Source organism: Argopecten irradians, chromosome 12 (genome assembly GCF_041381155.1).
Source record: "Argopecten irradians isolate NY chromosome 12, Ai_NY, whole genome shotgun sequence".
NCBI classification, from domain to species: Eukaryota; Metazoa; Mollusca; class Bivalvia; order Pectinida; family Pectinidae; genus Argopecten; species Argopecten irradians.
Window position 1 is genome coordinate 12,531,194 of NC_091145.1, and position 133,645 is coordinate 12,664,838.

General features: G+C 34.4%; 8 protein-coding genes across 14 annotated transcripts; 5 read left to right on the plus strand and 3 right to left on the minus strand.

Annotated features, from left to right (window-relative positions):
• Nucleotides 1-1,204: 1,204 nt before the first annotated feature.
• LOC138335961 (transient receptor potential cation channel subfamily V member 5-like) lies at nucleotides 1,205-60,570 on the minus strand. Of its 6 annotated transcripts, none has more exons than XM_069285176.1 (17): nucleotides 60,443-60,570; nucleotides 57,092-57,623; nucleotides 43,563-43,806; nucleotides 35,465-35,620; nucleotides 26,922-27,076; nucleotides 25,390-25,533; nucleotides 17,761-17,842; nucleotides 16,831-16,946; nucleotides 15,242-15,355; nucleotides 14,725-14,832; nucleotides 12,925-13,076; nucleotides 10,513-10,622; nucleotides 9,316-9,416; nucleotides 7,364-7,387; nucleotides 4,970-5,131; nucleotides 4,331-4,546; nucleotides 1,205-3,920 (listed from the first exon to the last, which is right to left on the minus strand). In XM_069285176.1, the coding sequence occupies exons 2-17, from the start codon at nucleotides 57,359-57,361 to the stop codon at nucleotides 2,979-2,981; spliced, it is 3,096 nt and encodes a 1,031-aa protein (XP_069141277.1). In that variant the 5' UTR covers nucleotides 57,362-57,623; nucleotides 60,443-60,570; the 3' UTR covers nucleotides 1,205-2,978. The 6 variants fall into 6 exon arrangements, with proteins under 6 accessions (XP_069141277.1, XP_069141281.1, XP_069141279.1 ...); XM_069285180.1 differs by lacking the exon at nucleotides 10,513-10,622 and adding an exon at nucleotides 12,184-12,293; XM_069285178.1 differs by having other exon boundaries at nucleotides 60,447-60,569.
• LOC138335962 (leukotriene A-4 hydrolase-like) lies at nucleotides 60,571-79,726 on the plus strand. Of its 2 annotated transcripts, XM_069285183.1 has the most exons (18): nucleotides 60,571-60,780; nucleotides 63,521-63,601; nucleotides 64,478-64,639; nucleotides 64,905-65,044; nucleotides 65,427-65,538; nucleotides 65,877-65,945; nucleotides 66,550-66,707; nucleotides 67,441-67,513; nucleotides 67,808-67,948; nucleotides 68,324-68,418; nucleotides 68,597-68,711; nucleotides 72,512-72,656; nucleotides 73,595-73,698; nucleotides 73,975-74,051; nucleotides 74,589-74,739; nucleotides 76,144-76,226; nucleotides 76,419-76,523; nucleotides 77,154-79,726. In XM_069285183.1, the coding sequence occupies exons 1-18, from the start codon at nucleotides 60,760-60,762 to the stop codon at nucleotides 77,275-77,277; spliced, it is 1,956 nt and encodes a 651-aa protein (XP_069141284.1). In that variant the 5' UTR covers nucleotides 60,571-60,759; the 3' UTR covers nucleotides 77,278-79,726. The 2 variants fall into 2 exon arrangements, with proteins under 2 accessions (XP_069141284.1, XP_069141285.1); XM_069285184.1 differs by lacking the exon at nucleotides 63,521-63,601 and having other exon boundaries at nucleotides 60,572-60,780.
• A 135-nt stretch (nucleotides 79,727-79,861) lies between these two features.
• Nucleotides 79,862-89,290, plus strand: LOC138335963 (DNA/RNA-binding protein KIN17-like). Its single transcript, XM_069285185.1, has 10 exons — nucleotides 79,862-80,884; nucleotides 81,886-81,980; nucleotides 82,380-82,546; nucleotides 83,418-83,651; nucleotides 84,184-84,232; nucleotides 84,423-84,564; nucleotides 85,814-85,936; nucleotides 86,571-86,670; nucleotides 87,245-87,345; nucleotides 88,224-89,290. The coding sequence occupies exons 1-10, from the start codon at nucleotides 80,765-80,767 to the stop codon at nucleotides 88,293-88,295; spliced, it is 1,203 nt and encodes a 400-aa protein (XP_069141286.1). The 5' UTR covers nucleotides 79,862-80,764; the 3' UTR covers nucleotides 88,296-89,290.
• A 699-nt stretch (nucleotides 89,291-89,989) lies between these two features.
• LOC138335964 (uncharacterized) lies at nucleotides 89,990-95,118 on the minus strand. Its single transcript, XM_069285186.1, has 3 exons — nucleotides 95,018-95,118; nucleotides 92,221-92,424; nucleotides 89,990-90,215 (listed from the first exon to the last, which is right to left on the minus strand). Exons 1-3 carry the CDS (start codon nucleotides 95,060-95,062, stop codon nucleotides 90,054-90,056), a joined length of 411 nt encoding a protein of 136 aa, XP_069141287.1. The 5' UTR covers nucleotides 95,063-95,118; the 3' UTR covers nucleotides 89,990-90,053.
• Nucleotides 95,119-98,945: 3,827 nt separating this feature from the next.
• LOC138336224 (uncharacterized) lies at nucleotides 98,946-105,935 on the plus strand. The gene is made up of 2 exons (XM_069285617.1): nucleotides 98,946-99,234; nucleotides 104,243-105,935. Exons 1-2 carry the CDS (start codon nucleotides 99,172-99,174, stop codon nucleotides 104,870-104,872), a joined length of 693 nt encoding a protein of 230 aa, XP_069141718.1. The 5' UTR covers nucleotides 98,946-99,171; the 3' UTR covers nucleotides 104,873-105,935.
• A 5,300-nt stretch (nucleotides 105,936-111,235) lies between these two features.
• Nucleotides 111,236-122,282, plus strand: LOC138336930 (proton-coupled folate transporter-like). Its single transcript, XM_069286560.1, has 4 exons — nucleotides 111,236-112,427; nucleotides 113,155-113,238; nucleotides 113,740-113,896; nucleotides 121,404-122,282. The coding sequence occupies exons 1-4, from the start codon at nucleotides 111,236-111,238 to the stop codon at nucleotides 121,582-121,584; spliced, it is 1,614 nt and encodes a 537-aa protein (XP_069142661.1). The 3' UTR covers nucleotides 121,585-122,282.
• Nucleotides 122,283-123,142: 860 nt separating this feature from the next.
• Nucleotides 123,143-126,637, minus strand: LOC138336931 (proton-coupled folate transporter-like). The gene is made up of 4 exons (XM_069286561.1): nucleotides 125,424-126,637; nucleotides 125,049-125,132; nucleotides 124,392-124,548; nucleotides 123,143-123,356 (listed from the first exon to the last, which is right to left on the minus strand). The coding sequence occupies exons 1-4, from the start codon at nucleotides 126,604-126,606 to the stop codon at nucleotides 123,170-123,172; spliced, it is 1,611 nt and encodes a 536-aa protein (XP_069142662.1). The 5' UTR covers nucleotides 126,607-126,637; the 3' UTR covers nucleotides 123,143-123,169.
• Nucleotides 126,638-127,489: 852 nt separating this feature from the next.
• On the plus strand, nucleotides 127,490-131,900 carry LOC138336514 (proton-coupled folate transporter-like). The gene is made up of 4 exons (XM_069286022.1): nucleotides 127,490-128,741; nucleotides 129,385-129,468; nucleotides 129,961-130,117; nucleotides 131,232-131,900. Exons 1-4 carry the CDS (start codon nucleotides 127,607-127,609, stop codon nucleotides 131,302-131,304), a joined length of 1,449 nt encoding a protein of 482 aa, XP_069142123.1. The 5' UTR covers nucleotides 127,490-127,606; the 3' UTR covers nucleotides 131,305-131,900.
• Nucleotides 131,901-133,645: the final 1,745 nt, after the last annotated feature.

Here is a 133,645-nt window from a genome sequence, read left to right on the forward strand (position 1 = left end):
CAATTAAAATACAAATTCATGATGTTAAAATTCACATATGGAAAAACAAACCCAAACGATGAGTACATATAATGTGGGAAGCCCAAGGACTATTGCAGAAGCAACATTACGATTGGCCTTCTACTGTGACCATGTAAGGACCTTCGATAGATTAGTGTGTTTGATGATCTTGGCAGTATTAAGCAAATAAAGAAACAGAGATAGTCCTACTAAAACAGTATGTTTTTTCTATTTTGTTTACAAAGTTACTACTAAAACAGTATGTTTTTTCTATTTTGTTTACAAAGTTATATAGGCTATCAATGATCAGTTTCAATACATAACAAAGATATTTCTTTATCTCAATTTAAATATATGCAAGAATTTAGCAAGATTTCGGTAGGTTTAGCAGACATTTTCAGAAAGTAAAGCCGGATTTCAAACTAGTTAGGTATTTTAATTTTAGATGTAAGGTAGACGGATAATCCCTTTTTCTGTCCATATAGATAAATATTCCACTCAGATAATGGTTCATGTGTTTTTTGTTTCTTGTCATTCAAATTAACAAATTATCTACTTCAAATTTAATGTCATCAAATATTTATATTTAACTGCACAAAAATAATTGCTGAATAAGCAAGGCTAGAAAAAATTATTATTATGTTTTTATTGGTTATTGAGTTGATTAATTGAATCACTAATTGTACGGTAAACAGGTGTTCCATGGAATGGAAATAAATTATATATATATAATGAAATATACTATGTCCTTTTTAGTTGGCTGACAAAAAGGTATTCTTGGACGGAAATAGGGAAAAATCTGAAAAATATCACATAAATGATAATAATATCTGAACATGTATGTATATAAAGCGAATATAAAATAATATGTAAATATGTTGTGGAAAAACCTAACAATAGCGCAAAACCGTCAGACTACAGTTTTTCGAGCTACTAGATTAAGGCCTTGCTTAAAGCGAATTTAGTATTTTTGGTCTCGATCAAAGCTTAAACTGAATATTATTCCAGTTTTCTTGACTCAAGTAACTTTTACTTTTTTGTTTTTCACCATAAGGAAAAAAGATCTAGATAAAATATGATATGAAAGGTGATATTTCATGGTACATATACATTATAAAAGCAGTTTTTGTAATCTGTTTATTAAATATTTTCATTAAATGCTTTTGTAGTATTAAAAACTTACAAAATATATAATTTTAGACAGTTTTTTATCCATCAGAATTGTTGATTTTAATTAGATGCAGTGAACGGATTCAAAGACATCGATACTAGTTTAGACCTCATAAAAGTTTCTCATCAATTATGAATGATCATATATAAGCTCTTTCCCTACAGATAGAAGAGTTAGAAATAAGGCATATATAGCTAAGGGATATCATAATATTTCAAAGAACTCTTTGGCACACATAATTCATTCAGAAAATATTTTTGTAATATAGCATACGTACAAATTATAAATAGTAATGTACACCTGGATATTTTCGCAGGGATGATATTTTCTTGATTTCGAGGCACATTGATATTACAGCAAAAATTTGACCCGCACAGTTTTGAGAAATGGATCAATAATATATATATCGCTTTACTCAAATCAGTTGAATTTCATGTTTTCCGTTCTATTCAAAATTACAAAAATAAAGACCCATGTAAATAACAAGCTATACAGTAATTATGGGTCATCGGTTATCTACATAGATAGATGTTAAACCTTTCACAACGGGACAAAGATTGAAAAATAACTTGTTCAACCCTTTCCACACTTTCGAACTCCTTTTAATTCCTATGTTAGATCAGTTCAAAATGGAATTGAAGGGGTGAGTTAGTTAGAGTGAAATAAACAGAAAACACAAAAAATAAAAGATATTACAGCAAAGAATAATTTCAAAACACTTATTACAAAAGTTCTAGAATGTACGCGTGTTTAATCAACAAGTGTTAAGATGACCCCACGATATGAGACAACGACACACAACATAGGTTCATAGCTATCTATGATTGTTTAAGATGGATTGCTTTACTTTAATAACATAAAATATTCGTAACAATTACCAATAATTATTATTAAATAGATATTAATGAAGATAAGATTATAATCATGGTTTGTTTTATGAGTGGATTGGATTAACAATGAAACTAATCAAGACAATACAAATGATGCAATTATCTACTTAAACCTTATAATCTTTAAAGAAAATTCAGTAACGGTTACTAAAGCTAGCTTTTCCATCACCTGATATAATTTGACCATCATGTAGCACTATATTATTGATGATAATGATGATGATGATGATGATGATGTTGATGCATGAGAAATACAAAGATACATATAAATGATATGAAACTTAATTTGACACAATAATTGTTTGAATATTTGACCGACATTTTGTAAGCTATATATGAAGCCCGCTATAATTAAAACAGTGTGCTTTAATTTACAGCTTACTAGAGACAGAGAAACCCTGATTTTGTTCTTTTTGCCAAGTTAAATGCAATTCAGTTTAACACCTTTCTCAATGTTCATACATACAAACATACATACAAATAGGTACAACAAAACAAAAGCAAACTTTTAAAACATAAAATCTTTGGCTTTCTGTAATTTAGCAACAATACATATTAATCTGGTTTATATCTCAAAATTATTTTAGGGATCTACTTAAAATATTATATATTTTGGATTTCTTTGAAAGAAGTTGAAATACCCTTTCTTCCTTCTTCTTTTCCCACTCGGAACTTCAGCAGTTTTACATAAATAACAAATATATTTCATTAAAACATTAAATACATTAACTACACTTTAATCTCCACTTTCCAACATTCAACATATAAAATTACTATACCTCTCAGAAGCTTACTACCGTTCAAAATTCACTAGAGCTTACTCAACTTTCCCAATGCTTTAGATTCCATTGACCTTACCATACAGCTTTCTCACTCATCACAATACATAAATACAGTGAACTAGGTTCTAAATCACATCATAGTTCACTTTCCTTACAGTCTGAGAGATTCAATAGAGATGTAGTAGATGATGACCGAGATATAGTTTTTTCTACAGATTTATCATTTTTAGATTTTTTATGCGAATGTGCTTCCATTTCCCGAATTCTATCCCGCGGTGTCCTTGATGACTCAGACTTGCTACGAGAGACCCTTGACCCAGGCGACTTATGCTCCTTCACTTTCACTCTAGTAGTCGAAGAAGCAGAGCCTGTACTCTTTGTCCCAACTGAACCGTCTTGGCTCGCACTTTCATCGTCAGTTTTGAGGCTTTTCTCAAATTTTGGCACATCCCATGATAGTTTGTGTGGTTTAGATGGTGGCTTGGAACCTCTAAAATGTACATCCTCACTTTTATCATGTACAGATATTTGTGTTATACTCATTTGACTAAACTGTTTTGACAACTCCTTAGAGTGGTCCCTCTTTTTAGGGACAGGTGCTTTTGACACATCCATATCACTTTCTGAATCATCCGTCGGTGGCGCCATCGCCTGGGCGATTAACGGAGAAACACGATTGTAGGCAAACTTCCTGTTGGATGATTTGGGACTTTGCTTTGGAGTTCCAGCAGGAGTTTTCACATATTTAGTATGATTCCGAGGACGGCCGTTTGCGATCGGCGTGTGATTTTGCGGGAAATGTATTTGATGTTCCGGCGAGGACGCCACTTTGTCTATAAGTTCGGGGTCGGGCATCAATGTCTGACCCTTCGTCAAATCTATATCCTGTTCCCAGGCCAGCTGCTGTAACATGTTAGAGAACATGTGACCTTTATCATCGTCATTGTCATCGCTCGAATCGTGTGATCCTCGCCGTGAGATGCGATGTTTACGATGAACCTCTGTGAGTTGAAGAGGTCCAGTGATACCTAGTTTCTTGTGTCGTTTCATCTGTTTCATCACTTCCTTCCCCGCTTTCTGTATCAAAATAACATAGAAATATTTTTTTAAATTCTGACATCATGTTATATGAAAAAGATATTTGTCTTTGAATTTAAACTTGTATGAAAATGACCAACTCTGTATAAAAAAGCACCTGCTTTCCTGGGGTCCCGTTTCCACACAATTTGACCTCTGTATATAAATTTACCTTAGCTATTTCTGTGTCTCTTGGATGGTCATTATAGAAAATGTTTGTTGGTCAAACATCCTTAAACCTCTCCCTCTATCCCGCTAATAGCATAAAAACTGAGTTTAACTTGAATCTTTCAATCTTATAATTTAGTTAAGCGAAATGTAGATATTTAACGAAATTGCATAATTGACCACTGTAAGCAACTTATTTTTTCATGCATATAATGATGAACTGTTAGATATAAACTTCGCACCTTCCAAGCTGTGACAGCAGCCTTCCTGCGTCTGGCGATGGTTTTATTGGAGCTCTTTATCACAACAAGAGCTCTTCTGTCCTCCTCGTCTTTTCCTGTGTAGGCCGCTAACTCTGCCACAGGTCGGCCAGTCAGACGAGCCGAGTACTCCTTTTGGAACTGAAGTAGTTGTTTCTTGGAGAAACTTCTTTCCAGGACAACAACAATTTTGGCCCACTGAAACAAAGGATCTAACTAGTTACTGCAACAGTTCAATGTACGGCCAATCAACATATCGAACAAGAATAATTTGCGTCTAAATTGCAAGTTCCGCGAAATAAAGTTGTCGCATAAATTAATGGGTTTATAGCAAAGTGCATTACAAGCCCAAAGAAAAAGAATTGATTGTGACCTTGCATTACAAACACTACAAAAGTTTCAATTATAATTTTTCAAATAAGTTAGGCTGTTCATTCGCATTCCCTATTTTGGGATATGCAAACGATGGATAAATGAATATAGATAAAATCTGTAATAATTTTTATGAAGAAATGAAAGAAGGAATTATTTTTAAGGAATGAAATGTTCGTAAAACAGGGTTCAATTTAATAACACTGGTACTTATTTCTCATCAGATATGAGAGCTACATTATACTCTACCTGTTTCCGCCATTCCTTCTCCGACTTTTGGATGACCATCTGGTACGTATTACCCATCATGGCGATCAACATGTTCAGCAGTAGGATCGGCACAAGGATCATAAATACTGCGAACACCATCTTTGTCAGCCAGGCGTACTTAGTATTGTTAAAGTCTTGGTACTGGAACAACAAGGATTACAGATTTAAGTACATAGGAACTTGACTCGACTTTGCAAGGCTTACGTAGTGAAGGTTTGGGATTGTGTTATTATGAATTGATGTACACAGGGACTTGACTCAGAAACTCAGTCAGTATGTTTTTAAAGTCTTGTTAATACTTGTAGATCACTTCGAGGGTTAGAGCTAGGTACACAGGCTTCTGACTCGGAAAGGTCTAAAGACGTTTGACTATGGAACTTAATAAAGTTTGCATGGATATAATAAGTAAGATGTGCAATACATGACCACTAATATAGAAATCTACTCTAATAGTGTTAGTTATATTGGGTAGCCTAATTATAACCTTACAGGGGAAATGTATTGGGGTATGAGATAAACGTGGACTCAAAGGACTGTAGTACAGATGTTAATTCAAAAGGATCAATGTAATAGGCAAAATAAGATGTTTTAGACCCAGTTTAACTGCAGGAATTTATTGATTAGAAATTCTGTCTTAATACTGATTCTTACATGGCTGTACAAATGATGATTTACATAACATGGTATGTACACGTTTGTATGGATGCATTGTCTCATATATTGATTCAATAGGCTACAACACAATGAATAATTTAAAATATGTAAATGTCTGCCGTTAAGACTCCATTATTCACAAAATTTGACTGAAAACGAAGTTTGACTTATGAAATTTCTCTGCTTTGAGAATACCTTATTGGTTTATTTTCATTTACAATGATAAAATTTTTTTAATGCATGTAAAGTAAAACAAAATAATAGGACAATTTGTCATTTCTGCATTATTAGAGAGAAACACAAATTCAATTAATATACAGATGTATTATGAATAATAAATATATATTTCTTTCTTCTAAACAATATCCAGAGATGATTTTAAAATAGCATATCAGTAACACCAAACATTGAGATAAGAGAGATCTGAACTAACATAAAAGTAAAGAGGTCGGAAGTTCAAAGGTCAAATGACATCTAAAAGTATACAGCCATTTACAGATGTCACTTGATAGAGTAAAGCAATGGAATTCCACATATTTTTTCTTAGAAATTGCAATATTGCAATCAAAAAAGCTTGAATGGGGCTGTAGGTTTGGGGACGGATTTGATATTGAATTTTGCATCGTATTGAACCCCAGATCATTGACACATATACATGTAGATCGAGATGAAATAGAAACACAACATCTGAAAATGAGTCACAATCAAAAGCATTCTTAAGTTGAGCAGTCAAAGGGTTTCTTTCTAGATAGAGAAATTACCCAACAACACCAAAACACTATGTACAACTTCTGAATGGATAGAAACAGTGCCTGTAGAAATGACATTGGTGCAAACTTTATAAAAATCAAAATTATCAAAATTTCATTAAAGTTTTGAATAATTATGTCTGTAATTTTTACAGATCACTTAATACTAAAGCTGTTGTGAAACTATTCCAAATATTTAGTAATGTTAACTGTGTACAGATAATAACTGCATAGTTATCTTTGTAGGATTTTTGTGTAGAAAGAACTCAATCAAATTGTGACCGTCACTTGTTGAATTGAACAACAATTCCAGATGGATGAAAATTAACATTAAATGGATAAGATTCAAATCTTCATATGGTATATAACTATTTCTATACCTAGCAATTGCATATGTATAGGCTTACAAATTATATTCTTAACGAAGTTTTAACAGCTGATATCGAACAATAGATAATCCAATGGTAAGTACCCTTCCCAATGCTGTGCTGAAATGCAAACTTGCTCTCAATTGAAAACATCCAAAACCAATTTTGACCAGACCCGGAAGTTTCATATGTGGAGAAATAAATATTTCCTATCTTGATTATATATTTTCACAAAAAAAAAATCGATCAAAATAAATAACATGATTTAAGAAATTGTAGCCATATGTCATTGCATGGAAAACAATTCCTAGAAATGAATAATTCATTAATCATAAGGAAGGAATGCTGAATTTTTTTGACAAATAAAAAAAGAATTTCCAATATGGTAGAAACACTAAGATTTCAAACAAGTGAGACTCATTTTCTAATATGGTAGAAACACTAAGATTTTTAACAAATAAGATACATTTTAATGGTAGAAAAACTAAGATTTCAAACAAATAAGAAAATTTTCTAAAATTTCTAGGTAGAAACATTGAAGAGTTCTAACACAGTTTTACACACGTCAGTCACAAAAAGTAAACAAAGGTGTTTGTGGGTACCTGGGATGCTGCTCGCCTGCTTAGCTATTTATAGCATGCATGTCAAAAGAAATGGTTCATTCAAAAACATGTACATATGACACGAGCACATAAACATTATCTCAGACAGCACAAAACAAATTCTGACATCACTGAAATAAAGGTTAATTAACATTTGGTTATAATTAGCGGTGAAGGAAATTGGTGAATTGTAATTGTAATGTGCGGGGTAAGCTAGGGAAATCTAAAATACATTTTGGTTAGTGGATGAAAACAAAGGTGTTTATTTTCATTTACTGGTACATAAAATATACATACATCAGAAAGTTAAATGTAGGTTAATATGTTACATAAAGTATATATATTTTTTCTATAATAAGGGTAGGGGTTACATGTAATATCTAAATATAGGGTACTAAATGGTTCTACAATTATATTAAGTACTTTAGATAACTCAGTTCTTATCAAATTAATGTATATAAAATGATGATTTTCTACACAATTAAATCATATCTGCTGTAATTTTCATACTCAAGAATCAAGATGAGCTTTTGATATTTTATTTACCACTAAAAATTACTAACCTTTGAAAAATTACAATACTTACAATGTGTAGGTTTTAATTTTACAAATACAAATAAAAGCTGAAAATGATTCTTGGCAATACTGCCGAAATCATTATATTTACATGTACAGTGCAATGCTATGAGTACATGTATTATGATACATTCCATTTCATTTCATTGTTTTGTAGTGTAAATGGTAATTTTAAAGTGATTTCTGCAAGTATGTATCCATCTAAACATATTAAGGCATAACAAAGCCCAATAATTTCACAGTGCATAATTAACTTCTGTGTTGTAACTAATGTTTATAAGGCATCAAACATGCTTGTCTGCATCCATTTAAATGGTTTTCACAGCTTAATTCATCAAATCTGTTGGTTTTTGATAGAGTACTGAACAACTAATAATGTGTCAAAATTTTCACCAAGTTATATAGCAGATATAACTTTAATTTTAATGTTTATGTAACCATCTTGAAATTTTTTTTGTATAAATATAATTTATTTTCACTTTTACCTTTAATATTCACTTATCTTTTTTCCCCCTTCATAAAATATAAACTTACACTCTTGATAATGAACAAAAGTGTATTTCCTAAATATGATATTTATATTGCTCAGGAAACAGTACACTTCAATTAATCCATCTTTCCATAAAACACAAATGACTATTCTGAGTATGATCTTGATGTAAGACGTTGTGTGACTCAGAACATGATAATAATGTACCTAGACATAAAATGTTTGTCAACTAGCCAACACAAATTAAAAAAAAAATATACCAGCATTAAATATGAGTTAATTATGTACATTTATACAGCCATTTAAATTTATATATATATATATATATATGGTGCCCTTTGAATGGTGTCACCATTCCCTATGGTGATATGTTATGAGCAATAATTTTTTTAATATTCCTGTAATTTGATCCAATACATTATAAATTATTACAAGAAATAAAATCCATAGTATTAATTCACTATAAAACAAACTTTATATAGCTCACATATGTATCTGATCATAAAAGCTTTCAAAATAATCTGATAAATGTATTTTGTTTACAGGATAACCTATATATGATGGGTATATGATATACAGATCTGAAATAGATTTCTCTTGCTATTAACTCACAAAATACAAAATCTGTGAATGGTAATCATATAAGTTCTTACCACTAAATATTTATAAGCTTGAACATTTACAGTAAAAGGAAATTCAATTTCAATAATTAAGCTTCAAAAAATTAAAATAATTGTGTGTTGACTTAATATCATGCTGATGAAAATGTAATATAATCGTGGTGGATAAGGACGTGATAAACCATGTATATGAGCTATTATATAAATTGAAGTAATTTTTATCTGATTTTGTGTATGATGTACTTTATAATTCGTAGTGTGTATACCTTAAACTCTCCCAAGGTCATCTGGAATAAGGTCATAATGGTGTCCCCAAGGTTATTGAAACCCTGACTGTCTGTGGCTCCTTGGAACAGGAAGTAGAAAGCTAAAATAGAAATCAAAAGGGTAAATATGACAAATATGAAATTAAAATTTAATGATGAAAATTAATTGTCAATTAACAGAAAAAGCGAAAGAAAAAGACATTGTGTTTATATATCTTATGGTAACATTCTTCTGTTTTCCAAAGTGAAAAAATGTTTTCAATGTATTTTCCATCTAATAACAAATGACTTTATATTTTTTTACCTTTATTGTGCATCATTTCCTCCCAATTTTAAACTGTACCCACTACCCTTTAAATCTTAAATGAGAACACTTTAAGCCACCCTAATCATGGTGTCAGACGTTTTTCTTGTCATCTATATAGCCAGAGGTTTTCACCTGAGTACCTAAATATTCTTCCAGTTGTCTAGATTTTCACCATAGGTTTTACTAATTATTTCAGTAACATGAGTACGATGTTCATGGTTTAGATTACGATCACGGAAGTCCTAATCCATCTATTCTTATGAAGAATGTTAAAATTGGTAATTTGTTCTTTATACAATGATATGTGCTTTATCCTCTATCTCTTTATCTCAAGATAAAAATGCACAAACAGAACCTTCACATAACCATAGACATGGAAATATCACTGGAGCAAGAAAGTCTTAAGTTAAGGTGTTATCAGGTTCTATAGGCTCTGATCTATTATGAAAACAGTGTAATGTTGTTTGAATTGACTTAAAAAATCTCAAATATTTTTTGAAAATGTTTACAGACATTAATGCCCCATCTCCCTATATAAATGTAAGATGGTACAGATGAAGGTAACATTATACATATACGCCCCCCCACCCCTCCACTTTCATGAAAGGGGGTGGGGGCCTAAAAATTCTGTCTTATGTTTTAAAGATACATTTGTGTGAAAAATAACTTAACTAATAAAAAGACTACCAAAGATTATTTTCAAAATTTTGAATTTTAATAACCTCTTTGATAGTCTTTACATTGTTATGAACACTTAGAAAAAAATATATATTATTCAATCTTACTCAATTCAGCCCTGAAATTTCATAATGGACTGGTCTAGTCTTTGATTTAGAAGAGCCTAAATGTATCTTCAGGGGTGAAAGAGTCAAAAGCTTCACCTGACTTACCTTGACAAAATGCTAACAGAAATATTGTATATATGGCCCCAAATCGTACGAGGTCGCCCACACACATTTTGTAGATCATGGTGACGAAGGGACCAGTTAGTTTGACACTCCTGTAGGGGATAAAGAGGAAAAGGGGGCAGGTGATGTTAGTGCAGAAAGGTTAACCAACACATGGGGTCAAAGGTAAAAGGTGAACATTCACATGTCATCATTAGTGGAAATAGTCCATGTCATTAATAATCAATGATTCATACTTACACATGAATTTGTGAAATTTATAACATAATATGCATTTTTTTATTTTTTTTTTTATTTTGGTGTCATGCAGACTAAATATTTATAATCATCATATGCAATTCAGATATTGAAATTCTAGCAAGTGGAATTATGGCATGTGTGGTGAATTTCAGCAATACTTGTACAAAGTTCAAACAGCAAAATAATCTGGTGGGAATATGCAATAACGAACAATCATTTGATGCCTGATTTTGTAATTCAAACTATGAAATATCTTTATGATGATATGCATCAAATTTAATTGACAAAATACATTCAAATCTATCATAATTATTATCTGTAGGTTAGCATTTAGCATTTCATCATTTCTTGAACTTCTCATTTTTATTTCAATTTCCAGGAGGAATTTACTTTGAGTACCTTTATATGATAATGTCAACACAGTATGAACCGTTGTTAAGGAAGTTAAATGGAACAAAGAATCTTACTGAGCCAATCACCAACATATGAATTGTGAGGGAAGTGTCATATACAGCAAATCCTGCTTTATTGACCAAAATGGTCATTCATAACACAATTTGACCAGTGAACTGTACAGTTGCTATTATTCGAGGAGTTTAGATTTTGCAGGTCCATTCAAAATCATGAAATTTAATACCAAGCAAAATTTATCAAATCATTGTTTCACATATAATAGCCTACCAAAAGAATGGGATTTGAAAGGCTAGAATGATAATTCGCAAAAATAAACCCCCGCGAATAAGTCCAAAACAGTTAATCGCAAAATTTTACTTCCAAGAAATTGAACAACTATACAGTGTATTGACCACTTGGCAATAGGGTAATTTTTTTGGGTGGTCTTTACAGACAGTTTTGACTGTATACCCCAATGAACAAATTAAGTATATGATTATATATTAAATTATTTGATTGGTTTTCAAACACAATAGTTGTAAGAACAAATTAATATGTATATATAACAAACAAATGCCAATTTATGAAGACATATACATGAACTGCCTTCATCATATTTTTCAATTTCAAAAATAAAAAGTAGAATGTTTCAATCTTCCAATAGTGATATATCTATATAGTATCTAAAATAATCAAATATTCTCAAAAATAATTCATACTCCTCTGAATTTTGTAATAGGATTAAATTTTTCATAAAAATTGATATTTGTGTATGTATAAAAATGCCTATATCTTTAAGTAATTTCATTAAATAATAAAGAAAAAAAGGTTAAAAGTAATCAAATCATGTCTGTTGAAACAGCGATGTAGGCAATAAAATAACTTTTTAAGACAAGTTTGATAATGAATGCATAGAGTTAATTGTAAGTCCCTCGTGTGTATTAATGGCAGAAAGGGTTAAATATTGACATTTTAGTTTTGTGTAAGGGGGAGTAACTCCTGAATAAACCAGCACTATACCTATTGAGAATTGGATAATGAATATCGTATAAATAGACCCAAATCGGACGAAATCTGACGCAATCATCTTATACGTCATCACGATCATTGGTCCTGTTATAAGATAGCCCCTGAAAGCACAACAAATAACAAGCTTGTTCTGATCGAGTCTTATAATTTTAATATACATATTTCAATAGAACAATGAAAATTTACATTTAATCTACATGTAACTTGAAGTTAACATATCCATGGATTTTTTTCACTCATGCAAATATTAATAAACAATTCAGTCATTTCCGGATTTTTACCCTATAGATAATGTGTTATTGTATAACTAAAATATAAAAGATTTTGAAACATATACAGTAAAACCGGCACCTTTGTTTTTGACCACCATACTGTAGTTTCCAGATACTGTCAATAGTCTTTCTTTCATGGCTACTAAATTGTATGATTTCAGTTTTAAATCAAGTTCACAATGATTAACTTTCATGGCTACTAAACTGTATGATTTCTGTTTTAAATCAAGTTCATGATGATTAATTTTTGTGGCTACTAAATTGTGCGATTTAACTTAACTTCAGCAGATAATTAACATTATTGAATTGTAATTGCTTTCAATATAACGAAGGAAATTCAAGGAGATAAACATTTGTGAATTTACCTGATCACAAATATAAATTACATGCGAAAGAAAGTTGGTTGACTGTATAAAATCTACTACCCAGACCTGATGTGACAGGGGAGATAATCACTTACCTGGCAAAGAAGAGTAGGAAGAACCAGGAACCAGGGACGGCTATGATGAGTAGAATGTCCTCCGCCATCTCCTGCTTCGTGAACCGCACAGGAATACATAGGAGGATTAGGATACATGATATCATAAACATGGTTTGGGCAGGAGCGTGTTGCTGAAAATAAAATCACACAAAATTTCATAAGCATTATTTGGGCAAGAGCGTGTTGTTGAAAATATAATCACAGAAGATTCAAAAACATTACAGTTAGGTCAAGAGTATGTTGCTGAAAATAAAATCACACAAAATTCATCAACATGGCTCGGGCAGGATCGTGTTGCTGAAAATAAAATCACACAAAACTCATCAACATGGTTTGGGCAGGAGCTTGTTTTTGAAAATATAATCACAGAAGATTCAAAAACATTAAAGTTAGGGCAAGAGCGTGTTGCTGAAAATAAATCACACAAAATTCATCAACATGGCTTGGGCAGGAGCGTGTTGCTGAAAATAAAATCACACAAAATTCATAAACATGGTTTGGGCAGGAGCATGTTGCTGAAAATAAAATCACACAAAATTCATAAACATGGTTTGGGCAGGAGCGTGTTGCTGAAAATAAAATCACACAAAATTCATAAACATGGTTTGGGCAGGAGCATGTTGCTGAAAATAAAATCACACAAAATTCATAAACATGGTTTGGGCAGGAGCATGTTGCTGAAAATAAAATCACACAAAATTCATAAACATGGTTTGGGCAGGAGCGTGTTGCTGAAAAGAAAATCACACAAAATTCATTAACATAATGAGATTTTATTACACAAAATTCATGAAATTACACAACACATAAACTTTGTAGGTGCAGGAGAACGGTTTTGGAATTAGAATTACACACACTGAATTATGTACTTTGAAATTACAATGTCATAAACTTTGTATGTGCAGGAGCATGTTGCTGGAAACAGAAACAATACAAATTTTTCTTCTGATGTCATTTCAAAATGACATATCTGACAGGTTGAAGATACCTGAAATTAAGTTATCTTAGTTCATAAAAACTCCCATGCACTTTAATTTACGACAGGGGCAAAAAATAGTTCAAATAGTTTCATATCAAATATTGGGGTTTCAACCTATTCAAGTACATTTCATATCTGCGTTAAACAAGTTAAAAAGCAACAAGTACATGTATGTCTATAACCATCACCATACTTCATATCTAATCTCATATAAATACTAGCAATTTAATAAGATCAAACAAAATCAACTAAAAAACTACCAAAACATACTCTAGCATTTAATCCAAAACCCATGAGATATTTACCACATTGGATTTCTACAACACATAAATTTAAACACACAAATTAAAATCAATAGTTTAAGGCATTCAAAGAATTTCAGTTTCAGGAATGACCTTGACATCTGACTAACGGTAAAGACTCCTTTTAAACTTTTAATAAAGACCTTGAAAGACCTGACCTAATTTTTTTTTTCAAAGTGTAATTGAAGTCATTCTGTAAAAAAATGTTTCTAGATACCAAAATAAAGTGGACAAGTAAGATTTACCTTTGATTTGTCCAACCATCCATTAATTGTGATGTTGTATTTTGATACCTTTCTGATATGTTTTTTCACTAGAAGGTGAGAGTTATTGAAGATAAATTGTACTTTACCCACTTTGTTAATGATTCTTGAAGCTGCCATTAATACTTAGCCATGGAGGCAGATTACATAAATAAGAATAGGGCTTTAAAATTTTATTTCAGATATATTTAGTTATAATAACACATCTTGATACATGATATTCAGATATACTTACACAGTTTTTTAAGAAGCCTAGGATTCCTTGTGAACCAATTTCCACAACTTCCATCGCCAGGATCATAACACAGCCGAGAATAACGAGGATTTCACACACAAAACGGGCCTATAACACACACAGAAACAGTTAATAACCTGGCCAAACAAAGGGAAGTAACTCTTAAGTGGGAATGTTGTAACTCTTATACATACACCCCATAGTCTGCTTACAAGGTATGCCATATCAATTATCAAATCACCTGTTTATTTTAATGAAATTGATTATACTGTATTTATCATAAGAGGTTATTGCTTGTGCACAAAATTGTCTTTTCTTTCTTTCAAAATCAATCTAACATAAAAAGACAAAAGTTAATTATACATTTTCATCTTTGATTGGTTTAGTTTGGATTTTTGATTAGCCAATAAAGAATTAGATAACTAATCGTTTGTAATTGTAGTTTGATTAGTTTAGACAGATTTCTTATATCTCCTATGATCTTGGCGCCTAAAAATTCATTGGTACAGGAACTTACAGCATCTTTTGGCTCATTGTAAGCGAGGAAGTCTTTGGAAGGTCGTGTATAAACTGCACCACTGATTAAAGCTAGATGGACAAAGGCTAGGACTAGTCGCTGGAAAAAACGTCTCTGTAAATAGAAAATGAAGAATTATTTATATATTTTAAAACTATATATACATCAGTATGATTCAAGGTTAATATGAAAAATAATAGGTTCATGAATATAATTCATGAATATTTTTCAATTATTGAATATTTTCATGAGATTCATGATCTAAAAATTTCATGAATAATTTTGAAAAAAAAATATTTCATGAACATTCATGAATACTATAGCATAGGTTTTCATCCATAAAATCAATCAAGTTCATGAATTAATAATGTTCATGAACATTCCTATTCATGAAAAATCATCAAAACCGTATGAATGTTTGAATAATATTCATGAACTTAAAAGCATTATGAATAATGATGAAAGAACTAAATATCCCATGAAAACTTATGCCCATTCATGAACATTTATGCCCATTCATGAACATTCGTGATTTATTCATGAACTACAACTGTTCCTTTACCATGGTATGGTGACACACTGTGTTGCAGCATGCACAGTTTATGAATGTTCATGAATGTTCATGAACTGTAGAAGATGAAGAACTAATCAAGATACAGCAGCAATTACTATGTAAAATCAATAAAGATTGACACCATATAGTCTTTTATTCAACAAAGCTTTTGATTTTTCAAAAAAATTAGATAATGAAAATGGCATTAAAAAAGTTCATACATGAAAGTAGGTAAATTATTCATGACCTTGTATATTATCATATAATAATCAATATTGTCTACATTGAAATTGTCTGCCAAGGTTATGTATTGTAAATACCAACTAGTACAGATTCTCTGGTATATTGTTAGTCTGCGCACATACTGTAATTAGTACATAGTAATAATCACGTGTCTGAGTGCATGTACAGAATTATACCAGTTAGAGCAATTTAAAAAACCTTATGTACCAGGAAAGTTTATAGTTTGCGAAAAAAAATAAAAAATCATTCATCATTAAGCCTTACTTTCAATTTACAATAGGGAACGGTATGGTCTAAAGAAACTTAAGGACAGTGTGGAAAATACACGTTTAATCTAAAAGTTAAAGACAGCTAAATATAACGATTAACACGGAAACATGTCCCTAATGTGTTGACGAGAGTCATTACCTGTTGAGTGCACATAACAAAATAAAAGATTTCTACGAAGGTAAAAATGTTTTTAGTCTCACTGAAGATATAACTACATCATAGAAATTGCTTTATCATCAAACGTAATACACAGGATATTAGAAATTGATAATCAATACATTATGTCTTCACACTTAATTTTCTTTCAAGTACACATATAAAATGAAAAACTCTATAAGCCATTAATACTATATAAATAGCAATTCAGTGTGAGACATGGTTCCTTAATCACTGAGTTTCAATATCAATGTAATTTTTTTCTGCACTATCGGTGTTCATTTTATCAATGAAATTCATTTGGGTGTATTTAAAGTAATACACCAGACAATCAGAGTTGTCTCCCCTCCCTGTAACAAAGACTTACCCTGGCAAATCGTTCCCACTTTTCATCTAAGAGTTGTCGCATCACGCCGCCTTCTAACATGTCTAGGTGTTCGTCTCGGTCGCCATTGATGATTATCATCAGAGCAGAATTCCAATCTAACAAATAAGAAAATTATAATTAAGCATTGAACTATATATAATCCTATAAAATCTTATGGTCTATTTAGATGCCAGTGAGAGCTTTGCAGACAATCTTCATCATGCATACCAGCAATATCATCAGCGCAGAATTCAAATCTAACAAATCAGAAAATAATGATAGAGATTTGTATATATCCTATATAAACTTATTGATTATCAGATATCAATATTGAAATTCATTATCCTGTGAAATAATCTGATCATGCACATGAGCTCAGTTGTTCAAGAAATTGATCATTACTTGATTAGTAAATTATATAATTTGTATTTGGAGCAAACCAGTGAATATTATTGCCAAAAACTGGCTGAAAATAACAAATCATGATTAAGCGGAAAGAGCACTTCTGAAAAACATGAGGTTTTGTTAATTATTTCATGAAATTTCATGAATTTTGGGTTACATGAAATTATTTCATCATTTAGGATTTGTTGGTTAATTGTGATTCACCTTTTTAAAAAAAGGGGCCCAACACAGTAAAACGCTTCATGATTTGACAGTATTAATGTAAACTGAATCCAAGTGACCTGAGTACACAAATAAATCGTCTCCTAATCTACAAGTCATATCGCATCATTAACTAATACCATTTCTATTGAACTTATATCCAGTTAAGTGACTGACCTCTTAAGTTTGACCACAGAGCGTATGAAATTAGAAATATTTCACTTAACTCATTCATCCCTGAAGACACATTTGGACTCTTCTACATCAAGAACAGGAGCAGTCCATTATGAAATACCAGGGGAGAATGGACTATCAAATACTTACTGGTTTCCCCACTCGGGCCTATCGAGTCTAGAGCTAGCAGCGGGTACGCTGAGCAGGTGATATTACTGTATCTCCAAAATTCCTATAGACAAAAACAAATGTATTAATGTCATCCTTTATATAGCAACATGGAAAGCTTTAAAATATATTGAAAAATATCTATTACCAGCAGAGCTCTGAAATCTTCAGAAAAATAACCAGCAGAGCTCTGAAATCTACTGAAAAATTACCAGCAGAGCTCTGAAATCTACTGAAAAATGTAAAATCTATTCAGGGGAAATTACAGTCAAACCTGCATTAGAAAGCACCTCTGTATAAAGACCACCTGCTGTATATGACCACTTTGTTATGGTTCCAAATGACCAATTTACACACTATTTGACATATATACTCATCATAGCTTCAATGGTTGTTAAGTAGAGAGCAAGCATAAAATTGATTTGGCTATATTACAAGTACATTTATATTATAATCATATCAGGGAAAGAGAATGGAATCGTGACAGTCATTGATGAAGGACTTTTGTCCCAAGGGAACAAACAACAGGATATATATCTGTAGAATTAGAAAGTAAGCTAAATTAGCTGACAGGTGTACTCAGCAAATTCATGTCTAAAATGTGTCACTATGTTCTTATTTAGTGTTCTGAACTCAATCTAAGATAATTTCAATAATTGAAAAAGGGGAAAGAAATAACGAAACCCCAATTATAGATCAAGCTTGTGGTCAAAGCAGGGGTTGTTGTGACCAAATGCATGGAGCCGCAGTGACCGAGTGCAGGGGGCTGCGCGAGTGGTGACGATGCAGGGGGCTGACTTTGCTGAATGCTGGGGCCGCGATGACTAAGTGCAGGGGCCGTGGTGACTGAGTGCAGGAATGAGCAGTTGATTTATACTATGATCTGACATATAGCCCTTCAACTCTGGGTTGTAAGTTTGAAACGCAAGACGAACACTTGGCAGACATAAACTGATCATAGGTCAATGGTTTTTCTCCAGTAGCCTGGCTTTCCTGCACCATTTAAACCTGACAACTGTCCTTAAATGACCTAGCTGGTTGTTAACAGGATGTGGAATGTAAAACAAAATCAACCCAAACCCATCAGACTCATGGTGTTATTACAGCCGAATAGCTGTCAGTTTTATATCACATTGCCAAGGCGGGTAAATAGTTGGCTAGAATAATCTGACATTAAATGTAAACACTTGGTCAGTACAGTGTTTGATCCTCAAGGATGGTTTTAAAATTATACCCTGAAGTAAATGTCTAGGTAGTTTTCACTGACAACACATGGTGTCATCATTCTAAATTACAAATAACATACTAGTACCATTATTTTGTTTGTTTTAACCCATATTGTCATTTTTCAATATGATGAGAAAATCACCAACCAAAAGTTGAAAAAAAAAAGAATAAAAAATTTGAATTTATTATATAATTACCTGAACTGGATTCAAATCAATATCTGTTTCTTCGTTAACATTTAAACTTGCACGTTAAGCATTGATTGAAATGGAGACGCCATACAGACGCATATAATTACTTCATCCCAGTATTTCACTCCAAATCAATACCACAACACTACAAATGTCAACAGTGATAGAGAAAAATCCCTTCCTTATAATTGAAAGATTCTTAGGTAACTATTACAGGACTAGAATAGCACTGTCATTGTGGGAAAATTATAATATAGGTCTAACAGGTGACTGACTGATTCAGTGGTTTACTGTACTTTTGATTCAAAGAAGTACTGAAAACTTGGCAACTTATTATATATGCTTGTTTCATTGGGTAACAACATTTTCTCACAGTGATTTAATTTATTGGATCATAGTGAAAATGTTCTAAAATTTGTATATGCATACATATATATATATATAGTTACATAATTTTATCAATCTTTCCCTTAGGGATTAACCCTATTCCTATATACCATAACGCTGTTGTTTTACTATAGTTTTTACAAAACTAATATCCTTCACTCAGGGATGTTGCACATGCACTTACTTAAACCAAGTCCTTGTATTCCTACATTTGAAGAAAGACCACCTGCTTATCACTTTCTTGGGGTCCCAAGTAGCCAGTTTAACCAGAATTTGGCCAATGTATAAAGACCACTAGGCTATAAATAGGTAACTTTTTTGTCCCCTGTGTCGTATTTATATATATACATGTATATATATAGACAGGCTTGACTGTGCTCAGATCAGGAGATATTTGTGGAAACACCAAGATGAGAGTAAGTTAAATCAACAAAACTTAAGACTTCTTTAATGTTCATCAATATTATAAGCAGTCTTGCACAATTGTTTTCATAAGGATAAGAATCCAGTGAGGTCAACTTGAAGTGACATTAAATTTACATACAGTAAAACTACTATAGTGTATTCCTTGTAGTGGACAGTTAAATCAATGTTTGGTTTTGAAGTCTAGTGGTGTAATTCTTGGAACCTGAACAAATTTATCAATATTCGCTAACAACCAGTGACAATTACAAGCACATATAAAACCAATCAAATGTGACTTTCCAAATTGTGCCGTCAATAAATATCTTTGGTACACATGTACTGTGAGTGAACAGTGACCTTTAGGGGTGGATTTGGGGCTGTACGGGTGGCCAAGGGGCTATGGTGTTCTGACATTCCTCTTATAGCCTTCCTCTTTTGAATTTTAATTCCACATGGGGTGGAGATTTCCCAAGTACAGATCGTAGCATGGTATTTTTTTCTCCAAGTACTCTGGCTTTTGGCCATCTCCAAAACCTGGCATGCCCTTAAATGACTTATTACTAAAAATCCTTCAAAAATCTGGTCTTCTTAAATCCTAAATAAAATGACCTGATCATGACAACCTACTAAATTTAGCTCCCAATGCGATGGTATCTAATGATACAAAAGTTGTTTTACAAATTATATGGTATCAGTTTTCCTCATATGAAAAGTCATGTGAAATGAGCACCCACTGAGTGAGATTCAATATGTTCCATTTGACCAAAATTTTGCTTTTAACTTGACTGAAGTTGGCCAATTGATTGACGCGGATCAACACAAGTTTGTGGTCGATATACTGGGGCTAATATCCTCTACAATAGGGAATTACACTAATAGCCAGTATTACTGACGAGTAATTACCACGGTAAAAAGGACATCCTGAACCACGGCCATATCAACTTTTACCTGAACGTGACAAGGTCAGTTTAATTGACCAACTTCCATCAGGTAATGTCATTTTAATATTCTACCTAGATTTCAGCCTCAGGTCTTGGACACTTTCATATGACCTTATATCACTTCAAAAGCCAATACACAACATTGACAATGTCAGTCATACTTTTAAAAAAGCAGGTCTCTTTTTTATGGTAATGTTGTCCCCAAGTTCCAAGATGTATGTCCCTTTAAAGAAGTTCCTGAATTGAGTAAGAGCCCCCTTATGTGTTGACATTGCTTATATATTTGAAGGTTGGCCCAAAGGTCCCAACAAAACCACTAAAGAAGTACAATGCAATGATTTTCTTTGGTAGATTTTAAGTCCAGGAGTTTCCTTGAGTTCAAGAATATTGCTCAAAACGTGAACATTTCGGTAAATTTTAGTGATTTTATTGCTTGCAATGGGTAAACCTTAATTGAGTTATCTATTACTATCATTATTGTTAAATTAAATTGAATACCGGTACATAAACTTCATGTGATGTTTTCAAAAGGAAAGATATATTGATATAGGAAACAATCCTTATAATACAATAGTCCTTAAAAAATATCTCAAAAACCAGGCGTAGGCACATGATTTTGAAACTAAAAGACTACTCAAAACTTTGCTCAAAACCAAACTTTCCAATTTCTTCAATTATTCAAGGTTTTGTTTTCTTTTCAACATTTCTTGGCATCAATATTATTAATTACTTCAATTCTGCCAAATTTTATAGTAAAACTTGACAATATTTGAAAAACAGCCCATTGGAGTCAAAGAAAATGCTAGCAGACATTTTTTACAAAATAAATATTGCCACACACCTTTGTATCACAAGATTTCATATGTGTATATATATCTGCCATAAAAGAAATAAATTAAATTACCATTGCTATATGAATCAACATCTGCAATGAAATGTACTAAAATGACCCTAAAGCTTTCATCACTGTCATCTGCAATATGTTCGACGACGGCCATACCCAACGTCTGTCCCGACAAACACCTTATCGAAGTCGGCCTAATGATAAATACTGCCAGGGTACAAAATCAATATCCCCCAATCCTTACTATCAGATTTATTTCACAATTTATCCACCATCGGCTAGATTAAAGTCACATTTCCTTTATGTAGAAGGTGCTTTAAATTTGCAATTAACGAAATATCTGCAGCATTCAATACTAAAATCAAACATGACATAGTTCAGTCTGTCAGCCGAGCTGATACAGGGTGGTGAAGTGTTGAGTCATTTGTTAGCTTTCTTGGCACTTTTCAAGGCTAGCAACAAAAGCATGCCATACATCGCTGTTATGATCAGCTGACGGGAGTTAGAGTACCTTTTGCAATCAATCTGCGTAGAATAATATCCAATGTTTACATCTGGTGTATTGTACTGAATATGCATGCCTTTTTCTAAAGTGATATAAATGGGCCTTTGTACAATTTCAGAAGAGGCCCAATAAGCCTGTGTACAATTTTAGAAGAGGCCCAATAGGCCTGATGAGTGCTGGATTGTGCCTTCTTTAAAGTGGTCATACCAGATATTTACAGCGAAACCTGCCTTAGCGGCCACCTCTGTATAAAGACCATCTGCCTACTTAGACACTTCTCTAGGGTCCCAAATGATCCATTTCAACACAATTCGACATATGTCATATGTAATGTAGTTTATCAATTTCTCAACAACACCTAATGGACATGATATCATGTCATTATCAACAGGTGGTCCATATATAAGCATGATTGCAGCATGTGCTCTTATGAAGCATGGTAATGGACACAAGCTGCATTCAAGCTTTAAGACCTACAGCGTCATGCCAGGATTGCCAGCACTACACAGCAGCTTGGTTTCAGCAAATGCTGCAAATTAATGCAGTATATGCTGCTAATTGGTAAGGGTGGATGTGGTATTTTTCAAGAAGTTTACAGGTCAAATGCATCTTTTTCTCAAAACTCTACATGTGTTTACAGTTTCTTAAGCTATGTATCCTCCAAAGGCTTTATAGCGATGATTATATATCATAAAATCTATGAAGTTTTATTAAAATTGATTCTATGCAGAAGCAGGCTAAAAACTTTTTATTAGTTGTCCATAACAAGTACACATCTACTGCAATGCAACACCTATAAATGCCAATTCCAAAACCTTAAAGCTAGTTTTTACATTAAAATAGCATTTTTGATATTTACAGTTTCTCTTTTGAAACAGACATGTCCTATTTGTAAGTTTTATTTTTGATACTCAAGGATATCTAATTTCCACTATGTATAGGGGAGGTTTTTGATCAGATAGATACCAAAATTGATGTATCTGTACATGATAAATAAATATTACATATATATATATGTGTAAAATATATATAATAAAGGAACTGTTCCTTAGTCCCATTTATTTTTGTATACAATACAAATCCAGATCAGGCTATATAACATCAGAATCCATTATCTATACATTGTATGTCTAGGATTGGATGGGTAAACATTTTATACAAAACAGATCAATATTTTAATATCAGACCTTAATGGTTGATTTAACTCAAAACAGGTACAATTGTACGTAGAATAAACCATTCAATAACAAAATCCTTGTGTTGCTTATATTTGCAAATAACTTCTTTGTATATTTTATTAAGGAATATAATTTGACAGGATGAAGAACTGTTATTGAAGATTATGCAATGCAAACATTTAAATAACAGTTAAATATAATACATCCCATCTATAAAATATTAAGTGTACCATCTTGATAAACATTTAATCAAATTTTCAATTAAGGTGATCAAGATACATTTAGATAAAACGTTTCTGATTAATTATTTAAACTCATTCACCCCTGAAATTTCATAATGAACTGTTCTAGTCCTTGATTTATGAAAGCTTAAATGTGTCTTCAGAGGTGAATGAGTAAACACATACAGAAACACATAATCCAAATTTCTTGGGTTTTAATTCCACCTAGAGAATCTAAAGCCAGTGGGAATAATTGTTGGAAGTCGGACAATCATGGGGATGGTTATAATAAGCTTAAATTTCCAGGCACTGTTTGGTTATGGAACTGAATGACAGATTTGCGAGCTTTTGCATTCTATATACCTGTTTATAAAGGACATCAAAGGGACATTTGTTAGAAGATATCCTTTATAGACAGGCGTCCTTTATACACAGGCGTTCTTTATAGACAGGTGTCCTTTATAGACAGGTTTACTTTATACAGAGGCGTTCTTTATAGACAGGTGTCCTTTATAGACAGGTGTACTTTATACAGAGGTCAATAGTAGAGTAATTTACAACAAATGGTGTTGATGAGTTGTTCTTTATAGACAGGTGTCCTTTATAGACAGATTTCCTTTATAAACAGGCGTTCTTTTTAGACAAGTGCCCTTTATAGACAGGTGTCCTTCATAGACAAGCGTCCTTTATAGACAGGCATCCTTTATAGACAGGTGTCCTTTATAGACAGGTGTACTTTATACAGAGGTCAACAGTAGAGTAATTTACAACAAATGGTGTTGATGAGTCTATCCTTTATAGACAGGTGTCCTTTATAGATAGGTGTCCTTTATAGATAGGTGTACTATATACAGAGGCCAATGATAGAGTAATTTACAAAAAATGCTGTTGATTAGTCTGTTCTTTATAGACAGGTGTCCTTTATAGACAGATTTCCTTTATAGACAGGTGTCCTTTATTGACAAGTGTCCTTTGTAGACAGGTGTACTTTATACAGAGGTCAATAGTAGAGTAATTTACAACAAATGGTTTTGATGAGTCTGTTCTTTATAGACAGGTGTCCTTTATAGACAGATGTCCTTTATAAACAGGCGTTCTTTGTAGACAAGTGCCCTTTATAGACAGGTGTCCTTCATAGACAAGCGTCCTTTATAGACAGGCATCCTTTATAGACAGGTGTCCTTTATAGACAGGTGTACTTTATACAGAGGTCAACAGTAGAGTAATTTACAACAAATGGTGTTGATGAGTCTGTCCTTTATAGACAGGTGTCCTTCATAGACAAGCGTCCTTTATAGATAGGTGTACTATATACAGAGGCCAATGATAGAGTAATTTACAAAAAATGGTGTTGATGAGTCTGTTCTTTATAGACAGGTGTCCTTTATAGACAGGTGTACTTTATAGACAGGTGTACTTTATACAGAAGTCAATGGTAGAGTAATTTACACCAAATGGTGTTGATGAGTCTGTTGTTTATAGACAGGTGTCCTTTATAGACAGGTGTCCTTTATAAACAAGTGTCCTTTATAGACAAGTGTCCTTTCTTTCGACAGGTGTCCTTAATATGCAGATGTACTTTATAGACATATGTCCTTTATATAGAGGTGTCCTTCATAGCAAGTTTGGTTTGACTATTTATCACAATTAAGCAAAGTTTTGAACTAAAGTATAGCCTAATGCCATTATGTTAACATGTTATAATGCCTTACCAAACTTCCTAGCTCCAACATCTCTTTGAAGATCTCCTGTCGCCCGAGTTTACTGGCCAGCGTCAAGGGAGTTAACTTGCAGTTGTTTTCGATGTAGGTCTTTGCAGGTTTCTTGTGATGTCTCACACAATATTTATACATGTTCTGTAAGATAAAATATAGTATACATTTTATATTTTTGTGAATTATAACTTTTGTAAGTTCAAGAGAAGCCAGAAAGGGTGACGACATCATCAATTTGTTTCACTGTTGTTTGCATTTTATGATGTCTTTTGCCATTTTATTCATTTGCTGAACCTTTACCCGAGGAAATGATGATATAAAAATATTTGCATCTAATTTGTTAAAAATAAACATACGGCCATCCAAGAGATGAGCCATTTTTTCTGACGTACAGCATTATATTTACACAGGACTTATATTTTCACACAAAAAAACCCCAAATTACTTAATATTTAATCCACAAAATGATAAGTGAAGTGCATAATTATACTCTTTTGGGAGATTGTTTTTTATCTGCAGACATAATTAAGCAGCTTAAATAAAGCACGATAATAAAGTCTACTCGGCATTCTAATTGATGTAACAGTACATGAAAGAGCAAATTAATTAAATTCTACCTCCAGTTTTGTATATTGCCTTCAGGAAAATCGTCTATGCAATTAAGTGTATTCCACTATTTTATCAATACACTTCAATTAAATCTAAAACTGTTTTTCTAACTAACAGACTTTCTTTTATTTCATTTTACGAGCGTCAATCATGAAATGCACAGATTTAATTATCACTTTTTTATCCTCATATGAAGAGTTGATTAAAGTCATCTGCACTTGTAAAAGTGTACAACATATCTATTCCCATTGCATGCATACAATGTTTACTCTACTGCAGGCAACATCCTGGAAAAAAAGACTCCAAAGAACTCTGTTTACAAACATAGGAGACGAAAAAAAAGGATGAAAAAATAACATTAAATCAAATCCAATGAAGTGTGTAAATTGTAAATCCAAAGATCTATGTTAACAAACATACCAGAAAGAGAGAAAAACACAATATGTTAAATAAAATCCAATGAAACATATAAATTGTGAATCCAAAGAGTTTTGTTTATAGGAAGAGAAAAAAAAAAGCATTTGATTTTATTACCAGGTTTGTTTGTGGAGGAAAGAGTACTCGGAGAAAAACCACTGACCAGTAGTCAGTATCTGGCAGCTGCTCCACATTGGATTCGAACTCACAACCGTGAGGTGGAGGGCTTGTGGTAATATGTCGGGACATCTTAACCACTCAGACACAATTACCAAAGTTAAAATTAACATTGAATAAAATCCACTGAAGAGTGTACCATAAACAGTGCAGTACCTCGACATTCATAGATTGTCAGCCCCTCAGAATGGACAGATTTTTTCCCCGTAAAATTTTTAAAGCGCCCCTAACAATTTATTTTGCGCACCTCCAACTTCATATTTTATTTTTGCACAGAAAAAATGCGCAAATTACACAAGTTTTTACGGTATATATTCTATACTTACTACTTGGTCGGCTATTACGACCATGTGTAGGACAGTATTCCCGAACGAGTCCTGTAGATCAGGATCAGCTCCGTGATCTATCAGAAAGTCGTAGATATCTTCATGGCCGAAACATGCAGCAAAAGCTAAAGGATATTCTCCGTAGTAAGCATACCCTACAAAAACAAAGAGAAATTGGTAAATACTTCTGAATGTTTCTGGGATATTAGGATATTTTTTTGTCAGATTTATCCGCTGTATAAATGTGGACAATTAAAAATAAGGTAATATTTAGACGGCAGAAGGTGTTGGCTTCCTAAAAACACAACATTTAGTTACATAAGGTAAAGAGTAATGAAGGTTATTTTGACCTATGGCATAGTTTCACAACAACACAGACGGGTCCATTTCTCAATTACTTCATCATGAGTACTGATGATAAAAACAGTAAGCATGCATATTATTAATTAAACCATACATGTATACATCAGATTTAATCTTAGGATACAAATACATTGCTGTGTTATAGTAATTGATTAATTACTTTATAATTAGCCTTATATAAAAACGGGTAGGATGTGTTTTGTTAAAAAACGTTATTCGCAGATTTAAGTGATGACATTGCTCATATATTTATAGCACCTGAAATGAGTTTCTTATTCTAATTAATTGTACACAATATATAAATATTGTGAAGTACTTTTATACACTTTGACATAGGAGATGATCTACGAGTCAGTAATTGTTTCCGACAGTATAATTGTATTTCAGATAAACTCGCATTAATAACTCACGGTCCGTTGGTGTCTATCATTAATAAGTCACGGTTCAGTGACTATTAGTGCCAATGGTACTATATCAAAATTATCAATACTGAATGAACGGGATATTCATCAGAAATAAAGTCAAGAATAAATGTCAGATGTTATAATACAAGTAAAAGACGTACTTGTCTTTTAATACAATTTATTGTGACAACTTCGTAGTATATTTACATTTCAACAGATAAATACTTTATAAAGTTATATTAGAAGTTATATTCAAAGTCATACAGAAAAGGAAGCCCTTTACTAATTTACCACTTGTGAGCTTGATTACATTTATTGTGGTATAAGAAGGAAGCTAAACTGAAGATGGCGACTACTCCAGGAAAGTTTGACTGAAGTCTGTGACATGTTGTCTGAGCTATCTGTTACATTATTTGAAGTTTGCATTAAAATCTCATCAGCTTCATTAAAAGTCCATCTCATCCATACGAAAACTATAACTGTGCACTCATGTGTATTCTGTATGAAGTTTAATTGTATGGGGGGTTTATTTTCGCAATATTTACGTTTTTACCAAAATTCATGAATTCCTAAAACACCAGCGAAATATTTAGAACTTTATCGACGTACCTAAGAACAATGTATCAAAGAGTTATTTAAATTAGTGAGGCGCACAATTTAACCTCTGTGAATATATTCCGTATAGGAAACCTAAAAATGTTGGTCCGGCGAAAATGTATACATTTAATATACTGCAGCAGGCAAATTACCATCCAACACAACATAATGAGCATGACACTAATGTATGTAGCAACTCAGAGCTGACACCAATCTGTACTGAAAACATCTCCTTTAAAAGATATTAAATCCCATTGTTCCATTATAGATTCAGATGCTTTATATTAGTGATTGACATTCTCAAATTATTGTTGTAATGGTGGACAGGGAACTTTAAAAAATGGCTGTCTTTTCCTTGCATATTACAGGGGTATATTGTCTCGAACATGGCTGTCTTTTCCTTCATACAACAGGGGAATATTGCCTCGAACATTAGGTCCTTAATTATTCTGATATTTTTTTTTCAATCTAAATTTCAGTTTTTAAAGATGCATTGACATCAGCTTCTGACACTTTCATAAGCAAAAATGACCAAGTATGCATTTACATGTAGCTATAGTACAATACACCTTTATCTGAACCGATGCCACTAGTGCTAAGTGCAGCAATCTTTTAATCTTCAACAAGTATATATACATGTCTATGAATCATTAATAATGGCGATAGACTGATAGCTTGTTTTGTAATCGATCCCAAGAGACACATGATCAATCATAAGCATATCCTACACCAAAATAAAACTTGTTTTTTTTGTATTATCTTCCGTCATCATGCATCCTTGATCTTAAATAGATGTCAGTCTGCTCCAATTGATTCTCTCATACTTTAACCAATATATCACCATACATCCAGCTAAATTTTAAATATTTTTTTAATGACCATGTAGCTTCAGCATCAAGTTAAAGTACTTCAAAAATACAGCAAAACTGGCCTTTCCTTATTAGCAACCACCTCTGTATAGAAACAACCTGCTTATTAAGACCACTTTCTTAGGGTCCCAAATGGCCATTTATAACACAATTTGACCTGTGTATAAAGACCACTTGTCTATAGAGACCACTTTTCCCTTGTCTTTTGGGTGGTCTTTTAGATAGACAGGATAGACTATATAGTGATGCGTTAAAAGGTTCTGTTATATGTTTTGCAAATAATAAATGTAAGCTATCTTCTGGGAGGGCAGCTTGTATCAATAATATTCCCTGCCCCAAACACTAGTACTCTATCCCCTCAACTTGCCACCATTTTGTAACAAAGGGGCATAACTCTAAAATAATTGAATGTAACTTGTTTCGATATATATTATGCATATCTATCCTGTATAAGGACTATTGACATCAAGTTTGATTGTAATTCTTTCAGTACTTAAGAAGCAGTAGTCTGGCGATCTACAGATGGACAGACAAATGGAAGGGTGGACAGATGGACAGACAGACAATGAATCCAGTATAAATGTGTATGATGTCTATAACAAACTAGAACTGTCGCCAGAGTGGACGACTAATACCCCCGCTGCATAAATCTAGTAATAACTCCTTTAATAGAGGAGTTGCAGAACCCTATATGGTTTACTCAACTCTTCTTTATGATAGGGTACTCTGTACCAAATTTTATCAAAATATGTAAATATTCTATGAGGAGTTCCGCAGACAGACAGACAGCCAGACAGACAGGCAGACAGAAAGATGGAATGACAAACAGACAACTTGAATTCAGTATCCTCCCCACACTTAACTTCCTTGCGGAAGGTATAACAAAAAGTCCCTGTCAACAGACAGACTCGGGTGTCAACAGACAGACTCGGGTTGAAATGTTTCGCTAACTACATTTGCTGATCGTTGGTACTAAGTTACAGTGGGAGAGAGTAATTACCTTCAGAGACAGACATTAACTACTGAAGATAATCAAACAAATAGTAAATATTGTAACTCAGTTATTATAAGGATAAAACCTATACCATTAAACCAACAACCTCCCACCCTGGTGTGGATATAGATTTCTAAAAAACTAAATGATAATGTTAATTACAACTTTCTTTTGTCTTGTTGACTCAAGTGTCATTAATCAATTTGAAGAGACATAGATTGTGAACGGGTGACGTCAACCCATCAAATTTAAAACAACACTGGGCCGATATATATAGAACTCGCCTGATATAGCAAGTGGTTGACGACAATAAACGGTGCAATTATTGTAGGTTTTTTGATGATTAGCTTTTAACATCACAAGATCAATAGACTTGGTAATACTGAATTGACATATCTAATGAATACAAATTCAAGCTGTATATATATATATATATATATATATATATATATATATCGAAATAATCTAAAGAATCTATAACAAGAACATTAGAAATTTTTTTAAGACCAATGCAAGGTTTTATATTTGAGAACAACAGTATATATAGCTATCGCAGACAATGTAAGGTCTATTGTCGGCGACCCTCGGTTAATTGCACTACATTACACTACCTTCATCACCTGTGGGTAAAGTCAGTCAAAAAATCTTGTACTGATGACATCACTTTATTAATAAAAACTAATCAACACTAAATCTTTCACAATAAGAACCCTTCGGGTATGGAGAGGGAATAATGATCAGTGAAATATGCCGATTATAGGAGACCTGTTGCTTTGGCAACAAACATGTCACTGACAACATATTCTATCTTTGCATATTACAGAGTAAGCTTCCTTGCGGGTAGGTATTGATTGTTACGTCATTATTTTTTTGCGCAATACACATTGTTTCCTCCGAAAAGTATGATGTTAAGCTCACAAACAGATGACATCACTATCAATACCTACCTACAAGGGCAGATAACTCTGTAATATGCAAATATGGAATAACAGCAGGTTTATTGGTGTTCAACAACACATGTGTTTCAGATGTTAGAAATGACCCGAACTGGAAAAGTATGCAATCTGTGCGTCTATATATCTAATCTAAAGAGTTTTCAGCAGTATTCGGTACCATCATGGTTTTAAGTGTACAATCTGCCATAAAGCATATGCAACCTTTAATATCATTGGCTAAAGTATTTACTGCAAAATGTGACAGAACCAATCAGATGGAATCTGTTCTTAACAAGATCCTTATTACCATTGGACAATTAGCTTTTCTTTGATGTTGTAGGTCAATGGAGAAGATGAATGTCACTGTGACCTACTTTTGGTAAATTACCTACTTTTGTCCCTCAGGACTGCCTTGAAGCATGCAGTGAATGGATACAATATATAACAGTTTCACTTTCTGCCAATGTTTTGAGAACCCTGTAAGTAGGAGATTATGATAAGTCTAGGTATTACTAAACATTGGATATTTTCGCATGTGCTTAATTCAGTGATTTTCAGTTATAAACATTTAGTGGGGTGCTATCTTTATGATAAATATACATTCAACTTTTAGAAACAAAGTTCTTACATCAACAAAATAGGGATCTACGTGTAAGAAAATTTCAGGGGACGTTGCTTAGTTACTGTAAGTTTACCCACATTATAATGGTTCAGGTTTCTAAATGGTGCACATATACCCATTTTTTTTATTTACCATTCATATCTAATTTACTGATAGCTTTTTGATACACTCTACCACAGAGATCTAGATGTAGAGAGGTATCAATTTTCAGTAAACCTACACCGATTAATTGATAAAGGTGTTTGGTAACAAAATCAATTTCAGTTCACTGGATATCAAATCCAATTTTTTGTACCATATTTAATTACATTTGGACAAGGCTCAATGAAAAACTTAATGGTCATTTACTAGGGCGCTCAATAAATCTCTGATATCCCACTGAGTTTGAATATCTATATATGAGAAAGAGGGTTGATTATGTTGGTCTAGTATTACCAGTTGAACACTTCATATTTTACAATATTTTCTAATAAATTATTTGATTTATATATTCAGGAATTACATCTATAATTTGGCCAGCCGATGATCACCAAGTTTAAATATGAAATGAATTCAGCTGTTCTGAATATGAACGGTATAAACGACTCACAACAAAATAGTCGACGGATTGACTTTACTGTTTACTTGTAATCGATAAAGTTTCCAATATTAAACCTGCGTTCGCACGGAGATGAAAGCAAGGAGAGTGCCGACATCCTGTCTTTTATTGGTGTCGGGATGCCGTCTGGCCACTACAGCCACAGACCTATGATCTTTTGTTTGTTAAACAAAATGAAAGGAGAAATCGTACAAATGATCTATAAAATTAATTGCTGCAATGATTTACATTTCCAGGAAATGAGAACTGCATGGTGTATGTGTACATCTATATACATGTACCTGTGTTTTCTCTAAGACTTTATATGCGTAGCTTTATATAATGTACAATGTTAACCATGAAAAGAGTATTCAATCCTCATCACATCCTATATACAGTCTGAACTTATTGTTTTTATCCATTTCCATCATTGCATTAAAGCCAGTCATATGTCACTTATCATTTACAATTGTCTCCCTTTATCGTGACCTCTCATAACATTCACAATTGTCTCCCTTTATTGTGACCCGTCAAAACCTTTATGATTGTCACAACATTTACGATTGTCTCCCTTTGTCTTGACCTGTCACAATATTTGCGATTGTCTCCCTTTATTTTGACCTGTCATAACATTTATAAATTGTCTCTCTTTATCTTGACCTGTCACAACATTTATAATTGTGTCCCTTTATCATGACCTGTCACATTTACAATCGTCTCCCTTTATTTTGACCTGTCACAACATTTAAGATTGTCTCATTTTATCTTAATCTATTACAACATTAAGGATTGTCTCCCTTTATCATGACCAGTCACAACATTTACGATTGCCATTTTCTAGATCTATTACAATATTTACTATTGTCTCCCTTTATTGTGACCTGTTACAACATTTTCGATTGTCTCCCTTTATCGTGACCCATCAAAACTTTATGATTGTCACAACATTTAGATTGTCTCCCTTTGTCTTGACCTGTCACAATATTTGCAATTGTCTCCCTTTATCTTGATCTGTCACAACTATTTACGATTATCGCCCTTTTTCTTGATCTGTCACAATATTTATCATTCATAAATTATTGTCTCCCTTTATTGTGACCTGTTACAACATTTTCGATTGTCTCCCTTTATCGTGACCCATCAAAACTTTATGATTGTCACAACATTTATGATTGTCTCCCTTTGTCATGACCTGTCACAATATTTGCAATTGTCTCCCTTTATCTTGATCTGTCACAACATTAATAATTGTCTCCCTTTTTCTTGACCTGTCACAACATTTAAAATTGTCTCCCTTTATATGACCTGATTACAATATTTACAATTGTCCCCTATCTCTTGATCTGTCACAATATTTAGATTATCGCCCTTTTTGTTGATCTGTCACATTATTATTCATAAATTATTGTCTCCCTTTATTGTGACCTGTTACAACATTTACGATTGTCTCCCTTTATCTTGACCTGTCACAATATTTGCAATTGTCTCCCTAAGTAGCTTTTGTTTGTCCATTTATCTGATAGCATAAAAACAAGACCTGAATGTACTGTAGATAAGTGTTATTTGTTTTGTAATTCCAACACACATTAACCATTTTGAATATTTACCTATTTCTAAAGTTAAACAAACATTCAACCAATGAAAACTGGTCCGTCATTCAGGTCATATGTGCTTACAAAATTTGTCAACACTACAGTTTAATTTTCAAAGTATATCATATACACCACCAGAAATGGACAAGATCAATACAATATACTATTGCTTCTTCGACTGCCCATAATGCAACATAATGACCCCTCGACCTTAAACTAATGGCAATCTGACCAAAGTACTACACTGTGAATATAAACCACAACATTAAAACAGCTACAAAATAACAATGCATTTGGAGAGTTCCTTCCAAAATAACAATTCATTTGGAGATTTCCTTCCAAAATAACTAACATTTGGAGATTTCCTTCCAAAATAACAATACATTTGGAAATTTCCTTTCAAAATAACAATTCCAAATACATTTGGAGATTTCCTTCCAAAAAAACAACTCATTTGGAGATTTCCTTCCAAAATAACACAATACATTTGGAGATTTCCTTCCAAAATAACAATACATTTGGAGATTTCCTTCCAAAATAACAATTCATTTGGAGATTTCCTTCCAAAATAACAATACATTTGGAGATTTCCTTCCAAAATAACAATACTTTGGAGATTTCCTTCCAAATTAACAATACATTGGAGATTTCCTTCCAAAATAACAATACATTTGGAGATTTCCTTCCAAAATAACAATCATTTGGAGATTTCCTCCAAAATAACAATACATTGAATTTCTTAACAATACATTGAACAATCGAATTTCCTTCCAAATACATTTGGAGATTTCCTTCCAAAATAACAATACATTTGGAGATTTCCTTCCAAAATAACAATACATTTGGAGATTTCCTTCCAAAATAACAATACATTTGGTGGAGATTTCCTTCCAAAATAACAATACATTTGGAGATTTCCTTCCAAAATATCAATACATTCGGAGATTAAAATCCTTCCAAAAACACGACATATAATAATGCATCTCAAAGGATAGATTAGGCATATTTTTGTTTACTCTAACAGATTTAGATGTAACAAGGGTACAGGTACAGAAAAAAATATGGTTTATTTTTTTTCACCGACAACTTACATTTTGAATCATTAATAAGTGCCCCCCCTTTGTTGCAATTTTTTAAGCGTCCTTGGCTCTAATTATGGCGAATACGGTATATAATCTGAAGGCTTTAGTAAATGTACTGTAATACATGACATCAACACCCATAGGAGCAACACAACATGGCAGGTAGTAAGCATTAATGCAAATCAACAAACATGGTAATTTCAAAACTTTTCAATCAATTACTGCCTGAAAAAAACATGCAAGACTAGATGTCAGTATGATATAATGCATGCAATTGTTATCCAAGTCAGAAACAACGGATAGCGGGTCTCAATAGAGCACATCTGCCAAATGTGAGCATCATGCCATGCATATTTTCTACTCCATTGTGTTGTTGTGGTCAGTTTGCTCAATATGGGACGATAATCAGGACAGTATGAAATTTAAACAGGGATACATCAACCCTCCCCGAATCAAATTTAATAAGAACTTCATGGGGGGATGCATGAATATATTCAGAAACACTTACCGTCATAGTTAGTTTCCTTTGTTTTACGTTGCTTTTGATCTTCTGGAAGAAAGAATCTGCCCATGGCTCGTTCGTGAACATTAGCACCATATCCAATAAGTAGTTTGACTTGTTCAAGATCTCCATATACAATAGCCAGGTGTAAGGCACTTTCACCTGTAACGACCAAAAACAATCAGGTACACATATAGAACAAATTGGAATGGCAAACATTATTTCAATGCAGGTGCTTTGAGATCCCAAAAAGACATGGGTAAAGTACAATTAAAAGTTGATTAGTCCCAACATCCAGTGATTATATAAACGCCACCATTTGACGTGAGTTTCATGATGTCATAATCACCGGAAGGTGGGACTTATCAATGATAAATTCACTACTTTACCCACGTTATTTTGGGATCTCGAAACTCTGACGTAGAAAGATCCAGAAGGTTTTGATTATTTCTATTTTAATAAAGGCGGAGCATTTATACATGAAACCAGGTACAGTGAAACACGTTAGAATATGAACACGATTTCGAGAATTATTTTATTTTAAGAGTTGACTGTGTCCTAAAAGACAAGCTAGGGTTTAGCAGATAAATCCAAGGGTGGTTATTTCCAGGAAAGTGAACAATTGCCAACTGTCCTAGGGGAGGGTCACTGGCAGTATGGGAGGGTCACTGGTGGTCTGGGAGGGCCACTGGTGGTATGGAAGGGCTACTGGTGGTATGGGAGGGCACTGGGGTATGGGAGGGCCACTGGTGGTATGGGAGGGTCACTGGCGGTATATTGGGGTTGGGGCACTGGTGGTATGGGAGGGCCACTGGCGGTATGGGAGGGCCACTGGCGGTATGGGAGGGCCACTGGCGGTATGGGAGGGCCACTGGCGGTATGGAAGGGCCACTGATGGTATGGGAGGGCCACTGGCGGTATGGGAGGGCCACTGGCGGAATCATTGAGTGGCGATATGTCGAGGAGTAACTGTACTATAAGCTTACAAATTTTCAAAATAATCTATTTACTTTTGATAAGCTTTTTTCTGTGAAATATCATTAAGCTTACTCAGGTAATAACATTTTCTGCACATAATTCATGTAATGATTGAGCGATATTTTATCATTGTGCTGAATTGTTCATGCAATCAATATTGCACTTAAACTTGGTGGCACCGTTGTATAAGCATGACTTAAATTGTGCTATACCTGTACTCTTAATTGATAGGCTTTTATAGGCTGTGTAAAGTATTTAATGACAATGTTGATATGATAGATTGGTAACAGAAATAATTACATAAACAAAAACAAAGCCGTGACCAGCGTCCTTACGCTCATCCTGACGTGTTTGTGGCTACACCTGGTAACCGCTAAACACACATCACATCGGGCTATGGGCTTTTTATTTGCATTAAATAGCAATCAATGTTGTCATACGTATTGCGGGCCGCAGGCCTCCGGATTCATGTCAACAAGCAGTTTCTCTCGGCCTATGCTTATAATGTAGATCCTCGAACTCTGTGTATATCAGGCCCCTTTCTATTACCCACCTCCATTCTCATGAGACAAAAATCAATGAGTGAAATCAATAATTATCAGATGTATATAACCAAAGCCACTTAACTGACCCAGTAATGCTGGGCTAATGCCTCATCATACCACCCAGGCCAATGCTGCCAGATCCTTAATTAAAAATTATGTCAAATTGAATACGTGCTTTACAAGTCTAACCGAGAAAATAGCCGCGTAATTGTATTAATGGAAAGAGGGTGTTGGCAGCGTGCAGTAACAAGAGGAAAGTGCTGCTGAAAGTCACGTCTCCAGTGTAATGTTTATAATTACACTATTACCTAATTTATTAGAATGTGGCAATGAAATAAAACGCTGATGAATTATTGAGCACGCTAAATCCATTGCATTTATGGCATTATGTTTATGTAACAATAGCAAAGAGTTCAGCCTTAAGAATTCTTATCTGTAGGTTAACATCTTGGAATCAAAGAATTCCATTTTAGAGTACCGATTCATTAAAAGTGGGCTATATTTCAGGGGATGCCCTACTACCTCAGAAAGTCAAGAAATAAAAATTTAGCAAAATCTACAAAATCCTTTCAATATTAGGTCAATCAATTTCACTTATTTAATATCACATTTATGTTTTCAAAAAGACATCTATTAATTTGTAAACATTGAACCCTTAATGATAAATCATACACCTTCCTTTCCTACACTGTCTGAATTACAAATTTTCTGGACTGCAAAAATCCTGTTCTTAGCCAATATGTAATGTTGCAGTAATCTGTTCCCTGACATTTATGTCGGACTGCGACTTTTCCAGACTATCAAAGTCCTAAATATTCGTGGTCCACTGTAAATTTCATTTCAAATCATTTTTAAATTGTAAATTTCATTTCAAATCATTTTTATAATCCTTTATGAATAAATAAACTATTTAAGGAATGATACAGTGCTCATGCTGCATTTAACTGATAATAACAGAATGACCTTGACCTGTCAAACTTGACCTTCAGGACTGTGTGCTCTTAATGATACAATCAAACCTGCATATAAAGACTATACAAAAGACAAAGTATTTTAATAATGGCCTTTATCCTGAAACTGTCCCACATACTGACCGATAACTACTGCGGGATAAACGTGTGCTTTATCCGTCAATACAAAATGCTTTATCCTTCAATACGATCATATAAATTTGTTCCAGATCTAACTGAACTTTTCTAACTTGACCCATATATAAGTTTAACCTTTCGGTGAATGAAACGCCATTCAATCCTGCTAAAAATGTCACATTCACCGGAATGACTTCATTTTTACAATACCGAAAATCTTGTATGGCGGTGTGTCTTTTCTTGCTCATGGCAGAGGTATGTATTATAAAGTAATTCTTTGATGTTTTTTGAGTATTTTTAATACTGTTTCAGTGATATTAGACACTGAATAGAATTGTACTGGTACTGTTATGTTTGTAAATGCGCTTATATATTTCCAGTGGAATTAAAAAAGGAGTACACTCTGATTGGGTTTAGTGAATGAAACTTTTCCTCCACATCAAAGAAGCGTCTCGCTTTGAGCAAACCAAGTTACCAAGTAATATAACTGACAATTTGCTTTCTTTTTGAACGTCATAATGGTTGCAGGAAAAACAGAATACATGGTTAGTATCTTACAATACAAGTTTCATTTTGGTGCTCGACACGGCTTTCCTAAGTTTCGCACCAAAATAAACCTTGTATTGTAATATACTAACCATGTATTTTCTTATGTAATGGTAAGGTGGTCTTTTACACACTTTGACATCCATTGTAAGTGACAGTTGAACACACATACCCAGGGTGATATAATGAAGCAGGTGGATGTGTATAGAGGTAAGTTGTTAAAGACAGCTTTTACTGTATAATCAGTCTCATGACCTTCACCTTGACCTAACTAACTATCTTTTATAACCCGTTTATGTGTGTAACAATATGGACCATATAATGTCATGAGCAATTTGGATTCAATTATAATGAAAATTTGACATACTGCTTCACATCTTTTAGTTGCAATAAAACTCCAGACGTTTTCATAGATGCTAACCAAACATATGATGATTTCTAAGACTATGGCCCAGTTCCCAATTTCCTTTATTGTCAATGCCATTCATGATCAAAACTTTGGGTTTATTACTAGTAAGTAAAATAATAGACAATATGTATCGTACATTGATAGAAATTACTCAAGGTCAAATGTATAATTGATATCAAATGTGTAATTCAAGGCGTATTTCGTCCTTTCACCTATGAAAGTTTAAAACAAAAGATACCTTAAAATAGGATTCATGACTCAACTAAATTGTTCAAAATGCATTTCAAAGAACAGTATACTCTTCAAAGCACCTTGGTCAATATAACTAGAAGAACAAATACACTTTAGTTGCTTTCAAGACATTGAAAATACAGACACTGTTGCCTTGCATCTTGTGTGTTTCCGCAGAAAAGAACAATTGGTTATAGATTAGAAGAGTGATGGCAAAAAAACACCAATAATGGCGACCTTGCATGACCTAGATCAAACTAGGTCAAGAAATTATAATGCATAATGCTATATTTTAAAAAAACTTTTCTGTTCCATATTTTGGTCTTTTTATGGTCTAAAGCACATTAAGATTTTTATGTAAAATGTGCAGATAAATAAATATACAGATGAAAAATAAATTGTCACGAAACTCTCTATATCCACACCAATATTAACCTTTTACTTACTTAATGTCTATGCCAGGTAATAGTTGTGTGAGATTTAGACGTTTATCAGATTCTGAAGAAAAAATGGATTGAGGAAATCAATATAAATGAAAACTAAAATTCATTTTTAGCCATATGATCCTCTTATGGTTTTGAAATTGAATTTATAAGTACAGCTAGTCAATATGACGACTACATAGTGGTGGTAATATGCATGAGGATTACATGTGTCGCGATAATCAATGGCTAACAGGGTACCCCTTTGCGAGGCAATTTCATACGTTGCTTTTATTTGTTTTGCACTTACTGCTTGTCTGCTATTCAGTTCTTACCAATCAATTGAAATTAAAAAGAAATCCAATGCTTGATAGAGTTTCTGACTGTCACAGCATATTTACAATATATACTGATATCTAGGTCAGTCCATAATGTCTGTTGTCAACATTTCAGAAAGGTGCGGAGGATTCTGAATGCAGTTTTCACTAGGCAAGATACCAATACTTTACAAGTGTTGGTTTACATAGCAGACCTTAATTATAAACAAGAGAAACAAATTTAAAATGAATAAAAATGAGTTAGAATTAAGAAAAAAAAATTGATTATTTTACACTTTTACATTCATTATGTATTTTTACATATTATTTTTACAAGTTAAATAAATCATAATTTATAAAACGTCAAAGGTACTTTATATATTTGAGGAGTCACAAAATTCTTACATGACCTGGAAATTTGTTGGCATAATTTAGAATCAAATATACATGTATTGTATGTTAAGTGGGCTAGTCTAAATATACTTAAACTTTTATAAATATGTTCTTTTCTACAACCAATATCTTATGAAAGAATTTAGGAAGCGTTACCCGAGTCAGAAATACACCTAGCTAGACCCTAATTAAAATTGATTTTTGTAGCGATTTACAATTGAAATGTCTCACTTATTATTGGTAGCTTATGTCTGTATAGCTAAATTAAGCTTGAAAAACACACCTATAAGCTTCATGGTTTTAGGAACTTAACCAATTCACCCTATTCTAACCCTAACGAATGATTTCAGAATCAAAAGAACTGAATGCATGCAGGTAAACATTGTACAGGTATATTTATAAGTGGATTCGGAGGCTGATCAATGCGTCCGGGTCTAGATAAACACACCTGATATAGAATTGATTGAATAGTGTTTAGTTGACGTACATATCTAATAAACCCATTGTATCAGAGGTTGTAAAATTGATATATTCGTTGAAAGTTTTTACATGCATTAAAAAATCAATATTAAAGGTTTATATATATATGTTTATATAAGATATATGAATACCTACATCACTTAAAACTTTACATAGAAGTGTATCGAATACTGTACATTGGACAAGGTATTCTCCTTTGTTAATTTCTAAGTAAATGAAACCTATTAGGTTAAAATCAAGCCACACATCGTGATTGCCATCCTGAGCTACGTCCAGTAAAGCACACTGACCACTGATTGGTTCCAGCATCACGATCACTTCATCTAAATCAATATACTTTGTGATAATTTAAATAAAAATGGGACGAACACATTTTTAAAATTTCAAAAAATTAAAAGTAGAATATAACGTCTTTGTATATTACAGAGTAACCTCCCTTGGAGATTATAAGGCAACCATTGTGACATCATCCTTTTTGTGAGCAAAACTCACATCATTATCTAAGAAAGATAAGATGTTATTGTGACCTCACAATGGATGCCTACTCGCAAACATGCAAATTGATAGGAATAGACCAGGCTTAATATTATGTACCTAAAACAAAATATATATGGTAGCACCAACTAAGTCTTGATTAGAATAAATCATGTAAAGAGTCTTCAAATGTGTTTATCAAGTCAAATGGTTCCAAAGAATTTACTGATGGAATTCATTGTTTTTATCTCCAAATGCAAAATATGAAAATGAAAGTTATTAAATAATATCTAAAGACGTTTTGTTAAACCATTAAAACATGCATGATCCACTTCCACACAATTCAACTTCAAATAAAAGACCACCAAGCTATGGAGACCATTATTATCTCAGTCCCTAATGGGTGGTCTTTATAGACAGGTTTGTATATATGAAGACGATTAATCATTTACAGCATCATTCGTTTTTTCTCCAATATTAAATACGTCAGCATCCCCACCCACTATGAGAAATAGCTTTGTTGACACGCATTGCGTGATGTAATTCTTTAGCGTTGGATAATTATGTGTATTGCGTTAAGAGCCGTTCATTACCTGGAGTGTCTCTACACCGTCGACACTAAATATCAGCGTGATCTTTGCAGGATCTATGCAGGACCGTAGTCAATTAACTATGAACTGATATAGCAGACATGGACACACAAAGTTAACTTTGATAGGGAGAAAACACACACCGTCATAAATGCATCGTTTCTATATATATAATGTCATTATATGGTAAAATGAACACAAATGCAATGTCCTATAATTTAAGTGACATTTGGACTTCTAAATCAGAGCTTTTTCTCACTGCTTTGGGAATGGGGCCTGTGGCTTTGACTTTGGGAAAATGTGAGACAAAACCAAGATTTGGGAAAAAATATAAAATAGGTAAAAAAGCATAACAAATAAGAATTTTCATTTCCAGTATAGTTTATATACTTTTCTGAGGCCAATTCACAAATAATCCAAGCCTTACCAACTAAATTCATGCAATATAATATTTTTGGATATATAATTTTTAAGAAACTTTGATTTTGGGAAATTTAGGACTTGAAATGGGAATAATTTAGAGGTTTTGTCATGGGGAATGGGGCCGATTCGGCCCCAAATCATGCTGAAAAAAAAGTAAATTATATATCTCAATGTTCTGGTATTATTCGTTTTTCAGCATATATGAACTTATATTCCAAACATCAAAATTTGATGACAGCAAATTTATGTCTAAGTAATTAGCGGTAGTGAAGACAACCTGAAGACACATTTAGACTCTACTAAATCAAAGACTAGAACGGTCCATTATGAAATTTCAGGGGTGAAGGATAAATGATTGTTCTAGTTCATAAAGTTAATTTAACCACAAGGCTCCATAATAAGCTATTAATTAACCAAGAGACAATCGGCTAATTGATAGCTACAATTTTGTTTAATGAGACTAAGCGCTTGTACCCTACAATACGAGCAGTCTCTTGGGGACTATAGGAATTATTGATGTTCTCAGCTGTTTAGAAGTTATTAATAAACAATTAGCCATTTTAGTTTTATATAGTGAGTGGTTACTCATGCATGAATCTATATATATATATATATGGCTCCAAAGGTATACTGGTTGTTTTCATCATGTAAAACTAACAGCAGAATTACGACTAAAAATTTTGATCAGCCATTAAATGTAGCTAGTCAACATTATTAGGTTGGGGTGCGGGCGCAATCCCCCGAAACGTAGGCATTCTTAATGTCTGATTGTTTTTGATGTATCGAAGTGTCATTAATTTGAATTGATATAGCCAACAACCAAATTATGTACTACCCCTATTTTGTTACAAAGGCAAATTAAGTGTGGCATTATAACTTATTTCAACAAGTTTGATAAATTCTACCTTACCTAAAGATGCTATCTACCACATAACTAGTATTTATGGAAATATAGAAAATTCATCTATAAAAGAAATGTGTGGATCAGGTTTGGATGTGATGTTGTGCGACGTCATGATACAGAGTATGATTAAGAGATCATTGTTACCTGTGACATCATAATAATGAATGTAACCATGAATTTGAGAACAATTCCGTAACTTTTATATCACATCAACAGTGGAATACAATATATATTATATACTTGTACAGTGCCTTTCTATTTTAACCTGTTTCGGTATTAAAATTGAGATTCATTCTTTACTTACCATAATATTCCTCTCCTTCATAAAAATCCAAGGACATTTTTGGGTAAAGTTTGAGTAGAACTTTGGCGACCTCTAAACTTTCCGGTTTGTTCATGAGGTAGAGGAGGTGGAAGGGTGTTTCCCCGACCCCTCCCCGTTTGTTTAGATCCCAACATGCCTCGTGATTGTTAATTATGATAAAATCGTCGTCCTTATATTCCTGGAGTAGCTCTTCATCCGTTTTTGTCTCCCAAACTGTGGAGTTCTGTTAACATGATAAAAGTTTTCGTAAGTGATATATTAATATCCATAAATATTATTTTAACATATAATTATTTAAGTCAACAGCCGTATCATTTTACAGCTGCAATTATGCATATCAAATAATGTACAATAGTGTGATTGCATGCAACTTGTAAACAAAAAAATAAAGGAAAAACTGTGACTCTAGTTGTTTTAGAAAACAAGACATAATAGCTACATCTTGAGATCAAAAACATTGGCTGACATGATAGACAGCAAAAAGATTAACAATGTAGTAGGTCAGATTTGAAATAAAAAAAAACTTAAATAAACACATATAATGCAGGAGATTTAAAATGAGCTAGAATACATCCAAGAATTGCCTGACGACCAAGCTCATTGTTACGAAAAAAACCATATTCTACCTTATACCATCTGGATCACATTAAAATTCTAATATTTATTATTCTCATCACAACAGCTGTTGACTCCATGGGTGTGTTTTCTAGGAGACTCATGTATGTGAAACAGTCATGTTGTGTCTCCTTGTGATAGTGGAATTTGTCCCTACAAGATCATGCTATCCCTCAGGTGTAAACCAAAACTATTCACATTATTCTGGCAAAAGATGAAACACTCATTACAAGTTCAGTACTTAATTGGTTCTGGTTTGTCTTGGCCACTGAGACTGAATTCATTGCCCATAGCAAATCCTCATGATGCCAATCGCATACCTATAATTACTGCTAAAAGGAGGTCACTTGGCGGATCATAGTCTTGATGGAAAATTAGATTAGATACTGAAATTTAGTTCACTTCATCAACCATACAAACTTTATATATACATATAGTGCATACCCTTAAATCTGCACCGAGTGAGACAGGATATAAATTAAATTAGCTCTTTAATATTGAAATTCAATAAACTGACTTTGACCTACATCTCCTATACATAGATCAAGGTTATTTTTGACATTACTGACATTCTTATAGATATTATGGACATATCTGTATATTAAAGATGCTCCACCGCCGACAGAGCACTTAGAACTGCCAAGGACCCCAATTATTGTGTTTCTAGGAATTTTGGATAATAAATACAAAGATGTTATGAATTTTTTATTCCTTATGATAAAATATTATGTATACTTATGTAAATATTGAAGAAGAAAATCCCTACAATTATCGACTGGAAAACACACATGTGTTATTATAGAAATGTAGAAATTAAAAATTAGAAATAAAACTTTTAACTACATAAATAGCTAACATTTGAAAGTAAAATTTTATCTATGTATACAATTCAAAAACAAATCATAAATCAAACAAATATAGATTTTGCTGGGACTATTTAAGCAGGATTTACAGTTTAAATATTGATTAATGACTAGCTGTTAATTGTCCTATCTTTCTGCAATTTAACAAAGAAACATTGAAAATAGATTACAATAGAAAACTTTTTTTTCCATTATTATGAGCACTTTTATTAAAAGAACCCAGTTCAATATCACACAAAGAAAACACCAACACATGAAGGTGAGGAATGTACTGACACATTTGTACTGAAACAGCTATTTTGTAGATATGGACACCAGACAGATTGACCCTATGATAACTGTGAGGAACACAATATGCTGGCTATAGCTTTTGTGTTTAAGTCATCATCAGGATATTGTTTTGGTACAGGATGAAAGTTTAGTCAGGTACATACAGGGCTTATTGTTGGTGATAGTTCAGGTACAGTGCTAATAAGTCACAAGGTTATTGGCAATGGTGATATAGTAGTGTACATACAGAGCTTATTGGCATGGTGATAGTCATAGTGTACAGAGATTATTGGCATGGTGTTAGTATGTAGTCAGGTACAGAGTTATTGGCATGGTGATAGTATGTAGTCAGGTACAGAGCTTATTGGCATGGTGATAGTACGTAGTCAGGTACAGAGCTTATTGGCATGGTGATAGTACATAGTCAGGTACAGAGCTTATTGGCATGGTGATAGTATGTAGTCAGGTACAGAGCTTATTTGGCATGGTGATAGTACAGTCAGTACAGAGCTTATTGGCATGGTGATAGTACATTCAGGTTACAGAGCTTATTTGGCATGGTGATAGTACATAGTCAGGTACAGAGCTTATTGGCATGGTGATAGTACATAGTCAGGTACAGAGAGCATATATGGCATGGTGAGTACATATAGTCAGGTATTAGCTTATTGGCATGGTGATAGTACATAGTCAGGTAACAGAGCTTATTGGCATGGTGATAGTACATAGTCAGGTACAGAGATTATTGGCATGGTGATAGTACATAGTCAGGTACAGAGATTATTGGCATGGTGATAGTACATAGTCAGGTACAGAGCTTATTGGCATGGTGATAGTACATAGTCAGGTACAGAGATTATTGGCATGGTGATAGTACATAGTCAGGTACAGAGTACAGATTATTGGCATGGTGATAGTACATAGTCAGGTACAGAGCTTATTGGCATGGTGATAGTACATAGTCAGGTACAGAGATTATTGGCATGGTGATAGTACATAGTCAGGTACAGAGCTTATTGGCATGGTGATAGTACATAGTCAGGTACAGAGATTATTGGCATGGTGATAGTATACATAGTCAGGTACAGAGCTTATTGGCATGGTGATAGTATGTAGTCAGGTACAGAGCTTATTGGCATGGTGATAGTACATAGTCAGGTACAGAGCTTATTGGCATGGTGATAGTACATAGTCAGGTACAGAGCTTATTGGCATGGTGATAGTACATAGTCAGGTACAGAGATTATTGGCATGGTGATAGTACATAGTCAGGTACAGAGATTATTGGCATGGTGATAGTACATAGTCAGGTACAGAGATTATTGGCATGGTGATAGTACATAGTCAGGTACAGAGATTAATGGCATGGAGATAGTACATGGTCAGGTACAGAGCTTATTGGCATGGTGATAGTACATAGTCAGGTACAGAGATTATTGGCATGGTGATAGTACATAGTCAGGTACAGAGATTATTGGCATGGTGATAGTACATAGTCAGGTACAGAGCTTATTGGCATGGTGATATTGGCATGGTGATAGTACATAGTCAGGTACAGAGATTATTGGCATGGTGATAGTACATAGTCAGGTACAGAGATTATTGGCATGGTGATAGTACATAGTCAGGTACAGAGATTATTGGCATGGTGATAGTACATAGTCAGGTACAGAGATTATTGGCATGGTGATAGTACATAGTCAGGTACAGAGATTATTGGCATGGTGATAGTACATAGTCAGGTACAGAGCTTATTGGCATGGTGATAGTACATAGTCAGGTACAGAGATTATTGGCATGGTGATAGTACATAGTCAGGTACAGAGATTATTGGCATGGTGATAGTACATAGTCAGGTACAGAGCTTATTGGCATGGTGATAGTACATAGTCAGGTACAGAGCTTATTTGGCATGGTGATAGTACATAGTCAGGTACAGAGATTATTGGCATGGTGATAGTACATAGTCAGGTACAGAGATTATTGGCATGGTGATAGTACATAGTCAGGTACAGAGATTATTGGCATGGTGATAGTACATAGTCAGGTACAGAGATTATTGGCATGGTGATAGTACATAGTCAGGTACAGAGATTATTGGCATGGTGATAGTACATAGTCAGGTACAGAGATTATTGGCATGGTGATAGTACATAGTCAGGTACAGAGATTATTGGCATGGTGATAGTACATAGTCAGGTACAGAGCTTATTGGCATGGTGATAGTACATAGTCAGGTACAGAGATTATTGGCATGGTGATAGTACATAGTCAGGTACAGAGATTATTGGCATGGTGATAGTACATAGTCAGGTACAGAGATTATTGGCATGGTGTGATAGTACATAGTCAGGTACAGAGATTATTGGCATGGTGATAGTACATAGTCAGGTACAGAGATTATTGGCATGGTGATAGTACATAGTCAGGTACAGAGATTATTGGCATGGTGATAGTACATAGTCAGGTACAGAGATTATTGGCATGGTGATAGTACATAGTCAGGTACAGAGATTATTGGCATGGTGATAGTACATAGTCAGGTACAGAGATTATTGGCATGGTGATAGTACATAGTCAGGTACAGAGATTATTGGCATGGTTATAGTACATAGTCAGGTACAGAGATTATTGGCATGGTGATAGTACATAGTCAGGTACAGAGATTATTGGCATGGTGATAGTACATAGTCAGGTACAGAGATTATTGGCATGGTGATAGTACATAGTCAGGTACAGAGATTATTGGCATGGTGATAGTACATAGTCAGGTACAGGACAGAGCTTATTGGCATGGTGATAGTACATAGTCAGGTACAGAGATTATTGGCATGGTGATAGTACATAGTCAGGTACAGAGATTATTGGCATGGTGATAGTACATAGTCAGGTACATGTACAGAGATTATTGGCATGGTGATAGTACATAGTCAGGTACAGCGATTATTGGCATGGTGATAGTACATAGTCAGGTACAGAGATTATTGGCATGGTGATAGTACATAGTCAGGTACAGAGATTATTGGCATGGTGATAGTACATAGTCAGGTACAGAGATTATTGGCATGGTGATAGTACATAGTCAGGTACAGAGATTATTGGCATGGTGATAGTACATAGTCAGGTACAGAGTTTATTGGCATGGTGATAGTACATAGTCAGGTACAGAGCTTATTGGCATGGTGATAGTACATAGTCAGGTACAGAGCTTATTGGCATGGTGATAGTACATAGTCAGGTACAGAGCTTATTGGCATGGTGATAGTACATAGTCAGGTACAGAGATTATTGGCATGGTGATAGTACATAGTCAGGTACAGAGATTATTGGCATGGTGATAGTACATAGTCAGGTACAGAGATTATTGGCATGGTGATAGTACATAGTCAGGTACAGAGATTATTGGCATGGTGATAGTACATAGTCAGGTACAGAGATTATTGGCATGGTGATAGTACATAGTCAGGTACAGAGATTATTGGCATGGTGATAGTACATAGTCAGGTACAGAGATTATTGGCATGGTGATAGTACATAGTCAGGTACAGAGATTATTGGCATGGTGATAGTACATAGTCAGGTACAGAGATTATTGGCATGGTGATAGTACATAGTCAGGTACAGAGATTATTGGCATGGTGATAGTACATAGTCAGGTACAGAGATTATTGGCATGGTGATAGTACATAGTCAGGTACAGAGATTATTGGCATGGTGATAGTACATAGTCAGGTACAGAGATTATTGGCATGGTGATAGTACATAGTACAGTACAGAGATTATTGGCATGGTGATAGTACATAGTCAGGTACAGAGATTATTGGCATGGTGATAGTACATAGTCAGGTACAGAGCTTATTGGCATGGTGATAGTACATAGTCAGGTACAGAGCTTATTGGCATGGTGATAGTACATAGTCAGGTACAGAGCTTATTGGCATGGTGATAGTACATAGTCAGGTACAGAGCTTATTGGCATGGTGATAGTACATAGTCAGGTACAGAGATTATTGGCATGGTGATAGTACATAGTCAGGTACAGAGATTATTGGCATGGTGATAGTACATAGTCAGGTACAGAGATTATTGGCATGGTGATAGTACATAGTCAGGTACAGAGCTTATTGGCATGGTGATAGTACATAGTCAGGTACAGAGATTATTGGCATGGTGATAGTACATAGTCAGGTACAGAGATTATTGGCATGGTGATAGTACATAGTCAGGTACAGAGATTATTGGCATGGTGATAGTACATAGTCAGGTACAGAGATTATTGGCATGGTGATAGTACATAGTCAGGTACAGAGCTTATTGGCATGGTGATAGTACATAGTCAGGTACAGAGCTTATTGGCATGGTGATAGTACATAGTCAGGTACAGAGATTATTGGCATGGTGATAGTACATAGTCAGGTACAGAGATTATTGGCATGGTGATAGTATATAGTCAGGTACAGAGATTATTGGCATGGTGATAGTACATAGTCAGGTACAGAGATTATTGGCATGGTGATAGTACATAGTCAGGTACAGAGATTATTGGCATGGTGATAGTACATAGTCAGGTACAGAGATTATTGGCATGGTGATAGTACATAGTCAGGTACAGAGATTATTGGCATGGTGATAGTACATAGTCAGGTACAGAGATTATTGGCATGGTGATAGTACATAGTCAGGTACAGAGCTTATTGGCATGGTGATAGTACATAGTGTCAGGTACAGAGATTATTGGCATGGTGATAGTACATAGTCAGGTACAGAGATTATTGGCATGGTGATAGTACATAGTCAGGTACAGAGATTATTGGCATGGTGATAGTACATAGTCAGGTACAGAGATTATTGGCATGGTGATAGTACATAGTCAGGTACAGAGATTATTGGCATGGTGATAGTACATAGTCAGGTACAGAGATTATTGGCATGGTGATAGTACATAGTCAGGTACAGAGCTTATTGGCATGGTGATAGTACATAGTCAGGTACAGAGATTATTGGCATGGTGATAGTACATAGTCAGGTACAGAGATTATTGGCATGGTGATAGTACATAGTCAGGTACAAGAGCTTATTGGCATGGTGATAGTACATAGTCAGGTACAGAGATTATTGGCATGGTGATAGTACATAGTCAGGTACAGAGCTTATTGGCATGGTGATAGTACATAGTCAGGTACAGAGATTATTGGCATGGTGATAGTACGTAGTCAGGTACAGAGCTTATTGGCATGGTGATAGTACATAGTCAGGTACAGAGCTTATTGGCATGGTGATAGTACATAGTCAGGTACAGAGATTATTGGCATGGTGATAGTACATAGTCAGGTACAGAGATTATTGGCATGGTGATAGTACATAGTCAGGTACAGAGATTATTGGCATGGTGATAGTACATAGTCAGGTACAGAGCTTATTGGCATGGTGATAGTACATAGTCAGGTACAGAGATTATTGGCATGGTGATAGTACATAGTCAGGTACAGAGATTATTGGCATGGTGATAGTACATAGTCAGGTACAGAGCTTATTGGCATGGTGATAGTACATAGTCAGGTACAGAGATTATTGGCATGGTGATAGTACATAGTCAGGTACAGAGATTATTGGCATGGTGATAGTACATAGTCAGGTACAGAGCTTATTGGCATGGTGATAGTACATAGTCAGGTACATGTACAGAGATTATTGGCATGGTGATAGTACATAGTCAGGTACAGAGATTATTGGCATGGTGATAGTACATAGTCAGGTACAGAGATTATTGGCATGGTGATAGTACATAGTCAGGTACAGAGATTATTGGCATGGTGATAGTACATAGTCAGGTACAGAGATTATTGGCATGGTGATAGTACATAGTCAGGTACAGAGATTATTGGCATGGTGATAGTACATAGTCAGGTACAGAGATTATTGGCATGGTGATAGTACATAGTCAGGTACAGAGATTATTGGCATGGTGATAGTACATAGTCAGGTACAGAGATTATTGGCATGGTGATAGTACATAGTCAGGTACAGAGATTATTGGCATGGTGATAGTACATAGTCAGGTACAGCGATTATTGGCATGGTGATAGTACATAGTCAGGTACAGCGATTATTGGCATGGTGATAGTACATAGTCAGGTACAGAGATTATTGGCATGGTTATAGTACATAGTCAGGTACAGAGATTATTGGCATGGTATAGTACATAGTCAGGTACAGAGATTATTGGCATGGTTTAGTAGTGACATGTACATAAACTGTCGGGGTTACATTTTGTAGTGATGGCCAAAGCTTAATTATTACCAGCCAATATTCAGGTACATGGCTTATTATTAGCTTGGCCAATATTTGGATACATGGCTTATTGTCAGGCCAATAGTTGGATACATGGCTTATTGTCAGACCAATAGTCTGATACATGGCTTATTGTCAGACCAATAGTCTGATACATGGCTTTTTGTCAGACCAATAGTCTGATACTTGGCTTATTGTCATGACAATAGTCATGTACATGGTTTATTGCTATGCCAATGGCTTATTCTCAGGGTTATAGGGGTCATGTCAAGCTTATTGTCAGAGTGATAGTTAAGTCAGGTACAAAGCTTATTGCCAATTTATAGTGAGATACACAATGCTTATTTTCAGGATGAAAGTGGCCATAATAAATAGAGTAGTTATGACCATGGTAATTTAGTATATACACATAGACAATCGCTGTTGTCAGGCTAATGATTGATGTTGTGAAGGGACATTAGTGTTAGCCAGGGAGATTGTAAATAACGACAAGGATAATTGTTGTTCTGTCGGTCAACTTTGATTGTGGTAGAGCTTTTGTCCGCTATGTTGACAGTATAATCTTTCTTGAACTGAAAACCAAACAAATAAAGGATAGCCCTGTTATAAATCACTGGAACATAGATACTATGTACATATCATATTAGGGTAATTCCAGGACATCGATAGATGTATTGGCCAGCCTTGTAACGTTATTAAAACAGCAGCTTGTCAGAATGTCAAGATAAACTCCAATACAAAAGAAGTCGTGAGTCAGCAACCATCTTCTGGTATAGGCATTAATATTGAAATCTGACTTATTCTAGATAAATTGGGAAAAGGCCTCTGAGTGAATTGGGGAAAAAATCATAAGATTCATTAAATCCATGGTCAGTAGGAGAAAATACTAAACTTATCATTTATCTTAAACAAGTAACATAAACTGCATGATGTTACAAAAAAAAAAGTTTTTAAATAGAAAAGTATTCTGTCCTAAATAAGAGGCCAAAGGGCTTTACGGTCATCTGACTTTCTTGGCAATAGTCAAATAGGAAATTAAATAGGTATGAATAGATAACCAATAAACATCATTAAAATAATAGACTATGGTGGGACTCAGCCAAGGAAAAGTTCCCTGAGCCTTCCTCATAGGAGCAAACAGTCGACTCAAAGCCAAAAGTGAGACTGCGTCAAGAAATACCCTAGGAATTAAAGAAGAAAGTCAGTTAGGAAGAACAGAAAATATAAGATACCAAATTTAGTCGTCTTACATACAATCATGCAATGGATACAGTAGGTATAATTTGATTACGCCAGGTACCTAAAGTAAATCGTAAAGAACACACAGGTAGTGTATAGGATGTTAGGAAGGTTGTTATTGAATGAAACACATTACTAATGTCATCGTCATCATGACACATGGAAATGACATCATCTTCCAAGGAAATTATGTATTTGTGTACACGTATCAAATGATACACAAATGCATAAATTTGTTATTATTCCAATGTCCTCTTTTGAATGATTTAGTTCCTAACCTTGTCAAATACAACAGGTATTCAATTCGTGTAGATATATATATTGAGCTGATGGGGGCAGTTTTTAAAATCTCTGAATATACATATTTTGCTCATGTTTTATGTACAATAGCTCTAACTGCCCAAAAATAACTCTGCTCTAAATAGCTTTTATAAACATGCAACATTGATTTTTTATGAATATTTAGCATATCCTATAAATATTTAATACTGAAAAAATAATACAAGATGAATAAATACAGTATTAATTATAACCTAGACTTCTAAATGTATACCTATATCTTTTGCCAGCCATACATTAAACAAGGGTAATTGTACATAACAATCATTTAATCACCAGCATGTTTTGTCTGACACCACTTCTCACAGCTATATCGATCTCCGCCACTATAATCAACACCCAACGACAGGTTAGGCATAGCGGGTAGGCACCTAGCATATAGGGATGTTGTCAGAACACTGTTATAATGCCGTCGTAATAATTCAATTAAAGATGTCTGTGTTAAAAGGACGTTCATCGATATGTGTGGATCTAGAGTATAATTATATTGTTATATTAGCTGCAGATATAATAATAGGGAGGGTGTATTATTGAAATTAACTGAATTCAAAAACTTTGAAATAAATCATCCAACTCATTAATATTTTTAATGAGATCTTTAATCTAGTTATAAAAGAAAGAAAGAAAGAAAGAAAGAAAGAAAGAAAGAAAGAAAGAAAGGAGGAAGAAAGAAAGAAAGAAAGAAAGAAAGAAAGAAAGAAAGAAAGAAAGAAAGAAAGAAAGAAAGAAAGAAAGAAAGAAAGAAAGAAAGAAAGAAAGAAAGAAAGAAAGAAAGAAAGAAAGAAAGAAAGAAAGCAAGAAAGAAGTATAAAAAAAATAAGCCATTAATAGTCTGGAATTAAGAACTTTTTCAGTAGAAAGAAAAGGAAAAAATACACTATAAAATAAAAACTAATTATGGTATAATCATCTTTAATTTACAACTTTAAACCCATTATAGGGTCAAAAGTTCACACGTTCACAATACTAGATCACCATGTTTAAGCTCGTGCTGTGTAATAATTAATTCCAAAAATACATGTGTTCCTGCATGTAACATTCTATATCATATATTACTCTCTATTGTTTGGAAATAATATAAGTTAAGTGGGATTACAAGGGATATGTAAGTGTAGATAAAATGGATTTTAATCTTATTGAAGATTGAACTACCAATATGCACTTTCTACTAAGTCTTGGATACCAGCATAATATTTAATTATAATAGTACACTTCGGATTAACATTATTTACATGTGGATTTACCGAGACCCTTTGAAAAAATTCAAAGTACAAATTTATACTCCTTGAAAAAAGAGATTAATTTACTAATTTGATTAAAGTTCTATACAGTTTCAAACAAGATATATTGTTATTGGTACTTATGAATAATCGACTGGCTACACGAAAAAGGCTTAAACATTCAGCCTGTATGTAGATATTAGTTTAACAGATTAATAGTCTTTTCTTTTCAAACACAAATAAAATACTAAGTATTATAACACTTCACAGCTGACTCTGATGTTTATAACAGTACAATATGATTAATTCTAATCCATCTTAGCACCATCCACAAATCAATCTTGGTATAACCTAAATCTAGGTTATACACAGAATCTGATAAGAAATGTAGGATCTGAAATGAGTACATGTATATTCTTCTCATATGAGATTTTGTGAAACAAGTCTTAGAAGTTTTTATTTTTGTGGAGCTTTGGCAATCAAAAATCAAAACCTCAAGATGAATTTCTAGAAATTGATTCCAAATAAAAAGAACACAAATTTAAGATAATCTTTGGTATAAAGCTACATTAACACTAGCTTTATTTAAAAGATCAATGTCAGCGCTATATTCTGCTGTACTTTAAATCCTGCTGAGACAGACATTTTGTCCAGCTGTCTATAGCTATGACATCATGACATCATGTTATTGTTTCTCTCATGACATCTTAATGAAGAGCCAATGATTATATTACACTCCATAACAATTATTACACTAGAGAAATAACTGGATATCAGGCGAATCTTATGATAAACACATACCGTATTCGCCATAATCAGCGCCCCTCCCCCTGCATTAAAGCACCCCTCCAGGCCTTTTCTGGAGAAGAGTTGAAGTTGCATGTATAAACGGCCCCTTTCCATGTATTTAACAATGTTTTACAACATACGATGCCTCTAACATCAGAATTGTATTCCATATATTACTGTGGTACATGAACTTTCGAGTCTTTTACATGTGAATCACGACATAATAATGCGTCTCACAGGACAAAAGACAAATGCAATGTTTACTATAACAGATTAATGTACCATGAGTACAGAAAGATTTAAAATATGCAGGGTTTTTTCTCACTGCTTTGGGAATAGGGCCTGTGGCTTTGAATTTTGGAAAATGGAGCGCAAAAACCAAGATTTGGGAAAAATTATAAAATATGAAATAAAGCATAACAATTCAGATTTTTTATTTCCACTGTAGTTTAAATACTTTTTTGAAGCCAATTCACAAATATTTAAAGCCTTAACCAACTAAGTTCATGCAATATTTTTGGATAGTTTTCAAGAAACTTTGATTTTTGGAAATTTTAGGGTTGAATTGGGAAAAATTTAGGAGCTTTGCCATTGGGAACGGGGCCGATTTTCGGCCCCAAATCATGCTGGAAAAAAAGCCCTGATATGGGTGATTTTTTCGTTCACAACTTACATTTTGGTTCATTAAGAAGTGCAGCCTTTGTTACAAGTATTAATATGCACCCTGGGTACTAAATACTGCACAGTTATTCAAAACCTGCCTTAAACCAGCCAGCACATCTGTATGATAGCAGAACAAACTTCTTACATTACAGAGGGTGTCTATAGAATTTTCTGATTCAGTTTGTATCTTATAACCAAAGGTTTTAATGTATTGAACAATATTGTACATGTAGTTTAAGTTTAATGACTATCAATCTCATGGTTCACGAATGTCATCAAGTTCTATAACTATAGCTATGACAGAATTATCAATACCAGAGACAAATGAATTTAACACATTTTATAATCAATGCAGAATGGGTTACAAATAAGATAATACATATATTTAGTCATGTCTATTGGTCTACCTTGAATTTTGCACACTGTTAAATTATATACTTATTAAAGGCTAATTGAACAAATGGTTGTTTTCAACAAAAATTTGACCTATTGATAAAAGATCGCTTTAAGACACTCAATTACTATGAAGACATTTCGTCCCTTAGGTGGCCTTTATAATGTATAGACAAGTCTGACAGCACATTTTATTAAGTTATGTGCATGAGTAAAATAGTGTGAAACAAGTACGATTAATTACTGCTGATTGCATTCTCAACAAACGTACAACATGTAGATTTCAGAAAATGTAATAAAACTTATACTAATTAATAAAGAATGATAAACTTTATTGCAGACTGGAGTGCATGCTTATAGTACTAGTGTTAACTACAAATTCAAATGAATCTTTGCTCTAAAAAGTATATTATGATCATAATATACTTTTGAGAGCAGAGATTCATTTGAATTTGTCGATCCACACTAGTACAATAAGCATGCACTCCAGTCTGCAAAACCAATCTAATGGTCTCATTCTCAATCAAAGGCAATTACTATTATTACATAATCCGCCTGATATCAAATGACTCAATCTTCTCCATGTGTATAAATCATTTTTGAATATCAGGTCCTAGTGAAATTAATATAACCAGGAGAATTTTTCATTGGCTAGAAATTCATCTAATTTCATCCTGTGTTCATTTTAAATGATATGACAATTATTAAGCTTGGCAAAAAGTTTTTAATTTTGCAATTGCCAAGGTTTAAAAAGATAGAATCTTTATTCTCAGACTCTGTAGTATAATCTCATGTGAACAACAATTTCTTATAATCCCCTACTTACCGTTTGTCTTGCCATAATTCTGTGCTGCCATTTTATATTATCTAATTTGCTAATAAAAGCACCGTCACCATCATTGAACAGGAAGGGTGGTAATTCTGTTTTGGCGAAGTTCTCTACGGCCGCAGTACCTCCAGTATTGTAAGCATCGAGGAGTTTTCCTCCGTTTACAAAGTTGACATATTTGTACATAGGATTGTGCTCCTGTTCTTCGTTTTGCCGTTTCCATGCCGAATCTGGATCCGATTCCTTTTTGCGACATATATTTCCCATTGCCACTTGTAGATGTATATTCCTTTACGATAATTTTACCAACACTTTCCACTGGAATTTATTTTTTCACAGATATATACGGGTAAACACATCTTCATTTCATCTAGCAAAGCTATCACACTCAGATCTGTTGAACACTATGGCAAACAGCCTTTGGTCGTCATTGTTCATACTAATGAATATTTGCTGTTCCCCCGCTATTTTGATGTTGCCGCAAAAACACAAACGCCATCCTGTGGAATATGTTGTATATGATGGATATCTGAAAAAGAAAAAAAAATAGATACTGACTTAATACAAATGTACTTGATTTTAGTATTCACTAAAGAAAGACATTACAATGCTTTAAGTATGAAAAGTCATTAGCGCACAGTCTATAGTCCAATGAAGGTCATTTGTAGAATAGATCGCTGAAGATGAAACAGCTACAAATGTAGGTCACCAAAATAGGCAGTCTAGACCTGTAGCAAGGTTGCTTAAACTTTGTTAATGATAAAAGGTCACCATAAGACATTCTAGACCAACATGGTTGTTTAATTATACTATTTGAAGGATGGAATGTTGGCCACCAGAATATTCCGTCTTTGTATGTTACAGAGTTAGCTCCCTTGCGGGTAGGTATATAGATTGTTACGTAATTATTTTGTCAGGGCAATTCCCACCGTTTTCTCTTAAAAGTATGACGCTACACTTGCAAACACATGACGTCACAATCAATACCTACCCAGAAGGGGAGATAACTCTGTAATATGCAAATAAAGATTACTGATCAGTAAAGGTATAGTTTCATTAATTGAATTCACCAGAATACACGAAGCTATAACTTTTTCTGGCCCCTAATGGCTGCATAAATGGTATTCTATGAATTATTTTTTGAAGTCACCAGAATACATTAACTCTTGGTTCCTAATGGCTGTACGAATGGTATTCTATGAATTATTTTAAATAAGGATTCAGCCCAAAAGAAATAATTTCCGAATAAATTCTTGATCTATACAAAAGTATTTATATAAATGTATTGTGACCTTGACAAACATCTATTACATATATAAAAGAATCGTCTTTTTATCACGCTTATCACTGCTAGTTTACCTGTCTGAGTCTATAGATGTACCAATGGTATGTGGCAACAGCCTTAGGAGTTCCTATTTAACCTTGATCAAGAATGACTGCTCTTATTGATAGAGACTGAACAATCTGATCAATAAATTTTCTAGAAAATACAATCTTTCTATATACAAGTTATAATTAAAGCATCACAAAGAATATTTTTAGCATAATCAAAGCCATGCAAACTGTTCAAAAAATGCTTTTTAAACATGAGCAGAATTATACACATGATCTTGCAAAACACCAAACATACAGTATCAATGACTTGAAAAAAATTCATTGCAATGAAAAATACATCACTAGAGAAACGAATTACATTGGATTTTTTTTTAAATTAAAAATTGATCAAGTCATGTTTCATGCACTGTGCACAAAAGATATAGGTATATCATTAATAGAAAGCATGGTTATTACATAAATAGAAATGATAACTGTTTAGATATTATTTGGAAAATAAGGCAACAGTTAAAATTTTACACACCTGCATATCAAAACTATATGAGAGTCATCCAAACTGCATGTCCATGTATGTTATTGTGGGGTAATTGCCAATAGATATTGACCTTATCTTTACTTGTAGCATTAGCTATATATATTACTAACATGTGGATCTATAGTAAGGGTTACATAATATGACACATAACTTTAGCTTGGTTTAGTCAGTAATTAATGCTATCAGGTAGGAAACATCAATTAATTAAATCTTATTTTCAGTAAAAAAAAAGTCTGAATATATATATGCCTTCGAATGGGCCAGTTGGAAAATAATATCAATAGTATAAAATTAGTAAAAGTTAGTTAGTTTCAACAGAACTACCTTAATATTTAATTGTTTGAAGTGTCATTATATAATGTACAGTACCTTAAATTTGAACAAATGAATTGTCCCTGATGTTCATTGTAATAGTGTTAGTAATGATTATTAAAGAAATCTAATACCATCCGTCATCCGTCAGTTTATATAAATCAAACAGATTCAGACATGACTTCAGCCTCTCCATATCACCTCAGAATATAAATATTGATTGCTTAATTTGTCTGAAAACAAGATCACTCCGCTAGTTGCTTTAATAAAAAGACAATCTCTTAATAGATATAGCTAATTCTAAATGTAAAAACTATTTGATTCTATATAATAAGTGATTGATTGTCATGATTATCATCAATCTGAATATTTTAATTTTAATGAGTGATTGACTCTAATAATAATCATCAATTTTGAAATAATCAATAGAAAAAAAATGACACCATTCATTCATTTTTAATATCATTGGTTTCGGCTAGAAAAATTAAACCATGCAATTATTAAATTAATTTAAAGTTGATCCATAAAAGATATTCAGACAATTTCAACATATACATGCATATATTGATATTTCTTTTGTTTTCTTTATATAGGCCTATATATATATATATATATTACTTAAAACTTATTACTAATATACTAATTAAATTATTAATATATACAATGTATGCAGCTTGATGCTTGTTAATTAATGCTTAATTGGCTCTGCATAAAGGCAGTCATTTACATACATGTATATAGATGTATAACTGTATTTTCCAGCATACTGTAGCCTGTCAGTGTGGCTGTCCAATCTATATGACGGTACTGGTAGTGTATACATACATATGTTGTACTTTTATACCTGGTCCACTACAATTTTAACAACCTTTCTCTTGGCCTAAATTTTAGAAATAAAACTTTTGCGCCATAAAACACTCACTTTCAAGTACGTTAAAGTACTTTAACACTTTTCGCCTGACATATGCATGAAGTAAATCAATTTCTATCGTCGCCAATACATATTTACAGAAACACCTGTAATTATACTGCTGAAATAGGAGTCATAGTTACCATGGTTTTTGTAAACAACCAACTGGACAGTAGTTTTAAAGAACTTTAACTTGTTTAAAATAAGACGTGTTACATATTGAAGTCAAGATCAATACATTTTACGAACTACTCACCTACTTTAAAATCACGTCATTCTGATTAATAAAAGAAATCCGGTAAAAATGTCCCAACACACTCCGAACGTCGCTCAATACTTTTACCTGTGGTGGCATATAAGATCACGTGACCTTTTTGCGTAACGGAAGTCAACCTTTCACATATGTGTACACTTCCGGTTTGATACACGCGTGAAGTGCTACATGTGAAGCCGGTTTGTGGTTTGATTACAAGGCAACTGAGGATTGTTAAACGTGTTTTATTGCATTGTCCAGTGGACGAGAAGGAACGTTTCAGAAATTGCTTGAAATATTCTCCAGTAAGCGCCCAAAAAATGGCAGCGGAGTCGGAGAAGGTACTGTCACTTTTATGTTCTACTTTCGCTTTCAATTTTTTCAAACAAAAATCATATTCATCAAGTAAATCAAAATGTCACGGGGTGATAAAGATCATCTGCATAGTGTATACGATAATAAATTAAACAATTAAAACGTATGTTTTTAAGGATCAATAAAGCTGTTTTCGTTACAACATACAAAGTGAAACTAAACAGGACACCTCATCATGACTAAATAATAATAATAATATGGACACCTGTTGGATGCATGTACATACATGTAATGGTATATGCATTTCATATTGTTACATTACAACGAAAGGCCCGTCAATCAACGATCAGTCAACCATATAGCAAATGTTCAAAAATAAATCTGCAAAAAATAACATTATTACATCAAGGTTTGTGCTGGCTTGTTCCATAAATGAGGTCCTCTAAAAATAAAATGGGATCGTCTCCTAATGTAATTGAAATGGAGATCCAAAAAAAGTGCATGGTGTCCTTTTGATTTTCTATGCTTATAAAGGATATGGGGACAGCATACAATGTATATCAGTTCCATATATATTGCCTAGCATTTTATTAACTCTAAGAAGTATTTAATATTTGTTAAAGACACTTTCTAAACTAAGTTAACTGACAGTTTGTTTTTATCCATCGCCACAAATCAAAGGATTTCTTTTCACTGGTCATTCTTTCGATGGGGGTTCTTTGGTGTGTAAAGCAAATCATGTGCCACCCTAAGTAACCATATATTTTGTTAGGCATGCAGGGGTCGTCAAAATACATTTTGATTCATATCTATTTTCATCTTATTTTTATATCTTGCTTTAACAGTTGTTGGTCATAAAAGTAGCACACATATACGATAGACCCTGGGATTGTGTTTTTGACTCTAAAAGATAATAGATTTGTACCATAGGTTTAATTACAGCACATGTCCATTGGTCATTGGTTTTGCATCTTCAGAGTTCTAAGAAATGGCGATTTGACTTCTAAATCTGCTAAAAGTCTAGTGTCAACTCACCACTCAACTGCTTTGATGAATTTTATGATAGAGACAGTATAAACTTGATCATCTTGTATATGACCACATATATGTACCTGTAATTATATTCATCTTTATTTATTTCCAATGCATATGATTCTTTTTAACATTTTCCTCAAAATTATTTCATTGTAAGATTATGTTAAACTGGCGATAAATATAACTACAACTTTCACATGTCATGTGAATCAAGACTTTTTTCAAACCGCCCTACAATTTTAATTTTTCTCCACATATAACTTTAAGTCACACTGGATTATAGGCCACACTCTAAATTTCCAGGGGAAAAAAGCAGTGGTGTATAATCGGGACGGGGTATAGTTAACCCGTACCCATTCCAACTCGTACCCACCCGTACCCAAAATTGACGAAGTCGTACCCAAAATATTTCGTACCCATGATGGCAACCCTACCCATCAAGTTTCGTTGTGTTTTTTTTTAATTTAGTGTAATTCAATCGTTTAATCAGAGATATTCCGATACGTTTGTTTTCGCGGAAAATTTGAATATTAAAACGTATCGGAATACCTCTGACTAAACCCATTGAATTACACTGTAGGGGAAGTCACTCTAATCTCTCTTCACTAGGACGTTGCTTTCGATGTCACAAGTCAGAAAGCGCCGGTAATTTTGGATTAAAATATTGCGTTCGACTCTATAGACATCGTTTATATGCTTTTGCATGGTATGTGTGTGATTATGGATTATCGGAGGACTGATGCGTGACTATGACTCTAGGAAAAAAGGTATACTATTGTGAAAAAATTAACTTTAATCGAGGTGGGGGTAAAAAATCCAATATGGCGACTGTCGTCCCTTTCTCTGTTTTATAGTAAATATCCCGATTTTTTAATAATTTTTCAAATCTCGTATTTTTTGAAAAAAATCACATGACTGTCATATATACTCATCAGTCCATCCACCAAATACAAAAAAGAATGACAACATCCATTTTCATTGAGTTGGCCCCCTGTGCTACTACCAAGTACTGACGGCCCGATGTCTGAAAAGCTAAATACTGTACGAAAAAGAAATTTTCCGTTGTTATTCATAGAATAATTGGAGAAAGTTATTCATTAAATGTTCTTAGAAGTTGAAATCATTTTCAATTTTATTCCTTATGCCATCTGCATCCAATTATTGCGATGTTGTGTGTCATTATTTGGTTTTGTATTGATATGTACAGTAGCAGAATACACTTTATACCATCTTGTAACATCGGAACGAATAGTTAAAAACACAATTTAGGCTATACTGAGCTATATATTACGATGTTTTTCATGCATTGACAAATTTTCTATTTCAATATTGTAATTTTCTCTAAATGTGCCATTCTCTCAAAAGGAATACAATTTGTTCAAAGAAAATTTCAGTTTATTTCTGGTGATGGTATCATCTTACTGTTACAATCTTCCTCAAGAAATGCCACCACACCTTTCTTAGGTTTGGTACCAACGCAATTCCTCTTTCGTGCACGTTCATATGAAATCGATTGTGTTCAATTTTTGTTTGACTGTAGACGCGTCCTCGAAATTCCCAAGAGCGGGTGTAGAATATTTCAATAATCTGTATTTTTCAGTATTTAATCGGAAATCATTCTAGAAATCACTTGTTTTGACTTTTTTTTTCGGAATTGAACAACAAACCATGAGAACGACATATTTAGATATTTTATATGAGCATACATTTTCTAACGTAACTTACTTGTAGATTATATACAGTAGAACGAATACCCGGCAGGACGACGACCATGCATCTGTCAGAAATCTTCCGTCCGTCGTTCAGAGCTACGTATGTTTTTTTTATTAAACATTTAAGTAAAATGTTATTAACAGAATTTGAGAACACATCTTACTGGGACATTATACCGTCATACGTCATTTACAATGGAATTCTTTACCGTCACGCAACCAATTTTGCACATTATATATGTGTGTCTATATTGCATTTATTTATTTTAAACGTGCCTATATACGAACTGTGATAGCTAAGAATTCCCTAGTATTTTAGAAAAACTAGATGCAGAGAAGGCTGGGGCAAAATGCGGGAAGGAAATCTTTGATATAGATCTATTGAGAGAATGGTCCAAATAATCTTCAAATATGTTTGTGAAATATTGCTCTTTTATTTATTTTTTATATGCATTGTAACAAAATTTGACATCAATTGGTTTTTACTTCGTAATCATTTTAAATATAATAAGCTACGGGAAAATACGCAAGAGGGGAAAAATGTAAAATTACTAATTAAAAATGAATAAATCTTGAATGAAATCTCTTGCGTACCGTTTTATGATCACTGACTAGAAACATCTGATCGAACACAATATATATAAAGTTTTATATAAATCACAGATAAATATGAATACATGAAGTTTAACTTTTATGATGGGTACGAGTTCGCCAAATTCCATGGGTACGGGTTCGTCAAACTTGGGTACGGGTTTGCCATGCTTGGGTACGAGTTCGCCAAATGTGGGTACGTGTTTGTTTGGGTACGAGTTTGAATGGGTACGAGATCGCCATAATTCATCGGGACATACAGAAATGTACAGTACCTTATAATTTTACCTAAAGGTCACATAATCAGATGCAATATTATATGTATATGACTTCTGTTGTTGTGTTGATACAGATATGTAACAGCATTTATTATCAATGATTTTAGCCACAAGGTCTGAGTCCCACTGACCCATGCTCCTACTCAAGGCCGGACGAATGTGTTGTGACACAAATAGACTTGGATCTGGATGTTGACTTTAAAACTTCAACCTTAAAGGGACAAGTTCATCTGACTCTGAAGAAGAAAAAAGAGGGCATAGACCATGTGGTGAGTGATTTTACATATCAAACGCACAAAGATAAGATAGGTAAGATGTTTTGACTTTTCAATTACGTGTGGATTAAGTTTGGCTGTCACTAGAATATTCAATAATGATGATTTCATAAAAAAAAAATTTAAAAATCAAGGGAGATAATCTAACTAGCACGCTAAAGTGGTTCTTGATTAATACAAACTTATATTCATCCTATCTTAATGAGACTTAATCATAATGAATAAACACTTTGAAATACAGCACCTTATCATATTTCAGTTGCTTGACACTCGAGAGGTTACCGTCAAGAAAGTGACTGACCAAGCAAATGGACAGGAATTATCCTTCACTCTGGGTGAACATGATTCAAATTTTGGTTCCAAATTGGACGTTAGATTACCTAGCACTGCTGAAAGGAGGTAAGTTGCAGAACTGGTGCACTTTTAAGACAGAAATATACAAGATATGGTTAATGAACTGTCTATAGATAAAGAATTCAAGTTTTTAGGTAGCAAGAGTTAATTTGATACTTCATTATAAAATAAAGCTTGGTGATATTAAATGTAATGTTCAAAGGATAGAGTTTTAGAACCAACAGAGCACAGTAATATTTTGTTGTAACAAGTAAGGATTAGTTACTTTTATGCTGCAGTAGCTACATGTAGGTGCCGTGGTGCGCCAGCTAAGTGGCTAAATTGTCCTGACATATGGCACACGAGTTTGAATCCCATGTGGGGTATGCAGACATGCCAGCTTTCCTTCACCAGTAAAAGATCACATGACTCTGTCTCCATTTTGTAGTTGTGTGGTGTCTGTGGAGTATGAAACCTCGCCACAGTGTTCAGCCCTACAGTGGCTTCGTAAGGAACAGACAGCAGGAAAACGTCAGCCATATCTCTTCAGTCAGTGCCAGGTATGTGGTGTAACTTCAGGCCAACTTATATCATTCAAACTTAATGTACCATTTGGCTTATGTTTTATAGCTTAGATGAATTTTGTAGAAAGGGATAATTTTTAATAAATTTTCAACAATTTAAAAGATAAAAAGTAAAAATAAATTAGTAGAATTAAATAAATCCCATTTTTGGAAAGGTGGTTACATTTAGAAATATGAATGGTTGAAGGACCAATTAATCCTAGATCACTTGGAATAGCTGTTTTTTATTAGAAGGTACTGTTTAGATGTAACACTATAAATGCTATACATGTTTAGCTTTATTACTTTTGGTTTAATTTTGTAATATTTTACAGGCTATCCACTGTCGGAGTATGATTCCATGCCAAGATACCCCTGCTGTCAAATGTGCATACAGTGCTAAGGTAAGTTTTCTCCATAATAGATTTATATGTAGTTAATACAAAAATCCATCAAATTCTAATATATCAGAGTTATTTCCCTTTGTTCATTCGCTCGGTAATGATGAGGCCAACTCCATTTGCTGTCTTGTAAGAAAGTCTTTTCAGAATATCTTCCAGCTCATAAATGAAGCAGCTGCCAGAAACAGAAGAGATATAAATCAAACGGTCTGAAGTTATATTATTGAATTAAACGAAAACAAATTGTGTTTAATATTCTCTGGTGTGAAACCAAGGGAAGTAACTCTAGATAACAATGTCCTTCAAGTTTTTTCTTTTGCTTCATATTAGCAATTGCATGTTACTCTAAACTCTCCAAATCTTTGAACACCTGTTTGAAATTAACTTCTGGATTATTTACCACACAACCGGATTATAGCTACAGATATTTTCATTATTATTTTTTTAATTGAAATGTTAATAGATCTTTTAAGAAAAGCTTAGCCTTTTCTTTTAAATTCATGACAATATTGTGATTGGTAATAATGATATAAAATGTCATGTATCATATTTATTCAATGATGTGTATTAAATCTCATTTTTAATTTTTTGCCTGTTAAAAATATAGATATCAGCTCCAAGGGAGGTAACTGTGTTGATGAGTGCACTACGACTTGGGTCCGATCCACATCCTACTGACAGTTCTAAACTGATCCACAAATTTGAGCAGAAAGTTCCAATTGCCAGTTACCTCATTGCCATTGTCAGTGGGGATATCGAGAGCAGGTAAACCACTTCATAGCAGTCTAGCTGTGACACTAATTTTTTCACTGCTAGTCATTTGGCTAGTAAACCCCAAAATTTTACTAGTCTGACTATTTAGTCAAAATTTAATATACAGCCGTTTTGCTTCAGTACTTCAAATTCAATCATAATCAGTTTACAATATTTTTTACCAAAATTACAGTTGGATGCTTTTGTGAACACAAATTCTCACGAAATGATGCATCCAGACTGAAATAATCGCATAAAGAATGCACTCAAAATGTGTTGAAAATGCAATTGATCACCTCTCTTTAAGCATTAAACGATATGATCAAATGGGGAGCCACTGGTTCAATGGGCCTAGTTCATTATGATTGGCACTTGTCCGGCTGTGAAGTTACAGTCATTGTCAATTATAGTCATGCATGGGCATTGAACTAGTGCTTAATGTTGCAGAGTGTTATAGCTGATTATTTTGTGTTTACCAGGTAAAATCAGGGTCTAGATTGTATATACATTTTGACTATATAATAAAAGGCATGAAAATTTACCTAAAAAATGATTGGATAATGGGAAATATTTTAAAACATGTAGTGAAACATTGATACAAATTGGGTTCTAAATTGCTTTTCGGGTCCCTGAGAAAATGACCTTAATAAACAGTTGATCTTTATACTGAGGTGGTCGTTCAGGCCGATTTCACTGTATGGTTAAAATGTATTAGTATCAAGAACACTGTATTTGTTTACTGTAGAGACATAGGCCCCAGGTCCAAAGTCTGGTCCGAGAAAGAGATGGTGGACATGGCAGCCTTCGAGTTTGAAGAGGTATACAATATGTGTATATGTCATGCACATGTAATAATTGATTCTGATACTAAATAGTTCAATAACTTTTAAAGGTAGTAAGAAAAATTATCATCATTAAGAAATACTATACAATTAAAAAACAGAAGGTATTTAGTTTTCATGTGGACACAAAACAAATGTGATTTAATTTGAAATAATTGATATCTTTAAAAGCTTTCTCCATCCTTAAGGTGGAGTCACTTTCACTACGGTAATGTGATCTTTGAAGTTATACAAATGACAACGGAGAAAAATATTTTAATTTCTTTCCAGACTGAGCACATGCTGATATCAGCAGAAGCTTTGATGGGGCCGTATGTTTGGGGGCAGTATGATCTATTGGTGTTACCCCCCTCCTTCCCTTACGGGGGCATGGAAAACCCCTGTTTGACCTTTGTGACCCCAACTCTTCTGGTAACTACACTTTGTATTTATGAATACATGTATCATTATTTATCTTGTTAAAGGGGTTTTTATGTACATATACAGCAATAACTATTTACACACAAGTTAAGTATATCTATTAGTAATATGCATTTTTGAAACATGATTGGTTGCTCATTAGTTGAATGAAACTTCAACATTAAGCATTATTCAAATTATATTTCATGAATGATTATTTACAAAATAAATATACACGTAGCACTCTAGTTGTATTTACAATTATGTTTATTTATATATTAATTTTCGATCTTTCTTTTCTTATCAAAATCATGTATAATTGGATTTACATTCACACATTCTTTAATTTAGAACATCTTTTTTCATTACACTAAATTATTTTACCAGGCAGGTGACAAGTCCCTGGCCAACGTTGTCGCTCATGAGATCGCTCACAGCTGGACTGGAAACTTGGTGACCAATTCAAACTTCGAACACTTCTGGTATTTAATATAGATTTTATTACATAAGTCTTATAGATCTGATGTGGTGAATTGGAAAGTAGGTTCCTAATCTTTGATTCATAGAACTATAGTGTCTCACTACTTTTCTTGAACTAAACTTTAATTTCTATACTTTTTAAATCTATTATTTTTATCACTTCATGTTTCACTTTTGAAGGTTGAATGAAGGTCATACTGTGTTTGTTGAGAGGAAAATCGCGGGGCGTCTCCATGGAGGTGAACCTATGAGACATTTCACAGGAATTGGCGGCTGGAAATCTCTCCAATATGGGGTACAATATTTCATTCCTGCATCTTAACAAATCCCTAACATTGGCTGTCTGTAAAACAAACTTGATCTGCTTTCACGTAAATTTTTTGCAATTGGTGGCTTGAATTTTTAAAAACATAGGTGACTTGATATTTTCCATCCTCAGCATGCCCTGTTGTGACAGATTTAGCTTAATTATACCCCCTCCCACCACCAACCCCCACCCACCAACCCCCACCCACCCATCACACAACAAAGCTATGGGTTATACTGGATTCAGGTTGACTATTACTCCCATAACATGAGAGTCGACTGGTCAGCCGTTTGTTATCGGACATTATTTTGCTGTCGACTCTCATTTCCAAAGACATATTTCTTTGATGCAGCTTCCGACGTCAGATGAAAGCGGAAGGAAAAGTGCAATAATAAAAATATTTCTTGCTCTAACAGTGATAACATTGATGTGTACTTACAGTTTAGGTATTAATTATCCCATTTATCTAGGAAAACCATAACTTGAGGCCTCATAAAATAGTATTTTAGTGGATTAAATATGATGAATCCCTTCCGTAACATTTTGACCCAGTTTTAAATATGGCGGCTGGTTACTACAAAAAACGGAACCTGAATTCAAGCGGGCAGAATGCAAGTAAAAGTAAAGGCAGATCAAGCGTTTTGGGGACTTCGCAATTTCGTTTTTTCTATTTACCGGCCGGATCGCTTTCATCATAAAGTTTTGTTTGGGTCATGAAATTTTACGTTAGGACATGTAAATATTTGTTTTAGATGGATTTTACGGCTTTTGTCAAAATACTTGTTGATTCATGAAAAAGAGGAAGGTATTTGACATTGATAATGATTTAAATATGATTTAAACGTTTTATATTGTCACAATCCAAACTTTGAAAATGTTACCCTCAGCACTGGGTAAATGGCCTATCAGAAGTTAGAGGTTAGACACGACGTAATGTTCCAAAAGTGTCTCGTCGTGCTATACCTCTAACATTGTTGGAGTAGTTGACTATCTGTCAATCCATGCATCTGTAGACATAACAGTCAACTGACCACTTCAGACCTCCTATAAGCTACCAGAGAGATTTCAACAAAGTTGAATACTTATACAGCGTAGATCTGCATAATCTCAATTAGAACAATATAACTACACTTTATTTTAAAGCTGTGCCCCTTTGCTATAAAATATTTACTTCTACAAACAAGAGGCCCATGGGCCTTAACGGTCATCTGACTATTGGTACAATACAACATAGTCATTTAAAGATTTTAGCCATTTTGACCCCTGTGACCTTGAATGAAGATCAAGGTCTTTTTTTTAGACAAATATGGTAGCCCTTCATCCTAGCATGTCACAGGCCCAATATCAGGTCTCTAGGACTCTTAGTTATTCACAAAAAGTTATTTTAAGATTTAAGCCTGACCCCTGTGACCTTGGATGAATGTCAAGGTCAATGATTTGAACAAACTTGGTAGCTCTTCATCCAAGCATGTCACAGGCCCAATACCACATTTCTAGGCCTCCTAGTTATTCTCAAGAAGTTGTTTAAGGATTTTAACCTATTTGACCTCTGTGACCTTGAATGATAGTCAAGGTCATTAATTTGAACAAACTTGGTAGCCCTTCATTAAAGCATGCTGCAGGCCCAATATGAGCATCCTACATATTTTGGTTCTTGAGAAGAATTTGTTTAAAGATTTAAGCCTATTTGACCCCTTGTGACCTTGAATGAAGATCAAGGTCATTGATTTGAACAAACTTGATAGCCCTTCATTCCAGCATGTCAGGGGCCCAATATCAGGTCTCTAGGCCTCTTAGTTATTCACAAGAAGTTGTTTAAGGATTTTAACCTATTTGACCTCTGTGACCTTGAATGATAGTCAAGGTCATTAATTTGAACAAACTTGGTAGCCCTTCATTAAAGCATGCTGCAGGCCCAATATGAGCATCCTACATATTTTGGTTCTTGAGAAGAATTTGTTTAAAGATTTAAGCCTATTTGACCCCTTGTGACCTTGCATGAAGGTCAAGGTCATTTATTTGAACAAATTTGGTAGCCCTTCATCCCAGGATGTGACAGGCATAATATGAGAACACTGAGCCTTTCGGTTCTTGAAAAAAAGTCATTTGAAGATTTTAGCCTGTTTGACCCCTGTGACCTTGAATAAAGGTCAAGGTCATTCATTTTAATAGACTTGGAAGCCCTTTATCCCAGCAAACTAAATGCCTAATATCAGTACCCTGGGCATTCTGGTTCTTGAGAAGAAGTCGTTTAAATATTTTAGTTTTTATGACCCAGTCATTTATTTGAATAAACTTGATAGCCCTTCATCCCAGCATGTCAGGGGCCCAATATCAGGTCTCTAGGCCTCTTAGTTATTCACAAGAAGTTGTTTAAAGGATTTTAGCCTATTTGACCCCGTTGACCTTGAATTAAGGTCAAGGTCATTAATTGAAACAAACTTGGTAGCCCTTCATCCCAACATGCTACAGGCCCAATATCAGTACCCTGGGCCTTCTGGTTCTTGAAAAGATGTACCCTGGGCCTTCTGGTTCTTGAGAAGATGTCGTTTAAATATTTTTGCTTTTTTGACCCCTGTGACCTTGAATGAAGATCAAGGTCATTCATTTGAATAAAGTTGATAGCCCTTCATCCCAGCATGTCAGGAGCCCAATATCAGGTCTCTAGGCCTCTTAGTTATTCACAAGAAGTTGTTTAAAGGATTTTAGCCTATTTGACCCCGTTGACCTTGAATTAAGGTCAAGGTCATTAATTGAAACAAACTTGGTAGCCCTTCATCCCAACATGCTACAGGCCCAATATCAGTACCCTGGGCCTTTCAGTTATTGAGAAGAAGTTGTTTAAATATTTGAGCCTTTTTGACCTCTGTGACCTTGAATGAAGATTAAGGTCATTCTTTGAACAAACTTGGTAGCTCTTCATCCCAGCATGTCAGGGGCTCAATATCAGGTCTCTAGGCCTCTTAGTTATTCACAAGAAGTTGTTTAAAGGATTTTAGCCTATTTGACCCCTGTGACCTTGAATGATAGTCAAGGTCATTCATTTGAATAAATTTGGTAGCCCTTCATCCCAACATGCTACAGGCCCAATATCAGTACTCTTGGCTATCTAGTTCTTAAGAAGAAGTCGTTTAAATATTTTAGCCTTTTTGACCCCTGTGACCTTGAATGAAGACCAAGGTCATTTATTTGAACAAACTTGGTAGCCCTTCATCCCAGCATGTTACAGGCCCAATATCAGTACCCTTGGCCTTCTGGTTTTTGAGAAGAAGTCGCTTGAAGATTTTAGCCTTTTTTTTGGAGTTGGATGCTGTGACCTTGAATTAAGGTCAAGGTCATTAATTGAAACAAACTTGGTAGCCCTTCATCCCAACATGCTACAGGCCCAATATCAGTACCCTGGGCCTTTCAGTTATTGAGAAGAAGTCGTTTGAATGAAAAGTTTACTCATGGCACAGGGCGCACAACAACGGACACTTGCATGATGACAATAGGACATCCTGACCATTCGGGTCAGATGACCTAAAAACTGCTGGAGGGATTTCAATGAAACTTGGTGGCAATTATCCTTATACAGTATAGATAGGAGTAACTGATATTTGAACAAGATAACTCTAAGGAAAGTGGGGCTGGGGATTGTTTAGGCAGCGTTTGGTAGGGAGATGAGTTAGGGGTTGAAATAGGGAGTTGTACATCTGGTTAATAATTCTAGCTATGTCAGATTTAATTAGTTTTAAACTGGTATCAGGTTTTACTTAACTCTACCTGTTTTATTTCAACTCTGACAGGTTGTGGATGTACTAAAAAATGGCCCCTATACCAAGCTGATCCCTGACCTGTGTGGTGTGGACCCTGATGATGCCTTCTCAGTGGTGCCTTATGAGAAAGGTTTCGCTCTCCTGATGTACCTGGAAAAGCTGGTAGGAGGACCAGGTAGGCTGGTGTTGGAAAGTTCTCACATTTTCAGATGCTGGTTTTTGTTGGTATTGCGTTTTTCAGATGATCCTAAAGTTAACATGAGAATATGCCTCTCTCAAATGACACAATGTAAGATATATACTATTGTTATACGCGGTAGTGTTTTAGTCAAACCATGTTTACTTTCGTAAATGCATAGTGGAACTATGGTCAAGCTTTACTTTATCCTAGTGTTGTAGACCAACATTATATAAGTGTTTCGCATGTACAATTATTATAAATAAATTAATAGGTGTTAAGAAAACACGAAAATATGTCTCAGCAATAATTATGTAGATATAGAACAAAGTCTAAATTGTGAAAACTTAATTGCTAGGAAAAAGTAGTAAGATTATGAAAATGGAGATTTACAGTACTTGAGTTAAGTATTATGTAATTGTACATTATAGAATTATCTGCCCTTGCGGGTAGGTATTTATTGTGAAGTCATGTGTTTGAGATCGTAATGTCATAGTTTTCAGAGAAAACGATGGGAATTCCACTCATAAAATAATGACGTCACAATAGATACCTGCCCACAAGGGAGCTAACTCTGTAATATGCAAAAACGAATACATGAATATATAGTACAGAGTACAGAGGGGATGAACAAAATATACTAACGTTGAATAGGTTGATCTTCAACTGAAAGTTTTGAAGTTACTGGTCAGGAGTTCGTAAATTTTTAAATTAAGTAATATATAAATGGTAACAAACATCATTAGCTCCAACATTTTTTGATCTCCTGCATGCTTTGAAGATCTCCTGCAAGCTTTAAAGATCTCCTTTTCTTTTTGAAAATTTCCTGCATGCTTTGAAAGTGAATAAACACTTTGAGCTATAATTCTCTGTGTTTTAACCTTTTTTAAAGCCAATGTTACTGCTCCAATATTTGCTCTGTTTTCTTATTGTAGAGGTTTTTGAGCCATTTTTACGGGCGTATATAGAAAGATTCCAGGGAGACTCCATTGTAACAGACCAGTGGAAAGAATTCCTGTTTTCATACTTTAAGGACAAGGTATATATATCTACATAAAAAAAATCTGCTTTGATTAGAGACGGTCATCATCTTCAAAATCAATTACCACCCCAATCCCCCATTTCTGCAACATAGTTGGTGGGAGAGGGGATGTATACTGGAACCACTCTGTCTGAATGTCAATGTACAACAAGACTTTATTTTCCTGAATCAAAGTGATAATAAGGACCTTTATTTTAATCAGATTGAGACCTATAGACTTCTATTATAACTCCTATCATAATCTGTTAATGATTTATTTGTTTTGTCCTACAGGTTGACAGTGGTGTATTTGATGAAGTGGAATGGGACAAATGGTTTTTCGGACAAGGGATGCCACCAGTAAAACCAGAGTATGTCTAACAATCTGTCCTTGTGTTATGGATGTTAACTTTTCATCTTTCTGTCTGTAGACACCTTATTTATCCTTATTCCATATCCCCATATTACAGAGTTATCGGCCCTTGTGGTTAGGTATCGATTGTGATATCATTAAGTTTATGAATGCATGGGGCTGCTGTGGCTGAGTGGTTAAGATGTCCTGACATATTACCATAAGGTCTCTACCTCTGGGTCAAAAGTTTGAATCCCACGTGGGGCAGTTGTCAGATACTGACCACAGGTTGATAGTTTTTCTCCAGGTTCTCTGGCTTTCCTCCACCAACTAAACCTGTCACATCTATAAATGACTCTGTTTGTGATGTTATACTAATTGAACCAAACTAAACCAAAGTTTTTGAGTGGAAATAATGTATGTTTTTCTAAAGATATGATGTTTATTATAACTAAAACGCATGAGGTGACAATGAATATCTATTCACAAGGGAGATAATTCAGTCTGTAATAGGCAAATACAGAAGATAAATGTAACCCATGTTCCTGTGTTTAAGTTACGACAACAGTCTTGCTGTGCCATGTGCAGACTTGTGCCAGAGATGGGTGAAGGCTACAGAAGACGATTATTCATTGTTTAAAGCAGAAGATATGACGGCACTGTCAACAGCTCAGAAGAGAGAATTCCTTAGTCTACTGTTATTAGAGGTGAAATCTTTTAATATTCTGTGTTTTTGTGAAATGTTTGCCTTCTAGATAGCTGGAAAGTTCTATTGTTCCCTAGGTGTATACATATATAAAGGCATATACTTTTGTATATATCTAATGATAAAGCAGTCAAGTTCTGCTAGTTTTTGGATACAAAAATATATTATTCAGAAACTCATAACAGTTTTAAAACATATATTTTCATAATTTTTTTTAAATGATTGAATCTACAGTAAAACTTGCTTAATCAACCACCTCTGTATAAAGACCACCTGTTTAATAAGACCACTTTCTGAAGTATCTCTTGGTCTTTCGGGTGGTCTTTATAGACAGGTTTGACTTTAAAATGATTGCAACCATCTTACATTGAATTTATTAGCTCACCTGCCCGAAGTGCAAGTGAGCTTATGCTATGGTGCAGCATCCGTCGTCCGGCCGTCGTCCAGCCGTCCGGCCATCCGGCGTCAACTTTTCCATTTAAACAACTTCTTCTCCAAAACTTGGAGACCTAGAGTCCTGAAATTTCAGTTATAGCATGCTGGGATGAAGGGCTATTAAGTTTGTTCAAATGAATTACCTTGACCTTCATTCAAGGTCATAGGGGTCAAATAGGTGAAAATCTACAACAGACTTCTTCTATATAACCAAGAGGCCTAGAGACCTGAAAGTGGGCCTGTGACATGCTGGGATGTAGGGCTACCAAGTTTGTTCAAATGAATGACCTTGACCTTAATTCAAGGTCACAGGGGTCAAATAGGCTGAAATATCTTGTTAAGACTTCTGCGTCATAACCAATAGGCCTAGGAACCTGATATTAGGCCTGTGACATACTGGGATAGAGGGCTACTAAGTTTGATCAAATGAATGACCTTGACCTTAGCTCAATGTCACAGGGGTCAAATAGGCTTAAATTTTTAAATAACTTTTGATAACCAAAAGGCACAGACACCTGATATTGGCCCTGTGACATGCTGGGATCATTGGGGCTACCAAGTTTGTTCAAATGAATGACCTTGACCTTCATTTAAGGTCACAGGGATCAAATAGGCTAAAATCTTTAAAAGAATTCTTCTTAAAAACAAAAAGGCATAGGGACCTGATATTGGGCCTGTGGCATGCTGGGATCAAGGGCTACCAAGTTTGTTCAAAAGAATGACCTTGACCTTCATTCAAGGTAACAGGGGTCAAATAGGCTAAAATCTTTAACCGACCTCTTTTTAATAACCAAGAGGCAAGAGGCAAAGGGACCTCTAATGTGCTTAGGGATGATATGAATTCTTATTTACTCTATTTTTTAAGTGTGAACCATGCATGATTACCAGATTACAGGTGAGCGATTCGGGCCCATTGGGCCCTTGCAGTGTTTATTAATACAATTATTGCTATGATTTTACATTTGTACAGGAACCATTTTCCGCTGAAAAGATACAGGCTATGGAGTCAGTGTATAATCTCAACGCTGTCAAAAATTCTGAAATCAGATTCAGGTATGCAATTTCCTAAAGCATGTTTTTTTTTTTTATATATATATATATTGCCATGGTATTGATAATCATTAATATCTTTTCAACAATGTAACATGAAAAACAGAAATTTGTACCTTTAGATTATAAGTAATTGAGATTTTCTGTAAAATATTAACAATATGAATGGTGTTAATCTTTTGTTTCCTTCTACAGCTGGTTGAGAATGTGTATCCGGGCTCAGTGTGAAGATTGTATCCCACGAGCTTTAGAATTTGTAACAGAACAAGGCAGAATGAAGTTTGTCAGACCAATATACCGGTAAGGCATTAGATACTGTTTCCTTGTGTGAAAAATATTTATAATTATATTATGGTTATATGATGGTTATATTGAAATTTATAACAGTCCAAATAGATTCTGTTATTCTGATTCTAACTAGTAGAACTGGATTTTCTACTTTGACTTTTTGACATTTACTTGTTTATTGACCTTGAGATTATGTGATTTCTGACCTTCACCTTTGTACTGACCTTATGAGTCTGTTATGACCTCCTCTTATCTATTTCTGTTACTTTCAATCTGCTGGGATCTTAACCACAGTTAATTGTTTTATCCTTATTGCATTATAACCATCTGACCGTCATGGCTGTGTAAACTTTGATTCAATTGTGACCTTCTGACCTTCATGGTTGTTTTAACCTTGATTCCATTATGACCATCTGACCTTCATGGCTGTTTTAACCTTGATTAAATTGTGACCTTCTGACCTTCAAAGCTGTTTAAATCTTTATTCCATTGTGATCTTCTGACATTAAAAGTTGTTTTATTTTAATTCTATTGTGACTTCTTGATTTTTGTGGTGTTTTTACATCAAATGAAAATATACTCAGCTACAACAGTCACCAGTTGATTGGTTAGATACTGATTCCTATTACTTTTCTGTTATAGGGATCTATATAACTGGGAAAAGTCACGACAACGGGCTATTGACAATCTACAGGCCAACAGGGAACAGATGCACAACACAACTGCAAAACTTGTAGCCACCAAAGACCTTCATCTCAAAAACTGACTTATCTCCCCTTGATGGGTTTTCAACGTATTAGTTTTGGTGCAGTTCAAACTTAAGTGTTTCAATCATTAAATTGTTCAAATCAACAGTCACCTTTTTTTCTTATTGTAAACAGATTCAGTTTCTTTCAATGGAACTAGAAAAAATACAATTATTTTGATGAACTTGCGTTGTAGATGTCTTATTCTGCATCAACTTTGATTATTTTTTTCTCAGGCGGACATTTATACAGAATTGAATTTTGACATATCAGCATTGTCATATATTGGATGTATATAATTATCGCGCTAAATTTACGTTTGAGGTTGAAACCAAATTTTGCCTGATATTGATCATTATTAACATCAATAAACATCTCCTGAAGAACAGCGGCAGCTGGGAAAACGTTAGAGATCGATCACAGATTTCTTTTAGTTTTGTTTTTTCTATTTAAATTCCATCACAAGGATATTCAACATTTATTTATTATATGTAATCATGAACCATCTTTGATAATTGTTTTACGTTATTGATGGAATTGAAATAGAAATACATGTAGATGTCTTGGTGATTATGATTGCATGGTTGTATCAAAATAGCAATAGATGTTACGTGTGCTGTGATTGGCTGTAAAAGAAAAGTAATGCTATGTTATATGTGCGGTGATTGGTTGTATCAAAAATAGCAATAGAATTTTGTATCCAGAATCATTTTAGTCAGCTATTATCCTGATTTTTATTCATTCCTGTAAAATTAGAATACTGTAAAATTAATGTATTTATTTTAGAAAAATCAAATTTTAATGTGAATATGCATGATCTTGGAACAGGTCACATATACTAGCACATACAATGAAGAATTCATGCGATCACCATAATATAGCTTTATTTAAGAGGAAAACAGAAATTGTAATTGGCACAATCTTATTTTGGTGCAGCATGTCTGATGAGAAAAACACTCAAAGGTAATGAAATTTTTATAAGTTATTGTATTTTGGATATTATCATCAGTTAAAGTATCAAATAATTTTTAAGTCCCTAATTAACGATGGATGCTATGATTTTCTAAATCACCACTAATTAATTGTTATACTTTTTAGTGAATAGTTATACATACATCATGTTACTAAATAAGGATATGGTTTTGCAAATAAGTGGAATTGCCTGCTTGATATGGATATACAGTGAAACCTGTCTAATCTGACACCTGACTTTTCCAACATTCTGTCAAATCTGACACTCTGAGTGTATTCCCGTATACCAATACCAATTGTATAATGTAGTCAACAACAATACCTGACTTTTCCAACACCCTGTCTTATCCAACCAAAATGAACAACCCCATGATGTTGTGTTACACAGGTTTCACTGTAATTATACAGCTACACAAGGGCTATAGTAGTAGTGCTGTTTTTGGTTTATTTAATGATTTTGCTGTTACATTATTTTCATGCTTATTTTGTATTCATGAGATACATTGTACTAAATACTTACAGATTTGGACTGACATATTTTGTCTCTGATCGATAACAAAATGTTGTTGTTCATTCAGTGTAAGAAAAGTTGTGGTGTGAAATTTAGATTTGTATATGATTCATTGATTGTTATGGTTTTAGTACATTTAATCTTTTTTTGCTTCCATGCTTGCAGTGCCAACAGGAGGACCAAAGGAAAGCATAGTTGATAGTTATTATACAAACATATTTGTATAGGATAGATGAAAGTTTGTCAAATGTCTGACATCTTCAAGTGTCTGTCTGTCGATTCAAAATTGGTTTCCAGAGATTCTCTGAAAAAACACTTTGAATTTCACTCAAATGATATTAGGCCAAAAAAAATGTCTGTTTAGGGTTACCAGACCGACCCTAATTTTTTACCCCCAACCCTATTTTTATTTTCACTTTTGGGATTTTGATCTCAAACTCCGGTTCCAGGCCATTATTTTAGAGTGAATGACACAAAAAAAAAAAAAAAAAAAAAAAAAACAAAAAAAACATCCTGACCTGCCGACGCTATTTTTTTGCCAATGTTACCCTGAACAGACATATCTTTTTTTTGGCCTAAGACAATGGTATTGGTATTTTAATGTTATCAGCAAGGTATATGTAATTGCCTTTGAAATGCAAAGAGTATATACATGTATGTATTTGAAATATAATATGACCACTATACATTAGAGGCTTCTGATTGGTTGAAACTTAGACATCGTCCAAATTTAATAAAAATTAATATTGTACAGTGGTATTGTTTTAGAAAACCTCCATTGTCAGGGTTAGAAATTATGAATTAAAGTGAAGATCGACTTTGCCCATTTACTGACCATGCACACTTGTTATCTCTATAAGGGTCAATGGTTTGGGTGGGGGCGGCCTTGGATGCATGGTTGTCATTTTCTATAGTTTAATAAAAGGAGTGTGTTTCACTAGTCTTATAATATTATTTCATCAATAAATTTTGTATATTAATTTAAATTGTTGGTTTGTACTTTTTGTATACAAAATTCAATAAAACATGCATTCTTTTGTGGATTGGTTACAGAGAGAGTGGTCTGATGCTATACAGTCCCATTCAGACACTGCAGCCTGTGACTTACAAATTGTCATTTTAAATATATCATATTATTTCCAGTTCATCTATTTTGAAAAAAAAAAATTCCAGTCATTATTTCGAACATAGACTTAGTCTGCTAAACCTGCTATGAGGTTTTTTTTTATTTATTTTTTTAATATATATATTAGGCAATTTAAAAAAAAAACTAATGATATAGGCAGGTTTAGTGGACTAACTTAGACTTTACTAAATCAGTGAGTTAAAAACCTACAAATTTCACATGTGAATCACAACTTAATAAATTAATGCACCTCAATTAAAGGATGATAAAAAAAGTTGATTACTATGAGACGGTAAAAATTTAAAGTATCGGATACCTTTATACAATGACGTAGATTATATCTACATGTATGTCTCTGCTCCTGTTATATATAATCAAACCAAGAAAACATGACGCTGATATTTGACACAATAATGTAAAATTGAAATTTGAATATACATTTTAACCATTATTGGTAGCAAAATTATAATAGTAGAATTGTTTCGGTCATTGTTAATTGAGACAATTGGTAATAAACACATAATATTCCTAATACAGTCATCATTGGTTACCAACGTTCAATTTCTAATCAGCCTACACTGTGTTACAGATGGAGTGTAGTTAGTGGAGTTTATAGACATAACGGCATGTATAAATCCCCGGCCCACCTTCACCGCAATATTTGGTGTACGAATATTTTTGACCAAAACAAAATGATACTTTAACGTCCTTCATTATAAATATTGAATGATTCCATTGATTAATATTTTTTCTAATAAAAATATCGTAGATATGAAAGCAATATTTTTGCATTTTATTTTGTACAAATCCGGAAATTGGTATTTGTCCGACTCCGAATTTACAAATAAAGACAAACCGGAAGTTGATAATATTTTCCTGTGTGTTGTTGATATTGAAAATGGGAAAAGAAAAAGGAGGTTTCCTGACGCCTAAAGCGATAGCAAATCGAATCAAGTCTAAGGGTCTACAAAAGCTAAGATGGTATTGTCAGATGTGTCAGAAACAATGTCGAGATGAGGTAAGATTAAAGAGAAACTCGATATATGATTATTGGTAATCGACTCCAGCTCTTGTCAGGCTTAGATAACAAATCCAATAATATTAGATCTCGATATTGAGAACAAAAAGTGTCTCGTCGTGCTATACCTCTAACATTGTTGGAGTAGCTTAGATACATGTACACTAACTTCTAACTAACGTTATAATATAACTTATATTGGAAATGGAGATCGCTAGTCCACCTAAAGAAAGAAAATGAGGCCTATGGCAAATTTATCGGGGCCCCAAATCCAGATACCCAACTAATTTGAATCTGATTGGTTATTTTGTCTCAAAGAACATTGTTCAAACACAAGTTGATTTTAACACATAAATCATAATGACACTAACAAATGATAGTATATTACACCAAAATCATAAAAATGATATAAACAGGAAAAAAAAAAAAAAAAAACAATGGCCCAGTGGTCCCTCTGCAACACAATATCAGGGGGACCTTCAAGATTTTTAGGGGCCTCGATCAGGGCCTCAGGTTTTACATAAGTGTCAATGGCTGCTTGCCAAGTAATGCATTACTGTAGCCACTAATTCTCGCCATTGAATCTGTATATATTACCACGCAGATTTACGTCAACAAAGTCATCTTCTGATAAAAGACCGGTTTCCCAAAAATAAATGTGTGAAAATTGTGTGTGCAGTGGTCATACAAATTCACTACTTCAACAATGTTAGTGCATCTATATATATATCCATAACTTAATATATGTATATATCTTCATATTTCATGAATGTAACACGGTAACAAGCGTGGTAAGGCAGGGCCTGAACCAACAGAGCAGTCACCCATCCAAGAGCAGGCCATGTTCAACAATGATTCACTACAGTAAATAAATACTGACAATCATGCATATAGCCACAGAAGCTAGCTGTTATACTATAGCTACTATATGTACAGAACTTAAAACCTGCTGTATATCTAGCTAGCCTATACATACATATCTATACTTTTGAATTTTCCAGAATGGCTTCAAGTGTCATATGACATCAGAGTCCCATCAAAGACAGCTGCTGTTGTTTGCAGAAAATCCAGATAAATACATTGATGACTTTTCAGAGTAAATATCAATTTCATTTAATTTTCAAACTATCATAAGATACTATATAATCTTTGTCCATGCTATGTGGTATTGATATATAACAACGCCAAGCTAATGTAACATAATTAATGCCATATATAGGGAAAAAACACATTGCATAAAATATACATTTATGTACTTTAATTTGCTCACAGTTATATTGACATTGATATATATATATGGTATTTCTACTTACAATGACAAGTTCCATTAAACTAATGATGCCTGTGCTTTATCAGGTGAGCTGGTATTTTAGTATTTGGAAGGCTTTAGTTTTATGTTTGTGAACTTATTTATTCATATAATTGACATATATGTTGGTTTGTATAATGTAAAATAAAAAACTTGCATGAAATGTTTTTTTTTTTGCTCTTGAAGGCAATTTGCAGATGAGTACCTGGAGTTGTTGAGTCGTCGGTTCAATACGAAGCGTGTCCATGCCAACATTGTATACCAGGAGTATATTGCTTTTAGAGAACATGTTCACATGAACTCCACACAATGGGAAACACTCACAGAATTTGTCAAATGGCTCGGAAGAGAAGGTGGGTTCTACTTTTGTTTGATAGAATCTTTACCTACTTGTAGGGTGTGACAACGAAATCACAACCTGAGGGGTTATTCATAAACGTCCAACCCAAGGCTTGTTACACATTCAGAATTCCTCAAGGGTTGTAATTTCATTGTCACACCTGCATAGGTAAGGAAAGAACCTTTTTTCTCCCATATACAAAAGGAAATATAGATAATAACCTTAAAAGAAGCATTTTAAAGATGCTCCACCGCCGACAAATGGCATTTTTTTGCTATTAAAAACAGGAGCAGACGATATAGGATTTTTCTTCAGTTACAAAAATTACTTAGTTTACACCATTACCACCATTGAAAAGTTTGAGCTTCTAATTTTAATTCAAGATAAAAATATTAAAAAATAATTAATTGCATCCCAAAAAAATTCCGTGGCACTATACCCTTTAATAAGGAACAAAGTACTGATTGCGCATCATCAAAGGCAAAATAAATTATTTTATATTATGTTTTGTGTTAATTAGATATATACATTTTAATCTTGAAGTAAAATTAGAAACTCAAACTTTTCATTGGTGGTGGTAATGGTGTATAGTAATTAACTTTTGTAACTGAAGAAAAAATACTAAATCGTCTTCTCCTGTTTACGATAGAGAGAAAAAATTACCATTTGTCAGTGGTGAAGCATCTTTAATATATTGGTAAACAAAAGACTCTTTCTTTCTTGTGCTTAGAAGGCAAAGAAAAGTTAGAGTACCCAAAGAAAAAAATAACACATAATGTATATAAATGATATTTCTACTTACAAAGGTACTTTTTTCAAAATATATGCAGAGGTCGTTCCCATTTATTCTATGTGTTCTATAAGAGTTGTCTCCCTTGATACAGGAAAATGTGTGGTTGATGAAACGGAGAAAGGTTGGTTTGTGGCATACATAGACCGGAATCCAGAGACGATACGCAGACAGGAACAAGCGAAAGCTAAGGAGAAGATGGACTTAACGGACGAAGAGAGAACATCAAAGTTTATACAGCAACAAATTGAGCGAGCTGCAGAGAAGGATAGCTCAGCCAAGCAGACAGAATTTACAGAACTGAAAAGGGAAAGTGAGGAAGAGAAAGGTATTAAAAAAAGTGTTACACCATCAATTTTTGTATATTTCTGATAAAAAACAATCGTGGAAAAATTTATGTATTGTTTTGGTTTTTTTTTCTACAAGAATTGTAGTTGAGATTTTTCATAGGGTATATGACATTTTCAAACAATTGTTTAACCCTTGATGGCGAATTTATGTTTAAGTTTGATGGCAAATTTCTGTTGAAATTCATTGATATGCCAAAAATAATGATTACACAAAATAAATTTGATTACAGTTCTTCCTAATAACCTTCAATCAGTCAGTCCTGAATTATTAAGATTATCAGTTATTATCATGATTTCTAAAACATTCTGCATTGTTTAGTTCATAGAACCTTGTGATAAAAATAATTTTGACTCAAGAATTAAGATTTTTGAAATTACTGTACTTCATATTCTTAGCCTAATAAAAATTTTAGTTTATCAAATTATGAATCCATCTTTTGATAGTCGGTATTGAAATCCTGAAATTAGTTCAATCAGAAATGATTTAATTTTTTTAAATTTCATTTTTAGTAACAATGAGTCTATCTGGTCTAGTAAAGAAGAAAGAAGAAAAAGTCAAGTAAGTTTTGCAAAGATCAATAACAAATCTAAATTTATAACTCATTCTTTGTTCAAATGGTAAATGGAATTCTTAATTTAATGGTATTCTTAATTCAAATGGTGAATTGAATTCATAGTTCAATTGTAAATGGATGTTAAGAATTTTCAATTTATCTTAAAATAATTTTGTATGATGTTTTCTATTTAAGAGTCAGTACAGATAATCTTTTCACCTCTGACACTGCTGTCCCTAAGAAAGGAGAGAGTACTGCGTCAAGCGCTAGTGGGGAAATTTCAAAGCCCAAAGTAGCTGGACAAAAGCGAAAGTCAGCGTTGGATGAAATTATGGAGGTATGTTGTAAATTAGCATTCTTTTATTTGTTTACCTTGATCTCTTTAGGCTAATTTTTGGTCAAGTGAGGAATAATACAATGTCATGTAGTTTCAGGGGAAAGAGCCTCTTTAAATGTCCGAAAATTTCTTTGTTTTTGGAGCAATTAAACTTAGTTTGGTTTGTTTAGTTTGACATTATATTAATAGCAAAGTTCATTTAAGGATGTGCCGGGTTTAGAGGATGGAGGAAAGTCCAAGTACCCAGAAAAATTCACTGATCTGTGTTCATTACCTGGCAACTGCCCCACATAAGTTTTGAGGTCTCCGGCTTGTGGTAATATGTCGGGACATGTTAACCACTCATCACCACAACCCAGAGATGGAGGTTTGTGGTAATATGTCGGGACATCTTAACCACTTTTCCACCATGAGATGGAGGTTTGTGGTAATATGTCGGGACATCTTAACCACTTTTCCACCATGAGAGACGGGAGTTAATTATGAACAATGTGTACCTGAATGATAATTATGAAAAAAAATTACCAGATTATTAAATTTTGCTTTCATAGTCATTGATATTTAATTTCCATAATTGATTTAAAATATTAGATTATTTTCCCTTTGCTAATTTCAGATTATCTCCCCATTTCTAGAAACAATCTCCATAATTGATTTAAAGATGCTCCACCGCTGACAGACCTTAAATGATACTCATCATTTGAACAACAATTGGTGTTTAATCGTGTATATATAAGTCTAATTGACACAAAAAATAATATGAGATAATTTATTTTGCTTTTGGTGCATGCACAGTCAGAACTACATTCTATATAGAACATAGTGACACAGAATTTTTTCGGGATGCAATTAATTATTTCTAATATTTTTATCTTGAAGTAAAATTAGAAGCTCAAACTTTCCAATGGTGGTAATGGTGTAAAGTAAGTAACTTTTGTGACTGAAGAAAAATACCAAATCGTCTGATCCTGTTTTTGGTAGTGAAAAAATGTCATTTGTCAGCGGTGGAGCATCTTTAAAGTTTTAGATCTCCTTTGATAGAAACAATTTCCAAAATTGGTTTATAAAGTTTTAGATTAACTCTCCTTTGCTAAAAACAATTTCCATAGTCTCTTTAAAGTTTAATAGATAATCTCCCCTTCACTAGAAACAATCAATAAAGATTTAAAAAAAAATAGATTATCTCCCTTTTGAGAAAAAAACATTACTTTGCTTCTTAAAAATCTTACCTCTGTGGTTTTTATTTTAGTTTGAAGAACAGAAGAAAGAGAAAATGAACAGGAAAGACTACTGGTTACATGAAGGAATTGTAGTGAAGGTCATCACCAAGAAACTTGGAGACAAGTACTACAAGAAAAAGGCTTTTGTCAAGGTAAGAAATGCAGAATATTTAATCATCTTTGTAACAAGATTGAGTCATAGGATGATTTGAATGTCTTCTATATTAAAATCTTTGGTTTAACTTTTACTTTAAAATGCAATATCATCATTCTTAGCAGCTGTGTGATAAGTACATATTAGGAGATGCAACAAAACGTATAGGTCACTGTTGTGGGACGTTTCCTTGCAGTTTTAATGACTTTTCCTTTATTAAAGATACTCCACTGCTGAGAGAGCATAAATGATACCTATACCCATCATTGGAATAATAACTGATGTTTAAACGTGCATATATTTAACTAATTAACACAAAAATACAATGTCATGTAAAATAATTTATTTTGCTTTTCGTACATGTGTAATCTGTACTCCATTCCATATAGGGCATAGTGCCATGGATTTTTTTCAAGACGCAATTTATAATTTTTATTAATTTTATCTTGAAGTAAAATAAGAAGCTAAAACTTTCCAATGATGGTAATGGTGTAAAGTGAGTAACTTTTGTAACTGAAGAAAAATATTTATTCATCTGTTCATGAATTTGATGGGGAAAAATATCATTCATCAGTGATGGAGCATCTTTAAATTTAGTATATGATTGTTCATTTGTTCTTATTTAATTTCAGGAAGTGATAGGTCAGTACAAAGCTATAATCAAGATGATAGACAGCAGCGACAAAATGAAAGTTGATCAGACACATCTGGAGACAGTTATACCAGCCATAGGTAAAAACAGATCTTTTTTAACAGAGTTTGGTTTAATTTTTAACATGTGGAGACAGTTATACCAGCCACAGGTAAAAACATGTCTTTTTAACAGAGTTTGTTTTAATTTTTACATGTGGAGACAGTTATACCAGCCACAGGTAAAAACATGTCTTTTTTAACAGAGTTTGGTTTAATTTTTAACAGAGATTATACGATAATGCAAATATTGCAGTATAATGAACTATTTTTATAATAGAACACAACTTTAATATCTGTTTGGATCAATGATGCTTGGATCAAGTAATGCTCTGTATGGTCAAAGGTCATATGTTGTTTGATAACTACGACTGAAATATTTATTCATATTATACTTATTTTAACAGGGATTTGGTTTGATGCCCTAGCTAAGTACTCATGTATCCTTTGTCCTTGACCAAGTTTTATTAACTTCCCTTTACCATTAATAAACCAAACCAGTTCTTGATACTTTATTCATACATCTATTTGAGTTGCTTTTTATCTTATTTCTAAAACTATAAATTCTGTATTTTATTGAGTATGTGCCTGCATTTGTTTTGGTATGTATCCACAGGTAAAACTGTAGTCATTGTAAATGGAGCATATCGTGGATATGAAGCTGTACTGGAAAGCATTAATGAGAAAAAGTTTTGTTGCAATGTGTCCATAAAATCGGTAAGTTCTAACGGAATAAGAAAAAAAACAATTAAACAAAAAATCTGAAAATATCTTCCCTACGTGTTGTTTGCTATTTAAATGAGTTAATAAATAAAAATCCTTTCTTTTTTTCAAAACATTTTTTTGAGACCTTACTTTTGAAAATGTAATTTACCTCTAATTGCTATCAAATATTCCGTCTTTGAATATCAGTGTTGTCTCCCTTACTTGAAAGTATCGATTGCAGCGTCATATTTCAAGAGCTAATTTCTCAACAATTTTTCAGAAAACTATGATGTTACTCTCACAAAGATATGACTTACAATCAATACCTACTTCAGGCTACTCGCAAAGGGCAGATAACTCTTTAATATTCAAAACTGAAATTAATACAAACGCTTTCAGCACTGATAGTTATAGCATTGTATTAAATACTTCAATCATTAAATCTGTGACATGATAAGAAGTATTAATTGATTACTGTAGGTTCCTTCATCTTGGATTCCAGTTACTCTCAAGTTTTGACTTCTTACAATATATTGAAATGTTTGCGAAAATTAAAACTTATGATCTGTTCAAGCGTGTGTCTGAAGAGATCTATTACATGTATCTAAAATTTCAAAACATTTTAATTGTCAGAAACTTGCAAAACAGAAAATCATTGTCTTACATTCAAATATGTTATCAATTCTTTTCCAAAAATTAATTATTTTTAATTTGATAAAATATTAATAAAAAAAAATTCAAATGAAATAATATAAATATTCCTTAAAAGGCTACAAATTTTGTTCAAATGTAAGACCTTGACCTTCATGCAAGGTCACAGGAGTCAAATAAGCTAAATGATACTCCTTTTGTTACACATTATATATGAAGCAATAAATCATTGTTTTCAGGGTCCATTAAAAGGAAGGATGATAGAAAAAATAAAGTATGAAGATGTAAGTAAAATGTACCAACCGTCATGACAAGACTATAGTCAGTTTACCTAGGATGTAGTGAAGAAGATAAAAAAAGATTGTTGGCTAAATTATTCATGGCTGACAAGAGTATGTCGTCATTGCTCGACCACTTACTGGTGATAAATAGTGTCGTCGGATGTGCATCTAAGTTACTCATATCCAAATGTGAGGAAACCATCCGTGCCCTTACCATGATATCTAGTGTCAGTGGATGTTCATCTGAGGAAAACATCAGTGCCAGGCTTCTTTCCATGAGTATCTCTGGATGTGGATATAGGAACAGATCATGATACAACATTTGTATGAAGGCTATCAAGTGCCAATATTCCAGGAGATATTTGTGTCATTTTGTCACTGATTACTGACAAGGTAGAATTTAATGGATAAGGTCAAAATCTCGGCTGCTGCATCTAAAATGGAGGTATGAGCGACCTTGGTTTGGATAAATAATCCATAGATTCTACTATTTTGTTGTTCTTTAGTGTTTGTTTTATCATCGTGTCTGATATTAATGGAGCACAGGAACATATGTGTTCCCTTAGGACTGATCAACATTTTGAGAATCCAATACATTATTAAAGGAACTCCAAATTGTAAACGTGTGAAGGTCCAAGGTGTGAAAAAATGTGTGAGGAATGTCATGAAGAGAGAATGTGTAGTAATCTGATAGAGGTTGTGTGTGATAAGTTAATGAATGGATGTTTTTGTGTTTAAAGTAGATTCTCAGATGTCTTTCAGATTTATTCAATGAAGTTTTATGTCAATGTGTCTTATATATATGTATGATAAATGTATGAACAATCTTGAATTTACTGATTGAAGTTCATTTATCATCATCTTTTCAATAAACTTATCATTCATAATAAGGTGTCATTATTTAAAGTAACAAAAAAAACATTTATTATTCAAACAGGTTGATTATCTGCAGAATAAAATTAATTTAAGACTACAGTTTCATTGCCAAAAATCATGTTTAGCTAAGATGGGCAAAAATACAAAAAAAAATAAAAAAATGTATTAAAAATTGCTTGTTGAGCACTTTTGTTAGGTAATTAGAAAGGGTCATTGTGTTCAATAATTTATTTCTCAATATTGAAAGGCTGAGGGTTAGGGCAGTATACATACATGTAAGTAGCATGCTGATATAAAGGGGTACCAAGTTTGTTCAAATATAAGATATTGACCTTCATTCACAGAGGTCAATAAGGCTAATTTTTGTCAATAACTAAAAGAGGCCCAGAGACCTGATATTGAGCCTGTTGTATGCTTGGATGAAGTAGTGATACCAAGATTTTCAAATAAATTGGAATGACCTTCATCAACATTTAGAATGTCATAGGTCAAATACGCATAAAATATTAAATACATTCTTGTCAGTAACTTTTGTACAAGGTACATCCTTGATTCCGATGCTGGATGAAGCACTTCCAAGTGGGTTCACTTGAATGACCATGACCTATAAATATGTACTTTCAAGGTCGCAAGGTCATAGTGATCATATGTATCACAAACTTCTACAAAATAATTCCTAATATTTCTTTACATTTTCTCTGTGTTAAATGTTAGTGGGAGAAAAGATGAGCATTTTCAATCCATTTGGTCTTTTGTATGTATACTCCTACAATGTCTTCCAATAGTCAGGTGACCGTTAAGGCCTATGGGACTTGTTCTCTGTATGGCTACATAAAGCTAACTCAATCTACTGAAAATACTTTATTTCTGTAACAATATTAATGTTGACAACAATAACTGTTAGCTGTCTAACTATTCCTGGGCCTGACATTTAGGGTTCTTGTGGGAGATGCTGTGTGGCCCTTCGTCCACCTGCTCCCCTCTACACTCCAGTCCCTGTTCACACGGGCAGTACGTCTGGTACAATTCGTGGTTAAAGATGTCGTGAGACAGGAAAGGCATGCAGGTCTCGTTCTGAAACCAAAAAATAATAACACGGTCGAGGTGATGTTTGCATTTGAAACATATAAGAATGATAATGAGAAAAGTATTTTAATCCAGATATGAAAATCTACCAATAACTCCGATTACTCGGTACAATGTACAATGTATTTTGAATCTCCAAAGCTGTAACGATTTCATGGTCGTCGTTTTGAACTAAAATATTTTAAGGCCCTATCAACACATCATGACCTTACCATTTATACGAACGGCTCGCGAGGGCCAATCTGCGCGGTATTGGAACAATGAGGGTAATACAGTAATACCCCTTTAACTCGAACTGTAGGGGACCAGGTTCATAGTTCGAGGAATACGGGGTATTCGACTCATCCGAGGTTTGCCAAAATAGGCATATGTACTGGCCACAGTCTGTGACGAACCTTGCATGTCAATAACGTTTGAAGTATTATTTTCCAGCATTTAAAACATTTGTATATATATAAGGGCGATATTCAATCGTTCAACGTTGTGAATTGCTGAAAATTGCTATTCTGTGACAAACCTTGTATGTCGATAAAATAGTAAGTATTGTTTTCTAGCATCTAAATTATTCATAACGGTGATTTTCAATGATTGTTATGTTAATAAAATGTGAATTTTTTAAAAATGCACGTGGTAAAATGCTGAAAATTGCCACAGTCTGTGACAAAGCTTGCATGTCAATAACGATTTAAGTATTGTTTTCCAGAATTTGAAATATTTATAACGATGAGTTTCGATCGTTATGTTATTAAAATGTGTATTTCATAAAAATGCACGTTTTGAAATGCTGGAGATAATTTGAAGTGTAAATTAGGCAGAGCAAATGTCTAGTTAGCTATCTACATGAAGGTCAAGAGGTACAGTGTAGTATATTGATTAAAATTCGCCATTCGTAGATGATTTCAAATGATTTGAAAATAATGCATAAGCACTGTAAAATTGCTAATCAAAATATTATCGTATTTGAAAGGCACTAATGTAAGAGGAAACGATGCTTGCAGAAACCGGGAAAGTTAAATGACCCAATTCGTAAAAAAAATAGTATACGGAACGCATTTATTTGCTGCATATGGATGAGCTCTGTCCTTTCAACCTTAACTTCAACTTAAACATTAAATAGACTAGCAACCGCAAAGGATGGAAATTGAATACCGATAACATAACGGAATACGGAGCCGTGACTCGTTTGGACAATCCTCATTTCTGTTAAATAAAACAATTGACAACTTCCGCATCCATACGATAGAAGCACTGTTCGACGAATAGATGGTTTCTTTACTATGCATTTGACGGGAACGGTTTTATTACATAAATTATATAAGGGCACGGTCTGGACCATGCGATCATTCGAGGAATAGGGGGTATTCGAGGAATGCGAGTTCGAGTTAGAGGGGTTATAATGTAGTATAACCTAATAAAAGTGTTTGCAATGTTTAAATGTTAAATTACTGAAATAAAACTACTTTCTAGACATGCACATAATTATTACATTGATCTTTCGCTTATTCCGCTAATGGATCTATGAAGGATGGAACAACAATATAATGATATTTAGGTCACCTGATACGAAGTCTCATGTGATCTATTCTTATCGCCTTTTGTCCGTCGTCGTCCGTCGTCCATCGTCCGTCGTGCGACGATAAACAATTTACATTTACGATAGTTTATATAGGAAAAACACATCTATTAGCTTAATATTTGCTCAATTTTCATAGGAAGCGACTCGAACTTGGTTAGAATTATCAGCCTGAGATAGCATTTAAACATCATATCCATATTGGTCCTGGCCGACCCCTATGGGCAAAAGCCAAATTTATAAAATTACTGGCTAACTTCATGACCTGATGAGCCAATATATAGTGCTTATATGTCTTTGTTTCATTCTGTATCCGAACTCAGGTGACCATTACTTAAGGCAAATGGGCCTCTTGTTATTATCTAATATCACCGGAATTTTATGGAATCTATACCCACGAAATAATGAATCAAAACTTACCAGTACTCTCGCTGGGTGGCATACACCGTGATCGTGGTCATTACCAAAGATGGTACCACCGGTTCCGTCCAAAAAGAACCTCTTCTTCTTGCCGATGCCGAAACCGCCGTGGACACAGCAGAGATCCTTAGCACAGTCACTCTGATGAGAACACACGCCGTTCAGGGCGACGCTGCCAGCTGGCTTCAGCGTCGTCTGACTCACCTAAAATTCAAATTCAAATTATCTTTATTTTTCCCTAATACAGAGTGTGTACACAGGCGATATTTCGTCGCGTGAACCGAGACAAAAAGTGAATTTCACGGGAAATTTTTCTCAATAATTTCACGTGAAATAACGCGAAACTCACATGATTTTTTTACGTGAATTTCACGTGGAAGAAATATTCACGTGAATGTCATGTGAATACATTTCATCCGAAATTCATATGAAGAAATATTACCTGTGTATAACAAAGATTATTCATAATACAATATTTGCGGTAATCAAATTTAGGGCATGACATTTAAAAGTACTTTAGGGCATTGCATTCAAAGTAGGTAGTAAATAAAAAAATGTTCATCATTTGTACAATAGCATGTGCTACAAAATACAATATAGTCACACCTGTCTATAAAGACCACCAAAAGGACAGAAGAAAGTGGCATTTCTAGCCAAGTGGTCTTTATACACAGGGAGACTTTTGTTGTTCATTTAGGACCCTAGAAAGTGGTCTTTTGTATTAATTCTTTTTAAGTTTAATTTATGCAGACGATATAAAATCACGAAAATGAATCTCCGCGAAAAAATGTTAAAAAAAAGAAGAAAAAAACCCATTGCATTTTACTAAGGCGTTCGACTGAAGAGCAATACATTAAGAATCTTAGACATTGCAACACGAACAAATTGTGTACCGAGATAACGACATATTCTCCAACGTAATTTGATAAACTGACCTAAATTATTGGCGGATGATAGATCTCTAAATTGTGTATGACCTATTTGATTTAGTAACCCCCTTACCAGACCATGAAACCAGACTTAAACATTATGTCTATATGTCATAATGTCTAAGTTTGGTGGCAGGGTCAAAGTATCTCGGGCTTTGTATTGTGTGCAAGTATTGATTGCACATATTCGTCTACTTTTAGCGATATCAACAGTGCAGGCCACATTATGATGCTATGTATTTCTGCCGATTTGAAAAAAAAACACGTATTGGCTGTCATATTGATGCCTTCGGTTGATAATTGCATCCATACACAAATACAGATTGGTGGTTTTAAGCATAACGTGGAAACATTTATTCGATATATATTTAATAAAAGGATAAGGATCCAGTGCATATAAACCTATTGTACATAGTCAATATGTCCCTACAGCAGACGTTTGATTTCCTTGTCACTATATATATATCTATACATGTACACATAGCTTCAAGTGTGTGACGAGGCAGGTCGAAATCCATTACCAAATAAAATAGCTTTATAATAGTAAAATAAAACCGTATAACGCAATAGTTATATAAAAGACTCATTCTAACCATGCTATACTTATGTTCCTAATCTATTTGTGTGCATAACATCCGCGGAATATTCGGAGAATAAACAAGATTTCGTAAAAATCAATAACAATTTACACATCTCTATAAATCCTGATTTTTTTCTACCACACAGAAAATATTTTCATCAGACAGGATGAGAATCGGAATGGAAGCCATACTAGTTCCACGTCAACATATCCATCTTCCGAGGAAATGCAATATTGGTAGATTTGATTTGTGTATCTATGTGGATATAACCAATATCTAACTGGAGAGTGGCACTGCCTTAGCATTCTTACAAAGTAATATGCTTAAAGATTTGCGAGAGAATATAATATAATAACATATAGCTTAGCTTATATATGAAAATATCAATCAAACAGGTCTAAAACTTAGCCCCATCAATCATCTGTTAGAATTTACATTATGTATATACTTTATAAAGGGTATTTTTTGCTAAGATGATATTTTTTGCGGAAGATATATTCGCGAAATATTAAATGATGGGTTAATCAAACATTGGTATGTATTCTTTAAGCCTTGGTACCGTTTCACAAAGCTTCGTAACTTACGAATTTGCGTAACATTTGCGTATGCCATATTTACGAATAACTAAGCGTTTAACAAAACTTCAAAACTGATCATGAAATAATTAGTTTAAATTTTTAATTTCTGGTTTCATATCCAAATCGTGAAAAAGTCTGACCCGTAAAGAAACTGTCTATACGGTATATGTTGACCATATGAAATGTTTTACTTAAATATTTATTCCTCACTATAATAAAATAATTCTCCCTCAACATGTCACATAAACTCTAACGAGGGAGATTGCTTTTTGAATGATAAACGATATAGCTTTACGACGGCATACTTTTAACCCAATGCTACCTAGTATTAACTTTACGTTAACTTTCTTTCGCACGCGATTTGCTACTTTCGTGAATGTCGCTGTCTGGGTAAAATCGCGAAAGTTTATTTTCACGAATTTATATCTATATGACTTATATTGAAAGGTATTTTCATTTAATTTTATATCTGCGGAAGTTAATATCTCCGCGAACTTATTTTGAAACGAAAATTGCGAAATTGAATAAATGCGAAAAATATGGTTCACAGAGTCCTCCGATACCGACTTGATGGCGGCAAAGCTACATTCACTCTTAGTGGAAATACTTTTGTACCCATGTAATTGTAAATTACAGGAGATTATTTTAGAGATAAAGATGTACACCATTATCTAACAGGATGTTGTTTGTCTTTCCATTAAATACTTACAGCAACTGCGACACAGAAACAAAGCAAAGCTACCGCAACCTTCATTTTGACTTTACAGACTGTTCTGATGGCACCGACGGGAAACGACAGGTGTTTCTAGAAATTTCCAGATCTTGACGAAACAGACAACTATCTGAAGGTAGCCTTGTTAGCTTGACCGAATTAAGTACAAGAAACATGTTCTCATGTTAAGTTTGATAATGTTTGTTTTAATGTAATAGAAAATGTATTAATCTTTTTGTTTTAACCTAGTTATATATATCCTGAGATGATGGACTAGTATTTTGATCTAAAAATAAAAGTACATAGACTAAATAAATGTGGTAAAATAACAAAGCTATTTTTGTATATTTTAGAACTTTGATAAGGATTGGAGCAATGTCAACATAACTTAAACATAGCATATTACATTACGCATACGTTAGTGAAAGAGAGAACAGAGAACAAATGATATTCAAATTTATGTCTATAAAGCTATTATCATACCATTTTAAAGAGGAATCGAACTTTACATCGAACCCTTTTATGTGGCCTCAGATTTTCAAATCTTAATGTATGAACGAGTTACATTACGTGACAAACCAATTACACTTGCTGATTTCTGCAATAATTTTGTATATTTACATATGCCCCTGTATAGTCAACGGGAGGGGAGTTGCGTTCAAATTAGCGTAATCGCAATGACGTATGAATACAAACGCAGTGCAGGTTCGGACTACTTCTAGTTCACGCTTCGATAAGATTTTGCGTCATTTGACGGATTTCAAAGTAACAATAAAGAGTTTTAGATCCAATTAAATATGTATTTGACATAAAAACAAAAGATATGATCAACCATTGTAACGGTAATAAACTACAAAATGAATCGCTGTTCGGGGCTACAACCGGAGGGCTTTTCCTCAGGAATGTTCGGGGAATCCCATAATTACGTTAGCTGTAGGCCTACATATATGTATATACAGAACATCTGATTGTCGGTGAACAATGCTGGGAGCGTCTAAGCGAACAATAGGTTAACATATCATATACAGGTTTCCAGAAAAAAAACCGTTACAAGTAGCCTATCCGAAATAGAATTATCAGTTTTAAATAACCCCGTCTTTGCATTCAAACCAATTACACTTGCTGATTTCTGCAATAGTTGTGTATATACAACACCTTGGACATTGAATGGTGGTTTGTTGAAGTATTCATGCTTTAAAACCATAGGACCAATACAACAACAGACTGTAAATCAAACAATGAAGGTAAATATCAATAGAATATATCGGAGACTCCCGAAAAATTCGGGAGTAATAGAACCAGATGCTTTGAAAGAGCTAGCGTTATATGCTTCATTGGGTACATCCGACATGCAATCTTAATTTTCAACGGAAATAATATTCGTGTGATGTTTTGAACTAACTTGAATGTTTTGTCAAAAACTGCAAAGTTTAATTAGGTTAAACTGTACTGAGGCTTGGTACACAACGAATCGAAATCCTTCGAGAGAAAAAACAGATTCATTATAATCATTTTGTTACGTTATTTGTACACTACATCGAAACCTTTGATGATTGTGGTGTTCATACAAATCAGAAACATGCATTGTCAGACTGTCTATTATCTATAACAGTGTATATTGATTGAGCTATAAATGGATGCATTTAATTCATCCTGTTAAATGAATTATCTAAAGTTGTCATATACTGCTCAACGATTCAGCTGGCGCCATATTTGCCTGTGATTTCAGATTCAAAGCGCAGAACAATAATAAATCAATGTTGTAATCGTCAGACAACAAGCGAGACTTGTGGATTTATTACCTCTGAATAATCCCAGTCCTAACCTATACCCTTATCACGTTACATCAATATTCACCAATACAAAAACACATAAGGAACTTTAACTTCAAATTCTCCACATGAAGGCGACGTTGGAGTTACGAAAGAATGCTTATTGAAGATGCCTAACCTTGAAAATGCAATACTATATTATGGAAAATTTTAATAACTCATTTCAGAGAGTTTGTTAACTTCGGAAAAGCTGACGAAATTGAGGTCAGTTTACACACTGTAAATTTTGTAATATGGGGTGTTTCCGGAAATAAACGAACGAATCGCGCTAATTGATATCCGTAAAATCATAACGTATATTTTTCGCATTTGCCCTAAAATTTACTGCGCTAATATATTTTTTTCACAGTATTCAAATAAGTTACCCATGATATTTCAGTCTGCAAGATGAAAAAAGATAAACTTGCACTGAAAAATCCAAATCAATTGGACCTGAAATTGACCATGGCAATTGTTCTTGTCAATTCGACCTGACATTGACCTCAATTTTACATGAAGACTTTATTTGAGGACTTTTTCATGTGAATATGACCTCAATTTCGGGTTATTGTCAGGTGAATTTCATGGCCATTTTATGTCCATTTCATGTCCATTTTATGTCAAGCTCTGTAAAGGTCTTGCAGCAGAGAACCAGAGAAAATATATTCGTTATATCATTCATAATAGAGATTGGTCAGTGTTTTGATTGCGTTAAAAGTGGTATGAACGCAATGGGATACAGACATATTCTACATGTAGCGCTTTTAACGAAATCAAAACACTGTTGAATCTTTATATTTACATAAATAAGTCTACTTTTACGTCAAATTTAAAACGGCGATGGTTGCTAAGTTGGGTAACAAAGGTAGTCAGGATGACCGAAGATATAGTTCCGATTTTTGAATGTTATAGCTGCAGTTTGATTTGAAATATAACAATGACACCTTTCATTTTTTTTTTAAATATATTTCTTTTTCAATTTGATAATATACCAATAATGTCCATTTCGAAGGAAAATTGAGATAACCGAGGCGGAACGACTACCGGTATGTATCGTTGTCAGGATAGTGATGCGGTCCGAAGTGGAGCGAGCCGCCATATTTGATTTTCAACCAAGGAAAGTAACTGTGATATAGCCAAATGATAGTATGACCGTTGAGCCGACAATCAGATTTTCTGTATATATTTAGGTGATATGAGTGACCGCACACACATACTGACGTAACTATTGTATGGAATTCCCCCGAACATTCCCGAGGAAAGCTCGGGCCAGCGATTCATTTTGTTGTTTATTGCCGTTACAATGCTTGAAACTCTTTATTGTTATTTTGAAATCCGTCAACTTATGAAGCAAAATCTTATCGAAGCGCGAACTAGAAGTAGTCCGAACCTGCACTGCGTTTGTATTCATACGTCATTGCGATTACGCTACTTTGGACGCAACTCCCCTCCCATTGACTATATAGGGGCATATGTAAATATAGGTATATATATGTGCAATTAGTGTACGTTAATTATATAACAGACTTCATCTACAATCATTCTGAATTTTTAATGACGTTTTAAAGGCCCACGGACTAATAAAATACTGTATTGCCAGTGTTAATTAATGTTCAAAGGAAGAACTTGCTTTCAATTACATACATTGTACCGAGTATACATATACTTCCAATTTGCGTGCTAGTATTAAGCCTTTCACTTAGCAATTAATGCCTAAATGAGTAGCAGATACAGCGATTGATAAGGATCTTAACCCACGATTAGTCAAGTACATGTATAATACAGTGTAACAGATGTAGATATTTAATTGTCATGACACCCAGATGTGATATAGATTATTTTCAGAATTGAATTTTATCAATATTTGTCAACGACTTGTATAGTACAAATGCCTAGCTATGGTAGACGCTCTTCATTTACATAGATAATAATGTAATTCAATATTTAAAATACCCTTTATGGCCGTATAATTGTGGTCCTCTGACATTTTACGCTAGACGAGTATTTATTGTTAGATACGGGCGAAAACGAGCATGTAGAATGCCAGCCTGTGCGATTAGGCTTGTCAGTCATTGTCATGAAGCAACACCGTTTTATATTCCTACGCCGCGCCACTTGTAATGAATCGAATGTATGTAATGCATCACCGGCATTTCTCTACTAAGCCAACAGTACAGAGGCTTCCACTAGAGGAGCGACGATCGATACCAGTATCGATTCGTACAGGAGGGCTTGAGGAGCCAAACAGAACCGCTGCCATTTTGGTTCTAATGAATATTTGTAGAAACCAGTGGACGAATTCTTCCTAAAATATTTGAAGAACATCGGTCTTATATCAAAATGAAGGGCACAATATGTGTGCTCCTTCTTGTGATGGCTTGTGCAGTTATTCAAGCGAAACGGGTGAGTAAAGATGACATGAATTTCAGTTTTATATATTCTTGAACGTATTGTGAGATTTATATTATAAATATTATACTTGGATCATAGCTTCTGTACTATAATTGTAAAGGCATGTAGGTACGCTAGAGTGGATATTGTTGTAAATCATTTGCTGCCATTTTGTTTTACAAATTGTTGACATTTCAGCGCAATCATTATAGTGATTACTTCTGAACTACATGGCGGTGAACTTGTGTAAATCGCTTGTTGCTGTTGAAAGGAGTTCATGGGGTACTCGTGATGAAAAGTCTCGAATTGCAAGATCTTTAGCCACGAATCTTCACAACACTATTATTATTCATTGACAAGTTTTGCAAAAGACAAAAACAGAGAAGAAAAAACAAAAGCTTCAGTGAAAATCTTTTAAAGTCGCTGTTCCTTGTTGCTTTATGCTATTACGCAGTTGCTATTTTGATGAGTTGTCTGGAAACATACACGTTTCACTTTGCATGATATCATGATCGATTGTGACACAACCTCAGGTCATGCTATATTTTCAGTTTGCATTACTCACTAGGTAAATCAAAATTATTTTGTTTATCTTTTTGATATCATTCCAGATATATTTTGGCAACATTGTCTCCATTCTCTATTGATTCAGTTAAGGCAAAAACTCTACTAACATGTACTCATAGATGAATATGAAGCATGCGCAACAATAAAAAAAAATATGTAATTACAAATATCACTCTATGAGATAAAACTGAAATTGACAGATATGCCATTGTTTCGTATAATACATTATTTACTCCCTTGAATCATTGAGGCTAATATATTTAGTATACACGTGATGCACATTTTCAGGAAGATGCTGTCTGTTTTTGGAATGTGAATATACTGTATAATTATGTTTTTTCAAGACTTTTGACGTCAATTCATTTTTTAGATAACTGTGTTAGTGCATCTTTTAAAAACATAATGTTGCCATTTTCTTTTTTAATCAAAGTACATTGTATGCACATTTTACAATTAAATGAACAGATACATGTATGATGCTTTATTTTCAGTACTTCCATTTCTGTAAACATTTGTTGAAATTATTTGAGATATACATGTATATGCATCTCCAGAATAATGTGTATATCTATTCTAGATTAAATAGAATGGCGAGCAAACACTTTATCAGTTGTTTTGGTATATTTCCAAAGCTGCTGTCTTCTGTACGTGAAGAAAAACATTATTCTGTATGGCAACCTTAAATCCCATTATGTGATTGATAAGAATAGACGAGAAAAAAAAAGAAATCAGTGATTTCCACTTTTATTCATATCATTTCCAGGAAGGGAGACACAGTGATATAAGATGTTCATATACAAGATCTAGTGTAAGATACAAGGTCTTCATATACAAAAGACCTGAAATTTTCCTGAAATTGACTAGAAATTCTGGCCAATTTCAGGTTAAGATTTCTTGACCTAAATTTCTGGTTATATTTAAATATAAGTTTTGGTCAATTTCAGGCGAAGATTTCTTGACCTGAATTTCAGGTTAAATTTCAATATAAGTTTTGGTCAATTTCAGGTGAAGATTTCTTGGCCTGAAATTCTTGTCAGATTTCATGTCAAATTCTGGTGTATTTCAGGTGAATTTCAGGTCAAGATATATTGGCTGTGTATTACATATTTCGAGGAAAGAAAGTATGGTAATATTAGATGTTCATATCACATTCTCCTTATATATCTCACAAAGGATCGATCGTGTACTATATACAAACACATTACACATTTCCAGGAAAGCACGGCAATAAGAGATGTCTATATCATATTCTGTATACACAAAGGATCAATGGTATATTATATGACAACATATAATTGATTATTCTGCCATCGTGATGAAATCCCGAGGCTGTCGTGGGAATCAAATCCTGTTTTGGCAAGCTTTTTTATCCAATATACCAGTGCGTATCCGTATAGCATCTAAATCAAATAAACGATATCATTGTTTGTTCACAACTGATTCTGTAATTGACGGTCACGCTAGGAACATTGTGTACCTTGATGAAAATATACACTTTTTTATCAGGGGCATTTCCGCAATATGAGATTAACATAATCTGTACTTTGATTCCCAGCTTTCATGCCTGTACAATGGTCTTACTTGAAAAGCGGGTATGTCGACGCCGGTTAGATGTTGGCTTAATAATATGTCGTTATAGCTTCCAGATTAAACCCTCACTCGTTTAATTTGATATAAAAGTAATACAATGTAAAGTTAAAAATATTTCCACCTTCTCAATTCAAGTTGATGGTTTTATCCTGAGTACTCCAGTAATCCACCACCTTCCAACAGCACGTTAAACAAACAAATGTGTTAATAACATATATCTAAATTAATACTTGCGGCACCACTAGTACTCACATCATTACTGTGATGGCATGAACATATTATATATAGTTGTCATGGCAATCACCCTGTCAACAGAAATGTGATATTAATACTACCCTTTATTGGTGTACGAAGCTAAACTATCCCCTTATGGCTTCATAAACAATCCTTAAAGCCTGTACTGTTTTGTTTTATAACTCCCCTTGTATCTGTTTACTGAAAGACTATATCTAGGGTGACTTCCATTTTGACAACATATATATACACCAGTACTAGAATGTATAAACGTTATCGTAACGATATCAAACGATGGCCTCCCTCCTAACTACCATCAGTGATACATGCGTCCCAAATTCACTTCACAATGCAATTTTAACGGTTTTCTGCTTTATAAACATAGCATGCCATTCTTTTTTATTCCTTGACATTGTATGCAATGGAAGATGACCCTCGATATTTTATATGTACGTGCACAAATATCATTAAAGTTCCTTGTTTTACGACATGATCATGTACATCAGTAAGTCGATTTGGAAGTGTATAGATGACATACCTGTATATATTTACTCATCACATATGTACACGTGACACACAGAAATTCACTGACAACTCTCAGAAATCAATTTCCAGTCCTCGGCGAGGAGCTTATATGAAACACAAACAGCCTATGGGAGAATATTGCATGTCGACTGGAATGATATATGGTCTAATGAAAGAAACAAAGCAGTATGGGTTCCGTCTGAAGTCTGATAAAATTCGGTTTTTCTTTGCTGTAAAATAACTACCAAGGGAACATTTTCTCGTTGCTTGAAATCAATACATCCATAACATTGCTTCGGAGACATTCGTCAACACAAGAGTTCAATGCATTTCATGTTTTTATTAGTTTTATGTCAATTCGGTGTAATGATAATGTTTAGCTTCTTTTGAGATTCCGCAACTATCAAACATATGAAATTTGATGAAATAATTGACAATGAATGCTTATTCTCTCCAATATTGATAAATCTCAATTTTAAAAACACACACACACATGTATAACTTTCCATACAAACGTTTTAATAATCATTTTATTTATTTGTTGATCTAATGTTTTTATTTAATTAAATATCATTTATGTTTTTAATAATTACTTTTTTATTTTATATTATTTATTTATTTATTATTGGTTTTTTTTTATTGTTTTTTTTTATTACATTTTTGTGTATTTATGATAAAACCAGTGGCGGCAAACCACGTTCTAACACAATGATAATTGATGTGAAGTACTTGTACTTTGAAATTAATTTTTTTTCGGAGTGAAAATAAAATGATTTTCAATAGGAATATGAGACATCAGCTAGTATGCCATGATAATCTGAACTCGAAATATTTTTTTTCGATATGGAGTTACGTGATATTCGGTGTTGGTGTGACGCCGTTATGACTTGGTTTTTAATGCATGTTTTGTCAACGAAGTAGAGTTGCTTGCTCATTTGTCGATACTTATACTCACATCGATATATTGCCTTTCTTTTGTATTATTATATCGATCGATGTCGGTTTATGCCAACGATGTGTCATTATATTGATATTTTCTTTAGTAGAGTAAAATAGCACTACTGCCTACGTCCGCAGTATGTATTAATATAACTGTAATAAAATAGAAATGTTATCATATAACTGAGCGTATATAGGGTTTCCTGCACGCCTATCCAAATTTAATCTTTTAGTTTTACTAGAATAGTTTTTAGATTAAATGGAAAAATGACAAAATGGTGTATTTTTACCTTTAATTGTCTTATCGATGGTTTCGTGAAACAGGTGTTTGGTTTTATTTGTGTTGATTAGATCATAAATCAATAACACATTGTATGTACACTGTATATACCGAATAGCTGATAGACTCCTCGGGATTTCATCCGTAAATACGTTTTACTCCTGGTCGCGAAATTAAATTTAAAATCTAAATTTTAAAATTTTGAAAATTGAAAATCAATACTTTTTAATTAGCTATATGTTAATTAATTTGGTATATGTAATAAGTGTTGTAATTTATTTCCCATGGGTATAGGTTGTTTGTATCAGAAGCAGAAGAATAGTTATATTTTGAAATATAATTATGCATCAAATATCAGAATAAAGTCTAGCAACATCATTATAATATTATGGTTATAAATATTGGCCGATGTTCGTGTTAGTCTATTGTTTGCACGAAGGCTTGCTTATATTGTTATTGTATTATAAGGGACTTTGACACGGCTGTTGTCAACTTTAATGGCACTGCGCCAGGTGACATTATTAGAACTATCATTCACGATCAATATGTTCTGGTTTTTTTTAAACATGGGTATATTTTGATAATTAATCACAAAATCACTTTAATAAGTGACTGGATGGATGAATTGGGAGAGCGTGAATGAAAGAAAAAATGATGAAAAGATGTTTGAATGATTAAAAAAGTAAAATAGACTTTGATTGAAAATTTTACACACAAACACACACACACACACACACACACAAAAAAAAACCGCTATAGCACTCACTATCTTTATTATTTACAGAAAAACTAATTTTTGATAATTTGTGTTGTTAAACTAAAGAATATTAATATTTCACGAAGAAAAGACACTAAAGATTCGATTTTGTTCTATATATTTTACAGGGAAAACAACGACACAGAAGAGCTGCAGAGAAGTTTGAAGAACTCCAAATCAACCATGATCTGGTTAGGACAAAACGAAAATCTAATGACCCAGCCCTGATCAGAACGAAACGGTTGGAGGAGCCGGAACCGGTATTAAACAGAATGAAACGCACAAAAAGGTCTCTACGTCATCATTTAAAGGAAAAGTCACTTCACAGAATGAAGAGAGTCCCAAAAGAAGACACACTTCATCGCGCTAAAAGAGTCCGGGCTGAAAAGACACTTAGACGGATAAAGCGTCTCCGCCGCGACCTAAGAACACAATTGTTACGTCATCGCAGAAATTCCAACTCAAAAGCACGTCCTCTGAAAATACCAATTATGAAGCGCGGTCATGGTCGTCGCATGTCAAGAACACGTCAGGATAAGCGAAGTGAGGCAAGGCTTAACAGAATGAAGGATGCGATTGGAAAGCACTTTCAACAACGCAAACGTAATCGTTTCATGCACAACAAAATGAATGGTGTAGCACACAAAAAGACTGACGCCATGCGCAAAAAGAATAAAGCAGCACAGAAAAAGATTGTCATGAAAACGAAAAGCAGCAAAAGCGACAAAAGTCACCATGTTCAGGCACACACCAATTGAGCAAATGTTTTGGAACGTTAGATTGGTAAACGAAAATGGTAATTGAAAATTGTTATTTTAAGGCATTAAGGTACTTGAAAATCGAAAGCGTCAATCAAAATTGAAACTCTAGGAACCGGCGAAGCGTTAGAACAGACACATTTTAAAAGAATTTTGGTGTCTTAAAATTTGATTTATTTAATTCTATCATCACTTTTTAAGCAATGCATCATCTTTTAATTAACTTTCCTATTTGAAATTAATCGTAAATACTAAAATCGTCTTAAATATAACAATGACAATCAAACTTTACTTTAAAATAGTTTCGTGATCCAAGAGCGTCAGTTTGTCCGATATTCAATTATATTGCGATTGTCCGCACCTACCATGCATCTAGAACAAGTATTGATAGAAGAGACAAATGATAACCGAAAAATCGTATGGTGTCTATCTTATACGACCTCCAGTTAAAAATATAAGCATTAGAGTACGTACAAGAAAAATTAAATTAAAAGTGTTGATACGAAGTGAAAGTGACTATGTAGTACTGCCGACTATGAATATGAGTTTCTTTAAAGTGAACTCTTTTCACCATGTTTTGATTTTACACCTAGGATTTTGAGGTGAGAACACATTCTATTTATAGACATGAACTTCGAAGTAACATTGTGTTTAATATTGTAGTTGATGTATAATGTGCCATTGTTCTCTATATCCCATTGTTAGTAGAGTTATTCTGATATATTTTGTAGTTTTGAAATATTTTTATAACGTAAGTGAAATAAGATTTATTCCAATATATTAGAATTATGTACATGTAGCAGAAATGCAACCGGAAATATATATGGTTATGTAAGAAAACGAAAATTTAAGTATTCAAAAAAATTTGATAAAGCTTTGCAAGGAAGTTTAATATACAAAATAATCCTGTTATTTATATTATGAAATGACTCCAATTGTTGATTTGTACAAATTTTCAGTAGCAGTTTCGGAAATCAGATTTCGTTTTACAATTTACTCCTTCTAAAGGTAGTTCAGCTGTGTATTTTTCTTTGTAAATAAAGAATTTGTTTGTCTTTAAAAATAGTTTGTGTCTGCTTAATACTGTCTGTATGTAAAAATACGACAGAGAAATCGTCAGCATTCTAAAGCTAAATTAACCAATACCCCTGCCTCTTGGAACAAGTTTAGAGCCATTCGAAACCAAGTAATTTCTTCTATCCGAGAGGCAAAAGAAAAGTACCTTCGTAAACTCCAATCATCCTTAGTTGATAAGTTTATCCCTCCTGGTAAATGGTGGCGTATCGCCAAATCAGTTATGAATCTAAAATCAAAAAATGAAACTGATGCCCCGTTGGTCATAAATGGGGAATTAAAATTACATCCTATTGATAAAGCTGAATCTTTTAACGATTATTTTACTTCTATATCTGTCTCCAATAAGAATGCTGATGATTTACCCCCTAACTGTCCCCAACCTCAACATCTCTTCTCTAATATTAATATCACTGAACAAGATATTAAAGACCAGTTACATCTCCTCAATGTTAATAAACCAGCTGGCCCGGATACTATTCCCCCCAAATTTATTAAAAATGTATCTAATTCGCTAATTAAACCACTACACATCACCGGTACTCTTCCAAATGTATGGAAACATTCCAATGTCACTCCAATTTATAAAGGCAAAGGTCTACGATCTGATCCATCAAATTTTCGACCAATCTCTGTAACCTCTATTTTTAGTAAAATACTGGAAAAGATTGTTTTCAAATACATGTTTAATTTTCTTTCAGAGAATAATATTATTTCCAAAAATCAATCTGGGTTTTTACCTAAAGATTCATTTACTTTTCAATTATTGAATATATATGATAAAATTGTTAAACATATGGATAAGGGTAAAGAAGTAAGAATGGTTTTTTGTGATATTAGTAAAGCATTTGACCGCGTTTGGCATGATGGTCTTATATATAAATTTTGAAAAATGGTATTAACGGAAACATGATTAAGTGGTTTTCATCGTACATATACTTATGTAATAGGATGAAGAGAGTGGTCGTTGATGGATTCAGATCTTCTTGGAAAACCATTCAGGCAGGTGTACCACAAGGTTCAGTGTTAGGTCCCTATCTCTTTCTTTAATACATAAATGATATTAGTGAAAATTTAAATTCAAACGTAAAACTATTTGCTGATGACACATCATTATATACACTTATAGAGGGAGACGGACATGAATCTGCAAATATCTTAAATTCTGATCTTAGAAAAATCGCTTTGTGGGCAAACGCTTGGGGAAATGCTTTTAATCTGGATAAAACAGTAGCTCTTCTATTTTCAAGGCGGACTGACTTCCAGGCTTTACATCCTGACCTGGTCTTTAATAACCGTACAATAGTGAATGTAACTAACCACAAACATCTTGGTCTCTTCTTTAATTCTAAGGCTAATTGGTCGAATCATGTCAATTTCATTTATGAAAAAGCATATAAAAAGATAAATATACTCAGAATGTTAAAATACAAAATTGATAGAAAGTCTTTAACAACTGTAAATACTTTTTTGTCCGACCTATTCTTGAATATGCTAGTATTGTGTGGTCAAATTGTACCCAGGCAGAATGTGACCTCTTGGAGTCAATCCAGCTTGAAGCAATACGTATATTTACAGGTTTAAGAAAGGGGACTAGTCATAATATATTATATAATGAAATTGGTATTGTACCTCTCATTAAGAGAAGACATCTTCATCAAAATATCACTTTTTATAATATTTTCAACAATAACTGGCCCAACCATATAAAAGACCGACTTCAACCATTCATTAACACCAGTACTGCCTACACTTTTTGTCATACTAGATTGTTTAATATTCCAACCTCCAGAACTCATTTATACAATAACAGCTTTTTCCGTCTTTAATGTCAGAATGGAACTCTCCGTCCTGTCCGTTTCCCTCTATGTCATCCATACGTGCAATAAAAAAGGAATGTTTACAATCTGGTGTTACCGATAATTTTCCAATATGTTCGGAAGCATTTAAATATTCTGGCGAGAGGAAAACAAATATTACATTGTGCCAATTAAGAAATTCCGCTAGTAATCTAAACTCTGATTTATTTAACTCTCATTTAACCGACAGTTCTGCCTGCCTGTGTGGTTTTCCAATTGAAGATTCCTATCATTATTTCCTTTATTGCCCTCTCTATAATAATCAAAGAACTCGCCTGTGTAATTCTATTTTTGCACTAGATATCAACATTCCTCATTCTATCGTCACTTACCTCTATGGATATAATCGCCAATATTTTAATTCAAATGATAAATTATTGAAAATTGTACATGAATACATTAGAGATACCAGACGTTTTGTATGAGATGTCATTGACCCTGGAGCATTTCAATTCTATTCATTAGGATATTGTGAACATTTATTAAATATGCTTTTCCACCAACGAATGCTATTTTCTCTCCATCAAATACATGATCAGACGAGTTGATGTTTTCTACAGAAAGTCAGAACTTCTTTTCTACTTCTAAATAAAAATATAAAACAATTTATTACATCCCGAGAAATGTCCATGCCACTGTGCCCTATATGGAACACATTCACCAAATTTATTGTAAATTACTTCAATAGGAATATATTAACATGAGTAAATGCTAATTATTGCTCAAATAGCGAAATTCGTTTATTCCTTGTTAGTGGTGGAGCATCTTTAACATATTGAAAAAAATGTGATACTTATCTGACAATATTTTCTTATGCTTTATCTTAAGCTTATGAGACTCTCCTAAATTATTTTGTAATTTCTGTTAACGAGATGCTATTTCTATTGATAGATTTTATGTATTGTACTGTTATTCATGTAGCTACCGGGGAGAGGGCTAATATAGGCATAGCCTGTTGCCCAATCCCAATTGTAATACTACAATAAAATATTCTGAAATGAAAAAATGTAATAAGTATAATTTCCAGGCCCGTACCAGAAATTGACACTCAAATCGAACGACACGAATGTACAACAAACAACAGTGTACTGACTATTCAATTTATTGATGTATTTCAAACTACCTCTCCGTTGTCGCACTTAGAGCCTTCAATTTTCCTATGATACATTCCAAGTGTGGATACCACGACACAGGTAGTAATCCCCCTAGAATATTGACTCTTTAAACCGAATGTGTTTTCTCACTTTACAACATTGTAAATGTACTTGGCATCATTTTTGCTAATACTGATTATCCATATTGAGCTATTTTGATTTCTTAAAGAAATGTCCTTCCAGAATTGTCAGAAAGAAAATCTCGGTAAAACGAATATCTTGCTGAAATATTCACAATTGAGGTTTTTGCTAGGTTTTGTTCAGACTTGTGGCTCCATAGTGACCTCAGGTTTTAGTGCGACATGATGTTGACCGATATATGCATTTCACCAATGAAGTAGAAAACACTGGTATTCCTTTCCCTTGTTCATTACATTAGTCCCGCTTAATTAATATTTTGTTATTCGTTTTGGACTACATGCATGTAGTAAATTGGTTTTAAATCATATTACATTGTAGTAACGCTGAACGCGACAGAGCAACAAAGCATTGCAGTGTTCTAATAAAACATTGCAGTTTTCTAATAAAACATTGCAGTGTTCTATCAAAACATTGCAGTGTGCTAATAAAACATTGCAGTGTTCTAATAAAACATTGCAGTGTTCTAATAAAACATTGCAGTGTTCTAATAAAACATTGCAGTGTTCTAATAAAACATTGCAGTGTTCTAATAAAACATTGCAGTGTTCTAATAAAACATTGCAGTGTTCTAATAAAACATTGCAGTGTTCTAATAAAACATTGCAGTGTTCTAATAAAACATTGCAGTGTTCTAATAAAACATTGCGGTGTTATTATACAATGGAGAGAGATCAAGGTTAGTTTGTCGATTTTTTTCATAGTTTTCTGCGTTGAAATCGTAATATTTATGTAAATATTCAAAACAATACAATGACACACAGGATGTAGGCTTGGGGGACTTATTTCTCACAGTTTGTCGCGCCTCTACTCGTAAAACATTTAGAAATATTGTAAGCGTTGTCGCATGCTATGTGTTAATTCTATAGCATAATCTTTGTATGCGCTTTCAATAAGGAATAAGACTCACACGAAGTCGTTGATGTAGATATTAAAACAGTAAGGACGGAACACTTTGTGGTATAATTTAAGAAGACCTCAGTTTGATGATCGAGCGTTAATGTTCTCGTTTCCAGTATTACTTGTTTCAAAACAGAAAAAAACTATATCCTTAGAGATGTAAAAGTGGGTAAATATGCTGAAGGAGTTAATACCGATACATACTAGTAACCATGTCTTAAGATACACAAGCATTTTTATCGTCAATATTTTATACGAATTTCACGCGAAAAATCTTTTAAAATTTACATGAATCATTAGCTTTAGATATGTACAACGCGAATTGAATTATTTGAAATGAGAATAGGTCAGATAAAAACGATTTATACAAAACATAATATTATTATATCCAACACCGCACTCACTTCCATCCATTTTGAGATGATTTTAATGGGTCACTATTTTGTCGGAAATGTGGATTTAGACAGTGTTATTAGGTAGCGCAAGGAACTAGGAATTAGGTTGTGGTTCCTAAGATTCTTACCGTGTATTCTATTTATCCTTCAACCGTTATGATAATCGAAACAATTGTAAGTTATTCACTTGGTTTCGCTCGAAGCGAGACGCTTCTTTGAAGTGGAGGTAAAGATTCATTCATTAAACCGCATGACAGTGTACTCTTTTTTCTACTGTGACAAATATATAAGCGCACTCTCAAACAGTACCAGTAATTATATTTAGTGTGTAATATCTCTGAAACAAATATATTGAAATAATAATAATAATAAATAAATAATAAAAAAAAACAATAATCACCCATCAAAGAATTACTTTACAATAAACACCTTTGCAATGAGCCTAGAAAAAGACGACGCTGCTTTACGATATTTTTGATATCGTTAAATTCATTTTAGCGGGACTAAATGTCGTTTCATTCACCGGAAGGTTCAAGTTCTGGGTCAAGTTAAAAAAAAAGTTCTGTCAGATGCGGAACAAATTCGCGTTATCATATTGACGGATGAAGCCTTTCGGATTTGACGGATAAGGCACAAGTTCATCCGGCAGTAGTTATCCTTCGGTATGTGGGGAAGTTGCAGGATAAATTTATATAACAGTTTACAAAGTTACACATGTACACTAGAGCAAATTAATATGTGCTATATGTAGTATGTATTGTTTAATGCATAATCTTCTCAGATAAAAGTCACGAGCGGCCTATGATAACGGCTTATACTCACATTTACAAACATTTCGTAAAGATGGACAACAATGAAGGGAAAGCTCTTCTTCCAGGTAAAAGGCGAGGAGGCGCAATTCACAAGGATTCGAAGAAAGACCAGGATGCTCATGTAAATATCTCGACAAACGATTTTATTATACGAAATTTCAATATCGTACTGTTAGCCTGCGCAATAACAATCGGTGACGTTAGTAAAGCTCAGTACATTTACAAGTGGATATCCACCAACACAGTTCTGCCGGATGCCATTTTCTTGTCAAATGGAACGTCTTCTAGTAATAACTCACAACAGTGTGCTACCAATTCATCCTCGGCTGCCGAGGATGAGTATCAGAGACTGTCAGCTCGCTTGGCATTATACTTCACCTTGACCGAAAACGGAATAGCACTTCCGGTTCTTACACTGTTTGGGATTTATTCGGATCGGATCGGTCGGAAACCATTAATGGTAGTTGGAATGGTTGTGGAATGCATAAAATACGGACTAACATCGTTTTTTATTTATAAAGATTTCCACATTCATTATCTATTTTTCACTTTTGCCGTGAACGGTTTAGGAGGCACTCACTTCACATTTTTTCTCGGCAATCTTGCAGCCATTGCGGATACCACGGCTCGGAGCAAGCAGAGATCATTCAACATAGCATTTCTGGATGCCTTGGTAGGTGTTAGCGCTTTGGTGGCCCAAATCACAGCCGGGTATATGATACAGATAACAGGATTTGTTTATATCAACATGTTGGTATTTGGGATCATCTTTATCGTAGTGTTATCTATAACATTTCTATATAAAGAAACACGTACTAAAGAACGACAACTCCAGCAACAAAAGCACAAGACATCCTGGAATATTTGTAATGCTATTAAGCGAATTACTGGGTTTTACACTCACAAAGAACAAAGAAGGAATATGCCATTATCTATCTTCCTAACATTTGCGGTGACTTTTATTCTCATGTACAGTATGTCTAGTCCTAGATCCGACATTGAGGTTCTCTACTCCTTAAATTTCCCATTTTGCTGGTCCTCTGTAAAAATAGGATATTTCCGTGCCGCTAAGGACTTTACTCAGATGGTTATTGGAGTTCTTATGATAAAGCTTCTCCATTACTTTACATCTGATGAAATGATATGTGTCCTCGGGTGTATATCTGGGATATTGTACACATCGTTAATGGCATTTGCTTCACACGATTGGATGCTGTATCTGGGTAAGTACGAGATCAAAACACGTAAAATGATTCTTACTAAGTTTGGCTACAAAATTGTCAGTTGTTCATATCTGTTCAATTTCAAATATCTAGAACATCCTTGATAAAATGATATGATAGTTGCACAATTGCAATTTAATTTGCTATGGTTAACATGCATACATTATGAAAATATGGAAACATTGTTCCTTTTGGGCATAATTTTGCTTTTGCTAAGTTTTTCATCAAGCACATCTTTGAAAAATATTTATGTTCTTATATTAAAAGGGATTGGGGAATGACAATTAGCATAATCTGTGTGGTTCACTTTATGGTTAAAATTTACTACTTACTATTTCTGTTGATGGTAGTATTTTACCCTATCTAAATACTATCTAAGCGATCTGATAGATAGTTTCTTCAGCTTTTCAGCTTAACTTGCTTGGCAAATATTTATTATTTGCTATTTCAATACGAACTGTAAAATAAATAAAGCAGTTCAAATTTATCTTCCTTTCATAATAATTCAGATAATTTATTTTTTTAGAGTTACAAACCTTTCGGTTAAGTACATATCCATTATGGCGTCGTAAATTTGTGTGTGAAACTCACTCTGTCGTTTTCTCTGAGATTATGGCGGTACGCACATAAACACATGACGTTTAAATCAATACCTTCCGGTAAAGGCAAATAACTCTGTAATAAACAAAGGCAGTGAGATTTTAATCACCATCCGTCTCTCTTTCAGGTGCGGGACTTGGTGTCATGTGTATTATACCGATACCACTGGTTAGAGGGATATTCTCAAAAACAGTTTTATCAGACAAACAAGGTAGTTACATAGCTACTGTTTTATTGTTACGTTAAAATATGCAAAGAAAGTAATAGAAGTTTAGCAAGGTCTTATCTATAAACGTCTTTTCTTCTGCCAGTATTTATATTTTGAGTCTTCACTCTATTCTCCTTTTTCTCTTGTTGAAAATTGAATATTTAGCCACTTGAGCACTGTTATTGGCGTTGTGTAAATTATTTCCACCATCTTTTGGTGTTGTTATAAAAGTTTAGGAATATACTAAATGGTATATGTATTACTAGGAAACAAAATTCTTATCTAGTGTTTACATTTAGTTGATAATTTTTTTATCGACAAACAAATTTCACTTGGTTGAGTTATGTTTAAGTTACGCCGACCAAAACAGAGCAGAGACAACCTGTGCATGTAGTATTGTTTTCAACCAGCTAAATATGAAAGTATAATTAGCGTATTATCATTTACTTCAGATGAGAGCGCGTTTGATCCTTGCTAAATAAACACACAATGATTACATTACAGGTGCGTTGTTCGCTAACATCTACATATTTGAAGTACTGTGTAGTTTGGGAGGAAGTACACTTTACAATAACATTTATGCCGAGACACAAGGTGGTATGGAGGGTACAGTATTCCTGGTGATGGCGGGCGCCTATCTCCTAACCGGAATTCTATTCGTGTAAGTATCCTCAAACTCTCAACAAAGAGTGACATTGAACTTTACTTTAATCGATATATCAGTAAAACGTAAACATAGTTTAGTTTTTTTGAGATAACGACTCTCAAAAGCATGCGATGAAGACAAAAACCTTGACATCATTTGGGTATACTACAATACCAACAGCGCAGCTAACACGGCTGAAGCTTCTCGCTTTCTCTTCAACCTATTGCTACATGTATGTCAAGGGAAACATTAAAATGATGGGAAATACAATCAATATACGTTAGCGTTATACGGTTATGTAATGGATGCAGCAGGTGGTGTTCTCTTATACATATAATACTTTTTTATTCGATGCCATACACTCGTGTCGTTCTGAGATGTATTACATAACTACCTATTCAATACAATCTTGTCAACACAATGTTTATTACATGGCTACCCATACAATACACTCCTGTCGTCTGAGGTTGTATCACATGGCTACCCATACAATACACTCCTGCGTCTGAGGCTGTATTACATGGCTACCAATACAATACACTCCTGTCGTCTGAGGTTGTATAACATGGCTACCCAAACAATACACTCCTGTCGTCTGAGGCTGTATTACATGGCTACCCAAACAATACACTCCTGTCGTCTGAGGTTGTATAACATGGCTACCCAAACAATACACTCCTGTCGTCTGAGGCTGTATTACATGGCTACCCATACAATACACTCCTGTCGTCTGAGGCTGTATTACATGGCTACCCATACAATACACTCCTGTCGTCTGAGGCTGTATTACATGGCTACCCATATAATACACTCCTGTCGTCTGAGGCTGTATTACATGGCTACCCATACAATACACTCCTGTCGTCTGGGTTGTAAACATGGCTACCCAAACAATACACTCCTGTCGTCTGAGGTTGTATCACATGGCTACCCATACAATACACTCCTGTCGTCTGAGGCTGTATGACATGGCTACCCATACAATACACTCCTGTCGTCTGAGGCTGTATTACATGGCTACCCATACAATACACTCCTGTCGTCTGAGGCTGTATTACATGGCTACCCAAACAATTAACTCCTGTCGTCTGAGGCTGTATTACATGGCTACCCATACAATACACTCCTGTCGTCTGAGGCTGTATTACATGGCTACCCATACAATACACTCCTGTCGTCTGAGGCTGTATTACATGGCTACCCACATACAATACACTCCTGTCGTCTGAGGCTGTATTACATGGCTACCCATACAATACACTCCTGTCGTCTGAGGCTGTATGTATACATGGCTACCCATACAATACACTCCTGTCGTCTGAGGCTGTATTACATGGCTACCCATACAATACACTCCTGTCGTCTGAGGCTGTATTACATGGCTACCCATCAATACACTCCTGTCGTCTGAGGCTGTATTACATGGCTACCCATACAATACACTCCTGTCGTCTGAGGCTGTATTACATGGCTACCCATACAATACACTCCTGTCGTCTGAGGCTGTATTACATGGCTACCCATACAATACACTCCTGTCGTCTGAGGCTGTATTACATGGCTACCCATGCAATACACTCCTGTCGTCTGAGGCTGTATTACATGGCTACCCATGCAATACACTCCTGTCGTCTGAGGCTGTATTACATGGCTACCCATACAATACACTCCTGTCGTCTGAGGCTGTATTACATGGCTACCCATACAATACACTCCTGTCGTCTGAGGCTGTATTACATGGCTACCCATACAATACACTCCTGTCGTCTGAGGCTGTATTACATGGCTACCCATACAATACACTCCTGTCGTCTGAGGCTGTATTACATGGCTACCCATACAATACACTCCTGTCGTCTGAGGCTGTATTACATGGCTACCCATACAATACACTCCTGTCGTCTGAGGCTGTATTACATGGCTACCCATACAATACACTCCTGTCGTCTGAGGCTGTATTACATGGCTACCCATACAATACACTCCTGTCGTCTGAGGCTGTATTACATGGCTACCCATACAATACACTCCTGTCGTCTGAGGCTGTATTACATGGCTACCCATACAATACACTCCTGTCGTCTGAGGCTGTATTACATGGCTACCCATACAATACACTCCTGTCGTCTGAGGCTGTATTACATGGCTACCCATACAATACACTCCTGTCGTCTGAGGTTGTATCACATGGCTACCCATATAATACACTCCTGTCGTCTGAGGCTGTATTACATGGCTACCCATACAATACACTCCTGTCGTCTGAGGTTGTATTACATGGCTACCCATACAATACACTCCTGTCGTCTGAGGCTGTATTACATGGCTACCCATACAATACACTCCTGTCGTCTGAGGCTGTATACATGGCTACCCATACAATACACTCCTGTCGTCTGAGGCTGTATTACATGGCTACCCATACAATACACTCCTGTCGTCTGAGGCTGTATTACATGGCTACCCATACAATACACTCCTGTCGTCTGAGGCTGTATTACATGGCTACCCATACAATACACTCCTGTCGTCTGAGGCTGTATTACATGGCTACCCATACAATACACTCCTGTCGTCTGAGGCTGTATTACATGGCTACCCATACAATACACTCCTGTCGTCTGAGGCTGTATTACATGGCTACCCATACAATACACTCCTGTCGTCTGAGGCTGTATTACATGGCTACCCATACAATACACTCCTGTCGTCTGAGGCTGTATTACATGGCTACCCATGCAATACACTCCTGTCGTCTGAGGCTGTATTACATGGCTACCCATGCAATACACTCCTGTCGTCTGAGGCTGTATTACATGGCTACCCATACAATACACTCCTGTCGTCTGAGGCTGTATTACATGGCTACCCATACAATACACTCCTGTCGTCTGAGGCTGTATTACATGGCTACCCATACAATACACTCCTGTCGTCTGAGGCTGTATTACATGGCTACCCATACAATACACTCCTGTCGTCTGAGGCTGTATTACATGGCTACCCATACAATACACTCCTGTCGTCTGAGGCTGTATTACATGGCTACCCATACAATACACTCCTGTCGTCTGAGGTTGTATACATGGCTACCCATAAATACACTCCTGTCGTCTGAGGCTGTATTACATGGCTACCCATACAATATACACTCCTGTCGTCTGAGGTTGTATACATGGCTACCCATACAATACACTCCTGTCGTCTGAGGCTGTATTACATGGCTACCCATACAATACACTCCTGTCGTCTGAGGCTGTATTACATGGCTACCCACACAATCACTCCTGTCGTCTGAGGCTGTATTACATGGCTACCCATACAATACACTCCTGTCGTCTGAGGCTGTATTACATGGCTACCCATACAATACACTCCTGTCGTCTGAGGCTGTATTACATGGCTACCCATCAATACACTCCTGTCGTCTGAGGCTGTATTACATGGCTACCATCAATACACTCTGTCGTCTGAGGCTGTATTACATGGCTACCCATACAATACACTCCTGTCGTCTGAGCTGTATTACATGGCTACCCATGCAATACACTCCTGTCGTCTGAGGCTGTATTACATGGCCCATAATACACTCTGCCTGGTATTACATGGCTACCCATTACAATACACTCCTGTCGTCTGAGGCTGTATTACATGGCTACCCATGCAATACACTCCTGTCGTCTGAGGCTGTATTACATGGCTACCCATACAATACACTCCTGTCGTCTGAGGCTGTATTACATGGCTACCCATACAATACACTCCTGTCGTCTGAGGCTGTATTACATGGCTACCCATACAATACACTCCTGTCGTCTGAGGCTGTATTACATGGCTACCCAAACAATACACTCCTGTCGTCTGAGGTTGTATCACATGGCTACCCATACAATACACTCCTGTCGTCTGAGGCTGTATTACATGGCTACCCATACAATACACTCCTGTCGTCTGAGGCTGTATTACATGGCTACCCATACAATACACTCCTGTCGTCTGAGGCTGTATTACATGGCTACCCATACAATACACTCCTGTCGTCTGAGGCTGTATTACATGGCTACCCATACAATACACTCCTGTCGTCTGAGGCTGTATTACATGGCTACACCCATACACATATAATACACTCCTGTCGTCTGAGGCTGTATTACATGGCTACCCATACAATACACTCCTGTCGTCTGAGGCTGTATTAATGGCTACCCAACAATACACTCCTGTCGTCTGAGGCTGTATTACATGGCTACCCATACAATACACTCCTGTCGTCTGAGGCTGTATTACATGGCTACCCATACAATACACTCCTGTCGTCTGAGGCTGTATTACATGGCTATCCTGCCATACATGCAAATACACTCCTGTCGTCTGAGGCTGTATTACATGGCTACCCATGCAATACACTCCTGTCGTCTGAGGCTGTATTACATGGCTACCCATACAATACACTCCTGTCGTCTGAGGCTGTATTACATGGCTACCCATACAATACACTCATGTCGTCTGAGGCTGTATTACATGGCTACCCATACAATACACTCCTGTCGTCTGAGGCTGTATTACATGGCTACCCATACAATACACTCCTGTCGTCTGAGGCTGTATTACATGGCTACCCATGCAATACACTCCTGTCGTCTGAGGCTGTATTACATGGCTACCCATACAATACACTCCTGTCGTCTGAGGCTGTATTACATGGCTACCCATACAATACACTCCTGTCGTCTGAGGCTGTATTACATGGCTACCCATACAATACACTCCTGTCGTCTGAGGCTGTATTACATGGCTACCCATACAATACACTCCTGTCGTCTGAGGCTGTATTACATGGCTACCCATGCAATACACTCCTGTCGTCTGAGGCTGTATTACATGGCTACCCATACAATACACTCCTGTCGTCTGAGGCTGTATTACATGGCTACCCATACAATACACTCCTGTCGTCTGAGGCTGTATTACATGGCTACCCATACAATACACTCCTGTCGTCTGAGGCTGTATTACATGGCTACCCATACAATACACTCCTGTCGTCTGAGGCTGTATTACATGGCTACACATGCAATACACTCCTGTCGTCTGAGGCTGTATTACATGGCTACCCATACAATACACTCCTGTCGTCTGAGGCTGTATTACATGGCCCCATACAATACACTCCTGTCGTCTGAGGCTGTATTACATGGCTACCCATACAATACACTCCTGTCGTCTGAGGCTGTATTACATGGCTACACATGCAATACACTCCTGTCGTCTGAGGCTGTATTACATGGCTACCCATACAATACACTCCTGTCGTCTGAGGCTGTATTACATGGCTACACATACAATACACTCCTGTCGTCTGAGGCTGTATTACATGGCTACCCATACAATACACTCCTGTCGTCTGAGGCTGTATTACATGGCTACCCAAACAATACACTCCTGTCGTCTGAGGTTGTATCACATGGCTACCAAAATACACTCTGGTCTGGTGTAACATGGCTACCCATACAATACACTCCTGTCGTCTGAGGCTGTATACATGGCTACCCATACAATACACTCCTGTCGTCTGAGGCTGTATTACATGGCTACCCATACAATACACTCCTGTCGTCTGAGGCTGTATTACAAGGCTACCCATACAATACACTCCTGTCGTCTGAGGCTGTATTACATGGCTACCCATGCAATACACTCCTGTCGTCTGAGGCTGTATTACATGGCTACCCATACAATACACTCCTGTCGTCTGAGGCTGTATTACATGGCTACCCATGCAATACACTCCTGTCGTCTGAGGCTGTATTACATGGCTACCCATGCAATACACTCCGTCGTCTGAGCTGATTAACATGGCTAAAATACACTCCTGTCGTCTGAGGCTGTATTACATGGCTACCCATACAATACACTCCTGTCGTCTGAGGCTGTATTACATGGCTACCCATGCAATACACTCCTGTCGTCTGAGGCTGTATTACATGGCTACCCATGCAATACACTCCTGTCGTCTGAGGCTGTATTACATGGCTACCCATACAATACACTCCTGTCGTCTGAGGCTGTATTACATGGCTACACATACAATACACTCCTGTCGTCTGAGGCTGTATTACATGGCTACCCAAACAATACACTCCTGTCGTCTGAGGCTGTATTACATGGCTACCCAAACAATACACTCCTGTCGTCTGAGGTTGTATAACATGGCTACCCAAACAATACACTCCTGTCGTCTGAGGCTGTATTACATGGCTACCTAAACAATACACTCCTGTCGTCTGAGGTTGTATAACATGGCTACCCAAACAATACACTCCTGTCGTCTGAGGTTGTATCACATGGCTACCCATACAATACACTCCTGTCGTCTGAGGCTGTATTACATGGCTACCCACATACAATACACTCCTGTCGTCTGAGGCTGTATTACATGGCTACCCATACAATACACTCCTGTCGTCTGAGGCTGTATTACATGGCTACCCATACAATACACTCCTGTCGTCTGAGGCTGTATTACATGGCTACCCATGCAATACACTCCTGTCGTCTGAGGCTGTATTACATGGCCCCACCCATGTAATACACTCCTGTCATCTGAGGCTGTATTACATGGCTACCCATACAATACACTCCTGTCGTCTGAGACTGTATTTACATGGCTACCCATACAATACACTCCTGTCGTCTGAGGCTGTATTACATGGCCCCATACAATACACTCCTGTCGTCTGAGGCTGTATTACATGGCTACCTATGCAATACACTCCTGTCGTCTGAGGCTGTATTACATGGCTACCCATGCAATACACTCCTGTCGTCTGAGGCTGTATTACATGGCCCCATACAATACACTCCTGTCGTCTGAGGCTGTATTACATGGCTACACATACAATACACTCATGTCGTCTGAGGCTGTATTACATGGCTACACATGCAATACAATCTTGTGAAGTTACTGCAACAACAAAATTACTATATTCTCGGTATTTCAAAGTTACTTTTAGAAACTTCGCTGAATTTACTTTCAAAAGCACAAACAATGGAATTTGTGTTAAAAATATCATGGAATTATCATGCACATTTGTAAATAGAATTTATTTGCAGTCGCGGTATTTTCTACGAACTTTATTAAAAATGACGGGCTAACATAATTGTAAAATTTTAATAAAAAAAAGTCGAGCATGAGAGACTTTATAAAAAATGTATGACCCTTTTATATGTGAATAGGAAAGATAAGGATATTATACCATCGGAATAACAAAATGTTGTAAAACTCTAGCATGAAGCTTCGGGTTTTGCAACATTTTGTGAACCTCGAGTAGAATAAATATCCTTATCCTTCATATCTACACATTTAATTTTTTCACACAACTTCACGGGAACTCAACACGGTCATATCTGATAAAATGATATTATCCTAGGGTATATTCCAGACAAATTAAATCAAGTATTATTAACCTACGTTATTTGATCTTAATTCTGTGTACCCTAATTCTTATTGATGTGTTTTCAGTATCTGTATGTTCATGACAGCGTCTAGAGAAGTGACCAATGAGGAGATCTATAACAATCCTTCCGTGAACTCCAAAAGAAGTGACACCCCAACGATAGATACCGTTGTCTTCAGACATAACACACCAGCGGACATTGTTCACAGTACTGAATCCAACATGGAGGCAGACGACGCTGTGTAATTTTAATTATTTTATTTATTGAGTAATTGTCTCTGGATGAACGTATTTATCTCTGAAAGGCGAGTATTAGTCTGAAAAAGGTAAATGGTTGTGCAGTGTTTCATACTTTTGTTTTATTTATCTATAAGTCTGAACATACTTCAATATCATAAGGCATACGCAAATCGATTAGATACAAGGGAAATGAATAATACCCTCTCCATTAAAAATTACACGTAAGTGTTATCAATACATGTTTGTAATTGTATCTGTCATTGAATGACTTTTAAACAGTACCTTCCACAAAGTATCATAAATGCATGTCATGTCTGCAATATTAGAACTGTTGCCCTTTTTATAGTGCTATATCACAAAAATATTTTTTCAATATATATATAATATTTACTGACAACACATCGCATACAGGAGAGGCCGTCCTTAGCTGTTAGTAGGATGTTAAGATAATAAACCAACGTGTCAGGTGAGATTCTGTCTATCATCTCTAGGAAAGGATAAATTGATCTCCTAAAATGTAACCGCCAATTTATTGATCTTAAAAAGCGATTTTCTGAAAATAATAAGCAATGATAAAGGATTAACATTAATAATTCGTGTAACGCGCACCATTGGATATGCTAAAGCACCCAATGTATGTTACACACCAATGCATGTCAAAATATGACAACCAATGTTTAATTGATTTCAATATGTAGATGTTTTAAGCTTGTACATTTTGTTGTAGAAACAGGCACGTGACCCGTGATTGTTAGCCATTTTATCTATGTTACATCAATGTGTTTTGATATTAAACTGAACAGCAACTCGTGTCTTTTGTTGCTATTTTTCAAAACAAAATACCAATTACTCATACAACAGTCGGTCGACCTAAAATGTTTTATACCACATTACAAATCAGATGTACATGTACTACTTTTCTAAGAGTACGTTTTCTAAGTATACCGCTGTATTTTTGTCAAAAAAAAAATGTCAATAGAATCTGCGTTGCTCCTTCTTCGTAAGTGATTGGTCGAAACGCGAGCTGTCAATCAAACTGCCCGGATACCGCGCGTGAATTTTGCATTTTGAGTATGTTTCGAGGTTTGTTCCGACATTGAAAAAACATACACGTGCCTTTTCAATTATAAGGAGTAGCATCATACTATCTGGCGATTGCTCAAATCCCATCGGTAATGAATGTTACATAAGTAGAATATTGTTACACGTTCCTAAATATCGATTCACCGGATTGTGACTGTAACTAAGTTTTATAGCTATATAAATGATTGCATTTACAGATAAAGAGAAGTAAACAATGCGGAAATCAACTCATATACGAAATCTTTGAATACTTTTATTTCTTTTTAATTTCTTTTACAATTTCCTTACAATGCATGTTCCTCCATGTAACGCCGTAGATGGAGCTAGTTCTTTTGTGCTGTGTCATCATTTTGCATGTACTGATATGGATACTGAGCCAAAACAAATGATAATTGGAAATACTTATTTGCTATATTATGCGAGGATGGATCGCTTCATTTAGAACTTACTTCTGATCATGAGTAATGTATGCATCTTACATAGTACATAAGAATCTTTGAATATTATATCAGACTGAGTGTTCTACCTCTGTGTTAGTTTCTATATTGTTGGTAACATCCAAAGGGCTACTTGCCAATAGATCAACGGTATCTGTTGGTAATGTTTCACTTGTAGTCGAGTTCACGGACGGACCAATGTTCACACTGACATCATCAACTGTAGTCTCTCTTGACGTAGTTGTACATATACACACACTTGAAATAAAACAATACACTTATCATTCCAAAGATAGTATTTATTTAAGCATTATTCTTAATATCGTTTGGGGTTATGAAGTCAAAGACGGAAGGATCCTTTCATAAACCGAAAAGATGTTTAGATAATGTTATAAAGTTTATTAAATAAGTCAGTGGGGGAACAAATCAGACAAACATTTTCGTGTTTTTAATTAATCAATCAATTATTTTTTTTTCAACATTAAATTGAATTCAAATATAGCAGATTAATATCTAAGCCACTAGTTTAGTTTGACCAATGGCTGTCCCACTTTTAAAATTTCCCCGTGAAAAGGTTCCTCGTGTGTGACATCACAATATTTGCCGTACAATTATTCAGAATATGGAAAAAATAACCTCGATCTCATGAACGATAGAAATGAGTGTAACAAATCAAATCTTTTAATAAATGCAAAATAATTGATAATAAAAAATGTAAAAATGGAATCGAAGCTAAACTTACTTTTAACACAATGCATATTTAAGTACATGTACATTGTACAAAAGTCATCGCGAAAAAAAATCACATTCAAAACAATGACACCTCCAGCCGACGAAATTGACTTTATTATGCATGATCAAAATTATTTTTCAAATGAGAGTTTTATGTAGATCATGAAACTTAACTTTCGAACATTTCACAAATCTTGATTTCCAAAACTCATTTGTAGTTCACAATATTGTCATTAGTTTGCTGATGAAGACGTGGCTATGAATTAAGAAGTCTTAAGATTATTTACTCTTTTATCATGATTACGAAAAATGTGATTAGTTAAATTATTCATATTTTTATATTCAAACACCCGAATTGGCAACCACAAAAATATGGAAAAAAAACAACAACAAAAAACTTACATTTATTCATCAATTTTATGCAATATTTCATGTATTGTTTGGTGCCTATATTAAATATTCACTATTTCAACCGAACATAAGGTTTTGTAGAGTAAGACACATTTTGATCTAATGAGACGATATATATGGTGACAGAGACAGATTGGGGAGTATACATACATTAATAAGATTCCGGAGATGAAGTAGGCGCCCGCCATCACCAGGAATACTGTACCCTCCATACCACCTTGTGTCTCGGCATAGATGTTATTGTAAAGTGTACTTCCTCCCAAACTACATAATATCTCAAATATGTAGAGGTTAGCAAACAATGCACCTGCAACAAGTCAGACGTAACATAAATAAGCCTGATCATATGTACTTTGAGGAAATCTAAAAGTTTGTTATCACCATAGAGAGAACGAAAACAATATTCAGATTTATACCTGTATAATGCTAAGTTGTAAGTTGTAATTCATCAATAGTTATTCGTCATATTACAGATAGAAATCCATTGTGACGTCATTATTGTGTGAGCTAAATTAAGTCTTTAGCCTCTCTCTGCAAAATATGACGTTACGATCGAATAATATGACGTCACAAGCAATATCTACCTGCAAAAGCAGACAATTCTGTAATATGCAAATACGAAAGCTCGCGAAGAAAGAGAAACATTCATTTGATTCCATATCATGATTTCAATGCATGAATGTACCTTATTCATTACGCCTTTTATTGCATAATTTATTCGAAAATATACCATTACATCCTCTGTTAAATATGCTTTAAATATTTTAAAAGTGTTGATTGGAATACAGAATATAATACAAGATGTACCTTGCTTATCTGGTAAAACTGTCTTCGAGAAAATTCCTCTGATAAGAGGTACCGGGATTATGCAAAAGATGCCAAGCACTACAGCTGTTGAAAAATAAAAAATAATATAATTCATTGGTAATTAAATATTAGAAATGTATAAAACGATAAGCATGAATTAACATTTTCAAGGATAGCTTAAGCGTCTTTATAAACAAATTAACAACACACTTGAAAATGCGGTTGCAGTATGAAACCTCATGAATACATTGTAACTGCCTGTTGAAGTACAAATAAAACAAATCTCACATTTGGTCTTTTGTTATACAAAGGAATTACTTTATTTTTTTTACTAATTTAATTTTATCAGCCGCAATCATTTTGATTTAAACTTACCAATATACAGCATCAAGTCGTTTGTTGCAAAACCCATAACAACCATCGACGCTATTCCAGATATGCATCCAAAGATACATATCATTTCATCAGTCGTACAGTAATGGAGAAGCTTAATCATCAGTACTCCAATAACCAATTGGAAAAAGTCTTTAGCAGCACGGAAATATCCGATCTTCACAGACGACCAGCACAATGGAAAATTTAGGCAATACAGAATCTCAATATCAGATCTGGGACCAAACAAACTGTAGATGAGTATGAACACAACTGCGGTTGTTAGAAAGATAGATAAAGGCATATTCCGTCTTTGTTCTTTGTGAGTGTAAAACCCAGTAATTCGCTTGACAGCATTAGAAATATTCCAGGACGTCTTGTGGTCGGAAACATTATTGCAATGTCCGAAATTGTGAGTTTCAATATGCAGACAAATAATAGATACTACAACTAATAGAAATAGACCAGCCACCAGCATGTTGATATAAACAAAACCTGTTATCTTTATCATATACCCGGTCGTAATCTGGGCCACCAGGCCGCTCACACCTACCATGGCATCAAGAAATGCAATGCTGAACGATCTGTCTTTACCCGGCGCTGTGGTATCTGCAATAGCACCAAAGTTTCCAAGATAAAATGTAAAATACGTCCCTCCTGTACCACAAATTCCAAATGTTATAAATAGATAGTTGATATGGAAATCCTTATAAATAAAGAAAGATGTCAACCCATATTTGATACATTCCACAATTGTTCCAGCGACCATCAAAGGTTTTCTACCTACTCGATCCGAATAAATTCCGAAAAACATTAGAACCGGAAGTGCTAACCCTTTTTCGGTCAAGGTGAAGTATAAAGCCAAGCGAGCTGACAGTCTCTGATACTCATCCTCGGCAGCCGAGGATGAATTGGTAGCACACTGTTGTGAGTTATTACTAGAAGACGTTCCATTTGACAAGAAAATGGCGTCAGACAGAACTGTGTTGGTGGATATCCACTTGTAAATGTACTGAGCTTTACTAACACCTCCGATAGTCACTGCACAGGCTATCAGTATGATATTGACATTCCGTATAAGCAAGTCCTTGGTCGAGGCAGTAACATGAACATCTTTGCTGTAAACTTCCTTCTTTAATACTTGTCTTTTGTTTAGAAGAAGGGTACTCCGTTCATTGGTATCCATCTCAAATGATATGACTATAAACCTGCGTGTAATCAGGTTGGTCACATGTACCGATATTGTTCATTATCTATATAAAAAACGCTACTAGTCTATTCACTACACACTTCTAGGTTAAGTGTACTAAGTGACCTTTTGCAGGATTGGACTGGGTTAATCAGAGGTGATCAGGTAGCGAAATCGGTAGAGCATCGGAGGTCCCGGGTTCGAATCCTGGTTTGGCCCCTACGTTTTTTCTTCCTCTCTTGTTACAAACTTTACGCCAAATAAAGTACCCATGATCGTGGTGGAAGGGTCTTGTATGTCGTTGAGAGCGAATACCTTGAAAAGGGAAGGAGGAGTGTGGCAGAATTTAATTGGTTGATTATTAGTGACCATTTCAGTAAGTAGAGCATCCTGATAGTTTTTGGAGGTCCCGGGTTCGAGTCCCAGTTTAACCGCTATATTTTCTCCTCGCCTGTTACAGAGTTATTTATTATAACTGAAATTTCCCGAAATATAATAAAAACTATCAAAAACAATATGATTTCTTTGTACAATATTTATTCAGTAATTCGTATGACATGGATCTTCTGATATCGGCATCCGTTGTTTGTTATAAATAAATAAAGCAATCAATATAATTGGTCAATTATGAATTGCTTAATACTAAAGCCAATCAAAACTTTTACTGAAAATGCTACATAGTTTGACATAATAAAAACCGAAAAAAATCTAAACATACATATATAAGCAAGGTAAATATGTTACTTATGTGTTATGCAGCTCGAGGTATCTATCTAGGTTATTGTGGTATCACGGGATGATAACGGGTATATACTGTATAATGACCCGCTGTCTATAAATAACATTTATATCCCAAATGAGAGCATCTGTAATCTTAATATCGCAACAACACTGCTATCCATGTACAATGTTCTCAATGTATTGAAGTAATGAAGAGCTGTGTGATTATTTCCTCCGTGAAGAACCTACTGTACACAGGTTATTAACAATCACTGAAATGAAGGTGAATCCACAGAAGCTGGTATCCCACAGTCTGGGTCCTACGGCTGGGACAAATAAAGATGAGGGACGCCCATTGAATGGATATAAACAAACCCAAACGTCAGGGTTGTTATTGAGGTATTTCCTTATGATACTGTTTGCCATTGGCTTCAGCACGTTTTTGTTATGCAAGAGCCAGTTCATCTACAAACGAATCAGTGATGATAGATCTGGATCTTCCTTAAACAAATCCGCGGTGACGTGTGGGGAAATCAATGGATCTGTAGCTGAAGATGAAAGTCAGACAGAGGCAGCTAGTCTTACCTGGCGTCTAAGTATGGTACAGATGGCTGTATCCATCCCAATGATTGTGTTACTAGGTACCTACTCGGATATTATCGGACGTAAATACTGTTTACTCATTTCCTTTGTCTGTAATGCCTTACTCTATGGATGTACGTGTTTAGTAGCGGCGCTCGATTTACCCCTGGGGTATCTATATGTAGGGTACGCCCTGTCTGGTCTTGGTGGCGCCCATTTCAACCTCTTCGCCACTCTGTCAGCCTCTATTGCAGATTTAACAGTTGCCAGTAAATCGAGATCCTTGTCGTTCGCCATTCTTTACTTTTCAGCTGGCGTTGGGCTATCCTCTTCCCAGCTAGCCGAAGGATATATAATCAAACTATATGGTTTTGTGTGGCCACTGGGCTTTGCCTCCGTTATTGTATTACTTGGCGCGGTTATCATATTTCTATTTTTCAAAAATGAAATTCCAATCAAGAGTTCTGGAATAAAGGATATTCTATCAAATATGAAAGTATTTTTCAGCGGCAAAGAAAAATATAAACGAGCACCAAAATGGGTGTTTATTGTGTCCATAATCGGTATGTTTCTATTCTACTCTCCAAACGACAACAGGGTAGATTTAGAAACTCTGCTACAATTGCGGTCGCCATTTTGTTGGGACTCTCAGTACGTTGGCTGGTACCAGTCCGGTGAGTCCGCTGTCCACATGCTCGCCGGTCCGTTACTCATGATGATATTACAGAAGTTTTACAGTGACGAAACCATAGCCGTGGCTGGTCTACTATCGGGGATGTTGTTCTATCTGTTGTTTGCTGTTGCATCTTCAGACTGGATGATATATGCAGGTAAGCATTAAATGATACTTCTTTAATGTATACTTTAGTAGTTTTTGTTCTTCGGTTATTTTGAGACAAAATACAAAGAGGTAGTGGCATTCTTTGATTCGACAACCAAAGCTACTTCAAACTATTTCAAATTATTTGCAGACAATGCAAGCATCTTGAATTTTGAAAACATTTTAGATTGAAGGAAGGGAGACTTTAAAAATCGAAAAGTCGTTTTGTGTATATATATAATCATTGGTGCGCGTTAACGCTTCTCTGTTATTTCTGGTCTTAGTTTAGCATTGGCTAAATAAATAAGGAAAGCAATTCCATATTGTAAACTGTATTTTTATGCAATTGTACAGTGTAGCTTAAATTTAATACAAATCACATAAAAACAATTACCGTTGTAACGTTATATCGCATATAGAGACATCACTCACAAACTATTCAATCATATGTCGACGTCGTAAATTTGATCACATGCTAAATTCATCAACAATAAAACTCGCATTTGTATTATATTTTCGCAATTTTTTTTTTTTGACAAAAAAGTGATTGTATAATTTCCTTGTTGAACGATGCAGATAATATCTTAAAGCTTTTATTTTTTTTTTATTTTTGTGTAAAAAATTTATGTTGTATAAATAATACATATTTTCAGGTGCCGCCCTCGGAATCTTGATGATGGCTGTCCCAGCATGTTTAAAAGCGTCACTTTCAAAGATGGTTCCATCGGATTTTCAAGGTACATATAAATATAAAAATAACCTTGCAAATATGTCCATGATAGTTGTGGTGAGTATCAAGTTATTGAATATCTAGGCGATTGATTTGCCGATATTTTTTATTTTTTTCTATTTCACATTTGTTTCTAATAAATAATGTGATCTAATATTCTAATAAATAATGTGATCTAATATTCGACAATTCGCTAAAAATCAGTTTAATAAACTACAGTAATAAATATTTAAAAACACAGTTAAAAACACTGATTTTAAACGTTTTATTTTTTTCCGATATAACGCTGGTTTACGTTGCATCATTTTGAACTAAAATTTGGCCAAATTTGTGTTTAAAATTGCTTGATAGAACGGCATTGGTCACGCTATTTAATATTGTTACTTTTCTTTAATTTGTTCTGAATTAGAAAAATATTCCAAATTATCATAGTTATATTGTTTTCACATTTACCATACCTCCTAAGTACGGGTGCTATATCATCTTTCTTTATTGACAGGTTCTCTATTTGCATGTATTTACTTAATGTCTGTGTTCTCTACCATGACTGGCTCTACCATCTTTAACAACATATACGCCAACACTCAGACTAGCATGCACGGACTGACCTTCCTAGTGATGGCTGGATTTAACCTAGTGGCCATTTTTTGTATCATGTAAGTATGGCGAAGTTTTTCACACTAGCAAACTGTTATAACATTATCAAGTACTTACTTGGCACGTGGGATATTGGAATCACCAAGGTGGTCCTTGCTTTGCATTCTCAGTTGGGCTTTTGCGGTTGCAAGGTGGTTCGCTTAAGTACATAAACTACGTACCCTATCCCCCATACCAGGTTAGAAGGATGAGTGGGTTGAAAAATACATTTTGTATTATCTGAAAAACGCATAAAACCGCCGGTGAAATAACCTAAATTGTAAGTACTAATCTCTTCCATGGCGATATGGTGTTTGTGTTTCAAACTTGATATACACGCAACATATAGCTCAGCCAGATACAGTCAGATACCTCCAGTTGCACGAAACCGAGAGAAAGGAAGGGGGAGGGCCATATAATGAGGGCTGATGTTCATGGGAATGTAAAGAACTTTGAGAAATCTCTTATGTTATAAGGAACAAAACAGTACGTTTTCGGACAATTTTCAATATGAAAACATTTTTAATTAGCAGACGTAACAAACGTCTATCAGTGTCAATATCATGTCACCTTTTACTATTTGGTCTTTGCATATTAAAGAGTTATCTTTATTTGAGGGTAGTTATCGAATGTGATGTCATGTGCTGGCGAAAGTAACGTCATATTTTTCAGAGTTAAATTACATGAATATTGCTCACAAAAAATGACGTCACAATCGACATCTTTCAGTAAGGGATATAACTCTGTGACATGTAATGATGGAATAGACTTTTTGTAATGTATATAAAATATATATTGATAACCTGATTGACAACGGTTTTCTATTCAATAGAAGGATATAAGTCTAAGCTGATTATGGGGATTCTCGTGCCCAATTTCGTTAATTAACTTTATGAATTGATTAACTTAAAATTCCTTAGAGAAAAGCATTACAGAAAATAAGGAAAACATACGAGGTTATATGAAGTTTAAGGGATATTCGTGGCCTGTCTCCAAATTCTTCTCGATGCTTAACTTACAACAGTGGTCTGATCTGTTTCTTTGTCATTTATTATTTTATTTTTTATTTATTTGTTTTTCTATTTATTTATCTATTTATTTATTATTTATTTATTTATCTATCCATTTTTTCAGATCTGTGATTGCCTTTAAGAAGAGTGATAGAGGTTTGCAGATAGCATCCAATATATCAAATATAAACGTCTAGTAATGAGAAAGACATCCACAGCAAACAAGATGGAATTGTAATCACGTACCAATTGGTTATAAAGCACACACTAACACCATTGATGTTTGAAATCTTGAAAGTGTGATACTGTAGACCGGTGAAATTAAGAACTAAAATTTTAAAAAAAGAAAAGAAATGAAGAAAAAAAACCCACATGATTAGCTATACGATGAGTGCCAGGAATAAAATACTTTATATTTACTATATTTGTTTTAATTCGAGTTATATAGGGATAATTACATATTTTTGTTCTCTTCGTATTGATTTATAAATATTTTGTTTTTGATGTGTGATAGATGTTTATAGAACGGGATGAATGAAGCTTCAGCTTGTGTTTGTAGTGTGATGAGTGAAAGCCCTCCAGGATGGGGAAAGTTCTTGCATTCCTGAAAGCTGCAACCTTAGCAGCTTTTGAATATTTAAATGTTTCTGGGAAATTAAATATTTTAAACATTTGCGATCATTTCGATCAATAGGAAAGTGAAAATTTAAATGAAGCTTAATGTTTTTCTAGACATATTAAGACATTATCTAGAAAGATATCAATCAAAGAGCGATAACTCAAATAGTCTTTCTGCATTGAACCAGAATACAAAACTGAACTGTTCAATTGCTAAATAATTTCTTTGATATTTTGTTTATTTCACTTAGCATTATAAGATTATCTCTTCATCATTATGGTAAACTCGACAGGCTTCATTTTACAGAAATACCATTTTTCATTAGTTTCGAAAAATGATTGTAATAGTTCACCCATCCTCGATACTCCATGAGCCCTGCAGGTAGGGCGTTAGAATTGTACCTGCTGCCCCTATTGCTTGATCGTAAAAGGCGACTAAATTAAGGATCTTACCTTTTCTCTTCTTCCTAACATACAGGGAGTGGGACGACTGGTTCGCCCGTAATGTGACAGGGTGGGGTATGTTGCTTGGTGTCTTCGGCGGCATGCTTCAGTGATATAGCACTATAAAAAGGGCAACAGTTCCACTATACAAGAAGACACAATGTGAATATACCTCAGTCTCCTAAAACACGCACCTCGCACAACATACACGCAACACATCGTATACATGGGAGGCCGTCCTTACATGACCATAGCTGTTAAAAGGACGTTAATTAATCTAACAAACAAACATCGATACTCCAAGGGTTACCTTAACTGAAGTTGATATCCATCACTGGACTGTTTCATAGTAAAACTGAAGGCAACTCAGAAAAATCTGAACCAATCATAGACCTGCAAAGATTACCTTTGAAGACTACAGAGAGAGGGACGCCCAAAACCACACAGTCAGCCACAGTGTACCGTTATACGGCTCTTTTCATGTATATCAAAGGACTAAATTACTTGTTCTCTTCTGTTGCTTTCAGTTTACTATGGGATAGTCCAAGGGTGGATGAAACGTCAGCGATAGTAACCCCTAGAGTATCGAGGATGTATTTCACCATAATAATAAAGACGCCTTGTCCAGACTCATTTACATAACCTCACGTACTGCGATGCTGAGAATGCACACACATACAAGTAATCCCATCTTCCAGGGGTTTCTATCACTGTCGTATGTCACCCCTGTACTATGTTATTGCAAAACTGAAGGAGTAAGAAAGACCAATCATAGCTTTACATAGAGCGATACATAACGTACAAAAGCCATACAGTCTACCGTTATTGCTGTATGTCAAAATACCAAACTACCTGTCTCATCTGCTGTTGTAATCAGGACCTTCAGTTTTGCTATTGATGCCAGAATGATAGTAACCCCTTAAATATCGACGATATCATACCTTATCTATCGTAGATATTAATTAACGGTAATCTTCCGCCCACCATTGTTGTTATCTTCATTGATAAACTTTGGGAAAAAATCCAAATATGACACTTAATATATTTTTGGTTATTATACGCATTTCCACTTTGGAGGTGTGAATCTGTTGATATTTGACCATCAGACGTGAACATTTGCGATAGGCTTAAATACTTAAATTGTATCCCTATGCTTTACATTTTAAATATCACAAAATACAAAAGCTTGTTGGATTTTTGTTTTATCATTAGGACTTCTATTCTCGAAAATGGACAATCTTATATATGGTATTATTCTCATCCCAGCTACCAAATACTGATGCAATATTAGTTGCAAATTGATCGTCGGAATATCTCCATATATGTAGACGATTAAACGCATTGTTACAATATCTTGTTCTATATAGGAAGTGACTCGATCGCTTCACCTCTTAGTGGGATCGTTTACCATCTACAAAAGCAGTTGTTGTGACGGCCATTGTCTTTGATCATTGATGTACATTAAGACGAAGCTCG

Coding starts and splice junctions, on each gene's coding strand:
- LOC138335961 (XM_069285176.1), bottom strand. CDS start 57,361: ATGGGAAATATATGTCGCAAAAAGGAATCGGATCCAGATTCGGCATGG. Junction 14,833..15,241: donor ACAATGAGCCAAAAGATGCT/GTAAGTTCCTGT, acceptor TGTGTGTTATAG/GCCCGTTTTGTGTGTGAAAT. Junction 5,132..7,363: donor GCAGGCGAGCAGCATCCCAG/GTACCCACAAAC, acceptor TTGTTGTTCCAG/TACCAAGACTTTAACAATAC.
- LOC138335962 (XM_069285183.1), top strand. CDS start 60,760: ATGGCAGCGGAGTCGGAGAAG. Junction 72,657..73,594: donor AAAGCTGGTAGGAGGACCAG/GTAGGCTGGTGT, acceptor TTCTTATTGTAG/AGGTTTTTGAGCCATTTTTA. Junction 76,524..77,153: donor TTTGTCAGACCAATATACCG/GTAAGGCATTAG, acceptor TTTCTGTTATAG/GGATCTATATAACTGGGAAA.
- LOC138335963 (XM_069285185.1), top strand. CDS start 80,765: ATGGGAAAAGAAAAAGGAGGTTTCCTGACGCCTAAAGCGATAGCAAAT. Junction 84,233..84,422: donor AAGAAAGAAGAAAAAGTCAA/GTAAGTTTTGCA, acceptor TTTCTATTTAAG/AGTCAGTACAGATAATCTTT. Junction 84,565..85,813: donor CGTTGGATGAAATTATGGAG/GTATGTTGTAAA, acceptor TTTTTATTTTAG/TTTGAAGAACAGAAGAAAGA.
- LOC138335964 (XM_069285186.1), bottom strand. CDS start 95,062: ATGAAGGTTGCGGTAGCTTTGCTTTGTTTCTGTGTCGCAGTTGCT. Junction 92,425..95,017: donor GTTTCTGTGTCGCAGTTGCT/GTAAGTATTTAA, acceptor TTTGAATTTTAG/GTGAGTCAGACGACGCTGAA. Junction 90,216..92,220: donor GCCACCCAGCGAGAGTACTG/GTAAGTTTTGAT, acceptor TTTTGGTTTCAG/AACGAGACCTGCATGCCTTT.
- LOC138336224 (XM_069285617.1), top strand. CDS start 99,172: ATGAAGGGCACAATATGTGTGCTCCTTCTTGTGATGGCTTGTGCAGTT. Junction 99,235..104,242: donor CAGTTATTCAAGCGAAACGG/GTGAGTAAAGAT, acceptor TATATTTTACAG/GGAAAACAACGACACAGAAG.
- LOC138336930 (XM_069286560.1), top strand. CDS start 111,236: ATGGACAACAATGAAGGGAAAGCTCTTCTTCCAGGTAAAAGGCGAGGA. Junction 112,428..113,154: donor CGATTGGATGCTGTATCTGG/GTAAGTACGAGA, acceptor TCTCTCTTTCAG/GTGCGGGACTTGGTGTCATG. Junction 113,897..121,403: donor CTAACCGGAATTCTATTCGT/GTAAGTATCCTC, acceptor ATGTGTTTTCAG/TATCTGTATGTTCATGACAG.
- LOC138336931 (XM_069286561.1), bottom strand. CDS start 126,606: ATGGATACCAATGAACGGAGTACCCTTCTTCTAAACAAAAGACAAGTA. Junction 125,133..125,423: donor CGACTTGATGCTGTATATTG/GTAAGTTTAAAT, acceptor ATTTTTCAACAG/CTGTAGTGCTTGGCATCTTT. Junction 124,549..125,048: donor AGTTTTACCAGATAAGCAAG/GTACATCTTGTA, acceptor GACTTGTTGCAG/GTGCATTGTTTGCTAACCTC.
- LOC138336514 (XM_069286022.1), top strand. CDS start 127,607: ATGAAGGTGAATCCACAGAAGCTGGTATCCCACAGTCTGGGTCCTACG. Junction 128,742..129,384: donor AGACTGGATGATATATGCAG/GTAAGCATTAAA, acceptor ACATATTTTCAG/GTGCCGCCCTCGGAATCTTG. Junction 130,118..131,231: donor GTGGCCATTTTTTGTATCAT/GTAAGTATGGCG, acceptor CCATTTTTTCAG/ATCTGTGATTGCCTTTAAGA.